Raw genomic sequence first — 144179 nt, 5'->3', positions numbered from 1 at the left:
ACTGTAAGAAGGGTCTCTATTCTTGTACTTAAGGCGGCATTGTGCCTTTTGTATTTGATTCCGATGCGATTTCTGTGTTTCATCGTCAATGTGAAGGTCCAAGGAATACATTGAACCTGCAGTGGTGTATCGGAAACTAATACTTGTCTCACAGGGAATGCTCAAAGCACCGACTGTAAGTAGAGTCTGTATTCTTGTACTTAAGGCGGCATTGTGCCTTTTGTATTTAATTCCGTTACGAATTCTGTGTATCATCGTCAATTTGAAGGTTCAAGGAATACATTGAACCTGCAGTGGCGTATCGAAAACTAATACTGCTCTCACAGGGAATGCTCAAAGCACCGACTGTAAGAAGAGTCTCTATTCTTGAATTTAAGGAGGTATTGTGCCTTTTGTATTTAATTCCGATGCGATTTCTGTGTTTCATCGTCAATGTGAAGGACAAAGGAATACATTGATCCTGCAGTGGCGTATCGGAAACTAGTACGGGTCGCACAGGAAAATATCAAAACACAGTCTCTAAGAAGTCTCACTCTTCTTGCACTTATGATGGCATTGTGTGTTTTGTACTTAATTCCGATGTAATTTCAGTGTTTCTTCGTCAATGTGTATGTCCAAGGAATACATTGAACCTGCAGTGGTGTATCGGAAACTAATACTGGTCACACAGGGAATGCTCAAAGCACCGAGTGTTTATTCTTGTACTTAAGGTGGCATTGCGACCTTTGTATTTAATTCCGATGCCATTTCTGTGTTTCTTCGTCTATGTGAAAGTCCAAGGAATACACTGAACCTCCAGTGATGTTTCGGAAACTAATACTGGTCCCACAGGGATTGCCCAAAGCACCGACTGTAAGAATAGTCTCTATTCTTGTACTTAAGGCGGCATTGTGCCTTTTGTATTTGATTCCGATGTGATGTCTGTGTTTCATCGTCAATGTGAAGGTCCAAGAAATACACTGAACCTGCAGTGGTGTATCGGAAACTAATACTGGTCTCACAGGGAATGCTCAAAGCACCGACTGTAAGAAGAGTCTCTATTCTTGTACTTAAGGCAGCATTGTGCCTTTTGTATTTGATTCCGATGCGATTTCTGTGTTTCATCGTCAATGTGAAGGTCCAAGGAATACATTGAACCTGCAGTGGTGTATCGGAAACTAATACTGGTCTCACAGGGAATGCTCAAAGCACCGACTGTAAGTAGAGTCTGTATTCTTGTACTTAAGGCGGCATTGTGCGTTTTGGATTTAATTCCCATGCGATTTCTGTGTTTCATCGTCAATGTGAAGGTCCAAGGAATACATTGAACCTGCAGTGGTGTATCGGAAACTAATACTGGTCTCACAGGGAATGCTCAAAGCACCGACTGTAAGAAGAGTCTCTATTCTTGTACTTAAGGCGACATTGTGCCTTTTGAATATAATTCCGCTGCCATTTCTGTGTTTCATCGTCAATGTGAAGGTCCAAGGAATAAACTGAACCTGCAGAGGTGTATCGCAAACTAATACTGGTCTCACAGGGAATGCTCAAATCACCGACTGTAAGAAGAGTCTCTATTCTTGTACTTAAGGCGGCATTGTGCCTTTTGTATTTAATTCCGATGCCATTTCTGTGTTTTATCGTCAATGTGTATGTCCAAGGGATAGATTGAACCTGCAGTGGTGTATCGGATACTATTACTGGTCTCACAGGGAATGCTCAAAGCACCGACTGTAAGAATAGTCTCTATTCTTGTACTTAAGGCGGCATTGTGCCTTTTGTATTTAATTCCGATGCGATTTCTGTGTTTCATCGTCAATGTGAAGGTCCAAGGGATACATTGAACCTGCAGTGGTGTATCGGAAATTAATACTGGTCTCACAGGGAATGCTCAAAGCACTGACTGTAAGAAGAGTCTCTTTTCTTGTACTTAAGGCGGCATTGTTCCTTTTGTATTTAATTCCGATGTAATTTCAGTGTTTCGTCGTCAATGTGTATGTCCGAGGAATAGATTGAACCTGCAATGGTGTATCGGATACTATTACTTGTCTCACTGGGAATACTCAAAGCACCGACTGTAAGAAGACTCTCTATTCTTGTACTTAAGGCGGCATTGTGCCTTTTGTATTTGATTCCGATGGGATTTCTGTGTTTCATAGTCAATGTGAAGGTCCAAGGAATACATTGAACCTGCAGTGGTGTATCGGAAACTAATACTTGTCTCACAGGGAATGCTCAAAGCACCGACTGAAAGTAGAGTCTGTATTCTTGTACTTAAGGCGGCATTGTGCCTTTTGTATTTAATTCCGATGTAGGTCCAGTGTTTCATCGTCAATGTGTATGTCCAAGGAATACAATTATCCTGCAGTATTGTATCGGATACTAATATTGGTCTCACAGGGAATGCTCAAAACACCGACAGTAAGAAGAGTCTCTATTCTTGTACTTAAGGCGGAATTGTGCCTTTTGTATTTAATTCCGATGCGATTCCTGTATTTCATCGACAATGTGAAGGTCCAAGGAATACATTGAACCTGCAGTGGCGTATCGGAAACTAATACGAGTCGCACAGGTAAGGATCAAAACACAGACTTTAGGAAGTCTCACTCTTCTTGCACTTATGGCGGCATTGTGCCTTTTGTATTTAATTCCGATGTAATTTCAGTGTTTCATCGTCAATGTGTATGTCGAAGGAATACATTGAACCTGCAGTGGTGTATCGGAAACTAATACTGGTCTTACAGGGAATGCTGAATACACCGACTGTTAGAAGAGTCTCTATTCTTGTACTTAAGGCATCATTGTGCCTTTTGTATTTAATTCCGATGTAATTTCAGTGTTTCATCGTCAATGTGAATGTCCAAGGAATACTTTGAACCTCCAGTGGTATATCGGAAACTAATACTGGTCTCACACGGAATGCTCAAAGCACCGACCGTAAGAAGAGTCTCTATTCTTGTACTTAAGGCGGCATTGTTCCTTTTGTATTTAATTCCGATGCGATTTCTGTGCTTTATCGTCAATGTGAAGGTCCAACGAATATATTGAACCAGCAGTGGTGTAGCGGAAACTAATACTGGTCTCACAGGGAATGCTCAAAGCACCGACTGTAAGAAGAGTCTCTATTCTTGTACTTAAGGCGGCATTGTTCTTTTTGTATTTCATTCCGATGTGATTTCTGTGTTTAATCGTCAATGTGAAGGTCCAAGGAATACATTGAACCTGCAGCGGTGTATCGGAAACTTATACTGGTCTCACAGGGAATGCTCAAAGCACCGACTGAAAGAAGAGTCTCGGTTCTTGTACTTAAGGTGGCATTGTGCTTTTGTATTTAATTCCGATGCGATTTCTGTGTTTCATCGTCAATTTGAAAGTCCAAGGAATACATTTAACCTGCAGTAGCGTATCGAAAACTAATACGGGTCGCAAAGGAAAGGATCAAACACCGACACTAAGAAGTCTCACTGTTCTTGCACTTATGGCGGCATTGTGCCTTTTGTATTTAATTCCGATGTAATTTCAGTGTTTCATCGTCAATGTGTATGTCCAAGGAATACATTGAACCTGCAGTGGTGTATCGGAAACTAATACTGGTCTCACAGGGATTGCTCAAAGCACCGACTGTAAGAAGAGTCTCTATTCTTGTACTTAAGGCGGCATTGTTCCTTTTGAATTTTATTCCGATGCGATTTCTGTGTTTCATCGTCAATGTGAAGGTCCAAGGAATACATTGAACCTGCAGTGGTGTATCGGAAACTAATACTGGTCTCACAGGGAATGCTCAAAGCACTGACTGTAAGAAGAGTGTCTATTCCTGTACTTAATGCGGCATTGTGCCTTTTGTATTTAATTCCGATGCCATTTCTGTGTTTCATCGTCAATGTGAAGGTCCAAGGAATACACAGAACCTACAGTGGTGTATCGGAAACTAATACTGGTCTCGCAGGGAATGCTCAAAACACCGACTGTAAGAAGAGTCTCTATTTTTGTACTTAAGGCGGCATTGTGCCTTTTCTATTTAATTCCGATGTGATTTCTGTGTTTAATCGTCAATGTGAAGGTCCAAGGAGTACATTGAACCTGCAGTGGTGTATCGGAAACTAATACTGCTCTCACAGGGAATGCTCAAAGCACCGACTGCAAGAAGAGTCTCTATTCTTGAATTTAAGGCGGTATTGTGTCTTTTGTATTTAATTCCGATGCGATTTCTGTGTTTCAGCGCCAATTTGAAGGTCCAAGGTATACATTGAAGCTGCAGTGGCGTATCGAAATCTGATACGGGTCGCACAGGAAAGGATCAAAACACAGACTCTAAGAAGTCTCACTCTTCTTGCACTTATGGCGGCATTTTCCCTTTTGTATTTAATTCCGATGTAGGTCCAGTGTTTCATCGTCAATGTGTATGTCTAAGGAATACATTGAACCTGCAGTGGTGTATAGGAAACTAATACTGGTCTCACAGGGAATGCTCAAAGCACCGACAGTAAGAAGAGTCTCTATTCTTGTACTTAAGGCGGCATTGTGGCTTTTGTATTTAATTCCGATGCAATTTCTGTGTTTCATCGTCAATGTGAAGGTCGAAGGAATACATAGAACCTGCTGTGGTGTATCGGAAACTAATACTGGTCTTCCTGGGTATGCTCAAAGCACCGACTGTTAGAAGAGTCTCTATTCTTATACTTATGGCATCATTGTGCCTTTTTTATTTAATTCCGATGTAATTTCAGTGTTTCATCGTCAATGTGAATGTCCAAGGAATACATTGAACCTCCAGTGGTGAATCGGAAACTAATACTGGTCTCACAGGGAATGCTCAAAGCACCGACTGTAAGAAGAGTGTCTATTCTTGTACTTAAGGCGGCATTGTGCCTTTTGTATTTAATTCCGATACGATTTCTGTGTTTAATCGTCAATGTGATGGTCCAAGCAATACATAGAACCTGCAGTGGCGTATCGGAAATTAATACGGGTCGCACAGGAAAGGGTCAAATCACAGACTCTAAGCAATCTCACTCTTCTTGCACTTATAACTTCATTGTGCCATTTGTATTTAATTCCGATGTAATTTTAGTGTTTCATAGTCAATGTGTATGTCCAAGGAATACATTGAACCTGCAGTGGTGTATCGGAAACTAATACTGGTCACACAGGGATTGCTCAAAGCACCGAGTGTTTATTCTTGTACTTAAAACGGCATTGTGACCTTTGTATTTAATTCCGATGCCATTTCTGTGTTTCATCGTCAATGTGAATGTCCAAGGAATACACTGAACCTGCAGTGATGTTCCGGAAACTAATACTGGTCCCACAGGGAATGCTCAAAGCACCGACAGTAAGAAGAGTCTCTATTCTTCTACTTAAGGCGACATTGTTCCTTTTGTATTTAATTCCGATGCGATTTCTGTGTTTAATCGTCAATGTGAAGGTCCAAGGAATACATTGATCCTGCAGAGGTGAATCGGAAACTAATACTGGTCTCACAGGGAAACCTCAAAGCACCGACTATAAGAAGAGTCTCTATTCTTGTACTTAAGGTGGCATTGTGCCTTTTGTATTTAATTCCGTTGCGAATTCTGTGTATCATCGTCAATTTGAAGGTCCAAGGAATTAATTGAACCTGCAGTGGCGTATCGAAAACTAATACGGGTCGCACAGGAAAGGATCAAAACACAGACTCTAAGAAGTCTCACTCTTCTTGCACTTATGGCGGCATTGTGCCTTTTGTATATAATTCCGATGTAATTTCAGTGTTTCATCGTCAATGTGTATGTACAAGGAATACATTGAACCGGCAGTGGTGTATCGGAATCTAATACTGGTCTCACAGGGAATGCTCAAAGCACCGACGGTAAGAAGAGCCTCTATTCTTGTACATAAGGCGGCATTGTGCCTTTAGTATTTCATTCCGATGTGATTTCTGTGTTTCATCGTCAATGTGAAGGTCCAAGGAATACATTGAACCTGCAGTTGTGTATCGGAAACTAATACTGGTCTCACAGGGAATGCTCAAAGCACCGACTGTAAGTAGAGTCTGTAATCTTGTAGTTAAGGCGGCATTGTGCGTTTTGGATTTAATTCCGTTGCGATTTCTGTGTTTAATTGTCAATGTGAAGGTCCAAGGAATACATTGAACCTGTAGTGGTGTATAGGAATCTAATACTGGTCTCACAGGGAATGCTCAATGCACCGACTGTAAGAATAGTCTCTATTCTTGTACTTAAGGCGGCATTGTGCCTTTTGTATTTGATTCCGATGTGATTTCTGTGTTTCATCGTCAATGTGAAGGTCCAAGGAATACACTGAACCTGCAGTGGTGTATCGGAAACTAATACTGGTCTCACACGGAATGCTCAAAGCACCGACTGTAAGAAGAGTCTCTATTCTTGTACTTAAGGCGGCATTGTTCCTTTTGTATTTAATTCCGATGCGATTTCTGTGCTTTATCGTCAATGTGAAGGTCCAACGAATATATTGAACCAGCAGTGGTGTAGCGGAAACTAATACTGGTCTCACAGGGAATGCTCAAAGCACCGACTGTAAGAAGAGTCTCTATTCTTGTACTTAAGGCGGCATTGTTCTTTTTGTATTTCATTCCGATGTGATTTCTGTGTTTAATCGTCAATGTGAAGGTCCAAGGAATACATTGAACCTGCAGCGGTGTATCGGAAACTTATACTGGTCTCACAGGGAATGCTCAAAGCACCGACTGAAAGAAGAGTCTCGGTTCTTGTACTTAAGGTGGCATTGTGCTTTTGTATTTAATTCCGATGCGATTTCTGTGTTTCATCGTCAATTTGAAAGTCCAAGGAATACATTTAACCTGCAGTAGCGTATCGAAAACTAATACGGGTCGCAAAGGAAAGGATCAAACACCGACACTAAGAAGTCTCACTGTTCTTGCACTTATGGCGGCATTGTGCCTTTTGTATTTAATTCCGATGTAATTTCAGTGTTTCATCGTCAATGTGTATGTCCAAGGAATACATTGAACCTGCAGTGGTGTATCGGAAACTAATACTGGTCTCACAGGGATTGCTCAAAGCACCGACTGTAAGAAGAGTCTCTATTCTTGTACTTAAGGCGGCATTGTTCCTTTTGAATTTTATTCCGATGCGATTTCTGTGTTTCATCGTCAATGTGAAGGTCCAAGGAATACATTGAACCTGCAGTGGTGTATCGGAAACTAATACTGGTCTCACAGGGAATGCTCAAAGCACTGACTGTAAGAAGAGTGTCTATTCCTGTACTTAATGCGGCATTGTGCCTTTTGTATTTAATTCCGATGCCATTTCTGTGTTTCATCGTCAATGTGAAGGTCCAAGGAATACACAGAACCTACAGTGGTGTATCGGAAACTAATACTGGTCTCGCAGGGAATGCTCAAAACACCGACTGTAAGAAGAGTCTCTATTTTTGTACTTAAGGCGGCATTGTGCCTTTTCTATTTAATTCCGATGTGATTTCTGTGTTTAATCGTCAATGTGAAGGTCCAAGGAGTACATTGAACCTGCAGTGGTGTATCGGAAACTAATACTGCTCTCACAGGGAATGCTCAAAGCACCGACTGCAAGAAGAGTCTCTATTCTTGAATTTAAGGCGGTATTGTGTCTTTTGTATTTAATTCCGATGCGATTTCTGTGTTTCAGCGCCAATTTGAAGGTCCAAGGTATACATTGAAGCTGCAGTGGCGTATCGAAATCTGATACGGGTCGCACAGGAAAGGATCAAAACACAGACTCTAAGAAGTCTCACTCTTCTTGCACTTATGGCGGCATTTTCCCTTTTGTATTTAATTCCGATGTAGGTCCAGTGTTTCATCGTCAATGTGTATGTCTAAGGAATACATTGAACCTGCAGTGGTGTATAGGAAACTAATACTGGTCTCACAGGGAATGCTCAAAGCACCGACAGTAAGAAGAGTCTCTATTCTTGTACTTAAGGCGGCATTGTGGCTTTTGTATTTAATTCCGATGCAATTTCTGTGTTTCATCGTCAATGTGAAGGTCGAAGGAATACATAGAACCTGCTGTGGTGTATCGGAAACTAATACTGGTCTTCCTGGGTATGCTCAAAGCACCGACTGTTAGAAGAGTCTCTATTCTTATACTTATGGCATCATTGTGCCTTTTTTATTTAATTCCGATGTAATTTCAGTGTTTCATCGTCAATGTGAATGTCCAAGGAATACATTGAACCTCCAGTGGTGAATCGGAAACTAATACTGGTCTCACAGGGAATGCTCAAAGCACCGACTGTAAGAAGAGTGTCTATTCTTGTACTTAAGGCGGCATTGTGCCTTTTGTATTTAATTCCGATACGATTTCTGTGTTTAATCGTCAATGTGATGGTCCAAGCAATACATAGAACCTGCAGTGGCGTATCGGAAATTAATACGGGTCGCACAGGAAAGGGTCAAATCACAGACTCTAAGCAATCTCACTCTTCTTGCACTTATGACGGCATTGTGCCATTTGTATTTAATTCCGATGTAATTTTAGTGTTTCATAGTCAATGTGTATGTCCAAGGAATACATTGAACCTGCAGTGGTGTATCGGAAACTAATACTGGTCACACAGGGATTGCTCAAAGCACCGAGTGTTTATTCTTGTACTTAAAACGGCATTGTGACCTTTGTATTTAATTCCGATGCCATTTCTGTGTTTCATCGTCAATGTGAATGTCCAAGGAATACACTGAACCTGCAGTGATGTTCCGGAAACTAATACTGGTCCCACAGGGAATGCTCAAAGCACCGACAGTAAGAAGAGTCTCTATTCTTCTACTTAAGGCGACATTGTTCCTTTTGTATTTAATTCCGATGCGATTTCTGTGTTTAATCGTCAATGTGAAGGTCCAAGGAATACATTGATCCTGCAGAGGTGAATCGGAAACTAATACTGGTCTCACAGGGAAACCTCAAAGCACCGACTATAAGAAGAGTCTCTATTCTTGTACTTAAGGTGGCATTGTGCCTTTTGTATTTAATTCCGTTGCGAATTCTGTGTATCATCGTCAATTTGAAGGTCCAAGGAATTAATTGAACCTGCAGTGGCGTATCGAAAACTAATACGGGTCGCACAGGAAAGGATCAAAACACAGACTCTAAGAAGTCTCACTCTTCTTGCACTTATGGCGGCATTGTGCCTTTTGTATATAATTCCGATGTAATTTCAGTGTTTCATCGTCAATGTGTATGTACAAGGAATACATTGAACCGGCAGTGGTGTATCGGAATCTAATACTGGTCTCACAGGGAATGCTCAAAGCACCGACGGTAAGAAGAGCCTCTATTCTTGTACATAAGGCGGCATTGTGCCTTTAGTATTTCATTCCGATGTGATTTCTGTGTTTCATCGTCAATGTGAAGGTCCAAGGAATACATTGAACCTGCAGTTGTGTATCGGAAACTAATACTGGTCTCACAGGGAATGCTCAAAGCACCGACTGTAAGTAGAGTCTGTAATCTTGTAGTTAAGGCGGCATTGTGCGTTTTGGATTTAATTCCGTTGCGATTTCTGTGTTTAATTGTCAATGTGAAGGTCCAAGGAATACATTGAACCTGTAGTGGTGTATAGGAATCTAATACTGGTCTCACAGGGAATGCTCAATGCACCGACTGTAAGTATAGTCTGTATTCTTGTACTTAAGGTGGCATTGTGCGTTTTGGATTTAATTCCGATGCGATTTCTGTGTTACATCGTCAATGTCAAGGTCCAAGGAATACATTGAACCTGTAGTGGTGTATCGAAAACTAATACTGGTCTCACATGGAATGCTTAAAGCACCGACAGTAAGAAGAGTCTGTATTCTTGTACTTAAGTCGGCATTGTTTCATTTGTATTTAATTCCGATGTATTTCAGTGTTTCATCGTCAATGTGTATGTCCAAGGAATAGATTGAACCTGCAGTGGTGTATCGGATACCATTACTGGTCTCACAGGGAATGCTCAAAGCACCGACTGTAAGAATAGTCTCTATTCTTGTACTTAAGGCGGCATTTTGCCTTTTGTATTTAATTCCGATGCGATTTCTGTGTTTCATCGTCAATGTGAAGGTCCAAGGGATACATTGAACCTGCAGTGGTGTATCGGAAACTAATACTGGTCTCACAGGGAATGCTCAAAGCACTGACTGTAAGAAGAGTCTCTTTTCTTGTACTTAAGGCGGCATTGTTCCTTTTGTATTTAATTCCGATGTAATTTCAGTGTTTCGTCGTCAATGTGTATGTCCAAGGAATAGATTGAACCTGCAATGGTGTATCGGATACTATTACTGGTCTCACAGGGAATACTCAAAGCACCGACTGTAAGAAGAGTCTCTATTCTTGTACTTAAGGCGGCATTGTGCCTTTTATATTTGATTCCGATGCGATTTCTGTGTTTCATCGTCAATGTGAAGGTCCAAGGAATACATTGAACCTGCAGTGGTGTATCGGAAACTAATACTTGTCTCACAGGGAATGCTCAAAGCACCGACTGTAAGTAGAGTCTGTATTCTTGTACTTAAGGCGGCATTGTGCCTTTTGTATTTAATTCCGTTACGGATTCTGTGTATCATCGTCAATTTGAATGTTCAAGGAATACATTGAACCTGCAGTGGCGTATCGAAAACTAATACAGCTCTCACAGGGAATGCTCAAAGCACCGACTGTAAGAAGAGTCTCTATTCTTGAATTTAAGGAGGTATTGTGCCTTTTGTATTTAATTCCGATGCGATTTCTGTGTTTCATCGTCAATTTGAAGGTCCTAGGAATGCATTGAACCTGCAGTGGTGTATCGAAAACTAATACTGGTCACACAGGGATTGCTCAAAGCACCGAGTGTTTATTCTTGTACTTAAAACGGCATTGTGAACTTTGTATTTAATTCCGATGCCATTTCTGTGTTTCATCGTCAATGTGAATGTCCAAGGAATACACTGAACCTGCAGTGATGTTCCGGAAACTAATACTGGTCCCACAGGGAATGCTCAAAAGCACCGACAGTAAGAAGAGTCTCTATTCTTCTACTTAAGGCGACATTGTTCCTTTTGTATTTAATTCCGATGCGATTTCTGTGTTTAATCGTCAATGTGAAGGTCCAAGGAATACATTGATCCTGCAGAGGTGTATCGGAAACTAATACTGGTCTCACAGGGAAACCTCAAAGCACCGACTATAAGAAGAGTCTCTATTCTTGTACTTAAGGTGGCATTGTGCCTTTTGTATTTAATTCCGTTGCGAATTCTGTGTATCATCGTCAATTTGAAGGTCCAAGGAATAAATTGAACCTGCAGTGGCGTATCGAAAACTAATACGGGTCGCACAGGAAAGGATCAAAACACAGACTCTAAGAAGTCTCACTCTTCTAGCACTTATGGCGGCAATTTGCCTTTTGTATTTAATTCCGATGTAGGTCCAGTGTTTCATCGTCAATGTGTATGCCCAAGGAATACATTGAACCTGCAGTGGTGTATCGGAAACTAATACTGGTCTCACAGGGAATGCTCAAAGCACCGACAGTAAGAAGAGTCTCTATTCTTGTACTTAAGGAGGCATTGTGCCTTTTGTATTTAATTCCGATGCGATTTCTGTGTTTAATCGTCAATGTGATGGTCCAAGGAATACATAGAACCTGCAGTGGCGTATCGGAAACTAATACGGGTCGCACAGGAAAGGGTCAAATCACAGACTGTAAGAAATCTCACTCTTCTTGCACTTATGGCGGCATTGTGCCCTTTGTATTTAATTCCGATGTAATTTTAGTGTTTCATAGTCAATGTGAATGTCCACGGAATACATTGATCCTGCAGTGGTGTATCGGAAACTAATACTGGTCTCACAGGGAATACTCGAAGCACCGACTGTGAGAAGAAACTATATTCTTGTACTTAGGGCGGCATTGTGCCTTTTGTATTTAATTCCGATGCGATTTCTGTGTTTAATCGTCAATGTGAAGGACAAAGGAATACATTGATCCTGCAGTGGCGTATCGGAAACTAGTACAGGTCGCACAGGAAAATATCAAAACACAGTCTCTAAGATGTCTCACTCTTCTTGCACTTATGGTGGCATTGTGCCTTTTGTATTTAATTCCGATGTAATTTCAGTGTTTCATCGCCAATGTGAATGTCCAAGGAATACATTGAACCTCCAGTGGTGAATCAGAAACTAATACTGGTCTCACAGGGAATACTCGAAGCACCGACTGTGAGAAGAGACTATATTTTTGTACTTAGGGCGGCATTTTGCCTTTTGTATTTAATTCCGATGTGATTTCTGTGTTTCAACGTCAATGTGAAGGTCCAAGGAATGCATTGAATCTGCAGTGGCGTATCGGAAACTAATACGGGTCGCACAGGAGAGGATCAAAACACAGACTCTAAGAAGTCTCTCTCTTCTTGCACTTATGGCGGCATTGTGCCTTTTGTATTTAATTCCGACGTAATTTCAGTGTTTCATCGTCAATGTGAATGTCCAAGGAATACATTGAACCTCCAGTGGCGTATCGGAAACTAATACTGGTCTTACAGGGAATGCACAAACACCGACCGTAAGAAGAGACTCTATTCTTGTACTTAATGCGGCGTTGTGCCTTTTGTATTTAATTCCGATGCGATTTCTGTGTTTAATCGTCAATGTGAAGGGTGAAGGAATACATTTATCCTGCAGTGGCGTATCGGAAACTAGTACGGGTCGCACAGGAAAATATCAAAACACAGTCTCTAAGAAGTCTCACTCTTCTTGCACTTATGGTGGCATTGTGCCTTTTGTATTTAATTCCGATGTAATTTCAGTGTTTCTTCGTCAATGTGTATGTCCAAGGAATACATTGAACCTGCAGTGGTGTATCGGAAACTAATACTGGTCACACAGGGAATGCTCAAAGCACCGAGTGTTTATTCTTGTACTTAAGGTGGCATTGCGACCTTTGTATTTAATTCCGATGCCATTTCTGTGTTTCTTCGTCTATGTGAAAGTCCAAGGAATACACTGAACCTCCAGTGATGTTTCGGAAACTAATACTGGTCCCACAGGGAATGCCCAAAGCACCGACTGTAAGAATAGTCTCTATTCTTGTACTTAAGGCGGCATTGTGCCTTTTGTATTTGATTCCGATGTGATTTCTGTGTTTCATCGTCAATGTGAAGGTCCAAGGAATACACTGAACCTGCAGTGGTGTATCGGAAACTAATACTGGTCTCACAGGGAATGCTCAAAGCACCGACTGTAAGAAGAGTCTCTATTCTTGTACTTAAGGCAGCATTGTGCCTTTTGTATTTGATTCCGATGCGATTTCTGTGTTTCATCGTCAATGTGAAGGTTCAAGGAATACATTGAACCTGCAGTGGTGTATCGGAAACTAATACTGGTCTCACAGGGAATGCTCAAAGCACCGACTGTAAGTAGAGTCTGTATTCTTGTACTTAAGGCGGCATTGTGCGTTTTGGATTTAATTCCGATGCCATTTCTGTGTTTCATCGTCAATGTGAAGGTCCAAGGAATACATTGAACCTGCAGTGGTGTATCGGAAACTAATACTGGTCTCACAGGGAATGCTCAAAGCACCGACTGTAAGAAGAGTCTCTATTCTTGTACTTAAGGCGACATTGTGCCTTTTGAATTTAATTCCGCTGCCATTTCTGTGTTTCATCGTCAATGTGAAGGTCCAAGGAATAAACTGAACCTGCAGAGGTGTAGCGGAAACTAATACTGGTCTCACAGGGAATGCTCAAAGCACCGACTGTAAGAAGAGTCTCTATTCTTGTACTTAAGGCGGCATGGTGCATTTTGTATTTAATTCCGATGCCATTTCTGTGTTTTATCGTCAATGTGTATGTCCAAGGGATAGATTGAACCTGCAGTGGTGTATCGGATACTATTACTGGTCTCACAGGGAATGCTCAAAGCACCGACTGTAAGAATAGTCTCTATTCTTGTACTTAAGGCGGCATTGTGCCTTTTGTATTTAATTCCGATTCGATTTCTGTGTTTCATCGTCAATGTGAAGGTCCAAGGTATACATTGAACCTGCAGTGGTGTATCGGAAATTAATACTGGTCTCACAGGGAATGCTCAAAGCACTGACTGTAAGAAGAGTCTCTTTTCTTGTACTTAAGGCGGCATTGTTCCTTTTGTATTTAATTCCGATGTAATTTCAGTGTTTCGTCGTCAATGTGTATGTCCAAGGAATAGATTGAACCTGCAATGGTGTATCGGATACTATTACTGGTCTCACAGGGAATACTCAAAGCACCGACTGTAAGAAGAGTCTCTATTCTTGTACTTAAGGCGGCATTGTGCCTTTTGTATTTGATTCCGATGCGATTTCTGTGTTTCGTCGTCAATGTGAAGGTCCAAGGAATACATTGAACCTGCAGTGGTGTATCGGAAACTAATACTTGTCTCACAGGGAATGCTCAAAGCACCGACTGAAAGTAGAGTCTGTATTCTTGTACTTAAGGCGGCATTGTGCCTTTTGTATTTAATTCCGTTGCGAATTCTGTGTATCATCGTCAATTTGAAGGTTCAAGCAATACATTGAACTTGCAGTGGCGTATTGAAAACTAATACTGCTCTCACAGGGAATGCTCAAAGCACCGACTGTAAGAAGAGTCTCTATTCTTGAATTTAAGGAGGTATTGTGCCTTTTGTATTTAATTCCGATGCGATTTCTGTGTTTCATCGTCAATTTGAAGGTCCAAGGAATACATTGAAGCTGCAGTGGCGTATCGAAAACTAATACGGGTCGCAAAGGAAAGGATCAAAACACAGACTCTAAGAAGTCTCACTCTTCTTGCACTTATGGCGGCAATTTGCCTTTTGTATTTAATTCCGACGTAGGTCCAGTGTTTCATCGTCAATGTGTATGTCCAAGGAATACATTGAACCTGCAGTGGTATATCGGAAACTAATACTGGTCTCACAGGGAATGCTCAAAGCACCGACAGTAAGAAGAGTCTCTATTCTTGTACTTAAGGCGGCATTGTGCCTTTTGTATTTAATTCCGATGCGATTTCTGTGTTTAATCGTCAATGTGATGGTCCAAGGAATACATAGAACCTGCAGTGGCGTATCTCAAACTAATACGGGTCGCACAGGAAAGGATCAAATCACAGACTGTAAGAAATCTCACTCTTCTTGCACTTATTGCGGCATTGTGCCTTTTGTATTTAATTCCGATGTAATTTTAGTGTTTCATAGTCAATGTGAATGTCCAAGGAATACATTGACCCTGCAGTGGTGTATCGGAAACTAATACTGGTCTCACAGGGAATACTCGAAGCACCGACTGTGAGAAGATACTATAATCTTGTACTTAGGGCGGCATTGTGCCTTTTGTATTTAATTCCGATGCGATTTCTGTGTTTAATTGTCAATGTGAAGGACAAAGGAATACATTGATCCTGCAGTGGCGTATCGGAAACTAGTACGGGTCGCACAGGAAAATATCAAAACACAGTCTCTAAGATGTCTCACTCTTCTTGCACTTATGGTGGCATTGTGCCTTTTGTATTTAATTCCGATGTAATTTCAGTGTTTCTTCGTCAATGTGTATGTCCAAGGAATACATTGAACCTGCAGTGGTGTATCGGAAACTAATACTGGCCACACAGGGAATGCGCAAAGCACCGAGTGTTTATTCTTGTACTTAAGGCGGCATTGTGACCTTTGTATTTAATTCCAATGCCATTTCTGTGTTTCATCGTCAATATGAAAGTCCAAGGAATACGCTGAACCTGCAGTGATGTTTCGGAAACTAATACTGGTCCCACTGATAATGCTCAAAGCACCGACAGTAAGAAGAGTCTCTATTCTTCTACTTAAGGCGGCATTGTGCCTTTTGTATTTAATTCCGATGCGATTTCCGTGTTTAATCGTCAATGTGAAGGTCCAAGGAATACATTGAACCTGCAGAGGTGTATCGGAAACTAATACTGGTCTCACAGGGAAACCTCAAACCACCGACTATAAGAAGAGTCTCTATTCTTGTACTTAAAGTGGCATTGTGCCTTTTGTATTTAATTCTGTTGCGAATTCTGTGTATCATCGTCAATTTGAAGGTCCAAGGAATACATTGAACATGCAGTGGCGTATCGAAAACTAATACTGGTCGCACAGGAAAGGATCAAATCACAGACTCTAAAAAGTCACACTCTTCTTGCACTTATGGCGGCATTGTGCATTTTGTATATAATTCCGATGTAATTTCAGTGTTTCATCGTCAATGTGTATGTCCAAGGAATACATTGAACCTGCAGTGGTGTATCGGAAACTAATACTTGTCTCACAGCAAATGCTCAAAGCACCGACGGTAAGAAGAGCCTCTATTCTTGTACGTAAGGCGGCATTGTGCCATTGGTATTTAATTCCGATGTGATTTCTGTGTTTCATCGTCAATGTGAAGGTCCAAGGAATACATTGAACCTGCAGTGGTGTATCGGAAACTAATACTGGTCTCACAGGGAATGCTCAAAGCACCGACAGTAAGAAGAGTCTCTATTCATGTACTTAAGGCGGCATTGTGGCTTTTGTATTTAATTCCGATGCAATTTCTGTGTTTCATCGTCAATGTGAAGGTCGAAGGAATACATTGTACCTGCTGTGGTGTATCGGAAACTAATACTGGTCTTACTGGGAATGCTCAAAGCACCGACTGTTAGAAGAGTCTCTATTCTTATACTTAAGGCATCATTGTGCCTTTTGTATTTAATTCCGATGTAATGTCAGTGTTTCATCGTCAATGTGAATGTCCAAGGAATACATTGAACCTCCAGTGGTGAATCGGAAACTAATACTGGTCTCACAGGGAATACTCGAAGCACCGACTGTGAGAAGAGACTATATGTTTGTACTTAGGGCGGCATTGTGCCTTTTGTATTTAATTCCGATGTGATTTCTGTGTTTCAACGTCAATGTGAAGGTCCAAGGAATGCATTGAACCTGCAGTGGCGTATCGGAAACTAATACGGGTCGCACAGGAGAGGATCAAAACACAGACTCTAAGAAGTCTCTCTCTTCTTGCACTTATGGCGGCATTGTGCTTTTTGTATTTAATTTCGACGTAATTTCAGTGTTTCATCGTCAATGTGAATGTCCAAGGAAAACATTGAACCTCCAGTGGCGTATCGGAAACTAATACTGGTCTTACAGGGAATGCTCAAACACCGACCGTAAGAAGAGACTCTATTCTTGTACTTGAGGCGGCGTTGTGCCTTTTGTATTTAATTCCGATGCGATTTCTGTGTTTAATCGTCAATGTGAAGGGTCAAGGAATACATTTATCCTGCAGTGGCGTATCGGAAACTAGTACGGGTCGCACTGGAAAATATCAAAACACAGTCTCTAAGAAGTCTCACTCTTCTTGCACTTATGGTGGCATTGTGCCTTTTGTATTTAATTCCGATGTAATTTCAGTGTTTCTTCGTCAATGTGTATGTCCAAGGAATACATTGAACCTGCAGTGGTGTATCGGAAACTAATACTGGTCACACAGGGAATGCTCAAAGCACCGAGTGTTTATTCTTGTACTTAAGGTGGCTTTGCGACCTTTGTATTTAATTCCGATGCCATTTCTGTGTTTCTTCGTCTATGTGAAAGTCCAAGGAATACACTGAACCTGCAGTGATGTTTCGGAAACTAATACTGGTCCCACAGGGAATGCTCAAAGCACATACAGTAAGAAGACTCTCTATTCTTCTACTTAAGGCGGCATTGTGCCTTTTATATTTAATTCCGATGCGATTTCTGTGTTTAATCGTCAATGTGAAGGTCCAAGGAATACATTGAACCTGCAGAGGTGTATCGGAAACTAATACTGGTCTCACAGGGAAACCTCAAACCACCGACTATAAGAAGAGTCTCTATTCTTGTACTTAAGGTGGCATTGTGCCTTTTGTATTTAATTCTGTTGCGAATTCTGTGTATCATCGTCAATTTGAAGGTCCAAGGAATACATTGAACATGCAGTGGCGTATCGAAAACTAATACTGGTCGCACAGGAAAGGATCAAATCACAGACTCTAAAAAGTCTCACTCTTCTTGCACTTATGGCGGCATTGTGCATTTTGTATATAATTCCGATGTAATTTCAGTGTTTCATCGTCAATGTGTATGTCCAAGGAATACATTGAACCTGCAGTGGTGTATCGGAAACTAATACTTGTCTCACAGGGAATGCTCAAAGCACCGACGGTAAGAAGATCCTCTATTCTTGTACGTAAGGCGCATTGTGCCATTGGTATTTAATTCCGATGTGATTTCTGTGTTTCATCGTCAATGTGAAGGTCCAAGGAATACATTGAACCTGCAGTGGTGTATCGGAAACTAATACTGGTCTAACAGGGAATGCTCAAAGCACCGACAGTAAGAAGAGTCTCTATTCATGTACTTAAGGCGGCATTGTGGCTTTTGTATTTAATTCCGATGCAATTTCTGTGTTTCATCGTCAATGTGAAGGTCGAAGGAATACATTGTACCTGCTGTGGTGTATCGGAAACTAATACTGGTCTTACTGGGAATGCTCAAAGCACCGACTGTTAGAAGAGTCTCTATTCTTATATTTAAGGCATCATTGTGCCTTTTGTATTTAATTCCGATGTAATGTCAGTGTTTCATCGTCAATGTGAATGTCCAAGGAATACATTGAACCTCCAGTGGTGAATCGGAAACTAATACTGGTCTCACAGGGAATACTCGAAGCACCGACTGTGAGAAGAGACTATATGTTTGTACTTAGGGCGGCATTGTGCCTTTTGTATTTAATTCCGATGTGATTTCTGTGTTTCAACGTCAATGTGAAGGTCCGAGGAATGCATTGAACCTGCAGTGGCATATCGGAAACTAATACGGGTCGCACAGGAGAGGATCAAAACACAGACTCTAAGAAGTCTCTCTCTTCTTGCACTTATGGCGGCATTGTGCCTTTTGTATTTAATTCCGACGTAATTTCAGTGTTTCATCGTCAATGTGAATGTCCAAGGAATACATTGAACCTCCAGTGGCGTATCGGAAACTAATACTGGTCTTACAGGGAATGCTCAAACACCGACCGTAAGAAGAGACTCTATTCTTGTACTTGAGGCGGCGTTGTGCCTTTTGTATTTAATTCCGATGCGATTTCTGTGTTTAATCGTCAATGTGAAGGGTCAAGGAATACATTTATCCTGCAGTGGCGTATCGGAAACTAGTACGGGTCGCACTGGAAAATATCAAAACACAGTCTCTAAGAAGTCTCACTCTTCTTGCACTTATGGTGGCATTGTGCCTTTTGTATTTAATTCCGATGTAATTTCAGTGTTTCTTCGTCAATGTGTATGTCCAAGGAATACATTGAACCTGCAGTGGTGTATCGGAAACTAATACTGGTCACACAGGGAATGCTCAAAGCACCGAGTGTTTATTCTTGTACTTAAGGTGGCTTTGCGACCTTTGTATTTAATTCCGATGCCATTTCTGTGTTTCTTCGTCTATGTGAAAGTCCAAGGAATACACTGAACCTGCAGTGATGTTTCGGAAACTAATACTGGTCCCACAGGGAATGCTCAAAGCACATGCAGTAAGAAGACTCTCTATTCTTCTACTTAAGGCGGCATTGTGCCTTTTATATTTAATTCCGATGCGATTTCTGTGTTTAATCGTCAATGTGAAGGTCCAAGGAATACATTGAACCTGCAGAGGTGTATCAGAAACTAATACTGGTCTCACAGGGAAACCTCAAAGCACCGACTATAAGAAGAGTCTCTATTCCTGTACTTAAGGTGGCATTGTGACTTTTGTATTTAATTCCGTTGCGAATTCTGTGTATCATCGTCAATTTGAAGGTCCAAGGAATACATTGAACCTGCAGTGGCGTATCGAAAACTAATACGGGGCGCACAGGAAAGGATCAAAACACAGACTCTAAGAAGTCTCACTCTTCTTGCACTTATGGCGGCATTGTGCCTTTTATATATAATTCCGATGTAATTTCAGTGTTTCATCGTCAATGTGTATGTCCAAGGAATAGATAGAACCTGGAGTGGTGTATCGGATACTATTACTGGTCTCACAGGGAATGCCCAAAGCACCGACTGTAAGAATAGTCTCTACTCTTGTACTTAAGGCGGCATTGTGCCTTTTGTATTTGATTCCGATGTGATTTCTGTGTTTCATCGTCAATGTGAAGGTCCAAGGAATACACTGAACCTGCAGTGGTGTATCGGAAACTAATACTGGTCTCACAGGGAATGCTCAAAGCATCGACTGTAAGAAGAGTCTCTATTCTTGTACTTAAGGCAGCATTGTGCCTTTTGTATTTGATTCCGATGCGATTTCTGTGTTTCATCGTCAATGTGAAGGTCCAAGGAATACATTGAACCTGCAGTGGTGTATCGGAAACTAATACTGGTCTCACAGGGAATGCTCAAAGCCCCGACTGTAAGTAGAGTCTGTATTCTTGTACTTAAGGCGGCATTGTGCGTTTTGGATTTAATTCCCATGCGATTTCTGTGTTTCATCGTCAATGTGAAGGTCCAAGGAATACATTGAACCTGCAGTGGTGTATCGGAAACTAATACTGGTCTCACAGGGAATGCTCAAAGCACCGACTGTAAGAAGAGTCTCTATTCTATTACTTAAGGAGGCATTGTGCCTTTGGTGTTTAATTCCGATGCGATTTCTGTGTTTCATCGTCATGGAATACATTTAACCTGCAGTGGTATATCGGATACTAATACTGGTCTCACAGGAAAGGATAAAAGCACAGACTCTAAGAAGTCTCATTCTTCTTGTAATTAAAGCGTCATTGTGCCCTTTGTATTTAACTCCGATGTAATTTCAGTGTTTCATCGTCAATGTGTATGTCCAAGGAATACATTGAACCTGCAGTGGTGTATCGGAAACTAATACTAGTCTCACAGGGAAACCTCAAAGCACCGACTATAAGAAGAGTCTCTATTCTTGTACTTAAGGTGGCATTGTGCCTTTTGTATTTAGTTCCGTTGCGAATTCTGTGTATCATCGTCAATGTGAAGGTCCAAGGAGTACATTGAACCTGCAGTGGCGTATCGAAAAGTAATACGGGTCGCACAGGAAAGGATCAAAACACAGACTCTTAGAAGTCTCACTCTTCTTGCACTTATGGCGGCATTGTGCCTTTTGTATATAATTCCGATGTAATTTCAGTGTTTCATCGTCAATGTGTATGTCCAAGGAATACATTGAACCTGCAGTGGTGTATCGGAAACTAATACTGGTCTCACAGGAATGCTCAAAGCACCGACGGTAAGAAGAGCCTCTATTCTTGTACATAAGGGGGCATTGTGGCTTTGGTATTTAATTCCGATGTGATTTCTGTGTTTCATCGTCAATGTGAAGGTCCAAGGAATACATTGAACCTGTAGTGGTGTATCGGAAACTAATACTGGTCTCACAGGGAATGCTCAAAGCACCGACTGTAAGTAGAGTCTGTATTCTTGTACTTAAGGCGGCATTGTGCGTTTTGGATTTAATTCCGTTGCGATTTCTGTGTTTCATTGTCAATGTGAAGGTCCAAGGAATACATTGAACCTGTAAATGTGTATAGGAAACTAATACTGGTCTCACAGGGAATGCTCAATGCACCGACTGTAAGTAGAGTCTGTATTCTTGTACTTAATGCGGCATTGTGCGTTTTGGACTTAATTCCGATGCGATTTCTGTGTTTCATCGTCAATGTGAAGGTCCTAGGAATACATTGAACCTGTAGTGGTGTATCAAAACTAATACTGGTCTCACATGGAATGCTTAAAGCACCGACTATAAGAAGAGTCTGTATTCTTGTACTTATGGCGGCATTGTTTCTTTTGTATTTAATTCCGATATATTTCAGTGTTTCATCGTCAATGTGTATGTCCAAGGAATAGATTGAACCTGCAGTGGTGTATCGGATACTATTACTGGTCTCACAGGGAATGCTCAAAACACCGACTGTAAGAAGAGTCTCTATTCTTGTACTTAAGGCGGTATTGTGCCTTTTGTATTTGATTCTGATGCCATTTCTGTGTTTCATCGTCAATGTGAAGGTCCATGGAATACATTGAACCTGCAGTGGTGTATCGGAAACTAATACTGGTCTCACAGGGAATGCTCAAAGCACCGACTGTAAGAAGAGTCTCTTTTCTTGTACTTAAGGCGGCATTGTTCCTTTTGTATTTAATTCCCATGTAATTTCAGTGTTTCGTTGTCAATGTGTATGTCCAAGGAATAGATTGAACCTGCAATCGTGTATCGGATACTATTACTGGTCTCACAGTGAATGCTCAAAGCACCGACTGTAAGAAGAGTCTCTATTCTTGTACTTAAGGCGGCATTGTGCCTTTTGTATCTGATTCCGATGCGATTTCTGTATTTCATCGTCAATGTGAAGGTCCAAGGAATACATTGAACCTGCAGTGGTGTATCGGAAACTAATACTGGTCTCACAGGGAATGCTCAAAGCACCGACTGTAAGTAGAGTCTGTATTCTTGTACTTAAGGCGGCATCATGCCTTTTGTATTTAATTCCGTTGCGAATTCTGTGTATCATCGTCAATTTGAAGGTTCAAGGAATACATTGAACCTGCAGTGGCGTATCGAAAACTAATACGGGTCGCACAGGAAAGGATCAAAACACAGACTCTAAGAAGTCTCACTCTTCTTGCACTTATGGCGGCATTGTGCCTTTTGTATATAATTCCGATGTAATTTCAGTGTTTCATCGTCAATATGTATGTCCAAGGAATACATTGAACCTGCAGTGGTGTATCGGAAACTAATACTGGTCTCACAGGGAATGCTCAAAGCACCGACTGTAAGAAGAGTCTCTATCCTTGTACATAAGGCCTCATTGTGCCTTTTGTATTTAATTCCGATGTAATTTTAGTGTATCATCGTCAATATGTATGTCCAAGGAATTCATTGAACCTCCAGTGGTTTATCGGAAACTAATACTGGTCTTACAGGGAATGCTCTAAGCACCGACGGTAAGAAGAGTCTCTATTCTTGTACTTAAGGAGGCATTGTGCCTTTGGTGTTTAATTCCGTTGCGATTTCTGTGTTTCATCGTCAATGTGAAGGTCCAAGGAATACATTGAACCGGCAGTGGTGTAGCGGAAATTAATATTGGTCTCTCAGGGATTGCTCGAAGTACCGATTGTAAGATGAGTCTCCATTTTTGTACTTAGGGCGCCATTGTGCCTTTTGTATGTAATTCCGATGCGATTTCTGTGTTTCATCGTCAATGTGAAGGACCATGGAATACATTTAACCTGCAGTGGTATATCGGAGACTAATACTGGTCTCACAGGAAAGGATCAAAGCACAGACTCTAAGAAGTCTCATTCTTCTTGTAGTTAAGGCGTCATTGTGCCCTTTGTATTTAATTCCGATGTAATTTCAGTGTTTCATCGTCAATGTGTATGTCCAAGGAATACATTGAAGCTACAGTGGTGTATCGGAAACTAATACTGGTCTCACAGGTAATACTCAAAGCACCGACGGTAAGAAGAGTCTCTACTCTTGTACTTAAGGCGACATTGTTCCCTTAGTATTTAAGTCCGATTTAATTTCAGTGTTTCATCGTCAATGTGAAGTCCAAAGAATACACTGAACCTGCAGTGGTGCATCGGAAACTAATACTGGTGTCAGAGGGAATGCTCAAAGCACCGACTGTAAGAAGAGTCCCTATTCTTGTACTTAAGGCGGCATTGTGCCTTTTGTATTTAATTCCGATGCCATTTCTGTGTTTCATCGTCAATGTGAAGGTCCAGGGAATACATTGAACCTGCAGAGGTGTATCGGATACTATTACTGGTCTCACAGGGAATGCTCAAAGCACCGACTGTAAGTAAAGTCTGTATTCTTGTACTTAAGGCGGTATTGTGCGTTTTGGATTTAATTCCGATGTGACTTCTGTGTTTCATCGTCAATGTGAAGGTCCAAGGAATACATTGAACCTGCAGTGGTGTATCGGAAACTAATACTGGTCTCACAGGGAATGCTCTAAGCACCGACTGTAAGAAGAGTCTCTATTCTTGTACTTAAGGCGACATTGTGGCTTTTGAATTTAATTCCGATGCCATTTCTGTGTTTCATCGTCAATGTGAAGGTCCAAGGAATAAACTGAACCTGCAGAGGTGTAGCGGAAACTAATACTGGTCTCACAGGGAATGCTCAAAGCACCGACTGTAAGAACAGTCTCTATTCTTGTACTTAAGGCGGCATTGAGCCTTTTGAATTTTATTCCGATGCCATTTCTGTGTTTTATCGTCAACGTGTATGTCCAAGAAATAGATTGAACCTGCAGTGGTGTATCGGATACTATTACTGGTCTCACAGGGAATGCTCAAAGCACCGACTGTAAGAAGAGTCTCTATTCTTGTACTTAAGGCGGCATTGTGCCTTTTCAATTTGATTCCGATGCGATTTCTGTGTTTCATCGTCAATGTGAAGGTCCAAGGAATACATTGAACTTGCAGTGGTGTATCGGAAACTAATACTGGTCTCGCAGTGAATTCTCAAAGCACCGACTGTAAGAAGAGTCTCTATTCTTGTACTTAAGGCTGCATTGTGCCTTTAATATTTAATTCCGATGCCATTTCTGCGTTTCATCGGCAATGTGAAGGTCCAAGGAATAAACTGAACCTGCAGAGGTGTAGCGGAAACTAATACTGGTCTCACAGGGAATGCTCAATGCACAGACTGTAAGAAGAGTCTCTATTCTTGTACTTAAGGCGGCATTTATCCTTTTGTATTTAATTCCGATGTAATTTCTGTGTTTCATCGTCAATGTCAAGCAATAGATTGAACCAGCAGTGGTGTATCGGATACTATTACTGGTCTCACAGGGAATACTGAAATCACCGTCTGTAAGAAGAGTCTCTATTCTTGTACTTAAGGCGGTATTGTGCCTTTTTTATTTCATTCCGATGTTATTTCAGTGTTTCGTCGTCAATGTGAATGCCCAAGGAATACATTGAAACTCCAGTGGTGTGTCGGAAACTAATACTGGCCTCACAGGGAATGCTCAAAGCACCGACTGTAAGAAGAGTCTCTATTCTTGTACTTAAGGCGGCATTGTTCCTTTTGTATTTAATTCCGATGTAATTTCTGTGTTTCATCGTCAATGTGTATGTCCAAGGAATAGATTGGACCTGCAGTGGTGTATCGGATACTATTACTGGTCTCACAGGGAATGCTCAAAGCGCCGACTGTAAGAAGAGTCTCTATTCTTGTACTTAAGGCGGCATTGTGCCTTTTGTATTTAATTCCGATGTAATTTCAGTGTTTCATCGTCAATGTGAATGTCCTAGGAATTCATTGAACCTCCAGTGGTGTATCGGAAACTAATACTGGTCGCACAGGGAATGCTCAAAGCACAGACTGTAAGAAGAGTCTCTATTCTTGTACTTAAGGCGGCATTGTGCCTTTTGTATTTAATTCCGATGCCATTACTGTGTTTCATCGTCAATGTGACAGTCCAAGGAATACACTGAACCTGCAGTGATGTTTCGGAAACTAATACTAGTCCCACAGGGAATGCTCAAAGCACCGACAGTAAGAAGAGTCTCTATTCTTCTACTTAAGGCGGCATTGTGCCTTTTGTATTTAATTCCGATGCGATTTCTGTGTTTAATCGTCAATGTGAAGGTCCAAGAAATACATTGAACCTGCAGAGGTGTATCGGAAACTAATACTAGTCTCACAGGGAAACCTCAAAGCACCGACTATAAGAAGAGTCTCTATTCTTGTACTTAAGGTGGCATTGTGCCTTTTGTATTTAGTTCCGTTGCGAATTCTGTGTATCATCGTCAATGTGAAGGTCCAAGGAATACATTGAACCTGCAGTGGCGTATCGAAAAGTAATACGGGTCGCACAGGAAAGGATCAAAACACAGACTCTTAGAAGTCTCACTCTTCTTGCACTTATGGCGGCATTGTGCCTTTTGTATATAATTCCGATGTAATTTCAGTGTTTCATCGTCAATGTGTATGTCCAAGGAATACATTGAACCTGCAGTGGTGTATCGGAAACTAATACTGGTCTCACAGGAATGCTCAAAGCACCGACGGTAAGAAGAGCCTCTATTCTTGTACATAAGGGGGCATTGTGCCTTTGGTATTTAATTCCGATGTGATTTCTGTGTTTCATCGTCAATGTGAAGGTCCAAGGAATACATTGAACCTGTAGTGGTGTATCGGAAACTAATACTGGTCTCACAGGGAATGCTCAAAGCACCGACTGTAAGTAGAGTCTGTATTCTTGTACTTAAGGCGGCATTGTGCGTTTTGGATTTAATTCCGTTGCGATTTCTGTGTTTCATTGTCAATGTGAAGGTCCAAGGAATACATTGAACCTGTAAATGTGTATAGGAAACTAATACTGGTCTCACAGGGAATGCTCAATGCACCGACTGTAAGTAGAGTCTGTATTCTTGTACTTAATGCGGCATTGTGCGTTTTGGACTTAATTCCGATGCGATTTCTGTGTTTCATCGTCAATGTGAAGGTCCTAGGAATACATTGAACCTGTAGTGGTGTATCAAAACTAATACTGGTCTCACATGGAATGCTTAAAGCACCGACTATAAGAAGAGTCTGTATTCTTGTACTTATGGCGGCATTGTTTCTTTTGTATTTAATTCCGATATATTTCAGTGTTTCATCGTCAATGTGTATGTCCAAGGAATAGATTGAACCTGCAGTGGTGTATCGGATACTATTACTGGTCTCACAGGGAATGCTCAAAACACCGACTGTAAGAAGAGTCTCTATTCTTGTACTTAAGGCGGTATTGTGCCTTTTGTATTTGATTCTGATGCCATTTCTGTGTTTCATCGTCAATGTGAAGGTCCATGGAATACATTGAACCTGCAGTGGTGTATCGGAAACTAATACTGGTCTCACAGTGAATGCTCAAAGCACCGACTGTAAGAAGAGTCTCTTTTCTTGTACTTAAGGCGGCATTGTTCCTTTTGTATTTAATTCCCATGTAATTTCAGTGTTTCGTTGTCAATGTGTATGTCCAAGGAATAGATTGAACCTGCAATCGTGTATCGGATACTATTACTGGTCTCACAGTGAATGCTCAAAGCACCGACTGTAAGAAGAGTCTCTATTCTTGTACTTAAGGCGGCATTGTGCCTTTTGTATCTGATTCCGATGCGATTTCTGTATTTCATCGTCAATGTGAAGGTCCAAGGAATACATTGAACCTGCAGTGGTGTATCGGAAACTAATACTGGTCTCACAGGGAATGCTCAAAGCACCGACTGTAAGTAGAGTCTGTATTCTTGTACTTAAGGCGGCATCATGCCTTTTGTATTTAATTCCGTTGCGAATTCTGTGTATCATCGTCAATTTGAAGGTTCAAGGAATACATTGAACCTGCAGTGGCGTATCGAAAACTAATACGGGTCGCACAGGAAAGGATCAAAACACAGACTCTAAGAAGTCTCACTCTTCTTGCACTTATGGCGGCATTGTGCCTTTTGTATATAATTCCGATGTAATTTCAGTGTTTCATCGTCAATATGTATGTCCAAGGAATACATTGAACCTGCAGTGGTGTATCGGAAACTAATACTGGTCTCACAGGGAATGCTCAAAGCACCGACTGTAAGAAGAGTCTCTATCCTTGTACATAAGGCCTCATTGTGCCTTTTGTATTTAATTCCGATGTAATTTTAGTGTATCATCGTCAATATGTATGTCCAAGGAATTCATTGAACCTCCAGTGGTTTATCGGAAACTAATACTGGTCTTACAGGGAATGCTCTAAGCACCGACGGTAAGAAGAGTCTCTATTCTTGTACTTAAGGAGGCATTGTGCCTTTGGTGTTTAATTCCGTTGCGATTTCTGTGTTTCATCGTCAATGTGAAGGTCCAAGGAATACATTGAACCGGCAGTGGTGTAGCGGAAATTAATATTGGTCTCTCAGGGATTGCTCGAAGTACCGATTGTAAGATGAGACTCCATTTTTGTACTTAGGGCGCCATTGTGCCTTTTGTATGTAATTCCGATGCGATTTCTGTGTTTCATCGTCAATGTGAAGGACCATGGAATACATTTAACCTGCAGTGGTATATCGGAGACTAATACTGGTCTCACAGGAAAGGATCAAAGCACAGACTCTAAGAAGTCTCATTCTTCATGTAGTTAAGGCGTCATTGTGCCCTTTGTATTTAATTCCGATGTAATTTCAGTGTTTCATCGTCAATGTGTATGTCCAGGGAATACATTGAAGCTACAGTGGTGTATCGGAAACTAATACTGGTCTCACAGGTAATACTCAAAGCACCGACGGTAAGAAGAGTCTCTACCCTTGTACTTAAGGCGACATTGTTCCCTTAGTATTTAAGTCCGATTTAATTTCAGTGTTTCATCGTCAATGTGAAGTCCAAAGAATACACTGAACCTGCAGTGGTGTATCGGAAACTAATACTGGTGTCAGAGGGAATGCTCAAAGCACCGACTGTAAGAAGAGTCCCTATTCTTGTACTTAAGGCGGCATTGTGCCTTTTGTATTTAATTCCGATGCCATTTCTGTGTTTCATCGTCAATGTGAAGGTCCAGGGAATACATTGAACCTGCAGTGGTGTATCGGATACTATTACTGGTCTCACAGGGAATGCTCAAAGCACCGACTGTAAGAAGAGTCTCTATTCTTGTACTTAAGGCGGCATTGTGCCTTTTCTATTTGATTCCGATGCGATTTCTGTTTTTCATCGTCAATGTGAAGGTCCAAGGAATACATTGAACCTGTAGTGGTGTATCGGAAGCTAATAGTGGTCTCACAGGGAATGCTCAAAGCACCGACTGTAGGAAGAGTCTCTATTCTTGTACTTAAGGCGGCATTGTGCATTTTGTATTTAATTCCGATGCCATTTCTGTGTTTCATCGTCAATGTGTAAGGCCAAGGAATAGATTGAACCGGCAGTGGTGTATCGGATACTATTACTGGTCTCACAGGGAATGCTCAAAGCACCGACTGTAAGAAGAGTCTCTATTCTTGTACTTAAGGCGGCATTGTGCCTTTTGTATTTGATTCCGATGCGATTTCTGTGTTTCATCGTCAATGTGAAGGTCCAAGGAATACATTGAACCTGTAGTGGTGTATCGGAAACTAATAGTGGTCTCACAGATAATGCTCAAAGCACCGACTGTAGGAAGAGTCTCTATTCTTGTACTTAAGGCGGCATTGTGCCTTTTGTATTTAATTCCGATGCCATTTCTGTGTTTTATCGTCAATGTGTATGTCCAAGGAATAGATTGAACCTGCAGTGGTGTATCGGATACTATTACTGGTCTCACAGGGAATGCTCAAAGCACCGACTGTACGAAGAGTCTCTATTCTTGTACTTAAGGCGGCATGTGCCTTTTGAATTTGATTCCGATGCGATTTCTGTGTTTCATCGTCAATGTGAAGGTCCAAGGAATACATTGAACCTGCAGTGGTGTATCGGAAACTAATACTGGTCTCACAGGGAGTGCTCAAAGCACCGACTGCAAGAAGAGTCTCTATTCTTGTACTTAAGGCTGTATTGTGCCTTTCGTATTTAATTCCGATGCCATTTCTGTGTTTCGTCGGCAATGTGAAGGTCCAAGGAATAAACTGAACCTGCAGAGGTGTTGCGGAAACTAATACTGGTCTCATAGGGAATGCTCAAAGCACAGACTGTAGGAAAAGTCTCCATTCTTGTACTTAAGGCGGCATTGTTCCTTTTGAATTTAATTCCGATCTAATTTCTTAGTTTCATCGTCAATGTGTATGTCCAAGGAATAGATTGAACCTGCAGTGGTGTATCGGATGCTATTACTGGTCTCACAGGGAATGCTCAAAGCACCGACAGTAAGAAGAGGCACTATTCTTGTACTTAAGGCGGCATTGTGCCTTTTGTATTTAATTCCGATGCGATTTCTGTGTTTCATCGTCAATGTGAAGGTCCTAGGAATAAACTGAACCTGCAGAGGTGTAGCGGAAACTAATACTGGTCTCACAGGGAATGCTCAAAGCACCGACTGTAAGAACAGTCTCTATTCTTGTCCTTAAGGCGGCATTGAGCCTTTTGAATTTTATTCCGATGCCATTTCTGTGTTTTATCGTCAATGTGTATGTCCAGGGAATAGATTGAACCTGCAGTGGTGTATCGGATACTATTACTAGTCTCACAGGGAATGCTCAAAGCACCGACTGTAAGAAGAGTCTCTATTCTTGTACTTAAGGCGGCATTGTGCCTTTTCAATTTGATTCCGATGCGATTTCTGTGTTTCATCGTCAATGTGAAGGTCCAAGGAATACATTGAACTTGCAGTGGTGTATCGGAAACTAATACTGGTCTCGCAGGGAATTCTCAAAGCACCGACTGTAAGAAGAGTCTCTATTCTTGTACTTAAGGCTGCATTGTGCCTTTAATATTTAATTCCGATGCCATTTCTGCGTTTCATCGGCAATGTGAAGGTCCAAGGAATAAACTGAACCTGCAGAGGTGTAGCGGAAACTAATACTGGTCTCACAGGGAATGCTCAATGCACAGACTGTAAGAAGAGTCTCTATTCTTGTACTTAAGGCGGCATTTATCCTTTTGTATTTAATTCCGATGTAATTTCTGTGTTTCATCGTCAATGTCAAGGAATAGATTGAACCAGCAGTGGTTTATCGGATACTATTACTGGTCTCACAGGGAATGCTCAAAGCACCGACTGTAAGAAGAGTCACTATTCTTGTACTTAAGACGGCATTGTGCCTTTTGTATTTAATTCCGATGCGATTTCTGTGTTTCATTGTCAATGTGAAGGTCCTAGGAATAAACTGAACCTGCAGAGGTGTAGCGGAAACTAATACTGGTCTCACAGGGAATGCTCAAAGCACCGACGGTAAGAAGAGTCTCTGTTCTTGTACCTAAGGCGGCATTGTTCCTTTTGTATTTAATTCGGATGTAATTTCTGTGTATCATCGTCAATGTGTATGTCCAAGGAATAGATTGAACCTGCAGTGGTGTATCGGATACTATTACTGGTCTCACAGGGAATGCTGAAATCACCGACTGTAAGAAGAGTCTCTATTCTTGTACTTAAGGCGGTATTGTGCCTTTTTTATTTCATTCCGATGTTATTTCAGTGTTTCGTCGTCAATGTGAATGTCCAAGGAATTCATTGAAACTCCAGTGGTGTGTCGGAAACTAATACTGGCCTCACAGGGAATGCTCAAAGCACCGACTGTAAGAAGAGTCTCTATTCTTGTACTTAAGGCGGCATTGTTCCTTTTGTATTTAATTCCGATGTAATTTCTGTGTTTCATCGTCAATGTGTATGTCCAAGGAATAGATTGGACCTGCAGTGGTGTATCGGATACTATTACTGGTCTCACAGGGAATCCTCAAAGCGCCGACTGTAAGAAGAGTCTCTATTCTTGTACTTAAGGCGGCATTGTGCCTTTTGTATTTAATTCCGATGTAATTTCAGTGTTTCATCGTCAATGTGAATGTCCTAGGAATTCATTGAACCTCCAGTGGTGTATCGGAAACTAATACTGGTCGCACAGGGAATGCTCAAAGCACAGACTGTAAGAAGAGTCTCTATTCTTGTACTTAAGGCGGCATTGTGCCTTTTGTATTTAATTCCGATGCCATTACTGTGTTTCATCGTCAATGTGACAGTCCAAGGAATACACTGAACCTGCAGTGATGTTTCGGAAACTAATACTGGTCCCACAGGGAATGCTCAAAGCACCGACAGTAAGAAGAGTCTCTATTCTTCTACTTAAGGCGGCATTGTGCCTTTTGTATTTAATTCCGATGCGATTTCTGTGTTTAATCGTCAATGTGAAGGTCCAAGAAATACATTGAACCTGCAGAGGTGTATCGGAAACTAATACTAGTCTCACAGGGAAACCTCAAAACACCGACTATAAGAAGAGTCTTTATTCTTGTACTTAAGGTGGCATTGTGCCTTTTGTATTTAGTTCCGTTGCGAATTCTGTGTATCATCGTCAATGTGAAGGTCCAAGGAATACATTGAACCTGCAGTGGCGTATCGAAAACTAATACGGGTCGCACAGGAAAGGATCAAAACACAGACTCTTAGAAGTCTCACTCTTCTTGCACTTATGGCGGCATTGTGCCTTTTGTATATAATTCCGATGTAATTTCAGTGTTTCATCGTCAATGTGTATGTCCAAGGAATACATTGAACCTGCAGTGATGTATCGGAAACTAATACTGGTCTCACAGGAATGCTCAAAGCACCGACGGTAAGAAGAGCCTCTATTCTTGTACATAAGGGTGCATTGTGCCTTTGGTATTTTATTCCGATGTGATTTCTGTGTTTCATCGTCAATGAGAAGGTCCAAGGAATACATTGAACCTGTAGTGGTGTATCGGAAACTAATACTGGTCTCACAGGGAATGCTCAAAGCACCGACTGTAAGTAGAGTCTGTATTCTTGTACTTAAGGCGGCATTGTGCGTTTTGGATTTAATTCCGTTGCGATTTCTGTGTTTCATTGTCAATGTGAAGGTCCAAGGAATACATTGAACCTGTAAATGTGTATAGGAAACTAATACTGGTCTCACAGGGAATGCTCAATGCACCGACTGTAAGTAGAGTCTGTATTCTTGTACTTAATGCGGCATTGTGCGTTTTGGACTTAATTCCGATGCGATTTCTGTGTTTCATCGTCAATGTGAAGGTCCAAGGAATACATTGAACCTGTAGTGGTGTATCAAAACTAATACTGGTCTCACATGGAATGCTTAAAGCACCGACTATAAGAAGGGTCTGTATTCTTGTACTTATGGCGGCATTGTTTCTTTTGTATTTAATTCCGATGTATTTCAGTGTTTCATCGTCAATGTGTATGTCCAAGGAATAGATTGAACCGGCAGTGGTGTATCGGATACTATTACTGGTCTCACAGGGAATGCTCAAAACACCGACTGTAAGAAGAGTCTCTATTCTTGTACTTAAGGCGGTATTGTGCCTTTTGTATTTGATTCTGATGCCATTTCTGTGTTTCATCGTCAATGTGAAGGTCCAAGGAATACATTGAACCTGCAGTGGTGTATCGGAAACTAATACTGGTCTCACAGGGAATGCTCAAAGCACCGACTGTAAGAAGAGTCTCTTTTCTTGTACTTAAGGCGGCATTGTTCCTTTTGTATTTAATTCCCATGTAATTTCAGTGTTTCGTTGTCAATGTGTATGTCCAAGGAATAGATTGAACCTGCAATCGTGTATCGGATACTATTACTGGTCTCACAGTGAATGCTCAAAGCACCGACTGTAAGAAGAGTCTCTATTCTTGTACTTAAGGCGGCATTGTGCCTTTTGTATCTGATTCCGATGCGATTTCTGTGTTTCATCGTCAATGTGAAGGTCCAAGGAATACATTGAACCTGCAGTGGTGTATCGGAAACTAATACTGGTCTCACAGGGAATGCTCAAAGCACCGACTGTAAGTAGAGTCTGCATTCTTGTACTTAAGGCGGCATCATGCCTTTTATATTTAATTCCGTTGCGAATTCTGTGTATCATCGTCAATTTGAAGGTTCAAGGAATACATTGAACCTGCAGTGGCGTATCGAAAACTAATACGGGTCGCACAGGAAAGGATCAAAACACAGACTCTAAGAAGTCTCACTCTTCTTGCACTTATGGCGGCATTGTGCCTTTTGTATATAATTCCGATGTAATTTCAGTGTTTCATCGTCAATATGTATGTCCAAGGAATACATTGAACCTGCAGTGGTGTATCGGAACCTAATACTGGTCTCACAGGGAATGCTCAAAGCACCGACTGTAAGAAGAGTCTCTATCCTTGTACATAAGGCCTCATTGTGCCTTTTGTATTTAATTCCGATGTAATTTTAGTGTATCATCGTCAATATGTATGTCCAAGGAATTCATTGAACCTCCAGTGGTTTATCGGAAACTAATACTGGTCTTACAGGGAATGCTCTAAGCACCGACGGTAAGAAGAGTCTCTATTCCTGTACTTAAGGAGGCATTGTGCCTTTGGTGTTTAATTCCGTTGCGATTTCTGTGTTTCATCGTCAATGTGAAGGTCCAAGGAATACATTGAACCGGCAGTGGTGTAGCGGAAATTAATATTGGTCTCTCAGGGAATGCTCGAAGTACCGATTGTAAGATGAGTCTCCATTTTTGTACTTAGGGCGCCATTGTGCCTTTTGTATGTAATTCCGATGCGATTTCTGTGTTTCATCGTCAATGTGAAGGACCATGGAAAACATTTAACCTGCAGTGGTATATCGGAGACTAATACTGGTTTCACAGGAAAGGATCAAAACACAGACTCTAAGAAGTCTCATTCTTCTTGTAGTTAAGGCGTCATTGTGCCCTTTGTATTTAATTCCGATGTAATTTCAGTGTTTCATCGTCAATGTGTATGTCCAAGGAATACATTGAAGCTACAGTGGTGTATCGGAAACTAATACTGGTCTCACAGGTAATACTCAAAGCACCGACGGTAAGAAGAGTCTCTACTCTTGTACTTAAGGCGACATTGTTCCCTTAGTATTTAAGTCCGATGTAATTTCAGTGTTTCATCGTCAATGTGAAGTCCAAAGAATACACTGAACCTGCAGTGGTATATCGGAAACTAATACTGGTGTCAGAGGGAATGCTCAAAGCACCGACTGTAAGAAGAGTCCCTATTCTTGTACTTAAGGCGGCATTGTGCCTTTTGTATTTAATTCCGATGCCATTTCTGTGTTTCATCGTCAATGTGAAGGTCCAGGGAATACATTGAACCTGCAGTGGTGTATCGGATACTATTACTGGTCTCACAGGTAATGCTCAAAGCACCGACTGTAAGAAGAGTCTCTATTCTTGTACTTAAGGCGGCATTGTGCCTTTTCTATTTGATTCCGATGCGATTTCTGTGTTTCATCGTCAATGTGAAGGTCCAAGGAATACATTGAACCTGTAGTGGTGTATCGGAAACTAATAGTGGTCTCACAGGGAATGCTCAAAGCACCGACTGTAGGAAGAGTCTCTATTCTTGTACTTAAGGCGGCATTGTGCATTTTGTATTTAATTCCGATGCCTTTTCTGTGTTTCATCGTCAATGTGTATGTCCAAGAAATAGATTGAACCGGCAGTGGTGTATCGGATACTATTACTGGTCTCACAGGGAATGCTCAAAGCACCGACTGTAAGAAGAGTCTCTATTCTTGTACTTAAGGCGGCATTGTGCCTTTTGTATTTGATTCCGATGCGATTTCTGTGTTTCATCGTCAATGTGAAGGTCCAAGGAATACATTGAACCTGTAGTGGTGTATCGGAAACTAATAGTGGTCTCACAGATAATGCTCAAAGCACCGACTGTAGGAAGAGTCTCTATTCTTGTACTTAAGGCGGCATTGTGCCTTTTGTATTTAATTCCGATGCCATTTCTGTGTTTTATCGTCAATGTGTATGTCCAAGGAATAGATTGAACCTGCAGTGGTGTATCGGATACTACTACTGGTCTCACAGGGAATGCTCAAAGCACCGACTGTAAGATGAGTCTCTATTCTTGTACTTAAGGCGGCATTGTGCCTTTTGTATTTAATTCCGATGTAATTTCAGTGTTTCGTCGTCAATGTGAATGTCCAAGGAATTCATTGAACCTGCAGTGGTGTATCGGAAACTAATACTGGTCGCACAGGGAATGCTCAAAGCACAGACTGTAAAAAGAGTCTCTATTCTTGTACTTATGGCGGCATTGTGCCTTTTGTATTTAATTCCGATGCCATTATTGTGTTTCATCGTCAATGTGAAGGTCCAAGAAATAAACTGAAACTGCAGAGGTGTAGCGGAAACCAATACTGGTCTCACAGGGAATGCTCAAAGCACCGACGGTAAGAAGAGTCTCTATTCTTGTACTTAAGGCGGCATTGTTCCTTTTGTATTTAATTCCGATATAATTTCTGTGTTACATCGTCAATGTGTATGTCCAAGGAATAGATTGAACCTGCAGTGGTGTATCGGATACTATTACTGGTCTCACAGGGAATGCTCAAAGCACCGACTGGAAGAAGATTCTCTATTCTTGTACTTAAGGCGGCATTGTGCGATTTTTATTTAATTCCGATGCCATTTCTGTGATTCATCGTCAATGTGATGGTCCAAATAATACATTGAACCTGCCGTGGTGTATCGGAAACTAATACTGGTCTCACAGGGAATGCTCAAAGCACCGACTGTAAGAAGAGTCTCTATTCTAGTACTTAAGGCGGCATTGTGCCTTTTGTATTTAATTCCGATTCCATTTCTGTATTTCATCGTCAATGTGTATGTCCAAGGAATAGATTGAACCTGCAGTGGTGTATCGGATGCCATCACTGGTCTCACAGGGAATGCTCGAAGCACCGACTGTAAGAAGAGTCTCTATTCATGTACTTAAGGCGGCATTGTGCCTTTTGTATTTGATTCCGATGCGATTTCTGTGTTTCATCGTCAATGTGAAGGTCCAAGGAATACATTGAACCTGTAGTGGTGTATCGGAAACTAATACTGGTCTCACAGGGAATGCTCAAAGCACCGACTGTAAGAAGAGTCTCTATTCTTGTACTTAAGGCTGAATTGTGCCTTTTGTATTTAATTCCGATGCCATTTCTGTGTTTCATCGTCAATGTGTATGTCCAAGGAATAGATTGAACCTGCAGTGGTGTTTCGGATACTATTACTGGTCTCACAGGGAATGCTCAAAGCACCGACTGTAAGAAGAGTCACTATTCTTGTACTTAAGGCGGCATTGTGCCTTTTGTATTTGATTCCGATGCGATTTCTTTGTTTCATCGTCAATGTGAAGGTCCAAGGAATACATTGAACCTGCAGTGGTGTATCGGAAACTAATACTAGTCTCACAGGGGATGCTCAAAGCACCGACTGTGAGAAGAGTCTCTATTCTTGTACTTAAGGCAGCATTGTGCCTTTTGTATTTACTTCCGATCCCATTCCTATGTTTCATCGTCAATGTGAAGGTCCAAGGAATAAACTGCACCTGCAGAGTTGTAGCGGAAACTAATACTGGTCTCACAGGGATTGCTCAAAGCACCGACTGTAAGAAGAGTCACTATTCTTGTACTTAAGACGGCAATGTGCCTTTTGTATTTAATTCCGATGCGATTTCTGTGTTTCATCGTCAATGTGAAGGTCCAAGGAATAAACTGAACCTGCAGAGGTGTAGCGGAAACTAATACTGGTCTCACTGGGAATGCTCAAAGCACAGACTGTAAGAAGAGTCTGTATTCTTGTACTTAAGGCGGCATTGTGCCTTTTGTATTTCATTCCAATGCCATTTCTGTGTTTCATCGTCAATGTGTATGTCCAAGGAATAGATTGAACCTGCAGTGGTGTATCGGATACTATGACTGGTCTCACAGGGAATGCTCAAAGCACCGACCGTAAGAAGAGTCTCTATTCTTGTACTTAAGGCGGCATTGTGCCTTTTGTATTTGATTCCGATGCGATTTCTGTGTTTCATCGTCAATGTGAAGTACCAAGGAATACATTGAACCTGTTGTGGTGTATCGGAAACTAATACTTGTCTCACAGGGAATGCTCAAAGCACCGACTGTAAGAAGAGTCTCTATTCTTGTACTTAAGGCAGCATTGTGCCTTTTGTATTTAATTCCGATGCCATTTCTGTGTTTCATCGTCAATGTGAAGGTCCAAGGAATAAACTGAACCTGCAGAGGTGTAGCGGAAACTAATACTGGTCTCACAGGGAATGCTCAAAGCACCGACTGTAAGAAGAGTCACTATTCTTGTACTTAACGCGGCATTGTGCATTTTGTATTTAATTCCGATGCGAATTCTGTGTTTCATTGTCAATGTGATGGTCCAAGGAATAAACTGAACCTGCAGAGGGTTAGCAGAAACTAATACTGGTCTCACAGGCAATGCTCAAAGCACAGACTGTAAGCAGAGTCTCTATTCTTGTACTTAAGGCGGCATTGTGACTTTTGTATATAATTCCGATGTAATTTCAGTGTTTCAACGTCAATGTGAATGTCCAAGGAATTCATTGAACTTCCAGTGGTGTATCGGAAACTAATACTGGTCTCACATGGAATGCTCAAAGCACCGACTGTAAGAAGGGTCTCTAATCTTGTACTTAAGGCGGCATTGTTCCTTTTGTATTTAATTCCGATGTAATTTGTGTTTTTCATCGTCAATGTGTATGTCCAAGGAATAGATTGAACCTGCAGTGGTGTATCGGATACTATTACTGGTCTCACAGCAAATGATCAAAGCACCGACTGTAAGAAGAGTCTCTATTCTTGTACTTAAGGCGGCATTGTGCCTTTTGTATGTAATTCCGATGTAATTTCAGTGTTTCATCGTCAATGTGAATGTCCAAGGAATTCACTGAACCTCCAGTGGTGTATCGGAAACTAATACTGGTCTCACAGGGAATGCTCAAAGCACCGACGGTAAGAAGAGTCTCTATTCTTGTACTTAAGGTGGCATTGTTCCTTTTGTATTTAATTCCGATGTAATTTCTGTGTTTCATCGTCAATGTGTATGTCCAAGGAATAGATTGAACCTACAGTGGTGTATCGGATACTATTACTGGTCTCACAGAGATTGCTCAAAGCACCGACTGTAAGAAGGGTCTCTATTCTTGTACTTAAGGCGTCATTGTGCCTTTTGTATTTAACTCCAATGCGATTTCTGTGTTTCATCGTCAATGTGAAGGTCCAAGGAATAAACTGAACCTGCAGAGGTGTAGCGGAAACTAATACTGGTCTCACAGGGAATGCTCAAAGCACAGACTGTAAGAAGAGTCTCTATTCTTGTACTTAAGGCGCCATTGTTCCTTTTGTATTTAATTCCGATGTAATTTCTGTGTTTCATCGTCAATGTGTATGTCCAAGGAATAGATTGAACCTGCAGTGGTGTATCGGATACTATTACTGGTCTCACAGGCAATGCTCAAAGCACCGACTGTAAGAAGAGTCACTATTCTTGTATTTAAGGCGACATTGTGCGTTTTGTATTTAATTCCGATGCGATTTCTGTGTTTCATCGTCAATGTGAAGGTCCAAGGAATAAACTGAACCTGCAGAGGTGTAGCGAAAACTAATGCTGGTCTCACAGGGATTGCTCAAAGCACAGACTGTAAGAAGAGTCTCTATAATTGTACCTAAGGCGGCATTGTGCCTTTTGTATTTAATACCGATGTAATTTCAGTGTTTCATCGTCAATGTGAATGTCCAAGGAATTCATTGAACCTCCAGTGGTGTATCGGAGACTAATACTGGTCTCACAGGGAATGCTCAAAGCACCGACGGTAAGAAGAGTCACTATTCTTGTATTTAAGGCGGCATTGTTCCTTTTGCATTTAATTCCTATGTAATTTCTGTGTTTCATCGTGAATGTGTATGTCCAAGGAATAGATTGAACCTGAGGTGATGTATCGGATACTATTATTGGTCTCACAGGGAATGCTCAAAGCACCGACTGTAAGATGAGTCTCTATTCTTGTACTTAAGGCGGCATTGTGCCTTTTGTATTTAATTCCGATGTAATTTCAGTGTTTCATCGTCAGTGTGAAAGTCCAAGGAATTCATTGAACCTCCAGTGGTGTATCGGAAACTAATACTGGTCTCACAGGGAATGCTCAAAGCACCGACGGTAAGAAGAGTCTCTATTCTTGTACTTAAGGCGGCATTGTTCCTTTTGTATTTAATTCCGATGTAATTTCTGTGCTTCATCGTCAATGTGTATGTCCAAGGAATAGATTGAACCTGCAGTGGAGCATCGGATACTATTACTGGTCTCACAGGGAATGCTCAAAGCACCGACTGTAAGAAGAGTCTCTATTCTTGTACTTAAGGCGGCATTGTGCCTTTTGTATTTAATTCCGATGCGATTTCTGTGTTTCATCGTCAATGTGAATGTCCAAGGAATAAACTGAACCTGCTGAGGTGTAGCGGAAACTAATACTGGTCTCACAGGGAATGTTCAAAACACCGACTGTAAGAAGAGCCTCTATTCTTGTACCTAAGGCGGCATTGTGCCCTTTGTATTTAATTCCAATGTAATTTCAGTATTTCATCGTCAATGTGAAGGTCCAAGGAATACATTGAACCTGCAGTGGTGTATCGGAAACTTAGACTGGTCTCACAGGGAATGCTTAAAGCACTGACGGTAAGAAGAGTCACTATTCTTGTACATAAGGCTTCATTGTTCCTTTTCTATTTAATTCCGATGTAATTTCTGTGTTTCGTCGTCAATGTGTATGTCAAAGGATTAGATTGAACCTGCAGTGGTGTATCGGATACTATTACTGGTCTCACAGGGAACGCTCAAAGCACCGACTGTAAGAAGAGTCTCTATTCTTGTACTTAAGGCGGCATTGTGCCTTTTGTATTTAATTCCGATGTAATTTCAGTGTTTCATCGTCAATGTGAATGTCCAACGAATTCATTGAACCTCCAGTGGTGTATCTGAAACTAATACTGGTCTCATAGGGAATGCTCAAAGCACCGACTGTAAGAAGAGTCTCTATTCTCGTACTTAAGGCGGCATTGTGCCTTTTGTATTTAATTCCGATGTGATTTCTGTGTTTCATCGTCAATATGAAGGTCCAAGGAATAAACTGAACCTGCAGAGGTGTAGCGGAAACTAATACTGGTCTCACAGGGAATGCTCAAAGCACCGACGGTAAGAATAGTCTCTATTCTTGTACATAAGGCGGCATTGTGCGTTTTGGATTTAATTCCGATGCCATTTCTGTGTTTCATCGTCAATGTGAAGGTCCAAGGAATACATTGAACCTGCAGTGGTGTATCGGAAACTAATACTGGTCTCACAGGGAATGCTCAAAGCATCGACGGTAAGAAGAGTGTCTATTCTTGTACTTAAGGCGGCATTGTGCGTTTTGGATTTAATTCCGATGCCATTTCTGTGTTTCATCGTCAATGTGAAGGTCCAACGAATACACTGAACCTGCAGTGGTGTATCGGAAACTAATACTGGTCTCACAGGGAATGCTCAAGGCACCGACTGTAAGAAGAGTCTCTATTCTTGTACTTAAGGCGGCATTGTGCATTTTGTATTTAATTCCGATGCGATTTCTGTGTTTCATCGTCAATGTGAAGGTCCAAGGAATACATTGAACCTGCAGTGGTGTATCGGATACTATTACTGGTCTCACAGGGAATGCTCAAAGCACCGACTAAGAAGAGTCTCTATTCTTGTACTTAAGGCGGAATTGTGCCTTTTGTATTTAATTAATATGTAATTTCAGTGTTTCATCGTCAATGTGAAGGTCCAAGGAATTCATTGAACCCTCAGAGGTGTATCGGAAACTTATACTGGTCTCACAGGGAATGCTCAAAGCACCGACGGTAAGAAGAGTCTCTATTCTTGTACTTAAGGCGGCATTGTTCCTTTTGTATTTAATTCCGATGTAATTTCTGTGTTTCATCGTCAATGTGTATGTCCAAGGAATAGACTGAACCTGCAGTGGTGTGTCGGATACTATTACTGGTCTCACAGGGAATGCTCAAAGCACCGACTGTAAGAGGAGTCACCTTCTTGTACTTAAGGGGGCATTGTGACTTTTGTATTTAATTCCGATGTAATTTCAGTGATTCATCGTCAATGTGATTGTCCAAGGAATTCATTGAACCTCCAGTGGTGTATCGGAAACTAATACTGGTCTCACAGGGAATGCTGAAAGCACCGACGGTAAGAAGAGTCTCTATTCTTGTACTTAAGGCGGCATTGTTCCGTTTGTATTTAATTCCGATGTAATTTCTGTGTTTCATCGTCCATGTGTATGTCCAAGGAATAGATCTAACCTGCAGTGGTGTATCGGATACTATTACTGGTCTCACAGGGAATGCTCAAAGCACCGACGGTAAGAAGAGTGTCTATTCTCGTCCTTAAGGCGGCATTGTGCGTTTTGGATTTAATTCCGATGCCATTTCTGTGTTTCATCGTCAATGTGAAGGTCCAACGAATACACTGAACCTGCAGTGGTGTATCGGAATCTAATACTGGTCTCACAGGGAATGCTCAAGGCACCGACTGTAAGAAGAGTCTCTATTCTTGTACTTAAGGCGGCATTGTGCATTTTGTATTTAATTCCGATGCGATTTCTGTGTTTCATCGTCAATGTGAAGGTCCAAGGAATACATTGAACCTGCAGTGGTGTATCGGATACTATTACTGGTCTCACAGGGAATGCTCAAAGCACCGACTAAGAAGAGTCTCTATTCTTGTACTTAAGGCGGAATTGTGCCTTTTGTATTTAATTATTATGTAATTTCAGTGTTTCATCGTCAATGTGAAGGTCCAAGGAATTCATTGAACCCTCAGAGGTGTATCGGAAACTTATACTGGTCTCACAGGGAATGCTCAAAGCACCGACGGTAAGAAGAGTCTCTATTCTTGTACTTAAGGCGGCATTGTTCCTTTTGTATTTAATTCCGATGTAATTTCTGTGTTTCATCGTCAATGTGTATGTCCAAGGAATAGACTGAACCTGCAGTGGTGTATCGGATACTATTACTGGTCTCACAGGGAATGCTCAAAGCACCGACTGTAAGAAGAGTCACCTTCTTGTACTTAAGGGGGCATTGTGACTTTTGTATTTAATTCCGATGTAATTTCAGTGATTCATCGTCAATGTGATGGTCCAAGGAATTCATTGAACCTCCAGTGGTGTATCGGAAACTAATACTGGTCTCACAGGGAATGCTGAAAGCACCGACGGTAAGAAGAGTCTCTATTCTTGTACTTAAGGCGGCATTGTTCCTTTTGTATTTAATTCCGATGTAATTTCTGTGTTTCATCGTCCATGTGTATGTCCAAGGAATAGATCTAACCTGCAGTGGTGTATCGGATACTATTACTGGTCTCACAGGGAATGCTCAAAGCACCGACGGTAAGAAGAGTCTCTATTCTCGTACTTAAGGCGGCATTGTCCCTTTTGTATTTAATTCCGATGTAATTTCTGTGTTTCATCGTCAATGTTTATGTCCAAGGAATAGATTGAACCTGCAGTGGTGTATCGGATACTATTACTGGACTCACAGGGAATGCTCAAAGCACCGACTGTAAGAAGAGTCTCTATTCTTGTACTTAAGGCGGCATTGTGCGTTTTGGATTTAATTCCGATGCCATTTCTGTGTTTCATCGTCAATGTGAAGGTCCAAGGAATACATTGAACCTGCAGTGGTGTATCGGAAACTAATACTGGTCTCACAGGGAATGCTCAAAGCACCGACTGTAAGAAGAGTCTCTATTCTTGTACTTAAGGCGGCATTGTGCGTTTTGTATTTAATTCCGATGCCGTTTCTGTGTTTCATCGTCAATGTGAAGGTCCAAGGAAAAAACTGAACCTGCAGAGGTGTAGCGGAAGCTCATACTGGTCTCACAGGGAATGCTCAAAGCACCGACGGTAAGAAGAGTCTCTATTCTTGTACTTAAGGCGGCATTGTGCCTTTTGTATTTAATTCCGATATAAATTCAGTGTTTCATCGTCAATGTGAATGTCCAAGGAATTCATTGAACCTCCAGTGGTGTTGTTGTTGTTGTGGTCTTCAGTCCTGAGACTGGTTTGATGCAGCTCTCCATGCTACTCTATCCTGTGCAAGCTTTTTCATCTCCCAGTACCTACTGCAACCTACATCCTTCTGAATCTGCTTAGTGTATTCATTTCTTGGTCTCCCTCTACGATTTTTCCCCTCCACGCTGCCCTCAAATACTAAATTGGTGATCCCTTGATGCCTCAGAACATGTCCTACCAACCGATCCCCTCTTCTGGTCAAGTTGTGCCACAAACTTCTCTTCTCCCCAATCCTATTTAATACTTCCTCATTAGTTGTGTGATCTACCCATCCAGTGGTGTATCGGAAACTAATACTGGTCTCACAGGGAATGCTCAAAGCACCGACGGTAAGAAGAGTCTCTATTCTTGTACTTAAGGCTTCATTGTTCCTTTTGTATTTAATTCCGATGTAATTTCTGTGTTTCATCGTATATGTGTATGTCCAAGGAATAGATTGAACCTGCGGTGGTGTATCGGATACTATTACGGGTCTCACAGGGAATGCTCAAAGCACCGACTGTAAAAAGAGTCTCTATTCTTGTACATAAGACGGCATTGTGCCTTTTGTATTTAATTCCGATGCGATATCTGTGTTTCATCGTCAATGTGAAGGTCCAAGGAATAAACTGAACCTGTAGTGGTGTATCGGAAACTAATACTTGTCTCACAGGGAATACTCAAAGCACCGACTGTAAGAAGAGTCTCTATTCTTGTACTTAAGGCGGCATTGTGACTTTTGTATATAATTCCGATGTAATTTCAGTGTTTCAACGTCAATGTGAATGTCCAAGGAATTCATTGAACTTCCAGTGGTGTATCGGAAACTAATACTGGTCTCACATGGAATGCTCAAAGCACCGACGGTAAGAAGAGTCTCTAATCTTGTACTTAAGGCGGCATTGTTCCTTTTGTATTTAATTCCGATGTAATTTGTGTTTTTCATCGTCAATGTGTATGTCCAAGGAATAGATTGAACCTGCAGTGGTGTATCGGATACTATTACTGGTCTCACAGGGAATGCTCAAAGCACCGACGGTAAGAAGAGTCTCTATTCTTGTACTTAAGGCGGCATTGTGCCTTTTGTATGTAATTCCGATGTAATTTCAGTGTTTCATCGTCAATGTGAATGTCCAAGGAATTCATTGAACCTCCAGTGGTGTATCGGAAACTAATACTGGTCTCACAGGGAATGCTGAAAGCACCGACGGTAAGAAGAGTCTCTATTCTTGTACTTAAGGCGGCATTGTTCCTTTTGTATTTAATTCCGATGTAATTTCTGTGTTTCATCGTCCATGTGTATGTCCAAGGAATAGATCTAACCTGCAGTGGTGTATCGGATACTATTACTGGTCTCACAGGGAATGCTCAAAGCACCGACGGTAAGAAGAGTCTCTATTCTCGTACTTAAGGCGGCATTGTCCCTTTTGTATTTAATTCCGATGTAATTTCTGTGTTTCATCGTCAATGTTTATGTCCAAGGAATAGATTGAACCTGCAGTGGTGTATCGGATACTATTATTGGTCTCACAGGGAATGCTCAAAGCACCGACTGTAAGATGAGTCTCTATTCTTGTACTTAAGGCGGCATTGTGCCTTTTGTATTTAATTCCGATGTAATTTCAGTGTTTCATCGTCAGTGTGAAAGTCCAAGGAATTCATTGAACCTCCAGTGGTATATCGGAAACTAATACTGGTCTCACAGGGAATGCTCAAAGCACCGACGGTAAGAAGAGTCTCTATTCTTGTACTTAAGGCGGCATTGTTCCTTTTGTATTTAATTCCGATGTAATTTCTGTGCTTCATCGTCAATGTGTATGTCCAAGGAATAGATTGAACCTGCAGTGGAGCATCGGATACTATTACTGGTCTCACAGGGAATGCTCAAAGCACCGACTGTAAGAAGAGTCTCTATTCTTGTACTTAAGGCGGCATTGTGCCTTTTGTATTTAATTCCGATGCGATTTCTGTGTTTCATCGTCAATGTGAATGTCCAAGGAATAAACTGAACCTGCTGAGGTGTAGCGGAAACTAATACTGGTCTCACAGGGAATGTTCAAAACACCGACTGTAAGAAGAGCCTCTATTCTTGTACCTAAGGCGGCATTGTGCCCTTTGTATTTAATTCCAATGTAATTTCAGTATTTCATCGTCAATGTGAAGGTCCAAGGAATACATTGAACCTGCAGTGGTGTATCGGAAACTTAGACTGGTCTCACAGGGAATGCTTAAAGCACTGACGGTAAGAAGAGTCACTATTCTTGTACATAAGGCTTCATTGTTCCTTTTCTATTTAATTCCGATGTAATTTCTGTGTTTCGTCGTCAATGTGTATGTCAAAGGATTAGATTGAACCTGCAGTGGTGCATCGGATACTACTACTGGTCTCACAGGGAACGCTCAAAGCACCGACTGTAAGAAGAGTCTCTATTCTTGTACTTAAGGCGGCATTGTGCCTTTTGTATTTAATTCCGATGTAATTTCAGTGTTTCATCGTCAATGTGAATGTCCAACGAATTCATTGAACCTCCAGTGGTGTATCGGAAACTAATACTGGTCTCATAGGGAATGCTCAAAGCACCGACTGTAAGAAGAGTCTCTATTCTCGTACTTAAGGCGGCATTGTGCCTTTTGTATTTAATTCCGATGTGATTTCTGTGTTTCATCGTCAATATGAAGGTCCAAGGAATAAACTGAACCTGCAGAGGTGTAGCGGAAACTAATACTGGTCTCACAGGGAATGCTCAAGGCACCGACTGTAAGAAGAGTCTCTATTCTTGTACTTAAGGCGGCATTGTGCATTTTGTATTTAATTCCGATGCGATTTCTGTGTTTCATCGTCAATGTGAAGGTCCAAGGAATACATTGAACCTGCAGTGGTGTATCGGAAACTAATACTGGTCTCACAGGGAATGCTCAAAGCATCGACGGTAAGAAGAGTGTCTATTCTTGTACTTAAGGCGGCATTGTGCGTTTTGGATTTAATTCCGATGCCATTTCTGTGTTTCATCGTCAATGTGAAGGTCCAACGAATACACTGAACCTGCAGTGGTGTATCGGAAACTAATACTGGTCTCACAGGGAATGCTCAAGGCACCGACTGTAAGAAGAGTCTCTATTCTTGTACTTAAGGCGGCATTGTGCATTTTGTATTTAATTCCGATGCGATTTCTGTGTTTCATCGTCAATGTGAAGGTCCAAGGAATACATTGAACCTGCAGTGGTGTATCGGATACTATTACTGGGCTCACAGGGAATGCTCAAAGCACCGACTAAGAAGAGTCTCTATTCTTGTACTTAAGGCGGAATTGTGCCTTTTGTATTTAATTAATATGTAATTTCAGTGTATCATCGTCAATGTGAAGGTCCAAGGAATTCATTGAACCCTCAGAGGTGTATCGGAAACTTATACTGGTCTCACAGGGAATGCTCAAAGCACCGACGGTAAGAAGAGTCTCTATTCTTGTACTTAAGGCGGCATTGTTCCTTTTGTATTTAATTCCGATGTAATTTCTGTGTTTCATCGTCAATGTGTATGTCCAAGGAATAGACTGAACCTGCAGTGGTGTGTCGGATACTATTACTGGTCTCACAGGGAATGCTCAAAGCACCGACTGTAAGAGGAGTCACCTTCTTGTACTTAAGGGGGCATTGTGACTTTTGTATTTAATTCCGATGTAATTTCAGTGATTCATCGTCAATGTGATTGTCCAAGGAATTCATTGAACCTCCAGTGGTGTATCGGAAACTAATACTGGTCTCACAGGGAATGCTGAAAGCACCGACGGTAAGAAGAGTCTCTATTCTTGTACTTAAGGCGGCATTGTTCCTTTTGTATTTAATTCCGATGTAATTTCTGTGTTTCATCGTCCATGTGTATGTCCAAGGAATAGATCTAACCTGCAGTGGTGTATCGGATACTATTACTGGTCTCACAGGGAATGCTCAAAGCACCGACGGTAAGAAGAGTGTCTATTCTCGTCCTTAAGGCGGCATTGTGCGTTTTGGATTTAATTCCGATGCCATTTCTGTGTTTCATCGTCAATGTGAAGGTCCAACGAATACACTGAACCTGCAGTGGTGTATCGGAATCTAATACTGGTCTCACAGGGAATGCTCAAGGCACCGACTGTAAGAAGAGTCTCTATTCTTGTACTTAAGGCGGCATTGTGCATTTTGTATTTAATTCCGATGCGATTTCTGTGTTTCATCGTCAATGTGAAGGTCCAAGGAATACATTGAACCTGCAGTGGTGTATCGGATACTATTACTGGTCTCACAGGGAATGCTCAAAGCACCGACTAAGAAGAGTCTCTATTCTTGTACTTAAGGCGGAATTGTGCCTTTTGTATTTAATTAATATGTAATTTCAGTGTTTCATCGTCAATGTGAAGGTCCAAGGAATTCATTGAACCCTCAGAGGTGTATCGGAAACTTATACTGGTCTCACAGGGAATGCTCAAAGCACCGACGGTAAGAAGAGTCTCTATTCTTGTACTTAAGGCGGCATTGTTCCTTTTGTATTTAATTCCGATGTAATTTCTGTGTTTCATCGTCAATGTGTATGTCCAAGGAATAGACTGAACCTGCAGTGGTGTATCGGATACTATTACTGGTCTCACAGGGAATGCTCAAAGCACCGACTGTAAGAAGAGTCACCTTCTTGTACTTAAGGGGGCATTGTGACTTTTGTATTTAATTCCGATGTAATTTCAGTGATTCATCGTCAATGTGATGGTCCAAGGAATTCATTGAACCTCCAGTGGTGTATCGGAAACTAATACTGGTCTCACAGGGAATGCTGAAAGCACCGACGGTAAGAAGAGTCTCTATTCTTGTACTTAAGGCGGCATTGTTCCTTTTGTATTTAATTCCGATGTAATTTCTGTGTTTCATCGTCCATGTGTATGTCCAAGGAATAGATCTAACCTGCAGTGGTGTATCGGATACTATTACTGGTCTCACAGGGAATGCTCAAAGCACCGACGGTAAGAAGAGTCTCTATTCTCGTACTTAAGGCGGCATTGTCCCTTTTGTATTTAATTCCGATGTAATTTCTGTGTTTCATCGTCAATGTTTATGTCCAAGGAATAGATTGAACCTGCAGTGGTGTATCGGATACTATTACTGGTCTCACAGGGAATGCTCAAAGCACCGACTGTAAGAAGAGTCTCTATTCTTGTACTTAAGGCGGCATTGTGCGTTTTGGATTTAATTCCGATGCCATTTCTGTGTTTCATCGTCAATGTGAAGGTCCAAGGAATACATTGAACCTGCAGTGGTGTATCGGAAACTAATACTGGTCTCACAGGGAATGCTCAAAGCACCGACTGTAAGAAGAGTCTCTATTCTTGTACTTAAGGCGGCATTGTGCGTTTTGTATTTAATTCCGATGCCGTTTCTGTGTTTCATCGTCAATGTGAAGGTCCAAGGAAAAAACTGAACCTGCAGAGGTGTAGCGGAAGCTCATACTGGTCTCACAGGGAATGCTCAAAGCACCGACGGTAAGAAGAGTCTCTATTCTTGTACTTAAGGCGGCATTGTGCCTTTTGTATTTAATTCCGATATAAATTCAGTGTTTCATCGTCAATGTGAATGTCCAAGGAATTCATTGAACCTCCAGTGGTGTTGTTGTTGTTGTGGTCTTCAGTCCTGAGACTGGTTTGATGCAGCTCTCCATGCTACTCTATCCTGTGCAAGCTTTTTCATCTCCCAGTACCTACTGCAACCTACATCCTTCTGAATCTGCTTAGTGTATTCATTTCTTGGTCTCCCTCTACGATTTTTCTCCTCCACGCTGCCCTCAAATACTAAATTGGTGATCCCTTGATGCCTCAGAACATGTCCTACCAACCGATCCCCTCTTCTGGTCAAGTTGTGCCACAAACTTCTCTTCTCCCCAATCCTATTTAATACTTCCTCATTAGTTGTGTGATCTACCCATCCAGTGGTGTATCGGAAACTAATACTGGTCTCACAGGGAATGCTCAAAGCACCGACGGTAAGAAGAGTCTCTATTCTTGTACTTAAGGCTTCATTGTTCCTTTTGTATTTAATTCCGATGTAATTTCTGTGTTTCATCGTATATGTGTATGTCCAAGGAATAGATTGAACCTGCGGTGGTGTATCGGATACTATTACGGGTCTCACAGGGAATGCTCAAAGCACCGACTGTAAAAAGAGTCTCTATTCTTGTACATAAGACGGCATTGTGCCTTTTGTATTTAATTCCGATGCGATATCTGTGTTTCATCGTCAATGTGAAGGTCCAAGGAATAAACTGAACCTGTAGTGGTGTATCGGAAACTAATACTTGTCTCACAGGGAATACTCAAAGCACCGACTGTAAGAAGAGTCTCTATTCTTGTACTTAAGGCGGCATTGTGACTTTTGTATATAATTCCGATGTAATTTCAGTGTTTCAACGTCAATGTGAATGTCCAAGGAATTCATTGAACTTCCAGTGGTGTATCGGAAACTAATACTGGTCTCACATGGAATGCTCAAAGCACCGACGGTAAGAAGAGTCTCTAATCTTGTACTTAAGGCGGCATTGTTCCTTTTGTATTTAATTCCGATGTAATTTGTGTTTTTCATCGTCAATGTGTATGTCCAAGGAATAGATTGAACCTGCAGTGGTGTATCGGATACTATTACTGGTCTCACAGGGAATGCTCAAAGCACCGACGGTAAGAAGAGTCTCTATTCTTGTACTTAAGGCGGCATTGTGCCTTTTGTATGTAATTCCGATGTAATTTCAGTGTTTCATCGTCAATGTGAATGTCCAAGGAGTTCATTGAACCTCCAGTGGTGTATCGGAAACTAATACTGGTCTCACAGGGAATGCTGAAAGCACCGACGGTAAGAAGAGTCTCTATTCTTGTACTTAAGGCGGCATTGTTCCTTTTGTATTTAATTCCGATGTAATTTCTGTGTTTCATCGTCCATGTGTATGTCCAAGGAATAGATCTAACCTGCAGTGGTGTATCGGATACTATTACTGGTCTCACAGGGAATGCTCAAAGCACCGACGGTAAGAAGAGTCTCTATTCTCGTACTTAAGGCGGCATTGTCCCTTTTGTATTTAATTCCGATGTAATTTCTGTGTTTCATCGTCAATGTTTATGTCCAAGGAATAGATTGAACCTGCAGTGGTGTATCGGATACTATTACTGGTCTCACAGGGAATGCTCAAAGCACCGACTGTAAGAAGAGTCTCTATTCTTGTACTTAAGGCGGCATTGTGCGTTTTGGATTTAATTCCGATGCCATTTCTGTGTTTCATCGTCAATGTGAAGGTCCAAGGAATACATTGAACCTGCAGTGGTGTATCGGAAACTAATACTGGTCTCACAGGGAATGCTCAAAGCACCGACTGTAAGAAGAGTCTCTATTCTTGTACTTAAGGCGGCATTGTGCGTTTTGTATTTAATTCCGATGCCGTTTCTGTGTTTCATCGTCAATGTGAAGGTCCAAGGAAAAAACTGAACCTGCAGAGGTGTAGCGGAAGCTCATACTGGTCTCACAGGGAATGCTCAAAGCACCGACGGTAAGAAGAGTCTCTATTCTTGTACTTAAGGCGGCATTGTGCCTTTTGTATTTAATTCCGATATAAATTCAGTGTTTCATCGTCAATGTGAATGTCCAAGGAATTCATTGAACCTCCAGTGGTGTTGTTGTTGTTGTGGTCTTCAGTCCTGAGACTGGTTTGATGCAGCTCTCCATGCTACTGTATCCTGTGCAAGCTTTTTCATCTCCCAGTACCTACTGCAACCTACATCCTTCTGAATCTGCTTAGTGTATTCATTTCTTGGTCTCCCTCTACGATTTTTCCCCTCCACGCTGCCCTCAAATACTAAATTGGTGATCCCTTGATGCCTCAGAACATGTCCTACCAACCGATCCCCTCTTCTGGTCAAGTTGTGCCACAAACTTCTCTTCTCCCCAATCCTATTTAATACTTCCTCATTAGTTGTGTGATCTACCCATCCAGTGGTGTATCGGAAACTAATACTGGTCTCACAGGGAATGCTCAAAGCACCGACGGTAAGAAGAGTCTCTATTCTTGTACTTAAGGCTTCATTGTTCCTTTTGTATTTAATTCCGATGTAATTTCTGTGTTTCATCGTATATGTGTGTGTCCAAGGAATAGATTGAACCTGCGGTGGTGTATCGGATACTATTACGGGTCTCACAGGGAATGCTCAAAGCACCGACTGTAAAAAGAGTCTCTATTCTTGTACATAAGACGGCATTGTGCCTTTTGTATTTAATTCCGATGCGATATCTGTGTTTCATCGTCAATGTGAAGGTCCAAGGAATAAACTAAACCTGTAGTGGTGTATCGGAAACTAATACTTGTCTCACAGGGAATACTCAAAGCACCGACTGTAAGAAGAGTCTCTATTCTTGTACTTAAGGCGGCATTGTGACTTTTGTATATAATTCCGATGTAATTTCAGTGTTTCAACGTCAATGTGAATGTCCAAGGAATTCATTGAACTTCCAGTGGTGTATCGGAAACTAATACTGGTCTCACATGGAATGCTCAAAGCACCGACGGTAAGAAGAGTCTCTAATCTTGTACTTAAGGCGGCATTGTTCCTTTTGTATTTAATTCCGATGTAATTTGTGTTTTTCATCGTCAATGTGTATGTCCAAGGAATAGATTGAACCTGCAGTGGTGTATCGGATACTATTACTGGTCTCACAGGGAATGCTCAAAGCACCGACGGTAAGAAGAGTCTCTATTCTTGTACTTAAGGCGGCATTGTGCCTTTTGTATGTAATTCCGATGTAATTTCAGTGTTTCATCGTCAATGTGAATGTCCAAGGAATTCATTGAACCTCCAGTGGTGCATCGGAAACTAATACTGGTCTCACAGGGAATGCTCAAAGCACCGACGGTAAGAAGAGTCTCTATTCTTGTACTTAAGGTGGCATTGTTCCTTTTGTATTTAATTCCGATGTAATTTCTGTGTTTCATCGTCAATGTGTATGTCCAAGGAATAGATTGAACCTACAGTGGTGTATCGGATACTATTACTGGTCTCACAGAGATTGCTCAAAGCACCGACTGTAAGAAGGGTCTCTATTCTTGTACTTAAGGCGTCATTGTGCCTTTTGTATTTAACTCCAATGCGATTTCTGTGTTTCATCGTCAATGTGAAGGTCCAAGGAATAAACTGAACCTGCAGAGGTGTAGCGGAAACTAATACTGGTCTCACAGGGAATGCTCAAAGCACAGACTGTAAGAAGAGTCTCTATTCTTGTACTTAAGGCGCCATTGTTCCTTTTGTATTTAATTCCGATGTAATTTCTGTGTTTCATCGTCAATGTGTATGTCCAAGGAATAGATTGAACCTGCAGTGGTGTATCGGAAACTAATACTGGTCTCACAGGGAATGCTCAAAGCACCGACGGTAAGAAGAGTTTCTATTCTTGTACTTAAGGCTTCATTGTTCCTTTTGTATTTAATTCCGATGTAATTTCTGTGTTTCATCGTATATGTGTATGTCCAAGGAATAGATTGAACCTGCGGTGGTGTATCGGATACTATTACGGGTCTCACAGGGAATGCTCAAAGCACCGACTGTAAAAAGAGTCTCTATTCTTGTACATAAGACGGCATTGTGCCTTTTGTATTTAATTCCGATGCCATTTCTGTGTTTCATCGTCAATGTGAAGGTCCAAGGAATAAACTGAACCTGCAGAGGTGTAGCGGAAACTAATACTGGTCTCACAGGGAACGCTCAAAGCACCGACTATAAGAAGAGTCACTATTCTTGTACTTAACGCGGCATTGTGCCTTTTGTATTTAATTCCGATGCGAATTCTGTGTGTCATTGTCAATGTGATGGTCCAAGGAATAAACTGAACCTGCAGAGGTGTAGCAGAAACTAATACTGGTCTCACAGGGAATGCTCAAAGCACAGACTGTAAGCAGAGTCTCTATTCTTGTACTTAAGGCGGCATTGTGACTTTTGTATATAATTCCGATGTAATTTCAGTGTTTCAACGTCAATGTGAATGTCCAAGGAATTCATTGAACTTCCAGTGGTGTATCGGAAACTAATACTGGTCTCACATGGAATGCTCAAAGCACCGACGGTAAGAAGAGTCTCTAATCTTGTACTTAAGGCGGCATTGTTCCTTTTGTATTTAATTCCGATGTAATTTGTGTTTTTCATCGTCAATGTGTATGTCCAAGGAATAGATTGAACCTGCAGTGGTGTATCGGATACTATTACTGGTCTCACAGGGAATGCTCAAAGCACCGACGGTAAGAAGAGTCTCTATTCTTGTACTTAAGGCGGCATTGTGCCTTTTGTATGTAATTCCGATGTAATTTCAGTGTTTCATCGTCAATGTGAATGTCCAAGGAATTCATTGAACCTCCAGTGGTGCATCGGAAACTAATACTGGTCTCACAGGGAATGCTCAAAGCACCGACGGTAAGAAGAGTCTCTATTCTTGTACTTAAGGTGGCATTGTTCCTTTTGTATTTAATACCGATGTAATTTCAGTGTTTCATCGTCAATGTGAATGTCCAAGGAATTCATTGAACCTCCAGTGGTGTATCGGAGACTAATACTGGTCTCACAGGGAATGCTCAAAGCACCGACTGTAAGAAGAGTCTCTATTCTCGTACTTAAGGCGGCATTGTGCCTTTTGTATTTAATTCCGATGCGATTTCTGTGTTTCATCGTCAATGTGAAGGTCAAGGAATAAACTGAACCTGCAGAGGTGTAGCGGAAACTAATACTGGTCTCACAGGGAATGCTCAAAGCACCGACGGTAAGAATAGTCTCTATTCTTGTACTTAAGGCGGCATTGTTCCTTTTGTATTTAATTCCGATGTAATTTCTGTGTTTCATCGTCCATGTGTATGTCCAAGGAATAGATCTAACCTGCAGTGGTGTATCGGATACTATTACTGGTCTCACAGGGAATGCTCAAAGCACCGACGGTAAGAAGAGTCTCTATTCTCGTACTTAAGGCGGCATTGTCCCTTTTGTATTTAATTCCGATGTAATTTCTGTGTTTCATCGTCAATGTTTATGTCCATGGAATAGATTGAACCTGCAGTGGTGTATCGGATACTATTACTGGTCTCACAGGGAATGCTCAAAGCACCGACTGTAAGAAGAGTCTCTATTCTTGTACTTAAGGCGGCATTGTGCGTTTTGGATTTAATTCCGATGCGATATCTGTGTTTCATCGTCAATGTGAAGGTCCAAGGAATAAACTGAACCTGTAGTGGTGTATCGGAAACTAATACTTGTCTTACAGGGAATGCTCAAAGCACCGACTGTAAGAAGAGTCTCTATTCTTGTACTTAAGGCAGCATTGTGCCTTTTGTATTTAATTCCGATGCCATTTCTGTGTTTCATCGTCAATGTGAAGGCCCAAGGAATAAACTGAACCTGCAGAGGTGTAGCGGAAACTAATACTGGTCTCACAGGGAATGCTCAAAGCACAGACTGTAAGCAGAGTCTCTATTCTTGTACTTAAGGCGGCATTGTGACTTTTGTATATAATTCCGATGTAATTTCAGTGTTTCAACGTCAATGTGAATGTCCAAGGAATTCATTGAACTTCCAGTGGTGTATCGGAAACTAATACTGGTCTCACAGGGAATGCTCAAAGCACCGACGGTAAGAAGAGTCTCTATTCTTGTACTTAAGGTGGCATTGTTCCTTTTGTATTTAATTCCGATGTAATTTCTGTGTTTCATCGTCAATGTGTATGTCCAAGGAATAGATTGAACCTACAGTGGTGTATCGGATACTATTACTGGTCTCACAGAGATTGCTCAAAGCACCGACTGTAAGAAGGGTCTCTATTCTTGTACTTAAGGCGTCATTGTGCCTTTTGTATTTAACTCCAATGCGATTTCTGTGTTTCATCGTCAATGTGAAGGTCCAAGGAATAAACTGAACCTGCAGAGGTGTAGCGGAAACTAATACTGGTCTCACAGGGAATGCTCAAAGCACAGACTGTAAGAAGAGTCTCTATTCTTGTACTTAAGGCGCCATTGTTCCTTTTGTATTTAATTCCGATGTAATTTCTGTGTTTCATCGTCAATGTGTATGTCCAAGGAATAGATTGAACCTGCAGTGGTGTATCGGATACTATTACTGGTCTCACAGGCAATGCTCAAAGCACCGACTGTAAGAAGTGTCACTATTCTTGTATTTAAGGCGACATTGTGCGTTTTGTATTTAATTCCGATGCGATTTCTGTGTTTCATCGTCAATGTGAAGGTCCAAGGAATAAACTGAACCTGCAGAGGTGTAGCGAAAACTAATGCTGGGCTCACAGGGATTGCTCAAAGCACAGACTGTAAGAAGAGTCTCTATAATTGTACTTAAGGCGGCATTGTGCCTTTTGTATTTAATACCGATGTAGTTTCAGTGTTTCATCGTCAATGTGAATGTCCAAGGAATTCATTGAACCTCCAGTGGTGTATCGGAGACTAATACTGGTCTCACAGGGAATGCTCAAAGCACCGACGGTAAGAAGAGTCTCTATTCTTGTATTTAAGGCGGCATTGTTCTTTTTGCATTTAATTCCTATGTAATTTCTGTGTTTCATCGTGAATGTGTATGTCCCAGGAATAGATTGAACCTGCGGTGATGTATCGGATACTATTATTGGTCTCACAGGGAATGCTCAAAGCACCGACTGTAAGAAGAGTCTCTATTCTTGTACTTAAGGCGGCATTGTGCCTTTTGTATTTAATTCCGATGTAATTTCAGTGTTTCATCGTCAATGTGAAAGTCCAAGGAATTCATTGAACCTCCAGTGGTGTATCGGAAACTAATACTGGTCTCACAGGGAATGCTCAAAGCACCGACGGTAAGAAGAGTCTCTATTCTTGTACTTAAGGCGGCATTGTTCCTTTTGTATTTAATTCCGATGTAATTTCTGTGCTTCATCGTCAATGTGTATGTCCAAGGAATAGATTGAAACTGCAGTGGTGTATCGGATACTATTACTGGTCTCACAGGGAATGCTCAAAGCACCGACTGTAAGAAGAGTCTCTATTCTTGTACTTAAGGCGGCATTGTGCCTTTTGTATTTAATTCCGATGCGATTTCTGTAATTCATCGTCAATGTGAATGTCCAAGGAATAAACTGAACCTGCTGAGGTGTAGCGGAAACTAATACTGGTCTCACAGGGAATGTTCAAAGCACCGACTGTAAGAAGAGCCTCTATTCTTGTTCCTAAGGCGGCATTGTGCCCTTTGTATTTAATTCCAATGTAATTTCAGTATTTCATCGTCAATGTGAAGGTCCAAGGAATACATTGAACCTGCAGTGGTGTATCGGAAACTTAGACTGGTCTCACAGGGAATGCTTAAAGCACCGACGGTAAGAAGAGACTCTATTCTTGTACTTAAGGCTTCATTGTTCCTTTTGTATTTAATTCCGATGTAATTTCTGTGTTTCATCGTCAATGTGTATGTCAAAGGATTAGATTGAACCTGCAGTGGTGTATCGGATATTATTACTTGTCTCACAGGGAACGCTCAAAGCACCGACTGTAAGAAGAGTCTCTATTCTTGTACTTAAGGCGGCATTGTGCCTTTTGTATTTAATTCCGATGTAATTTCAGTGTTTCATCGTCAATGTGAATGTCCAACGAATTCATTGAACCTCCAGTGGTGTATCGGGAACTAATACTGGTCTCATAGGGAATGCTCAAAGCACCGACTGTAAGAAGAGTCTCTATTCTCGTACTTAAGGCGGCATTGTGCCTTTTTATTTAATTCCGATGCGATTTCTGTGTTTCATCGTCAATGTGAAGGTCCAAGGAATAAACTGAACCTGCAGAGGTGTAGCGGAAACTAATACTGGTCTCACAGGGAATGCTCAAAGCACAGACTGTAAGCAGAGTCTCTATTCTTGTACTTAAGGCGGCATTGTGACTTTTGTATATAATTCCGATGTAATTTCAGTGTTTCAACGTCAATGTGAATGTCCAAGGAATTCATTGAACTTCCAGTGGTGTATCGGAAACTAATACTGGTCTCACAGGGAATGCTCAAAGCACCGACGGTAAGAAGAGTCTCTATTCTTGTACTTAAGGTGGCATTGTTCCTTTTGTATTTAATTCCGATGTAATTTCTGTGTTTCATCGTCAATGTGTATGTCCAAGGAATAGATTGAACCTACAGTGGTGTATCGGATACTATTACTGGTCTCACAGAGATTGCTCAAAGCACCGACTGTAAGAAGGGTCTCTATTCTTGTACTTAAGGCGTCATTGTGCCTTTTGTATTTAACTCCAATGCGATTTCTGTGTTTCATCGTCAATGTGAAGGTCCAAGGAATAAACTGAACCTGCAGAGGTGTAGCGGAAACTAATACTGGTCTCACAGGGAATGCTCAAAGCACAGACTGTAAGAAGAGTCTCTATTCTTGTACTTAAGGCGCCATTGTTCCTTTTGTATTTAATTCCGATGTAATTTCTGTGTTTCATCGTCAATGTGTATGTCCAAGGAATAGATTGAACCTGCAGTGGTGTATCGGATACTATTACTGGTCTCACAGGCAATGCTCAAAGCACCGACTGTAAGAAGTGTCACTATTCTTGTATTTAAGGCGACATTGTGCGTTTTGTATTTAATTCCGATGCGATTTCTGTGTTTCATCGTCAATGTGAAGGTCCAAGGAATAAACTGACCCTGCAGAGGTGCAGCGAAAACTAATGCTGGGCTCACAGGGAATGTTCAAAGCACCGACTGTAAGAAGAGCCTCTATTCTTGTTCCTAAGGCGGCATTGTGCCCTTTGTATTTAATTCCAATGTAATTTCAGTATTTCATCGTCAATGTGAAGGTCCAAGGAATACATTGAACCTGCAGTGGTGTATCGGAAACTTAGACTGGTCTCACAGGGAATGCTTAAAGCACCGACGGTAAGAAGAGACTCTATTCTTGTACTTAAGGCTTCATTGTTCCTTTTGTATTTAATTCCGATGTAATTTCTGTGTTTCATCGTCAATGTGTATGTCAAAGGATTAGATTGAACCTGCAGTGGTGTATCGGATATTATTACTTGTCTCACAGGGAACGCTCAAAGCACCGACTGTAAGAAGAGTCTCTATTCTTGTACTTAAGGCGGCATTGTGCCTTTTGTATTTAATTCCGATGTAATTTCAGTGTTTCATCGTCAATGTGAATGTCCAACGAATTCATTGAACCTCCAGTGGTGTATCGGGAACTAATACTGGTCTCATAGGGAATGCTCAAAGCACCGACTGTAAGAAGAGTCTCTATTCTCGTACTTAAGGCGGCATTGTGCCTTTTTATTTAATTCCGATGCGATTTCTGTGTTTCATCGTCAATGTGAAGGTCCAAGGAATAAACTGAACCTGCAGAGGTGTAGCGGAAACTAATACTGGTCTCACAGGGAATGCTCAAAGCACCGACGGTAAGAATAGTCTCTATTCTTGTACATAAGGCGGCATTGTGCGTTTTGGATTTAATTCCGATGCCATTTCTGTGTTTCATCGTCAATGTGAAGGTCCAAGGAATACATTGAACCTGCAGTGGTGTATCGGAAACTAATACTGGTCTCAGAGGGAATGCTCAAAGCACCGACGGTAAGAAGAGTGTCTATTCTTGTACATAAGGCGGCATTGTGCGTTTTGGATTTAATTCCGATGCCATTTCTGTGTTTCATCGTCAATGTGAAGGTCCAACGAATACACTGAACCTGCAGTGGTGTATCGGAAACTAATACTGGTCTCACAGGGAATGCTCAAGGCACCGACTGTAAGAAGAGTCTCTATTCTTGTACTTAAGGCGGCATTGTGCATTTTGTATTTAATTCCGATGCGATTTCTGTGTTTCATCGTCAATGTGAAGGTCCAAGGAATACATTGAACCTGCAGTGGTGTATCGGATACTAATACTGGTCTCACAGGGAATGCTCAAAGCACCGACTAAGAAGAGTCTCTATTCTTGTACTTAAGGCGGAATTGTGTATTTTGTATTTAATTCCGATGTAATTTCAGTGATTCATCGTCAATGTGATGGTCCAAGGAATTCATTGAACCTCCAGTGGTGTATCGGAAACTAATACTGGTCTCACAGGGAATGCTGAAAGCACCGACGGTAAGAAGAGTCTCTATTCTTGTACTTAAGGCGGCATTGTTCCTTTTGTATTTAATTCCGATGTAATTTCTGTGTTTCATCGTCCATGTGTATGTCCAAGGAATAGATCTAACCTGCAGAGGTGTATCGGATACTATTACTGGTCTCACAGGGAATGCTCAAAGCACCGACGGTAAGAAGAGTCTCTATTCTCGTACTTAAGGCGGCATTGTCCCTTTTGTATTTAATTCCGATGTAATTTCTGTGTTTCATTGTCAATGTTTATGTCCAAGGAATAGATTGAACCTGCAGTGGTGTATCGGATCCTATTACTGGTCTCACAGGGAATGCTCAAAGCACCGACTGTAAGAAGAGTCTCTATTCTTGTACTTAAGGCGGCATTGTGCGTTTTGGATTTAATTCCGATGCCATTTCTGTGTTTCATCGTCAATGTGAAGGTCCAAGGAATACATTGAACCTGCAGTGGTGTATCGGAAACTAATACTGGTCTCACAGGGAATGCTCAAAGCACCGACTGTAAGAAGAGTCTCTATTCTTGTACTTAAGGCGGCATTGTGCGTTTTGTATTTAATTCCGATGCCGTTTCTGTGTTTCATCGTCAATGTGAAGGTTCAAGGAAAAAACTGAACCTGCAGAGGTGTAGCGGAAGCTCATACTGGTCTCACAGGGAATGCTCAAAGCACCGACGGTAAGAAGAGTCTCTATTCTTGTACTTAAGGCGGCATTGTGCCTTTTGTATTTAATTCCGATATAAATTCAGTGTTTCATCGTCAATGTGAATGTCCAAGGAATTCATTGAACCTCCAGTGGTGTTGTTGTTGTTGTGGTCTTCAGTCCTGAGACTGGTTTGATGCAGCTCTCCATGCTACTCTATCCTGTGCAACCTTTTTCATCTCCCAGTACCTACTGCAACCTACATCCTTCTGAATCTGCTTAGTGTATTCATTTCTTGGTCTCCCTCTACGATTTTTCCCCTCCACGCTGCCCTCAAATACTAAATTGGTGATCCCTTGATGCCTCAGAACATGTCCTACCAACCGATCCCCTCTTCTGGTCAAGTTGTGCCACAAACTACTCTTTTCCCCAATCCTATTTAATACCTCCCCATTAGTTGTGTGATCTACCCATCCAGTGGTGTATCGGAAACTAATACTGGTCTCACAGGGAATGCTCAAAGCACCGACGGTAAGAAGAGTCTCTATTCTTGTACTTAAGGCGGCATAGTTCCTTTTGTATTTAATTCCGATGTAATTTCTGTGTTTCATCGTCAATGTGTATGTCCAAGGAATAGATTGAACCTGCAGTGGTGTATCGGATACTATTACTGGTCTCACAGGGAATGCTCATAGCACCGACTGTAAGAAGAGTCTCTATTCTTGTACTTAAGGCGGCATTGTACCTTTTGTATTTAATTCCGATGCGATTTCTGTGTTTCATCGTCAATGTGAATGTCCAAGGAATAAACTGAACCTGCAGAGGTGTAGCGGAAACTAATACTGGTCTCACAGGGAATGCTCAAAGCACCGACTGTAAGAAGAGCCTCTATTCTTGTACTTAAGGCGGCATTGTGCCCTTTCTTATTTAATTCCGATGTAATTTCAGTGTTTCATCGTCAATGTGAATGTCCAAGGAATACATTGAACCTGCAGTGGTGTATCGGAAACTAATACTGGTCTCACAGGGAATGGTCAAAGCACCGACGGTAAGAAGAGTCTCTATTCTTGTACTTAAGGCTTCATTGTTCCTTTTGTGTTTAATTCCGATGTAATTTCTGTGTTTCATCGTCAATGTGTATGTCCAAGGAATAGATTGAACCTGCGGTGGTGTATCGGATACTATTACTGGTCTCACAGGGAATGCTCAAAGCACCGACTGTAAAAAGAGTCTCTATTCTTGTACATAAGACGGCATTGTGCCTTTTGTATTAAATTCCGATGCGATATCTGTGTTTCATCGTCAATGTGAAGGTCCAAGGAATAAACTGAACCTGCAGAGGTGTAGCGGAAACTAATACTGGTCTCACAGGGAATGCTCAAAGCACCGACTGTAAGAAGAGTCTCTATTCTTGTACTTAAGGCGGCATTGTGCCTTTTGTATTTAATTTCGATGCGATTTCTGTGTTTCATCATCAATGTGAAGGTCCAAGGAATACATTGAACCTGCAGTGGTGTATCGGATACTATTACTGGTCTCACAGGGAATGCTCATAGCACCGACTGTAAGAAGAGTCTCTATTCTTGTACTTAAGGCGGCATTGTGCCTTTTGTATTTAATTAAGATATAATTTCAGTGTTTCATCGTCAATGTGAAGGTCCAAGGAATTCATTGAACTCTCAGAGGTGTATCGGAAACTTATACTGGTCTCACAGGGAATGCTCAAAGCACCGACGGTAAGAAGAGTCTCTATTCTTGTAGTTAAGGCGGCATTGTTCCTTTTGTATTTAATTCCGATGTAATTTCTGTGTTTCATCGCCAATGTGTATGTCCAAGGAATAGATTGAACCTGCAGTGGTGTATCGGATACTATTACTGGTCTCACAGGGAATACTCAAAGCACCGACTGTAAGAAGAGTCTCTTTCTTGTACTTAAGGCGGCATTGTGCCTTTTGTATTTAATTCCGATGTAATTTCAGTGTTTCATCGTCATTGTGATTGTCCAAGGAATTCATTGAACCTCCAGTGGTGTATCGGAAACTAATACTGGTCTCACAGGGAATGCTCAAAGCACCGACGGTAGGAAGAGTCTCTATTCTTGTACTTAAGGCGGCATTGTTCCTTTTGTATTTAATTCCGATGTAATTTCTGTGTTTCATCGCCAATGTGTATATCCAAGGAATAGATTGAACCTGCAGTGGTGTATCGGATACTATTACTGGTCTCACAGGGAATGCTCAAAGCACCGACTGTAAGAAGAGTCTCTTTCTTGTACTTAAGGCGGCATTGTGCCTTTTGTATTTAATTCCGATGTAATTTCAGTGTTTCATCGTCATTGTGATGGTCCAAGTAATTCATTGAACCTCCAGTGGTGTATCGGAAACTAATACTGGTCTCACAGAGAATGCTCAAAGCACCGACTGTAAGAAGAGTCTCTATTCTTGTACTTAAGGCGTCATTGTGCCTTTTGTATTTAATTCCAATGCGATTTCTGTGTTTCATCGTCAATGTGAAGGTCCAAGGAATAAACTGAACCTGCAGAGGTGTAGCGGAAACTAATACTGGTCTCACAGGGAATGCTCAAAGCACAGACTGTAAGAAGAGCCTCTATTCTTGTACTTAAGGCGCCATTGTTCTTTTTGTATTTAATTCCGATGTAATTTCTGTGTTTCATCGTCAATGTGTATGTCCAAGGAATAGATTGAACCTGCAGTGGTGTATCGGATACTATTACTGGTCTCACAGGCAATGCTCAAACCACCGACTGTAAGAAGAGTCTCTATTCTTGTACTTAAGGCGTCATTGTGCCTTTTGTATTTAATTCCAATGCGATTTCTGTGTTTCATCGTCAATGTGAAGGTCCAAGGAATAAACTGAACCTGCAGAGGTGTAGCGGAAACTAATACTGGTCTCACAGGGAATGCTCAAAGCACCGACGGTAAGAAGAGTCTCTATTCTTGTATTTAAGGCGGCATTGTTCCTTTTGTATTTAATTCCTATGTAATTTCTGTGTTTCATCGTGAATGTGTATGTCCAAGGAATGGATTGAACCTGCAGTGGTGTATCGGATACTATTACTGGTCTCACAGGGAATGCTCAAAGCACCGACTGTAAGAAGAGTCTCTATTCTTGTACTTAAGGCGGCATTGTGCCTTTTGTATTTAATTCCGATGTAATTTCAGTGTTTCATCGTCAATGTGAATGTCCAAGGAATTCATTGAACCTCCAGTGGTGTATCGGAAACTAATACTGGTCTCACAGGGAATGCTCAAAGCACCGACGGTAAGAAGAGTCTCTATTCTTGTACTTAAGGTGGCATTGTTCCTTTTGTATTTAATTCCGATGTAATTTCTGTGTTTCATCGTCAATGTGTATGTCCAAGGAATAGATTGAACCTGCAGTGGTGTATCGGATACTATTACTGGTCTCACAGGGAATGCTCAAAGCACCGACTGTAAGAAGAGTCTCTATTCTTGTACTTAAGGCGGCATTGTGCCTTTTGTATTTAATTTCGATGCGATTTCTGTGTTTCATCGTCAATGTGAATGTCCAAGGAATTAACTGATCCTGCTGAGGTGTAGCGGAAACTAATACTGGTCTCACAGGGAATGTTCAAAGCACCGACTGTAAGAAGAGCCTCTATTCTTGTACCTAAGGCGGCATTGTGCCCTTTGTATTTAATTCCAATGTAATTTCAGTGTTTCATCGTCAATGTGAAGGTCCACCGAATACACTGAACCTGCAGTGGTGTATCGGAAAGTAATACTGGTCTCACAGGGAATGCTCAAGGCACCGACTGTAAGAAGAGTCTCTATTCTTGTACTTAAGGCGGCATTGTGCATTTTGTATTTAATTCCGATGCGATTTCTGTGTTTCATCGTCAATGTGAAGGTCCAAGGAATACATTGAACCTGCAGTGGTGTATCGGATACTATTACTGGTCTCACAGGGAATGCTCAAAGCACCGACTGTAAGAAGAGTCTCTATTCTTGTACTTAAGGCGGAATTGAGCCTTTGTATTTAATTAATATGTAATTTCAGTGTTTCATCGTCAATGTGAAGGTCCAAGGAATTCATTGAACCCTCAGAGGTGTATCGGAAACTTATACTGGTCTCACAGGGAATGCTCAAAGCACCGACGGTAAGAAGAGTCTCTATTCTTGTACTTAAGGCGGCATTGTTCCTTTTGTATTTAATTCCGATGTAATTTCTGTGTTTCATCGTCCTTGTGTATGTCCAAGGAATAGATCTAACCTGCAGTGGTGTATCGGATACTATTACTGGTCTCACAGGGAATGCTCAAAGCACCGACGGTAAGAAGAGTTTCTATTCTCGTACTTAAGGCGGCATTGTGCCTTTTGTATTTAATTCCGATGCCATTTGTGTGTTTCATCGTCAATGGGAAGGTCCAAGGAATAAACTGAAGCTGCAGAGGTGTAGCGGAAGCTAATACTGGTCTCACAGGGAATGCTCAAAGCACCGACGGTAAGAAGAGTCTCTATTCTTGTACTTAAGGCGGCATTGTTCCTTTTGTATTTAATTCCGATGTAATTTCTGTGTTTCATCGTCCATGTGTATGTCCAAGGAATAGATCTAACCTGCAGTGGTGTATCGGATACTATTACTGGTCTCACAGGGAATGCTCAAAGCACCGACGGTAAGAAGAGTCTCTATTCTCGTACTTAAGGCGGCATTGTCCTTTTGTATTTAATTCCGATGTAATTTCTGTGTTTCATCGTCAATGTTTATGTCCAAGGAATAGATTGAACCTGCAGTGGTGAATCGGATACTATTACTGGTCTCACAGGGAATGCTCAAAGCACCGACTGTAAGAAGAGTCTCTATTCTTGTACTTAAGGCGGCATTGTGCGTTTTGGATTTAATTCCGATGCCATTTCTGTGTTTCATCGTCAATGTGAAGGTCCAAGGAATACATTGAACCTGCAGTGGTGTATCGGAAACTAATACTGGTCTCACAGGGAATGCTCAAAGCACCGACTGTAAGAAGAGTCTCTATTCTTGTACTTAAGGCGGCATTGTGCGTTTTGTATTTAATTCCGATGCCGTTTCTGTGTTTCATCGTCAATGTGAAGGTCCAAGGAAAAAACTGAACCTGCAGAGGTGTAGCGGAAGCTCATACTGGTCTCACAGGGAATGCTCAAAGCACCGACGGTAAGAAGAGTCTCTATTCTTGTACTTAAGGCGGCATTGTGCCTTTTGTATTTAATTCCAATATAAATTCAGTGTTTCATCGTCAATGTGAATGTCCAAGGAATTCATTGAACCTCCAGTGGTGTTGTTGTTGTTGCGGTCTTCAGTCCTGAGACTGGTTTGATGCAGCTCTCCATGCTACTCTATCCTGTGCAAGCTTTTTCATCTCCCAGTACCTACTGCAACCTACATCCTTCTGAATCTGCTTAGCGTATTCATTTCTTGGTCTCCCTCTACGATTTTTCCCCTCCACGCTGCCCTCAAATACTAAATTGGTGATCCCTTGATACCTCAGAACATGTCCTACCAACCGATCCCCTCTTCTGGTCAAGTTTTGCCACAAACTTCTGTTCTCCCCAATCCTATTCAATACTTCCTCATTAGTTATGTGATCTACCCATCCAGTGGTGTATCGGAAACTAATACTGGTCTCACAGGGAATGCTCAAAGCACCGACGGTAAGAAGAGTCTCTATTCTTGTACTTAAGGCGGCATTGTGCCTTTTGTATTTAATTCCGATGTAATTTCAGTGTTTCATCGTCAATGTGAATGTCCAAGGAATTCATTGTACCTCCAGTGGTGTATCGGAAACTAATACTGGTCTCACAGGGAATGCTCAAAGCACCGACGGTAAGAAGAGTCTCTATTCTTGTACTTAAGGCGGCATAGTTCCTTTTGTATTTAATTCCGATGTAATTTCTGTGTTTCATCGTCAATGTGTATGTCCAAGGAATAGATTGAACCTGCAGTGGTGTATCGGATACTATTACTGGTCTCACAGGGAATGCTCAAAGCACCGACTGTAAGAAGAGTCTCTAATCTTGTACTTAAGGCGGCATTGTGCCTTTTGTATTTAATTCCGATGCGATTTCTGTGTTTCATCGTCAATGTGAATGTCCAAGGAATAAACTGAACCTGCAGAGGTGTAGCGGAAACCAATACTGGTCTCACAGGGAATGCTCAAAGCACCGACTGTAAGAAGAGCCTCTATTCTTGTACTTAAGGCGGCATTGTGCCCTTTCTTATTTAATTCCGATGTAATTTCAGTGTTTCATCGTCAATGTGAATGTCCAAGAATACATTGAACCTGCAGTGGTGTATCGGAAACTAATACTGGTCTCACAGGGAATGCTCAAAGCACCGACGGTAAGAAGAGTCTCTATTCTTGTACTTGAGGCTTCATTGTTCCTTTTGTATTTAATTCCGATGTAATTTCTGTGTTTCATCGTCAATGTGTATGTCCAAGGAATAGATTGAACCTGCGGTGGTGTATCGGATACTATTACTGGTCTCACAGGGAATGCTCAAAGCACCGACTGTAAAAAGAGTCTCTATTCTTGTACTTAAGGCGGCATTGTGCCTTTTGTATTTAATTCCGATGCGATATCTGCGTTTCATCGTCAATGTGAAGGTCCAAGGAATAAACTGAACCTGCAGAGGTGTAGCGGAAACTAATACTGGTCTCACAGGGAATGCTCAAAGCACCGACTGTAAGAAGAGTCTCTATTCTTGTACTTAAGGCGGCATTGTGACTTTTGTATTTAATTCCGATGCGATTTCTGTGATTCATCGTCAATGTGAAGGTCCAAGGAATACATTGAACCTGCAGTTGTGTATCGGATACTATTACTGGTCTCACAGGGAATGCTCATAGCACCGACTGTAAGAAGAGTCTCTATTCTTGTACTTAAGGCGGCATTGTGCCTTTTGTATTTAATTAAGATATAATTTCAGTGTTTCATCGTCAATGTGAAGGTCCAAGAAATTCATTGAACTCTCAGAGGTGTATCGGAAACTTATACTGGTCTCACAGGGAATGCTCAAAGCACCGACTGTAAGAAGAGTCTCTATTCTTGTAGTTAAGGCGGCATTGTTCCTTTTGTATTTAATTCCGATGTAATTTCTGTGTTTCATCGCCAATGTGAATGTCCAAGGAATAGATTGAACCTGCAGTGGTGTATCGGATACTATTACTGGTCTCACAGGGAATGCTCAAAGCACCGACTGTAAGAAGAGTCTCTTTCTTGTACTTAAGGCGGCATTGTGCCTTTTGTATTCAATTCCGATGTAATTTCAGTGTTTCATCGTCATTGTGATGGTCCAAGGAATTCATTGAACCTCCAGTGGTGTATCGGAAACTAATACTGGTCTCACAGGGAATGCTCAAAGCACCGACCGTAAGAAGAGTCTCTATTCTTGTACTTAAGGCGGCATTGTTCCTTTTGTATTTAATTCCGATGTAATTTCTGTGTTTCATTGTCCATGTGTATGTCCAAGGAATAGATTGAACCTGCAGTGGTGTATCGGATACTATTACTGGTCTCTCAGGGAATGCTCAAAGCACCGACGGTAAGAAGAGTCTCTATTCTTGTACTTAAGGCCTCATTGTGCCTTTTGTAATTAATTCCGATGCCATTTCTGTGTTTCATCGTCAATGTGAAGGTCCAAGGAATAAACTGAACCTGCAGAGGTGTAGCGGATACTAATACTGGTCTCACAGGGAATGCTCAAAGCACCGACTGTAAGAAGTGTCTCTATTCTTGTACTTAAGGCGGCATTGTTCCTTTTGTATTTAATTCCGATGTAATTTCTGTGTTTCATCGTCAATGTGTATGTCCAAGGAATAGATTGAACGTGCAGTCGTGTATCGGATACTATTACTGGTCTCACAGGGAATGCTCAAAGCACCGACTGTAAGAAGAGTCCCTATTCTGGTACTTAAGGCGGCATTGTGCGTTTTGGATTTAATTCCGATGCCATTTCTGTGTTTCATCGTCAATGTGAAGGACCAAGGAATAAACTGAACCTGCAGAGGTGTAGCGGAAGCTAATACTGGTGTCACAGGGAATGCTCAAAGCACCGACGGTAAGAAGATTCTCTATTCTTGTACTTAAGGCGGCATTGTTCCTTTTGTATTTAATTCCGATGTAATTTCTGTGTTTCATCGCCAATGTGTATGTCCAAGGAATAGATTGAACCTGCGGTGGTGTATCGGATACTATTACTGGTCTCACAGGGAATGCTCAAAGCACCGACTGTAAGAAGAGTCTCTATTCTTGTACTTAAGGCGGCATTGTGCGTTTTGGATTTAATTCCGATGCCATTTCTGTGTTTCATCGTCAATGTGAAGGTCCAAGGAATACATTGAACCTGCAGTGGTGTATCGGAAACTAATACTGGTCTCACAGGGAATGCTCAAAGCACCGACTGTAAGAAGAGTCTCAATTCTTGTACTTAAGGCGGCATTGTGCGTTTTGTATTTAATTCCGATGCCGTTTCTGTGTTTCATCGTCAATGTGAATATCCAAGGAAAAAACTGAACCTGCAGAGGTGTAGCGGAAGCTCATACTGGTCTCACAGGGAATGCTCAAAGCACCGACGGTAAGAAGAGTCTCTATTCTTGTACTTAAGGCGGCATTGTGCCTTTTGTATTTAATTCCAATATAAATTCAGTGTTTCATCGTCAATGTGAATGTCCAAGGAATTCATTGAACCTCCAGTGGTGTTGTTGTTGTTGCGGTCTTCAGTCCTGAGACTGGTTTGATGCAGCTCTCCATGCTACTCTATCCTGTGCAAGCTTTTTCATCTCCCAGTACCTACTGCAACCTACATCCTTCTGAATCTGCTTAGCGTATTCATTTCTTGGTCCCCCTCTACGATTTTTCCCCTCCACGCTGCCCTCAAATACTAAATTGGTGATCCCTTGATACCTCAGAACATGTCCTACCAACCGATCCCCTCTTCTGGTCAAGTTTTGCCACAAACTTCTGTTCTCCCCAATCCTATTCAATACTTCCTCATTAGTTATGTGATCTACCCATCCAGTGGTGTATCGGAAACTAATACTGGTCTCACAGGGAATGCTCAAAGCACCGACGGTAAGAAGAGTCTCTATTCTTGTACTTAAGGCGGCATTGTGCCTTTTGTATTTAATTCCGATGTAATTTCAGTGTTTCATCGTCAATGTGAATGTCCAAGGAATTCGTTGTACCTCCAGTGGTGTATCGGAAACTAATACTGGTCTCACAGGGAATGCTCAAAGCACCGACGGTAAGAAGAGTCTCTATTCTTGTACTTAAGGCGGCATAGTTCCTTTTGTATTTAATTCCGATGTAATTTCTGTGTTTCATCGTCAATGTGTATGTCCAAGGAATAGATTGAACCTGCAGTGGTGTATCGGATACTATTACTGGTCTCACAGGGAATGCTCAAAGCACCGACTGTAAGAAGAGTCTCTAATCTTGTACTTAAGGCGGCATTGTGCCTTTTGTATTTAATTCCGATGCGATTTCTGTGTTTCATCGTCAATGTGAATGTCCAAGGAATAAACTGAACCTGCAGAGGTGTAGCGGAAACCAATACTGGTCTCACAGGGAATGCTCAAAGCACCGACTGTAAGAAGAGCCTCTATTCTTGTACTTAAGGCGGCATTGTGCCCTTTCTTATTTAATTCCGATGTAATTTCAGTGTTTCATCGTCAATGTGAATGTCCAAGAATACATTGAACCTGCAGTGGTGTATCGGAAACTAATACTGGTCTCACAGGGAATGCTCAAAGCACCGACGGTAAGAAGAGTCTCTATTCTTGTACTTGAGGCTTCATTGTTCCTTTTGTATTTAATTCCGATGTAATTTCTGTGTTTCATCGTCAATGTGTATGTCCAAGGAATAGATTGAACCTGCGGTGGTGTATCGGATACTATTACTGGTCTCACAGGGAATGCTCAAAGCACCGACTGTAAAAAGAGTCTCTATTCTTGTCCTTAAGGCGGCATTGTGCCTTTTGTATTTAATTCCGATGCGATATCTGCGTTGCATCGTCAATGTGAAGGTCCAAGGAATAAACTGAACCTGCAGAGGTGTAGCGGAAACTAATACTGGTCTCACAGGGAATGCTCAAAGCACCGACTGTAAGAAGAGTCTCTATTCTTGTACTTAAGGCGGCATTGTGACTTTTGTATTTAATTCCGATGCGATTTCTGTGTTTCATCGTCAATGTGAAGGTCCAAGGAATACATTGAACCTGCAGTTGTGTATCGGATACTATTACTGGTCTCACAGGGAATGCTCATAGCACCGACTGTAAGAAGAGTCTCTATTCTTGTACTTAAGGCGGCATTGTGCCTTTTGTATTTAATTAAGATATAATTTCAGTGTTTCATCGTCAATGTGAGGGTCCAAGAAATTCATTGAACTCTCAGAGGTGTATCGGAAACTTATACTGGTCTCACAGGGAATGCTCAAAGCACCGACTGTAAGAAGAGTCTCTATTCTTGTAGTTAAGGCGGCATTGTTCCTTTTGTATTTAATTCCGATGTAATTTCTGTGTTTCATCGCCAATGTGAATGTCCAAGGAATAGATTGAACCTGCAGTGGTGTATCGGATACTATTACTGGTCTCACAGGGAATGCTCAAAGCACCGACTGTAAGAAGAGTCTCTTTCTTGTACTTAAGGCGGCATTGTGCCTTTTGTATTTAATTCCGATGTAATTTCAGTGTTTCATCGTCATTGTGATGGTCCAAGGAATTCATTGAACCTCCAGTGGTGTATCGGAAACTAATACTGGTCTCACAGGGAATGCTCAAAGCACCGACCGTAAGAAGAGTCTCTATTCTTGTACTTAAGGCGGCATTGTTCCTTTTGTATTTAATTCCGATGTAATTTCTGTGTTTCATTGTCCATGTGTATGTCCAAGGAATAGATTGAACCTGCAGTGGTGTATCGGATACTATTACTGGTCTCACAGGGAATGCTCAAAGCACCGACGGTAAGAAGAGTCTCTATTCTTGTACTTAAGGCGGCATTGTGCCTTTTGTAATTAATTCCGATGCCATTTCTGTGTTTCATCGTCAATGTGATTTTCCAAGGAATAAACTGAACCTGCAGAGGTGTAGCGGATACTAATACTGGTCTCACAGGGAATGCTCAAAGCACCGACTGTAAGAAGAGTCTCTATTCTTGTACTTAAGGCGGCATTGTTCCTTTTGTATTTAATTCCGATGTAATTTCTGTGTTTCATCGTCAATGTGTATGTCCAAGGAATAGATTGAACGTGCAGTCGTGTATCGGATACTATTACTGGTCTCACAGGGAATGCTCAAAGCACCGACTGTAAGAAGAGTCCCTATTCTGGTACTTAAGGCGGCATTGTGCGTTTTGGATTTAATTCCGATGCCATTTCTGTGTTTCATCGTCAATGTGAAGGACCAAGGAATAAACTGAACCTGCAGAGGTGTAGCGGAAGCTAATACTGGTGTCACAGGGAATGCTCAAAGCACCGACGGTAAGAAGAGTCTCTATTCTTGTACTTAAGGCGGCATTGTTCCTTTTGTATTTAATTCCGATGTAATTTCTGTGTTTCATCGTCAATGTGTATGTCCAAGGAATAGATTGAACCTGCGGTGGTGTATCGGATACTCTTACTGGTCACACAGGGAATGCTCAAAGCACCGACTGTAAGAAGAGTCTCTATTCTTGTACTTAAGGCGGCATTGTGCCTTTTGTATTTAATTCCGATGCGATTTATGTGTTTCATCGTCAATGTGAAGGTCCAAGGAATAAACTGAACCTGCAGAGGTGTAGCGGAAGCTAATACTGGTCTCACAGGGAATGCTCAAAGCACCGAAGGTAAGAAGAGTCTCTATTCTTGTACATAAGGCGGTATTGTGCGTTTTGGATTTAATTCCGATACCATTTCTGTGTTTCATCGTCAATGTGAAGGTCCAAGGAATGCATTGAACCTGCAGTGGTGTATGGGAAACTAATACTGGTCTCACAGGGAATGCTCAAAGCACCGACGGTAAGAAGAGTCTCTATTCTTGTACTTAATGCGGCATTGTGCGTTTTCGATTTAATTCCGATGCCATTTCTGTGTTTCATCGTCAATGTGAAGCTCCAAGGAATACATTGAACCTGCAGTGGTGTATCGGAGACTAATACTGGTCTCACAGGGAATGCTCAAAGCACCGACTGTAAGAAGAGTCTCTATTCTTGTACTTAAGGCGGCATTGTGCCTTTTGTATTTAATTCCGATGCGATTTCAGTGTTTCATCGTCAATGTGAAGGTCCAAGGAATACATTGAACCTGCAGTGGTGTATCGGATACTATTACTGGTCTCACAGGGAATGCTCATCGCATCGACTGTAAGAAGAGTCTCTATTCCTGTATTTAAGGCGGCATTGTGCCTTTTGTATTTAATTAAGATGTAATTTCAGCCTTTCATCGTCAATGTGAAGGTCCAAGGAATTCATTGAACCTCCAGTGGTGTATCGGAAACTAATACTGGTCTCACAGGGAATGCTCAAAGCACCGACGGTAAGAAGAGTCTCTATTCTTGTAGTTAAGGCGGCATTGTTCCTTTTGTATTTAATTACGATGTAATTTCTGTGTTTCATCGTCCATGTGTATGTCCAAGGAATAGATTGATCCTGCAGTGGTGTATCGGATACTATTACTGGTCTCACAGGGAATGCTCAAAGCACCGACGGTAAGAAGAGTCTCTATTCTTGTACTTAAGGCGGCATTGTGCCTTTTGTATTTAATTCCAATGCCATTTCTGTGTTTCATCGTCAATGTGAAGGTCCAAGGTATAAACTGAACCTGCGGAGGTGTAGCGGAAACTAATACTGGCCTCACAGGGAATGCTCAAAGAACCGACTGTAAGAAGAGTCTCTATTCTTGTACTTAAGGCGGCATTGTTCCCTTTGTATTTAATTCCGATGTAATTTCTGTGTTTCATCGTCAATGTGTATGTCCAAGGAATAGATTGAACCTGAGGTGGTGTATCGGATACTATTACTGGTCTCACAGGGATTGCTCAAAGCACCCACTGTAAGAAGAGTCCCTATTCTTGTACTTAAGGCGGCATTGTTCCTTTTGTATTTAATTCCGATGTAATTTCTGTGTTTCATCGTCAATGTGTATGTCCATGGAATAGACTGAACCTGCAGTGGTGTATCGGATACTATGACTGGTCTCACATGGAATGCTCAAAGCACCGACTGTAAGAAGAGTCTCTATTCTTGTACTTAAGGCGGCATTGTGCCTTTTGTTTTTGATTCCGATGCGATTTCTGTGTTTCATCGTCAATGTGAAGGTCCAAGGAATACATTGAAACTGCGGTGGTGTATCGGATACTATTACTGGTCTCACAGGGAATGCTCAAAGCACCGACTGTAAGAAGAGGCTCTATTCTTGTACTTAAGGCGGCATTGTGCCTTTTGTTTTTGATTCCGATGCGATTTCTGTGTTTCATCGTCAATGTGAAGGTCCAAGGAATACATTGAACCTGCAGTGGTGTATCGGTTACTATTACTGGTCTCACAGGGAATGCTCAAAACACCGACTCTAAGAAGAGTCTCTATTCTTGTACTTAAGGCGGCATTGGGCCTTTTGTATTTAATTCCGATGCGATTTCTGTGTTTCATCGTCAATGTGAAGGTCCAAGGAACACATTGAACCTGCAGTGGTGTATCGGATACTATTACTGATCTCACAGGGAATGCTCAAAGCACCGACTGTAGAAAGAGTCTCTATTCTTGTACTTAAGGCGGCATTGTGCCTTTTGTATTTAATTCCGATGCCATTTCTGTGTTTCATCGTCAATGTGAAGGTCCAAGGAATACATTGAACCTGCAGTGGTGTATCGGATACTATTACTGGTCTCACAGGGAATGCTGAAAGCACCGACGGTAAGAAGAGTCCCTATTCTTGTACTTAAGGCGGCATTGTGCCTTTTGTATTTAATTCCGATGCCATTTCTGTGATTCATCGTCATTGTGAAGGTCCAAGGAATACATTGAACCTGCAATGGTATATCGGATACTATTATTGGTCTCACAGCTAATGCTCAAAGCACCGACGGTAAGAAGAGTCCCTATTGTTGTACTTAAGGCGGCATTGTGCCTTTTGTATTTAATTCCGATGCCATTTCTGTGTTTCATCGTCAATGTGTAGGTCCAAGGAATACATTGAACCTGCAGTGGTGTATCGGATACTATTACTGGTCTCACAGGGAATGCTCAAATCACCGACTGTAAGAAGAGTCTCTATTCTTGTACTTAAGGCGGCATTGTGCTTTTTGTATTTAATTCCGATGCGAGTTCTGTGTTTCATCGTCAATGTGAAGGTCCAAGGAATACATTGAACCTGCAGTGGTGTATCGGATACTATTACTGGTCTCACAGGGAATGCTCAAAGCACCCACTGTAAGAAGAGTCTCTATTCTTGTACTTAAGGCGGCATTTTGCCTTTTGTATTTAATTCCGATGCCATTTCTGTGTTTCATCGTCAATGTGAAGGTCCAAGGAATACATTGAACCTGCAGTGGTGTATCGGATACTATTACTGGTCTCACAGGGAAAGCTCAAAGCACCGACTGTAAGAAGAGTCTCTATTCTTGTACTTAAGGCGGCATTGTGCCTTTTGTATTTAATTCCGATGCCATTTCTGTGTTTCATCGTCAATGTGAAGGTTCAAGGAATAATCTGAATCTGCAGAGGTGTAGCGGAAACTAATACTGGTCTCACAGGGAATGCTCAAAGCACCGACGGTAAGAAGAGTCCCTATTCTTGTACTTAAGGCGGCATTGTGCCTTTGTATTTAATTCCGACGCGATTTCTGTGTATCATTGTCAATTTGAAGGTCCAAGGAATACATTGAACCTGCAGTGGCGTATCGGAAACTATTACTGGTCTCACAGGGAATGCCCAAGGCACCGACTGTAAGAAGAGTCTCTACTCTTGTACTTAAGGCGGCATTGTGCCTTTTGTATTTAAATCCGATGCGATTTCTGTGTATCATCGTCATTTTGAAGGTCCAAGGAATACATTGAACCTGCAGTGGTGTAACGGAAACTAATACTGGTCTCACAGGGAATGCTCAAAGCACCGACTGTAAGAAGAGTCTCTATTCTTGTACTTAAGGCGGCATTGTGCCTTTTGTATTTAATTCCAATGCCATTTCTGTGTTTCATCGTCAATGTGAAGGTCCAAGGTATAAACTGAACCTGCAGAGGTGTAGCGGAAACGAATACTGGTCCACACAGGGAATGCTCAAAGCACCGACTGTAAGAAGAGTCTCTATTCTTGTACTTAAGGCGGCATTGTTCCCTTTGTATTTAATTCCGATGTAATTTCTGTGTTTCATCGTCAATGTGTATGTCCAAGGAATAGATTGAACCTGAGGTGGTGTATCGGATACTATTGCTGGTCTCACAGGGAATGCTCAAATCACCGACTGTAAGAAGAGTCTCTATTCTTGTACTTAAGGCGGCTTTGTGCTTTTTGTTTTTGATTCCGATGCGATTTCTGTGTTTCATCGTCAATGTGAAGGTCCAAGGAATACATTGAACCTGCAGTGGTGTATCGGATACTATTACTGGTCTCACAGGGAATGCTCAAAGCACCCACTGTAAGAAGAGTCTCTATTCTTGTACTTAAGGCGGCATTTTGCCTTTTGTATTTAATTCCGATGCCATTTCTGTGTTTCATCGTCAATGTGAAGGTCCAAGGAATACATTGAACCTGCAGTGGTGTATCGGATACTATTACTGGTCTCACAGGGAAAGCTCAAAGCACCGACTGTAAGAAGAGTCTCTAATCTTGTACTTAAGGCGGCATTGTGCCTTTTGTATTTAATTCCGATGCCATTTCTGTGTTTCATCGTCAATGTGAAGGTCCAAGGAATAATCTGAATCTGCAGAGGTGTAGCGGAAACTAATACTGGTCTCACAGGGAATGCTCAAAGCACCGACGGTAAGAAGAGTCCCTATTCTTGTACTTAAGGCGGCATTGTGCCTTTGTATTTAATTCCGACGCGATTTCTGTGTATCTTTGTCAATTTGAAGGTCCAAGGAATACATTGAACCTGCAGTGGCGTATCGGAAACTATTACTGGTCTCACAGGGAATGCCCAAGGCACCGACTGTAAGAAGAGTCTCTACTCTTGTACTTAAGGCGGCATTGTGCCTTTTGTATTTAAATCCGATGCGATTTCTGTGTATCATCGTCATTTTGAAGGTCCAAGGAATACATTGAACCTGCAGTGGTGTAACGGAAACTAATACTGGTCTCACAGGGAATGCTCAAAGCACCGACTGTAAGAAGAGTCTCTATTCTTGTACTTAAGGCGGCATTGTGCCTTTTGTATTTAATTCCAATGCCATTTCTGTGTTTCATCGTCAATGTGAAGGTCCAAGGTATAAACTGAACCTGCAGAGGTGTAGCGGAAACAAATACTGGTCCACACAGGGAATGCTCAAAGCACCGACTGTAAGAAGAGTCTCTATTCTTGTACTTAAGGCGGCATTGTTCCCTTTGTATTTAATTCCGATGTAATTTCTGTGTTTCATCGTCAATGTGTATGTCCAAGGAATAGATTGAACCTGAGGTGGTGTATCGGATACTATTACTGGTCTCACAGGGATTGCTCAAAGCACCCACTGTAAGAAGAGTCCCTATTCTTGTACTTAAGGCGGCATTGTGCGTTTTGGATTTACTTCCGATGCCATTTCTGTGTTTCATCGTCAATGTGAAGGTCCGAGGAATAAACTGAACCTGCAGAGGTGTAGCGGAAGCTAATACTGGTCTCACAGGGAATGCTCAAAGCACCGACGGTAAGAAGAGTCTCTATTCTTGTACTTAAGGCGGCATTGTGCATTTTGTATTTAATTCCGATGTAATTTCAGTGTTTCATCGTCAATGTGAATGTCCAAGGAATTCGTTGAACCTCCAGTGGTGTTGTTGTTGTTGTGGTCTTCAGTCCTGAGACTGGTTTGATGCAGCTCTCCATGCTGCTCTATCCTATGCAAGCTTTTTCATCTCCCAGTACCTACTGCAACCTACATCCTTCTGAATCTGCTTAGTGTATTCATTTCTTGGTCTCCCTCTACGATTTTTACCCTCCACGCTGCTCTCGAATACTAAATTGGTGATCCCTTGATGCCTCAGAACATGTCCTACCAACCGATCCCTTCTTCTGGTCAAGTTGTGCCACAAACTTCTCTTCTCCCCAATCCTATTCAATACTTCCTCATTAGTTATGTGATGTACCCATCCAGTGGTGTATCGAAAAATAATACTGGTCTCACAGGGAATGCTCAAAGCACCGACGGTAAGAAGAGTCTCTATTCTTGTACTTAAGGCGGCATTGTTCCTTTTGTATTTAATTCCGATGTAATTTCTGTGTTTCATCGTCAATGTGTATGTCCAAGGAATAGACTGAACCTGCAGTGGTGTATCGGATACTATTACTGGTCTCACAGGGAATGCTCAAAGCACCGACTGTAAGAAGAGCCTCTATTCTTGTACTTAAAGCGGCATTGTGCCTTTTGTATTTAATTCTGATGCCATTTCGGTGTTTCATCGTCAATGTGAACGTCCAAGGAATAAACTGAACCTGCAGAGGTGTAGCGGAAACTAATATTGGTCCCACAGGGAATGCTCAAAGCACCGACTGTAAGAAGAGTCTCTATTCTTGTACTTAAGGCGGCATTGTGCCTTTTGCATTTAATTCCGATGCCATTTCTGTGTTTCATCGTCATTGTGAAGGTCCAAGGAATACATTGAACCTGCAGTGGTGTATCGGTTACTATTACTGGTCTCACAGGGAATGCTCAAAGCACCGACTGTAAGAAGAGTCTCTATTCTTGTACTTAAGGCGGCATTGGGCCTTTTGTATTTAATTCCGATGCGATTTCTGTGTTTCATCGTCAATGTGAAGGTCCAAGGAATACATTGAACCTGCAGTGGTGTATCGGATACTATTACTGATCTCACAGGGAATGCTCAAAGCACCGACTGTAGAAAGAGTCTCTATTCTTGTACTTAAGGCGGCATTGTGCCTTTTGTATTTAATTCCGATGCCATTTCTGTGTTTCATCGTCAATGTGAAGGTCCAAGGAATACATTGAACCTGCAGTGGTGTATCGGATACTATTACTGGTCTCACAGGGAATGCTGAAAGCACCGACGGTAAGAAGAGTCCCTATTCTTGTACTTAAGGCGGCATTGTGCCTTTTGTATTTAATTCCGATGCCATTTCGGTGATTCATCGTCAATGTGAAGGTCCAAGGAATACATTGAACCTGCAGTGGTATATCGGATACTATTATTGGTCTCACAGCTAATGCTCAAAGCACCGACGGTAAGAAGAGTCCATATTGTTGTACTTAAGGCGGCATTGTGCCTTTTGTATTTAATTCCGATGCCATTTCTGTGTTTCATCGTCAATGTGTAGGTCCAAGGAATACATTGAACCTGCAGTGGTGTATCGGATACTATTGCTGGTCTCACAGGGAATGCTCAAATCACCGACTGTAAGAAAAGTCTCTATTCTTGTACTTAAGGCGGCTTTGTGCTTTTTGTTTTTGATTCCGATGCGATTTCTGTGTTTCATCGTCAATGTGAAGGTCCAAGGAATACATTGAACCTGCAGTGGTGTATCGGTTACTATTACTGGTCTCACAGGGAATGCTCAAAACACCGACTCTAAGAAGAGTCTCTATTCTTGTACTTAAGGCGGCATTGGGCCTTTTGTATTTAATTCCGATGCGATTTCTGTGTTTCATCGTCAATGTGAAGGTCCAAGGAACACATTGAACCTGCAGTGGTGTATCGGATACTATTACTGATCTCACAGGGAATGCTCAAAGCACCGACTGTAGAAAGAGTCTCTATTCTTGTACTTAAGGCGGCATTGTGCCTTTTGTATTTAATTCCGATGCCATTTCTGTGTTTCATCGTCAATGTGAAGGTCCAAGGAATACATTGAACTTGCAGTGGTGTATCGGATACTATTACTGGTCTCACAGGGAATGCTGAAAGCACCGACGGTAAGAAGAGTCCCTATTCTTGTACTTAAGGCGGCATTGTGCCTTTTGTATTTAATTCCGATGCCATTTCTGTGATTCATCGTCAATGTGAAGGTCCAAGGAATACATTGAACCTGCAATGGTATATCGGATACTATTATTGGTCTCACAGCTAATGCTCAAAGCACCGACGGTAAAAAGAGTCCCTATTGTTGTACTTAAGGCGGCATTGTGCCTTTTGTATTTAATTCCGATGCCATTTCTGTGTTTCATCGTCAATGTGTAGGTCCAAGGAATACATTGAACCTGCAGTGGTGTATCGGATACTATTACTGGTCTCACAGGGAATGCTCAAATCACCGACTGTAAGAAGAGTCTCTATTCTTGTACTTAAGGCGGCATTGTGCTTTTTGTATTTAATTCCGATGCGAGTTCTGTGTTTCATCGTCAATGTGAAGGTCCAAGGAATACATTGAACCTGCAGTGGTGTATCGGATACTATTACTGGTCTCACAGGGAATGCTCAAAGCACCCACTGTAAGAAGAGTCTCTATTCTTGTACTTAAGGCGGCATTTTGCCTTTTGTATTTAATTCCGATGCCATTTCTGTGTTTCATCGTCAATGTGAAGGTCCAAGGAATACATTGAACCTGCAGTGGTGTATCGGATACTATTACTGGTCTCACAGGGAAAGCTCAAAGCACCGACTGTAAGAAGAGTCTCTATTCTTGTACTTAAGGCGGCATTGTGCCTTTTGTATTTAATTCCGATGCAATTTCTGTGTTTCATCGTCAATGTGAAGGTCCAAGGAATAATCTGAATCTGCAGAGGTGTAGCGGAAACTAATACTGGTCTCACAGGGAATGCTCAAAGCACCGACGGTAAGAAGAGTCCCTATTCTTGTACTTAAGGCGGCATTGTGCCTTTGTATTTAATTCCGACGCGATTTCTGTGTATCATTGTCAATTTGAAGGTCCAAGGAATACATTGAACCTGCAGTGGCGTATCGGAAACTATTACTGGTCTCACAGGGAATGCCCAAGGCACCGACTGTAAGAAGAGTCTCTACTCTTGTACTTAAGGCGGCATTGTGCCTTTTGTATTTAAATCCGATGCGATTTCTGTGTATCATCGTCATTTTGAAGGGCCAAGGAATACATTGAACCTGCAGTGGTGTAACGGAAACTAATACTGGTCTCACAGGGAATGCTCAAAGCACCGACTGTAAGAAGAGTCTCTATTCTTGTACTTAAGGCGGCATTGTGCCTTTTGTATTTAATTCCAATGCCATTTCGGTGTTTCATCGTCAATGTGAAGGTCCAAGGTATAAACTGAACCTGCAGAGGTGTAGCGGAAACGAATACTGGTCCACACAGGGAATGCTCAAAGCACCGACTGTAAGAAGAGTCTCTATTCTTGTACTTAAGGCGGCATTGTTCCCTTTGTATTTAATTCCGATGTAATTTCTGTGTTTCATCGTCAATGTGTATGTCCAAGGAATAGATTGAACCTGAGGTGGTGTATCGGATACTATTACTGGTCTCACAGGGATTGCTCAAAGCACCCACTGTAAGAAGAGTCCCTATTCTTGTACTTAAGGCGGCATTGTGCGTTTTGGATTTACTTCCGATGCCATTTCTGTGTTTCATCGTCAATGTGAAGGTCCAAGGAATAAACTGAACCTGCAGAGGTGTAGCGGAAGCTAATACTGGTCTCACAGGGAATGCTCAAAGCACCGACGGTAAGAAGAGTCTCTATTCTTGTACTTAAGGCGGCATTGTGCCTTTTGTATTTAATTCCGATGCCATTTCTGTGTTTCATCGTCAATGTGTAGGTCCAAGGAATACATTGAACCTGCAGTGGTGTATCGGATACTATTGCTGGTCTCACAGGGAATGCTCAAATCACCGACAGTAAGAAGAGTCTCTATTCTTGTACTTAAGGCGGCTTTGTGCTTTTTGTTTTTGATTCCGATGCGATTTCTGTGTTTCATCGTCAATGTGAAGGTCCAAGGAATACATTGAACCTGCAGTGGTGTATCGGTTACTATTACTGGTCTCACAGGGAATGCTCAAAACACCGACTCTAAGAAGAGTCTCTATTCTTGTACTTAAGGCGGCATTGGGCCTTTTGTATTTAATTCCGATGCGATTTCTGTGTTTCATCGTCAATGTGAAGGTCCAAGGAACACATTGAACCTGCAGTGGTGTATCGGATACTATTACTGATCTCACAGGGAATGCTCAAAGCACCGACTGTAGAAAGAGTCTCTATTCTTGTACTTAAGGCGGCATTGTGCCTTTTGTTTTTAATTCCGATGCCATTTCTGTGTTTCATCGTCAATGTGAAGGTCCAAGGAATACATTGAACCTGCAGTGGTGTATCGGATACTATTACTGGTCTCACAGGGAATGCTGAAAGCACCGACGGTAAGAAGAGTCCCTATTCTTGTACTTAAGGCGGCATTGTGCATTTTGTATTTAATTCCGATGTAATTTCAGTGTTTCATCGTCAATGTGAATGTCCAAGAAATTCGTTGAACCTCCAGTGGTGTTGTTGTTGTTGTGGTCTTCAGTCCTGAGACTGGTTTGATGCAGCTCTCCATGCTGCTCTATCCTATGCAAGCTTTTTCATCTCCCAGTACCTACTGCAACCTACATCCTTCTGAATCTGCTTAGTGTATTCATTTCTTGGTCTCCCTCTACGATTTTTACCCTCCACGCTGCTCTCGAATACTAAATTGGTGATCCCTTGATGCCTCAGAACATGTCCTACCAACCGATCCCTTCTTCTGGTCAAGTTGTGCCACAAACTTCTCTTCTCCCCAATCCTATTCAATACTTCCTCATTAGTTATGTGATGTACCCATCCAGTGGTGTATCGAAAAATAATACTGGTCTCACAGGGAATGCTCAAAGCACCGACGGTAAGAAGAGTCTCTATTCTTGTACTTAAGGGGGCATTGTTCCTTTTGTATTTAATTCCGATGTAATTTCTGTGTTTCATCGTCAATGTGTATGTCCAAGGAATAGACTGAACCTGCAGTGGTGTATCGGATACTATTACTGGTCTCACAGGGAATGCTCAAAGCACCGACTGTAAGAAGAGCCTCTATTCTTGTACTTAAAGCGGCATTGTGCCTTTTGTATTTAATTCTGATGCCATTTCGGTGTTTCATCGTCAATGTGAACGTCCAAGGAATAAACTGAACCTGCAGAGGTGTAGCGGAAACTAATATTGGTCCCACAGGGAATGCTCAAAGCACCGACTGTAAGAAGAGTCTCTATTCTTGTACTTAAGGCGGCATTGTGCCTTTTGCATTTAATTCCGATGCCATTTCTGTGTTTCATCGTCATTGTGAAGGTCCAAGGAATACATTGAACCTGCAGTGGTGTATCGGTTACTATTACTGGTCTCACAGGGAATGCTCAAAGCACCGACTGTAAGAAGAGTCTCTATTCTTGTACTTAAGGCGGCATTGGGCCTTTTGTATTTAATTCCGATGCGATTTCTGTGTTTCATCGTCAATGTGAAGGTCCAAGGAATACATTGAACCTGCAGTGGTGTATCGGATACTATTACTGATCTCACAGGGAATGCTCAAAGCACCGACTGTAGAATGAGTCTCTATTCTTGTACTTAAGGCGGCATTGTGCCTTTTGTATTTAATTCCGATGCCATTTCTGTGTTTCATCGTCAATGTGAAGGTCCAAGGAATACATTGAACCTGCAGTGGTGTATCGGATACTATTACTGGTCTCACAGGGAATGCTGAAAGCACCGACGGTAAGAAGAGTCCCTATTCTTGTACTTAAGGCGGCATTGTGCCTTTTGTATTTAATTCCGATGCCATTTCGGTGATTCATCGTCAATGTGTAGGTCCAAGGAATACATTGAGCCTGCAGTGGTATATCGGATACTATTATTGGTCTCACAGCTAATGCTCAAAGCACCGACGGTAAGAAGAGTCCATATTGTTGTACTTAAGGCGGCATTGTGCCTTTTGTATTTAATTCCGATGCCATTTCTGTGTTTCATCGTCAATGTGAAGGTCCAAGGAATACATTGAACCTGCAGTGGTGTATCGGATACTATTACTGGTCTCACAGGGTAAGCTCAAAGCACCCACTGTAAGAAGAGTCTCTATTCTTGTACTTAAGGCGGCATTTTGCCTTTTGTATTTAATTCCGATGCCATTTCTGTGTTTCATCGTCAATGTGAAGGTCCAAGGAATACATTGAACCTGCAGTGGTGTATCGGATACTATTACTGGTCTCACAGGGAAAGCTCAAAGCACCGACTGTAAGAAGAGTCTCTATTCTTGTACTTAAGGCGGCATTGTGCCTTTTGTATTTAATTCCGATGCCATTTCTGTGTTTCATCGTCAATGTGAAGGTCTAAGGAATAATCTGAATCTGCAGAGGTGTAGCGGAAACTAATACTGGTCTCACAGGGAATGCTCAAAGCACCGACGGTAAGAAGAGTCCCTATTCTTGTACTTAAGGCGGCATTGTGCCTTTGTATTTAATTCCGACGCGATTTCTGTGTATCATTGTCAATTTGAAGGTCCAAGGAATACATTGAACCTGCAGTGGCGTATCGGAAACTATTACTGGTCTCAGAGGGAATGCCCAAGGCACCGACTGTAAGAAGAGTCTCTACTCTTGTACTTAAGGCGGCATTGTGCCTTTTGTATTTAATTCCGATGCGATTTCTGTGTATCATCGTCATTTTGAAGGTCCAAGGAATACATTGAACCTGCAGTGGTGTAACGGAAACTAATACTGGTCTCACAGGGAATGCTCAAAGCACCGACTGTAAGAAGAGTCTCTATTCTTGTACTTAAGGCGGCATTGTGCCTTTTGCATTTAATTCCGATGCGATTTCTGTGTATCATCGTCAATTTGAAGGTCCAAGGAATAAACTGAACCTGCAGAGGTGTAGCGGAAGCTAATACTTTTCTCACAGGGAATGCTCAAAGCACCGAAGGTAAGAAGAGTCTCTATTCTTGTACATAAGGCGGCATTGTGCGTTTTGGATTTAATTCCGATGCCATTTCTGTGTTTCATCGTCAATGTGAAGGTCCAAGGAATGCATTGAACCTGCAGTGGTGTATGGGAAACTAATACTGGTCTCACAGGGAATGCTCAAAGCACCGACGGTAAGAAGAGTCTCTTTTCTTGTACTTAAGGCGGCATTGTGCGTTTTGGATTTAATTCCGATGCCATTTCTGTGTTTCATCGTCAATGTGAAGCTCCAAGGAATACATTGGACCTGCAGTGGTGTATCGGAAACTAATACTGGTCTCACAGGGAATGCTCAAAGCACCGACTGTAAGAAGAGTCTCTATACTTGTACTTAAGGCGGCATTGTGCCTTTTGTATTTAATTCCGATGCGATTTCATTGTTTCATCGTCAATGTGAAGGTCCAAGGAATACATTGAACCTGCAGTGGTGTATCGGATACTATTACTGGTCTCACAGGGAATGCTCATCGCATCGACTGTAAGAAGAGTCTCTATTCTTGTACTTAAGGCGGCATTGTGCCTTTTGTATTTAATTAAGATGTAATTTCAGTGTTTCATCGTCAATGTGAAGGTCCAAGGAATTCATTGAACGTCCAGTGGTGTATCGGAAACTAATACTGGTCTCACAGGGAATGCTCAAAGCACCGACGGTAAGAAGAGCCTCTATTCTTGTAGTTAAGGCGGCATTGTTCCTTTTGTATTTAATTCCGATGTAATTTCTGTGTTTCATCGTCCATGTGTATGTCCAAGGAATAGATTGAACCTGAGGTGGTGTATCGGATACTATTACTGGTCTCACAGGGATTGCTCAAAGCACCCACTGTAAGAAGAGTCCCTATTCTTGTACATAAGGCGGCATTGTGCGTTTTGGATTTACTTCCGATGCCATTTCTGTGTTTCATCGTCAATGTGAAGGTCCAAGGAATACATTGAACCTGCAGTGGTGTATCGGAAACTAATACTGGTCTCACAGGGAATGCTAAAAGCACCGACTGTAAGAAGAGTCTCTATTCTTGTACTTAAGGCGGCATTGTGCGTTTTGTATTTAATTCCGATGCCATTTCTGTGTTTCATCGTCAATGTGAAGGTCAAAGGAATAAACTGAACCTGCAGAGGTCTAGCGGAAGCTAATACTGGTCTCACAGGGAATGCCCAAAGCACCGACGGTAAGAAGAGTCTCCATTCTTGTACTTATGGCGGCATTGTGCATTTTGTATTTAATTCCGATGTTATTTCAGTGTTTCATCGTCAATGTGAATGTCCAAGGAATTCATTGAACCTCCAGTGGTGTATCAGATACTATTACTGGTCTCACAGGGAATGCTCAAAGCACCGACTGTAGAAAGAGTCTCTATTCTTGTACTTAAGGCGGCATTGTGCCTTTTGTATTTAATTCCGATGCGATTTCTGTGTATCATTGTCAATTTGAAGGTCCAAGGAATACATTGAACCTGCAGCGGCGTATCGGAAACTATTACTGGTCTCACAGGGAATGCCCAAAGCACCGACTGTAAGAAGAGTCTCTACTCTTGTACTTAAGGCGGCATTGTGCCTTTTGTATTTAATTCCGATGCGATTTCTGTGTATCATCGTCAATTTGAGGGTCCAAGGAATACATTGAACCTGCAGTGATGTATCGGAAACTAATACTGGTCTCACAGGGAATGCTCAAAGCACCGACTGTAAGAAGAATCACTATCCTTGTACTTAAGGCGGCATTGTGCCTTTTGCATTTAATTCCCATGCGATTTCTGTGTATCATCGTCAATTTGAAGGTCCAAGGAATACATTGAACCTGCAGTGGTGTATCGGAAACTAATACTGGTCTCACAGGGAATGCTCAAAGCACCGACTGTAAGAAGAGTCTCTATTCTTGTACTTAAGGCGGCATTGTTCCTTTTGTATTTAATTCGGATGCGATTTCTGTGTCTCATCGTCAATTTGAAGGTCCAAGGAATACATTGAACCAGCAGTGGTGTATCGGAAACTAATACTGGTCTCACAGGGAATGCTCAAAGCACCGACTGTAAGAAGAGTCTCTATTCTTGTACTTAAGGCGGAATTTTTCCTTTTGTATTTAATTCCGATGTAATTTCTGTGTTTCATCGTCAATGTGTATGTCCAAGGAATAGATTGAATCTGCAGTGGTGTATCGGATACTATTACTGGTCTCACAGGGAATGCTCAAATCACCGACTGTAAGAAGAGTCTCTATATTCTTGTACTTAAGGCGGCATTGTTCCTTTTGTATTTAATTCCGATGCCATTTCTGTGTTTCATCGTCAATGTGAAGGTCCAAGGAATACATTGAACCCGCAGTGGTGTATCGGATACTATTACTGGTCTCACAGGGAATGCTGAAAGCACCGACGGTAAGAAGAGTCCCTATTCTTGTACTTATGGCGGCATTGTGCCTTTTGTATTTAATTCCGATGCCATTTCTGTGATTCATCGTCAATGTGAAGGTCCAAGGAATACATTGAACCTGCAGTGGTGTATCGGATACTATTACTGGTCTCACAGGGAATGCTCAAATCACCGACTGAAAGAAGAGTCTCTATTCTTGTTCTTAAGGCGGCATTGTGCTTTTTGTATTTCATTCCGATGCGATTTCTGTGTTTCATCGTCAATGTGAAGGTCCAAGGAATACATTGAACCCTCAGTGGTGTATCGGATACTATTACTGGTCTCACAGGGAATGCTCAAAGCACCCACTGTAAGAAGAGTCTCTATTCTTGTACTTAAGGCGGCATTTTGCCTTTTGTATTTAATTCCGATGCCATTTCTGTGTTTCATCGTCAATGTGAAGGTCCAAGGAATACATTGAACCTGCAGTGGTGTATCGGATACTATTACTGGTCTCACAGGGAAAGCTCAAAGCACCGTCTGTAAGAAGAGTCTCTATTTTTGTACTTAAGGCGACATTGTGCCTTTTGTATTTAATTCCGATGCCATTTCCGTGTTTCATCGTCAATGTGAGGGTCCAAGGAATAATCTGAATCTGCAGAGGTGTAGCGGAAACTAATACTGGTCTCACAGGGAATGCTCAAAGCACCGACGGTAAGAAGAGTCCCTATTCTTGTACTTAAGGCGGCATTGTGCCTTTGTATTTAATTCCGACGCGATTTCTGTGTATCATTGTCAATTTGAAGGTCCAAGGAATAAACTGAACCTGCAGAGGTGTAGCGGAAGCTAATACTGGTCTCACAGGGAATGCTCAAAGCACCGAAGGTAAGAAAAGTCTCTATTCTTGTACATAAGGCGGCATTGTGCGTTTTGGATTTAATTACGATGCGATTTCTGTGTATCATCGTCAATTTGAAGGTGCAAGGAATAAACTGAACTTGCAGAGGTGTAGCGGAAGCTAATACTGGTCTCACAGGGAATGCTCAAAGCACCGAAGGTAAGAAGAGTCTCTATTCTTGTACATAAGGCGGCATTGTGCGTTTTGGATTTAATTCCGATGCCATTTCTGTGTTTCATCGTCAATGTGAAGGTCCAAGGAATGCATTGAACCTGCAGTGGTGTATGGGAAACTAATACTGGTCTCACAGGGAATGCTCAAAGCACCGACGGTAAGAAGAGTCTCTTTTCTTGTACTTAAGGCGGCATTGTGCGTTTTGGATTTAATTCCGATGCCATTTCTGTGTTTCATCGTCAATGTGAAGCTCCAAGGAATACATTGGACCTGCAGTGGTGTATCGGAAACTAATACTGGTCTCACAGGGAATGCTCAAAGCACCGACTGTAAGAAGAGTCTCTATTCTTGTACTTAAGGCGGCATTGTGCCTTTTGTATTTAATTCCGATGCGATTTCATTGATTCATCGTCAATGTGAAGGTCCAAGGAATACATTGAACCTGCAGTGGTGTATCGGATACTATTACTGGTCTCACAGGGAATGCTCATCGCATCGACTGTAAGGAGAGTCTCTATTCTTGTACTTAAGGCGGCATTGTGCCTTTTGTATTTAATTAAGATGTAATTTCAGTGTTTCATCGTCAATGTGAAGGTCCAAGGAATTCATTGAACGTCCAGTGGTGTATCGGAAACTAATACTGGTCTCACAGGGAATGCTCAAAGCACCGACGGTAAGAAGAGTCTCTATTCTTGTAGTTAAGGCGGCATTGTTCCTTTTGTATTTAATTCCGATGTAATTTCTGTGTTTCATCGTCCATGTGTATGTCCAAGGAATAGATTGAACCTGAGGTGGTGTATCGGGTACTATTACTGGTCTCACAGGGATTGCTCAAAGCACCCACTGTAAGAAGAGTCCCTATTCTTGTACTTAAGGCGGCATTGTGCGTTTTGGATTTACTTCCGATGCCATTTCTGTTTTTCATCGTCAATGTGAAGGTCCAAGGAATACATTGGACCTGCAGTGGTGTATCGGAAACTAATACTGGTCTCACAGGGAATGCTCAAAGCACCGACTGTAAGAAGAGTCTCTATTCTTGTACTTAAGGCGGCATTGTGCGTTTTGTATTTAATTCCGATGCCATTTCTGTGTTTCATCGTCAATGTGAAGGTCCAAGGAATAAACTGAACCTGCAGAGGTGTAGCGGAAGCTAATACTGGTCTCACAGGGAATGCTCAAAGCACCGACGGTAAGAAGAGTCTCCATTCTTGTACTTATGGCGGCATTGTGCATTTTGTATTTAATTCCGATGTAATTTCAGTGTTTCATCGTCAATGTGAATGTCCAAGGAATTCATTGAACCTCCAGTGGTGTATCGGATACAATTACTGGTCTCACAGGGAATGCTCAAAGCATCGACTGTAGAAAGAGTCTCTATTCTTGTACTTAAGGCGGCATTGTGCCTTTTGTATTTAATTCCGATGCGATTTCTGTGTATCATCGTCAATTTGAAGGTCCAAGGAATACATTGAACCTGCAGTGGTGTATCGGAAACTAATACTGGTCTCACAGGGAATGCTCAAAGCACCGACTGTAAGAAGAGTCTCTATTCTTGTACTTAAGGCGGCATTGTGCCTTTTGCATTTAATTCCCATGCGATTTCTGTGTATCATCGTCAATTTGAAGGTCCAAGGAATACATTGAACCTGCAGTGGTGTATCGGAAACTAATACTGGTCTCACAGGGAATGCTCAAAGCACCGACTGTAAGAAGAGTCTCTATTCTTGTACTTAAGGCGGCATTGTTCCTTTTGTATTTAATTCGGATGCGATTTCTGTGTCTCATCGTCAATTTGAAGGTCCAAGGAATACATTGAACCAGCAGTGGTGTATCGGAAACTAATACTGGTCTCACAGGGAATGCTCAAAGCACCGACTGTAATAAGAGTCTCTATTCTTGTACTTAAGGCGGAATTTTTCCTTTTGTATTTAATTCCGATGTAATTTCTGTGTTTCATCGTCAATGTGTATGTCCAAGGAATAGATTGAATCTGCAGTGGTGTATCGGATACTATTACTGGTCTCACAGGGAATGCTCAAATCACCGACTGTAAGAAGAGTCTCTATATTCTTGTACTTAAGGCGGCATTGTGCCTTTTGTATTTAATTCCGATGCCATTTCTGTGTTTCATCGTCAATGTGAAGGTCCAAGGAATACATTGAACCTACAGTGGTGTATCGGATACTATTACTGGTCTCACAGGGAATGCTCAAAGCACCGACTGTAAGAAGAGTCTCTATTCTTGTACTTAAGGCGGCATTGTTCCTTTTGTATTTAATTCCGATGTAATTTCAGTGTTGCAACGTCAATGTGTATGTCCAAGGAATAGATTGAACCTGCAGTGGTGTATCGGATACTATTACTGGTCTCACAGGGAATTCTCGAAGCACCGACTGTAAGAAGAGTCTCTATAATTGCACTTAAGGCGGCATTGTGCCTTTTGTATTTGATTCCGATGCGATTTCTGTGTTTCATCGTCAATGTGAAGGTCCAAGGAATACATTGAACCTGCAGTGGCGTATCGGAAACTAATACTGGTCTCACAGGGAATGCTCAAAGCACCGACTGTAAGAAGAGTCTCTATTCTTGTACTTAAGGCGGCATTGTGTCTTTTATATTTAATTCCTATGCCATTTCTGAGTTTCATCGTCCATGTGAAGGTCCAAGGAGTACATTGAACCTGCAGTGGTGTATCGGAAACTAATACTGGTCTCACAGGGAATGCTCAAAGCACCGACTGTAAGATGAGTCTCTATTCTTGAACATAAGGCGGCATTTTTCCTTTTGTATTTAATTCCGATGTAATTTCTGTGTTTCATCATCAATGTGTATGTCCAAGGAATAGATTGAATCTGCAGTGGTGTATCGGATACTATTAGTGGTCTCACAGGGAATGCTCAAAGCAACGACTGTCAGAGGAGTCTCTATTCTTGTACTTAAGGCGGCATTGTGCCTTTTGTATTTAATTCCGATGCGATTTCTGTGTTTTATCGTCAATGTGAAGGTCCAAGGAATACATTGAACCTGCAGTGGTGTTAAGGTAACTAATACTGGTCTCACAGGGAAGGCTCAAAGCACCGACTGTAAGATGAGTCTCTATTCTTGTACTTAAGGCGGCATTGAGCCTTTTGTATTTAATTCCGATGCCATTTCGGTGTTTCATCGTCAATGTGAAGGTCTAAGGAATAATCTGAATCTGCAGAGGTGTAGCGGAAACTAATACTGGTCTCACAGGGAATGCTCAAAGCACCGACGGTAAGAAGAGTCCCTATTCTTGTACTTAAGGCGGCATTGTGCCTTTGTATTTAATTCCGACGCGATTTCTGTGTATCATTGTCAATTTGAAGGTCCAAGGAATACATTGAACCTGCAGTGGCGTATCGGAAACTATTACTGGTGTCAGAGGGAATGCCCAAGGCACCGACTGTAAGAAGAGTCTCTACTCTTGTACTTAAGGCGGCATTGTGCCTTTTGTATTTAATTCCGATGCGATTTCTGTGTATCATCGTCATTTTGAAGGTCCAAGGAATACATTGAACCTGCAGTGGTGTAACGGAAACTAATACTGGTCTCACAGGGAATGCTCAAAGCACCGACTGTAAGAAGAGTCTCTGTTCTTGTACTTAAGGCGGCATTGTGCCTTTTGCATTTAATTCCGATGCGATTTCTGTGTATCATCGTCAATTTGAAGGTCCAAGGAATAAACTGAACCTGCAGAGGTGTAGCGGAAGCTAATACTGGTCTCACAGGGAATGCTCAAAGCACCGAAGGTAAGAAGAGTCTCTATTCTTGTACATAAGGCGGCATTGTGCGTTTTGGATTTAATTCCGATGCCATTTCTGTGTTTCATCGTCAATGTGAAGGTCCAAGGAATGCATTGAACCTGCAGTGGTGTATGGGAAACTAATACTGGTCTCACAGGGAATGCTCAAAGCACCGACGGTAAGAAGAGTCTCTTTTCTTGTACTTAAGGCGGCATTGTGCGTTTTGGATTTAATTCCGATGCCATTTCTGTGTTTCATCGTCAATGTGAAGCTCCAAGGAATACATTGGACCTGCAGTGGTGTATCGGAAACTAATACTGGTCTCACAGGGAATGCTCAAAGCACCGACTGTAAGAAGAGTCTCTATACTTGTACTTAAGGCGGCATTGTGCCTTTTGTATTTAATTCCGATGCGATTTCATTGTTTCATCGTCAATGTGAAGGTCCAAGGAATACATTGAACCTGCAGTGGTGTATCGGATACTATTACTGGTCTCACAGGGAATGCTCATCGCATCGACTGTAAGAAGAGTCTCTATTCTTGTACTTAAGGCGGCATTGTGCCTTTTGTATTTAATTAAGATGTAATTTCAGTGTTTCATCGTCAATGTGAAGGTCCAAGGAATTCATTGAACGTCCAGTGGTGTATCGGAAACTAATACTGGTCTCACAGGGAATGCTCAAAGCACCGACGGTAAGAAGAGCCTCTATTCTTGTAGTTAAGGCGGCATTGTTCCTTTTGTATTTAATTCCGATGTAATTTCTGTGTTTCATCGTCCATGTGTATGTCCAAGGAATAGATTGAACCTGAGGTGGTGTATCGGATACTATTACTGGTCTCACAGGGATTGCTCAAAGCACCCACTGTAAGAAGAGTCCCTATTCTTGTACTTAAGGCGGCATTGTGCGTTTTGGATGTACTTCCGATGCCATTTCTATGTTTCATCGTCAATGTGAAGGTCCAAGGAATACATTGAACCTGCAGTGGTGTATCGGAAACTAATACTGGTCTCACAGGGAATGCTCAAAGCACCGACTGTAAGAAGAGTCTCTATTCTTGTACTTAAGGCGGCATTGTGCGTTTTGTATTTAATTCCGATGCCATTTCTGTGTTTCATCGTCAATGTGAAGGTCAAAGGAATAAACTGAACCTGCAGAGGTCTAGCGGAAGCTAATACTGGTCTCACAGGGAATGCTCAAAGCACCGACGGTAAGAAGAGTCTCCATTCTTGTACTTATGGCGGCATTGTGCATTTTGTATTTAATTCCGATGTAATTTCAGTGTTTCATCGTCAATGTGAATGTCCAAGGAATTCATTGAACCTCCAGTGGTGTATCAGATACTATTACTGGTCTCACAGGGAATGCTCAAAGCACCGACTGTAGAAAGAGTCTCTATTCTTGTACTTAAGGCGGCATTGTGCCTTTTGTATTTAATTCCGATGCGATTTCTGTGTATCATTGTCAATTTGAAGGTCCAAGGAATACATTGAACCTGCAGCGGCGTATCGGAAACTATTACTGGTCTCACAGGGAATGCCCAAAGCACCGACTGTAAGAAGAGTCTCTACTCTTGTACTTAAGGCGGCATTGTGCCTTTTGTATTTAATTCCGATGCGATTTCTGTGTATCATCGTCAATTTGAGGGTCCAAGGAATACATTGAACCTGCAGTGATGTATCGGAAACTAATACTGGTCTCACAGGGAATGCTCAAAGCACCGACTGTAAGAAGAATCTCTATCCTTGTACTTAAGGCGGCATTGTGCCTTTTCCATTTAATTCCCATGCGATTTCTGTGTATCATCGTCAATTTGAAGGTCCAAGGAATACATTGAACCTGCAGTGGTGTATCGGAAACTAATACTGGTCTCACAGGGAATGCTCAAAGCACCGACTGTAAGAAGAGTCTCTATTCTTGTACTTAAGGCGGCATTGTTCCTTTTGTATTTAATTCGGATGCGATTTCTGTGTCTCATCGTCAATTTGAAGGTCCAAGGAATACATTGAACCAGCAGTGGTGTATCGGAAACTAATACTGGTCTCACAGGGAATGCTCAAAGCACCGACTGTAAGAAGAGTCTCTATTCTTGTACTTGAGGCGGAATTTTTCCTTTTGTATTTAATTCCGATGTAATTTCTGTGTTTCATCGTCAATGTGTATGTCCAAGGAATAGATTGAATCTGCAGTGGTGTATCGGATACTATTACTGGTCTCACAGGGAATGCTGAAATCACCGACTGTAAGAAGAGTCTCTATATTCTTGTACTTAAGGCGGCATTGTTCCTTTTGTATTTCATTCCGATGCCATTTCTGTGTTTCATCGTCAATGTGAAGGTCCAAGGAATACATTGAACCTGCAGTGGTGTATCGGATACTATTACTGGTCTCACAGGGAATGCTGAAAGCACCGACGGTAAGAAGAGTCCCTATTCTTGTACTTAAGGCGGCATTGTGCCTTTTGTATTTAATTCCGATGCCATTTCTGTGATTCATCGTCAATGTGAAGGTCCAAGGAATACATTGAACCTGCAGTGGTGTATCGGATACTATTACTGGTCTCACAGGGAATGCTCAAATCACCGACTGTAAGAAGAGTCTCTATTCTTGTTCTTAAGGCGGCATTGTGCTTTTTGTATTTCATTCCGATGCGATTTCTGTGTTTCATCGTCAATGTGAAGGTCCAAGGAATACATTGAACCCTCAGTGGTGTATCGGATACTATTACTGGTCTCACAGGGAATGCTCAAAGCACCCACTGTAAGAAGAGTCTCTATTCTTGTACTTAAGGCGGCATTTTGCCTTTTGTATGTAATTCCGATGCCATGTCTGTGTTTCATCGTCAATGTGAAGGTCCAAGGAATACATTGAACCTGCAGTGGTGTATCGGATACTATTACTGGTCTCACAGGGAAAGCTCAAAGCACCGTCTGTAAGAAGAGTCTCTATTTTTGTACTTAAGGCGGCATTGTGCCTTTTGTATTTAATTCCGATGCCATTTCCCTGTTTCATCGTCAATGTGAGGGTCCAAGGAATAATCTGAATCTGCAGAGGTGTAGCGGAAACTAATACTGGTCTCACAGGGAATGCTCAAAGCACCGACGGTAAGAAGAGTCCCTATTCTTGTACTTAAGGCGGCATTGTGCCTTTGTATTTAATTCCGACGCGATTTCTGTGTATCATTGTCAATTTGAAGGTCCAAGGAATAAACTGAACCTGCAGAGGTGTAGCGGAAGCTAATACTGGTCTCACAGGGAATGCTCAAAGCACCGAAGGTAAGAAGAGTCTCTATTCTTGTACATAAGGCGGCATTGTGCGTTTTGGATTTAATTACGATGCGATTTCTGTGTATCATCGTCAATTTGAATGTCCAAGGAATAAACTGAACTTGCAGAGGTGTAGCGGAAGCTAATACTGGTCTCACAGGGAATGCTCAAAGCACCGAAGGTAAGAAGAGTCTCTATTCTTGTACATAAGGCGGCATTGTGCGTTTTGGATTTAATTCCGATGCCATTTCTGTGTTTCATCGTCAATGTGAAGGTCCAAGGAATGCATTGAACCTGCAGTGGTGTATGGGAAACTAATACTGGTCTCACAGGGAATGCTCAAAGCACTGACGGTAAGAAGAGTCTCTTTTCTTGTACTTAAGGCGGCATTGTGCGTTTTGGATTTAATTCCGATGCCATTTCTGTGTTTCATCGTCAATGCGAAGCTCCAAGGAATACATTGGACCTGCAGTGGTGTATCGGAAACTAATACTGGTCTCACAGGGAATGCTCAAAGCACCGACTGTAAGAAGAGTCTCTATTCTTGTACTTAAGGCGGCATTGTGCCTTTTGTATTTAATTCCGATGCGATTTCATTGATTCATCGTCAATGTGAAGGTCCAAGGAATACATTGAACCTGCAGTGGTGTATCGGATACTATTACTGGTCTCACAGGGAATGCTCATCGCATCGACTGTAAGGAGAGTCTCTATTCTTGTACTTAAGGCGGCATTGTGCCTTTTGTATTTAATTAAGATGTAATTTCAGTGTTTCATCGTCAATGTGAAGGTCCAAGGAATTCATTGAACGTCCAGTGGTGTATCGGAAACTAATACTGGTCTCACAGGGAATGCTCAAAGCACCGACGGTAAGAAGAGTCTCTATTCTTGTAGTTAAGGCGGCATTGTTCCTTTTGTATTTAATTCCGATGTAATTTCTGTGTTTCATCGTCCATGTGTTTGTCCAAGGAATAGATTGAACCTGAGGTGGTGTATCGGGTACTATTACTGGTCTCACAGGGATTGTTCAAAGCACCCACTGTAAGAAGAGTCCCTATTCTTGTACTTAAGGCGGCATTGTGCGTTTTGGATTTACTTCCGATGCCATTTCTGTTTTTCATCGTCAATGTGAAGGTCCAAGGAATACATTGAACCTGCAGTGGTGTATCGGAAACTAATACTGGTCTCACAGGGAATGCTCAAAGCACCGACTGTAAGAAGAGTCTCTATTCTTGTACTTAAGGCGGCATTGTGCGTTTTGTATTTAATTCCGATGCCATTTCTGTGTATCATCGTCAATGTGAAGGTCCAAGGAATAAACTGAACCTGCAGAGGTGTAGCGGAAGCTAATACTGGTCTCACAGGGAATGCTCAAAGCACCGACGGTAAGAAGAGTCTCCATTCTTGTACTTATGGCGGCATTGTGCATTTTGTATTTAATTCCGATGTAATTTCAGTGTTTCATCGTCAATGTGAATGTCCAAGGAATTCATTGAACCTCCAGTGGTGTATCGGATACAATTACTGGTCTCACAGGGAATGCTCAAAGCACCGACTGTAGAAAGAGTCTCTATTCTTGTACTTAAGGCGGCATTGTGCCTTTTGTATTTCATTCCGATGCGATTTCTGTGTATCATCGTCAATTTGAAGGTCCAAGGAATACATTGAACCTGCAGTGGTGTATCGGAAACTAATACTGGTCTCACAGGGAATGCTCAAAGCACCGACTGTAAGAAGAGTCTCTATTCTTGTACTTAAGGCGGCATTGTGCCTTTTGCATTTAATTCCCATGCGATTTCTGTGTATCATCGTCAATTTGAAGGTCCAAGGAGTACATTGAACCTGCAGTGGTGTATCGGAAACTAATACTGGTCTCACAGGGAATGCTCAAAGCACCGACTGTAAGAAGAGTCTCTATTCTTGTACTTAAGGCGGCATTGTTCCTTTTGTATTTAATTCGGATGCGATTTCTGTGTCTCATCGTCAATTTGAAGGTCCAAGGAATACATTGAACCAGCAGTGGTGTATCGGAAACTAATACTGGTCTCACAGGGAATGCTCAAATCACCGACTGTAATAAGAGTCTCTATTCTTGTACTTAAGGCGGAATTTTTCCTTTTGTATTTAATTCCGATGTAATTTCTGTGTTTCATCGTCAATGTGTATGTCCAAGGAATAGATTGAATCTGCAGTGGTGTATCGGATACTATTACTGGTCTCACAGGGAATGCTCAAATCACCGACTGTAAGAAGAGTCTCTATATTCTTGTACTTAAGGCGGCATTGTGCCTTTTGTATTTAATTCCGATGCCATTTCTGTGTTTCATCGTCAATGTGAAGGTCCAAGGAATACATTGAACCTACAGTGGTGTATCGGATACTATTACTGGTCTCACAGGGAATGCTCAAAGCACCGACTGTAAGAAGAGTCTCTATTCTTGTACTTAAGGCGGCATTGTTCCTTTTGTATTTAATTCCGATGTAATTTCAGTGTTGCAACGTCAATGTGTATGTCCAAGGAATAGATTGAACCTGCAGTGGTGTATCGGATACTATTACTGGTCTCACAGGGAATTCTCGAAGCACCGACTGTAAGAAGAGTCTCTATAATTGCACTTAAGGCGGCATTGTGCCTTTTGTATTTGATTCCGATGCGATTTCTGTGTTTCATCGTCAATGTGAAGGTCCAAGGAATACATTGAACCTGCAGTGGCGTATCGGAAACTAATACTGGTCTCACAGGGAATGCTCAAAGCACCGACTGTAAGAAGAGTCTCTATTCTTGTACTTAAGGCGGCATTGTGTCTTTTATATTTAATTCCTATGCCATTTCTGAGTTTCATCGTCAATGTGAAGGTCCAAGGAGTACATTGAACCTGCAGTGGTGTATCGGAAACTAATACTGGTCTCACAGGGAATGCTCAAAGCACCGACTGTAAGATGAGTCTCTATTCTTGAACATAAGGCGGCATTTTTCCTTTTGTATTTAATTCCGATGTAATTTCTGTGTTTCATCATCAATGTGTATGTCCAAGGAATAGATTGAATCTGCAGTGGTGTATCGGATACTATTAGTGGTCTCACAGGGAATGCTCAAAGCAACGACTGTCAGAAGAGTCTCTATTCTTGTACTTAAGGCGGCATTGTGCCTTTTGTATTTAATTCCGATGCGATTTCTGTGTTTTATCGTCAATGTGAAGGTCCAAGGAATACATTGAACCTGCAGTGGTGTTAAGGTAACTAATACTGGTCTCACAGGGAAGGCTCAAAGCACCGACTGTAAGATGAGTCTCTATTCTTGTACTTAAGGCGGCATTGAGCCTTTTGTATTTAATTCCGATGCCATTTCGGTGTTTCATCGTCAATGTGAAGGTCCAAGGAATAAACTGAACCTGCAGAGGTGTAGCGGAAACTAATACTGGTCTCACAGGGAATGCTCAAAGCACCGACGGTAAGAAGAGTCCCTATTCTTGCACTTAAGGCGGCATTGTACCTTTTGTATTTAATTCCGATGAAATTTCAGTGTTTCATCGTCAATGTGAATGTCCAAGGAATAGATTGAACCTGAAGTGGTGTATCGGATACTATTACTGGTCTCACAGGGAATGCTCAAAGCACCGACTGTAAGAAGAGTCTCTATTCTTGTACTTAAGGCGGCATTGTGCCTTTTGTTTTTAATTCCGACGAAAATTCAGTGTTTCATCGTCAATGTGAATGTCCAAGGAATTCATTGAACCTCCAGTGGTGTATCGGAAACTGTTACTGGTCTCATAGGGAACGCTCAAAGCACCGACTGTAAGAAGAGTCTCTATTCTTGTATTTAAGGCGGCATTGTGCCTTTTCTATTTAATTCCGATGCCATTTCTATGTTTCATCGTCAATGTGAAGGTCCAAGGAATAAACTGAAACTGCAGAGGTGTAGCGGAAACTAATACTCTTCTCACAGGCAATGCTCAAAGCACCGACTGTAAGAAGAGTCTCTATTCTTGTACTCATGGCGGCATTGTGCCTTTTGTATTTAATTCCGATGCGATTTCTGTGTTTCATCGTCAATGTGAAGGTCCAAGGAATACATTGAACCTGCAGTGGTGTATGGGAAACTAATACTGGTCTCACAGGGAATGCTCAATACACCGACTGTAAGAAGAGTCTCTATTCTTGTACTTAAGGCGGCATTGTGCCTTTTGTATTTAATTCCGAAGCCATTTCTATGCTTCATCGCCAATGTGTATGTCCAAGGAATAGATTGAACCTGCAGTGGTGTATCGGATACTATTACTGGTCTCACAGGGAATGCTCAAAGCACCGACGGTAAGAAGAGTCTCTATTCTTGTACTTAAGGCGGCATTGTGCGTTTTGGATTTAATTCCGATACCATTTCTGTGTTTCATCGTCAATGTGAAGGTCCAAGGAATAAACTGAACCTGCAGAGGTGTAGCGGAAGCTAATACTGGTCTCACAGGGAATGCCCAAAGCACCGACGGTAAGAAGAGTCTCTATTCTTGTTCTTAAGGCGGCATTGTACCTTTTGTATTTAATTCCGATGTAATTTCAGTGTTTCATCGTCAATGTGAATGTCCAAGGAATTCATTGAACCTCCAGTGGTGTTGTTGTTGTTGTGGTCTTCAGTCCTGAGACTGGTTTGATGCAGCTCTCCATGCTACTCTATCCTGTGCAAGCTTTTTCATCTCCCAGTACCTACTGCAACCTACATCGTTCTGAATCTGCTTAGTGTATTCATTTCTTGGTCTCCCTCTACGATTTTTACCCTCCACGGTGCCCTCCAATACTAAATTGGTGATCCCGTGATGCCTCAGAACATGTCCTACCAACCGATCCCTTCTTCTGATCAAGTTGTGCCACAAACTTCTCTTCTCCCCAATCCTATTCAATACTTCCTCATTAGTTATGTGTCTACCCATCCAGTGGAGTATCGGAAACTAATACTGGTCTCACAGGGAATGCTCAAAGCACCGACGGTAAGAAGAGTCTCTATTCTTGTACTTAAGGCGGCATTATTTCTTTTGTATTTAATTCCGATATAATTTCAGTGTTTCATCGTCAATGTGTATGTCCAAGGAATAGATTGAACCTACAGTGGTGTATCGGATACTATTACTGGTCTCACAGGGAATGCTCAAAGCACCGACTGTAAGAAGAGTCTCTATTCTTGTACTTAAGGCGTCATTGTGCCTTTTGTATTTAATTCCGATGCGATTTCTGTGTTTCATCGTCATTGTGAAGGTCCAAGGAATAAACTGAACCTGCAGAGGTGTAGCGGAAACTAATACTGGTCTCACAGGGAATGCCCAAAGCACCGACTGTAAGAAGAGTCTCTATTCTTGTACTTAAGGCGGCATTGTTCCTTTTGTATTTAATTCCGATGTAATTTCTGTGTTTCATCGTCAATGTGTATATCCAAGGAATAGACTGAACCTGCAGTGGTGTATCGGATACTATTACTGGTCTCACAGGGAATGCTCAAAGCACCGACTGTAAGAAGACTCACTATTCTTGTACTTAAGGCGGCATTGTGCCTTTTGTATTTAATTCCGATGCGATTTCTGTGTTTCATCGTCAATGTGAAGGTCCAAGGAATAAACTGAACCGGCAGAGGTGTAGCGGAAACTAATAGTGGTCTCACAGGGAATGCTCAAAGCACAGACTGTAAGAAGAGTCTCTATTCTTGTACTTAAGACGGCATTGTGCCTTTTGTATTTAATTCTGACGTATTTTCAGTGTTTCATCGTCAATGTGAATGTCCAAGGAACTCATTGAACCTCCGGTGGTGTATCGGAAACTAATAGTGGTCTCACAGGGAATGCTCAAAGCACCGACGGTAAGAAGAGTCTCTATTCTTGTACTTAAGGTGGCATTGTTCCTTTTGTATTTAATTCCTATGTAATTTCTGTGTTTCATCGTGAATGTGTATGTCCAAGGAATAGATTGAACCTGCAGTTGTGTATCGGGTACTATTACTGGTCTCACAGGGAATGCTCAAAGCACCGACTGTAAGAAGAGTCTCTATTCTTGTACTTAAGGCGGCATTGTGCCTTTTGTATTTAATTCCGATGTAATTTCAGTGTTTCATCGTCAATGTGAATGTCCAAGGAATTCATTGAACCTCCAGTGGTGTATCGGAAACTAATACTGGTCTCACAGGGAATGCTCAAAGCACCGACTGTGAGAAGAGTCTCTATTCTTGTACTTAAGGCGGCATTGTGCCTTTTGTATTTAATTCCGATGCGATTTCTGTGTTTCATCGTCAATGTGAATGTCCAAGAAATAAACTGAACCTGCAGAGGTGTAGCGGAAACTAATACTGGTCTCACAGGGAATGCTCAAAGCACCGACTGTAAGAAGAGCCTCTATTCTTGTACATAAGGTGGCATTGTGCCCTTTGTATTTAATTCCGATGTAATTTCAGTGTTTCATCGTCAATGTGAAGGTCCAAGGAATACATTGAACCTGCAGTGGTGTATCGGAAACTTATACTGGTCTCACAGGGAATGTTCAAAGCACCGACTGTAAGAAGAGTCTCTATTCTTGTACTTAAGGCTTCATTGTTCCTTTTGTATTTAATTCCGATGTAATTTCTGTGTTTCATCGGCAATGTGTATGTCCAAGGAATAGATTGAACCTGAAGTGGTGTATCGGATACTATTACTGGTCTCACAGGGAATGCTCAAAGCACCGACTGTAAGAAGAGTCCCTATTCTTGTACTTAAGGCGACATTGTGCCTTTTGTTTTTAATTCCGACGAAATTTCAGTGTTTCATCGTCAATGTGAATGTCCAAGGAATTCATTGAACCTCCAGTGGTGTATCGGAAACTGTTACTGGTCTCATAGGGAATGCTCAAAGCGCCGACGGTAAGAAGAGTTTCTATTCTTGTACTTAAGGCGACATTGTTTCTTTTGTATTTAATTCCGATGTAATTTCAGTGTTTCATCGTCAATGTGAAGGTCCAAGGAATACATTGAACCTGCAGTGGTGTATCGGAAACTTATACTGGTCTCACAGGGAATGTTCAAAGCACCGACTGTAAGAAGAGTCTCTATTCTTGTACTTAAGGCGTCATTGTGCCTTTTGTATTTAATTCCGATGCGATTTCTGTGTTTCATCGTCAAGGTGAAGGTCCAAGGAATAAACTGAACCTGCAGAGGTGTAGCGGAAACTAATACTGGTCTCACAGGGAATGCTCAAAGCACCGACTGTAAGAAGAGTCTCTATTCTTGTACTTAAGGCGGCATTGTTCCTTTTGTATTTAATTCCGATGTAATTTCTGTGTTTCATCGTCAATGTGTATATCCAAGGAATAGACTGAACCTGCAGTGGTGTATCGGATACTATTACTGGTCTCACAGGGAATGCTCAAAGCACCGACTGTAAGAAGACTCACTATTCTTGTACTTAAGGCGGCATTGTGCCTTTTGTATTTAATTCCGATGCGATTTCTGTTTTTCATCGTCAATGTGAAGGTCCAAGGAATAAACTGAACCGGCAGAGGTGTAGCGGAAACTAATAGTGGTCTCACAGGGAATGCTCAAAGCACAGACTGTAAGAAGAGTCTCTATTCTTGTACTTAAGGCGGCATTGTGCCTTTTGTATTTAATTCTGACGTATTTTCAGTGTTTCATCGTCAATGTGAATGTCCAAGGAATTCATTGAACCTCCGGTGGTGTATCGGAAACTAATAGTGGTCTCACAGGGAATGCTCAAAGCACCGACGGTAAGAAGAGTCTCTATTCTTGTACTTAAGGCGGCTCTGTGCCTTTTGTATTTAATTCCGATGCGATTTCTGTGTTTCATCGTCAATGTGAAGGTCCAAGGAATAAACTGAACCTGCAGAGGTGTAGCGGAAACTAATACTGGTCTCACAGGGAATGCTCAAAGCACCTACGGTAAGAAGAGTCTCTATTCATGTACATAAGGCGGCATTGTGCGTTTTGGATTTAATTCCGTTGCCATTTCTGTGTCTCATCGTCAATGTGAAGGGCCAAGGAATACATTGAACCTGCAGTGGTGTATCGGAAACTAATTCTGGTCTCACAGGGAATGCTCAAAGCACCGACGGTAAGAAGAGTCTCTATACTTGTACTTAAGGCGGCATTGTGCGTTTTGGATTTAATTTCGATGCCATTTCTGTGTTTCATCGTCAATGTGAAGGTCCAAGGAATACATTGAACCTACAGTGGTGTATCGGATACTATTACTGGTCACACAGGGAATGCTCAAAGCACCGACTGTAAGAAGAGTCTCTATTCTTGTACTTAAGGCGTCATTGTGCCTTTTGTATTTAATTCCGATGCGATTTCTGTGTTTCATCGTCAATGTGAAGGTCCAAGGAATAAACTGAACCTGCAGAGGTGTAGCGGAAACTAATACTGGTCTCACAGGGAATGCTCAAAGCACCGACTGTAAGAAGAGTCTCTATTCTTGTACTTAAGGCGGCATTGTTCCTTTTGTATTTAATTCCGATGTAATTTCTGTGTTTCATCGTCAATGTGTATATCCAAGGAATAGACTGAACCTGCAGTGGTGTATCGGATACTATTACTGGTCTCACAGGGAATGCTCAAAGCACAGACTGTAAGAAGAGTCTCTATTCTTGTACTTAAGACGGCATTGTGCCTTTTGTATTTAATTCTGACGTATTTTCAGTGTTTCATCGTCAATGTGAATGTCCAAGGAACTCATTGAACCTCCGGTGGTGTATCGGAAACTAATAGTGGTCTCACAGGGAATGCTCAAAGCACCGACGGTAAGAAGAGTCTCTATTCTTGTACTTAAGGCGGCATTGTTCCTTTTGTATTTAATTCCTATGTAATTTCTGTGTTTCATCGTGAATGTGTATGTCCAAGGAATAGATTGAACCTGCAGTTGTGTATCGGGTACTATTACTGGTCTCACAGGGAATGCTCAAAGCACCGACTGTAAGAAGAGTCTCTATTCTTGTACTTAAGGCGGCATTGTGCCTTTTGTATTTAGTTCCGATGTAATTTCAGTGTTTCATCGTCAATGTGAATGTCCAAGGAATTCATTGACCTCCAGTGGTGTATCGGAAACTAATACTGGTCTCACAGGGAATGCTCAAAGCACCGACTGTAAGAAGAGTCTCTATTCTTGTACTTAAGGCGGCATTGTGCCTTTTGTATTTAATTCCGATGCGATTTCTGTGTTTCATCGTCAATGTGAATGTCCAAGAAATAAACTGAAACTGCAGAGGTGTAGCGGAAACTAATACTGGTCTCACAGGGAATGCTCAAAGCACCGACTGTAAGAAGAGCCTCTATTCTTGTACATAAGGTGGCATTGTGCCCTTTGTATTTAATTCCGATGTAATTTCAGTGTTTCATCGTCAATGTGAAGGTCCAAGGAATACATTGAACCTGCAGTGGTGTATCGGAAACTTATACTGGTCTCACAGGGAATGTTCAAAGCACCGACTGTAAGAAGAGTCTCTATTCTTGTACTTAAGGCTTCATTGTTCCTTTTGTATTTAATTCCGATGTAATTTCTGTGTTTCATCGGCAATGTGTATGTCCAAGGAATAGATTGAACCTGAAGTGGTGTATCGGATACTATTACTGGTCTCACAGGGAATGCTCAAAGCACCGACTGTAAGAAGAGTCTCTATTCTTGTACTTAAGGCGACATTGTGCCTTTTGTTTTTAATTCCGACGAAATTTCAGTGTTTCATCGTCAATGTGAATGTCCAAGGAATTCATTGAACCTCCAGTGGTGTATCGGAAACTGTTACTGGTCTCATAGGGAATGCTCAAAGCACCGACGGTAAGAAGAGTTTCTATTCTTGTACTTAAGGCGACATTGTTCCTTTTGTATTTAATTCCGATGTAATTTCAGTGTTTCATCGTCAATGTGAAGGTCCAAGGAATACATTGAACCTGCAGTGGTGTATCGGAAACTTATACTGGTCTCACAGGGAATGTTCAAAGCACCGACTGTAAGAAGAGTCTCTATTCTTGTACTTAAGGCGTCATTGTGCCTTTTGTATTTAATTCCGATGCGATTTCTGTGTTTCATCGTCAATGTGAAGGTCCAAGGAATAAACTGAACCTGCAGAGGTGTAGCGGAAACTAATACTGGTCTCACAGGGAATGCTCAAAGCACCGACTGTAAGAAGAGTCTCTATTCTTGTACTTAAGGCGGCATTGTTCCTTTTGTATTTAATTCCGATGTAATTTCTGTGTTTTATCGTCAATGTGTATATCCAAGGAATAGACTGAACCTGCAGTGGTGTATCGGATACTATTACTGGTCTCACAGGGAATGCTCAAAGCACCGACTGTAAGAAGACTCACTATTCTTGTACTTAAGGCGGCATTGTGCCTTTTGTATTTAATTCCGATGCGATTTCTGTGTTTCATCGTCAACGTGAAGGTCCAAGGAATAAACTGAACCGGCAGAGGTGTAGCGGAAACTAATAGTGGTCTCACAGGGAATGCTCAAAGCACAGACTGTAAGAAGAGTCTCTATTCTTGTACTTAAGGCGTCATTGTGCCTTTTGTATTTAATTCCGATGCGATTTCTGTGTTTCATCGTCAAGGTGAAGGTCCAAGGAATAAACTGAACCTGCAGAGGTGTAGCGGAAACTAATACTGGTCTCACAGGGAATGCTCAAAGCACCGACTGTAAGAAGAGTCTCTATTCTTGTACTTAAGGCGGCATTGTTCCTTTTGTATTTAATTCCGATGTAATTTCTGTGTTTCATCGTCAATGTGTATATCCAAGGAATAGACTGAACCTGCAGTGGTGTATCGGATACTATTACTGGTCTCACAGGGAATGCTCAAAGCACCGACTGTAAGAAGACTCACTATTCTTGTACTTAAGGCGGCATTGTGCCTTTTGTATTTAATTCCGATGCGATTTCTGTTTTTCATCGTCAATGTGAAGGTCCAAGGAATAAACTGAACCGGCAGAGGTGTAGCGGAAACTAATAGTGGTCTCACAGGGAATGCTCAAAGCACAGACTGTAAGAAGAGTCTCTATTCTTGTACTTAAGGCGGCATTGTGCCTTTTGTATTTAATTCTGACGTATTTTCAGTGTTTCATCGTCAATGTGAATGTCCAAGGAATTCATTGAACCTCCGGTGGTGTATCGGAAACTAATAGTGGTCTCACAGGGAATGCTCAAAGCACCGACGGTAAGAAGAGTCTCTATTCTTGTACTTAAGGCGGCTCTGTGCCTTTTGTATTTAATTCCGATGCGATTTCTGTGTTTCATCGTCAATGTGAAGGTCCAAGGAATAAACTGAACCTGCAGAGGTGTAGCGGAAACTAATACTGGTCTCACAGGGAATGCTCAAAGCACCTACGGTAAGAAGAGTCTCTATTCATGTACATAAGGCGGCATTGTGCGTTTTGGATTTAATTCCGTTGCCATTTCTGTGTCTCATCGTCAATGTGAAGGGCCAAGGAATACATTGAACCTGCAGTGGTGTATCGGAAACTAATTCTGGTCTCACAGGGAATGCTCAAAGCACCGACGGTAAGAAGAGTCTCTATACTTGTACTTAAGGCGGCATTGTGCGTTTTGGATTTAATTTCGATGCCATTTCTGTGTTTCATCGTCAATGTGAAGGTCCAAGGAATACATTGAACCTACAGTGGTGTATCGGATACTATTACTGGTCACACAGGGAATGCTCAAAGCACCGACTGTAAGAAGAGTCTCTATTCTTGTACTTAAGGCGTCATTGTGCCTTTTGTATTTAATTCCGATGCGATTTCTGTGTTTCATCGTCAATGTGAAGGTCCAAGGAATAAACTGAACCTGCAGAGGTGTAGCGGAAACTAATACTGGTCTCACAGGGAATGCTCAAAGCACCGACTGTAAGAAGAGTCTCTATTCTTGTACTTAAGGCGGCATTGTTCCTTTTGTATTTAATTCCGATGTAATTTCTGTGTTTCATCGTCAATGTGTATATCCAAGGAATAGACTGAACCTGCAGTGGTGTATCGGATACTATTACTGGTCTCACAGGGAATGCTCAAAGCACAGACTGTAAGAAGAGTCTCTATTCTTGTACTTAAGACGGCATTGTGCCTTTTGTATTTAATTCTGACGTATTTTCAGTGTTTCATCGTCAATGTGAATGTCCAAGGAACTCATTGAACCTCCGGTGGTGTATCGGAAACTAATAGTGGTCTCACAGGGAATGCTCAAAGCACCGACGGTAAGAAGAGTCTCTATTCTTGTACTTAAGGCGGCATTGTTCCTTTTGTATTTAATTCCTATGTAATTTCTGTGTTTCATCGTGAATGTGTATGTCCAAGGAATAGATTGAACCTGCAGTTGTGTATCGGGTACTATTACTGGTCTCACAGGGAATGCTCAAAGCACCGACTGTAAGAAGAGTCTCTATTCTTGTACTTAAGGCGGCATTGTGCCTTTTGTATTTAGTTCCGATGTAATTTCAGTGTTTCATCGTCAATGTGAATGTCCAAGGAATTCATTGACCTCCAGTGGTGTATCGGAAACTAATACTGGTCTCACAGGGAATGCTCAAAGCACCGACTGTAAGAAGAGTCTCTATTCTTGTACTTAAGGCGGCATTGTGCCTTTTGTATTTAATTCCGATGCGATTTCTGTGTTTCATCGTCAATGTGAATGTCCAAGAAATAAACTGAAACTGCAGAGGTGTAGCGGAAACTAATACTGGTCTCACAGGGAATGCTCAAAGCACCGACTGTAAGAAGAGCCTCTATTCTTGTACATAAGGTGGCATTGTGCCCTTTGTATTTAATTCCGATGTAATTTCAGTGTTTCATCGTCAATGTGAAGGTCCAAGGAATACATTGAACCTGCAGTGGTGTATCGGAAACTTATACTGGTCTCACAGGGAATGTTCAAAGCACCGACTGTAAGAAGAGTCTCTATTCTTGTACTTAAGGCTTCATTGTTCCTTTTGTATTTAATTCCGATGTAATTTCTGTGTTTCATCGGCAATGTGTATGTCCAAGGAATAGATTGAACCTGAAGTGGTGTATCGGATACTATTACTGGTCTCACAGGGAATGCTCAAAGCACCGACTGTAAGAAGAGTCTCTATTCTTGTACTTAAGGCGACATTGTGCCTTTTGTTTTTAATTCCGACGAAATTTCAGTGTTTCATCGTCAATGTGAATGTCCAAGGAATTCATTGAACCTCCAGTGGTGTATCGGAAACTGTTACTGGTCTCATAGGGAATGCTCAAAGCACCGACGGTAAGAAGAGTTTCTATTCTTGTACTTAAGGCGACATTGTTCCTTTTGTATTTAATTCCGATGTAATTTCAGTGTTTCATCGTCAATGTGAAGGTCCAAGGAATACATTGAACCTGCAGTGGTGTATCGGAAACTTATACTGGTCTCACAGGGAATGTTCAAAGCACCGACTGTAAGAAGAGTCTCTATTCTTGTACTTAAGGCGTCATTGTGCCTTTTGTATTTAATTCCGATGCGATTTCTGTGTTTCATCGTCAATGTGAAGGTCCAAGGAATAAACTGAACCTGCAGAGGTGTAGCGGAAACTAATACTGGTCTCACAGGGAATGCTCAAAGCACCGACTGTAAGAAGAGTCTCTATTCTTGTACTTAAGGCGGCATTGTTCCTTTTGTATTTAATTCCGATGTAATTTCTGTGTTTTATCGTCAATGTGTATATCCAAGGAATAGACTGAACCTGCAGTGGTGTATCGGATACTATTACTGGTCTCACAGGGAATGCTCAAAGCACCGACTGTAAGAAGACTCACTATTCTTGTACTTAAGGCGGCATTGTGCCTTTTGTATTTAATTCCGATGCGATTTCTGTGTTTCATCGTCAACGTGAAGGTCCAAGGAATAAACTGAACCGGCAGAGGTGTAGCGGAAACTAATAGTGGTCTCACAGGGAATGCTCAAAGCACAGACTGTAAGAAGAGTCTCTATTCTTGTACTTAAGGCGGCATTGTGCCTTTTGTATTTAATTCTGACGTATTTTCAGTGTTTCATCGTCAATGTGAATGTCCAAGGAATTCATTGAACCTCCGGTGGTGTATCGGAAACTAATAGTGGTCTCACAGGGAATGCTCAAAGCACCGACGGTAAGAAGAGTCTCTATTCTTGTACTTAAGGCGGCTCTGTGCCTTTTGTATTTAATTCCGATGCGATTTCTGTGTTTCATCGTCAATGTGAAGGTCCAAGGAATAAACTGAACCTGCAGAGGTGTAGCGGAAACTAATACTGGTCTCACAGGGAATGCTCAAAGCACCTACAGTAAGAAGAGTCTCTATTCATGTACATAAGGCGGCATTGTGCGTTTTGGATTTAATTCCGTTGCCATTTCTGTGTCTCATCGTCAATGTGAAGGGCCAAGGAATACATTGAACCTGCAGTGGTGTATCGGAAACTAATTCTGGTCTCACAGGGAATGCTCAAAGCACCGACGGTAAGAAGAGTCTCTATACTTGTACTTAAGGCGGCATTGTGCGTTTTGGATTTAATTTCGATGCCATTTCTGTGTTTCATCGTCAATGTGAAGGTCCAAGGAATACATTGAACCTACAGTGGTGTATCGGATACTATTACTGGTCTCACAGGGAATGCTCAAAGCACCGACTGTAAGAAGAGTCTCTATTCTTGTACTTAAGGCGTCATTGTGCCTTTTGTATTTAATTCCGATGCGATTTCTGTGTTTCATCGTCAATGTGAAGGTCCAAGGAATAAACTGAACCTGCAGAGGTGTAGCGGAAACTAATACTGGTCTCACAGGGAATGCTCAAAGCACCGACTGTAAGAAGAGTCTCTATTCTTGTACTTAAGGCGGCATTGTTCCTTTTGTATTTAATTCCGATGTAATTTCTGTGTTTCATCGTCAATGTGTATATCCAAGGAATAGACTGAACCTGCAGTGGTGTATCGGATACTATTACTGGTCTCACAGGGAATGCTCAAAGCACCGACTGTAAGAAGACTCACTATTCTTGTACTTAAGGCGGCATTGTGCCTTTTGTATTTAATTCCGATGCGATTTCTGTGTTTCATCGTCAATGTGAGGGTCCAAGGAATAAACTGAACCGGCAGAGGTGTAGCGGAAACTAATAGTGGTCTCACAGGGAATGCTCAAAGCACAGACGGTAAGAAGAGTCTCTATTCTTGTACTTAAGGCGGCATTGTTCCTTTTGTATTTAATTCCTATGTAATTTCTGTGTTTCATCGTGAATGTGTATGTCCAAGGAATAGATTGAACCTGCAGTTGTGTATCGGATACTATTACTGGTCTCACAGGGATTGCTCAAAGCACCGACTGTAAGAAGAGTCTCTCTTCTTGTACTTAAGGCGGCATTGTGCCTTTTGTATTTAATGCCGATGTAATTTCAGTGTTTCATCGTCAATGAGAATGTCCAAGGAATTCATTGAACCACCAGTGGTGTATCGGAAACTAATACTAGTCTCACAGGGAATGCTCAAAGCACCGACTGTAAGAAGAGTCTCTATTCTTGTACTTAAGACGGCATTGTTCCTTTTGTATTTAATTCCGATGTAATTTCTGTGTTTCATCGTCAATGTGTATGTCCAAGGAATAGATTGAACCTGCAGTGGTGTATCGGATACTATTACTGGTCTCACAGGGAATGCTCAAAGCACCGACTGTAAGAAGAGTCTCTATTCTTGTACTTAAGGCGGCGTTGTGCCTTCTGTATTTAATTCCGATGCGATTTCTGTGTTTCATCGTCAATGTGAATGTCCAAGAAATAAACTGAACTTGCAGAGGTGTAGCGGAAACTAATACTGGTCTCACAGGGAATGCTCATAGCACCGACCGTAAGAAGAGCCTCTATTCTTGTACTTAAGGCGGCATTGTGCCCTTTGTATTTATTTCCGATGTAATTTCAGTGTTTCATCGTCAATGTGAAGGTCCAAGGAATACATTGAACCTGCAGTGGTGTATCGGAAACTAATACTGGTCTCACAGGGAATGCTCAAAGCACCGACGGTGAGAAGAGTCTCTATTCTTGTACTTAAGGCTTCATTGTTCCTTTTGTATTTAATTCCGATTTAATTTCTGTGTTTCATCGGCAACGTGTATGTCCAAGGAATAGATTGAACCTGAAGAGGTGTATCGGATACTATTACTGGTCTCACAGGGAATGCTCAAAGCACCGACTGTAAGCAGAGTCTCTATTCTTGTACTTAAGGCGGCATTGTGCCTTTTGTTTTTAATTCCGACGAAATTTCAGTGTTTCATCGTCAATGTGAATGTCCAAGGAATTCATTGAACCTCCAGAGGTGTATCGGAAGCTATTACTGGTCTCATAGGGAATGCTCAAAGCACCGACGGTAAGAAGAGTTTCTATTCTTGTACTTAAGGCGACATTGTTCCTTTTGTATTTAATTCCGATGTAATTTCTGTATTTCATAGTCAATGTGTATGTCCAAGGAATAGATTGAACCTGCGGTGGTGTATCGGATACTATTACTGGTCTCACAGGGAATGCTCAAAACACCGACTTTAAGAAGAGTCTCTATTCTTGTACTTAAGGCGGCTCTGTGACTTTTGTATTTAATTCCGATGCGATTTCTGTGTTTCATCGTCAATGTGTATGTCCAAGGAATAGATTGAACCTGCGGTGGTGTATCGGATACTATTACTGGTCTCACAGGGAATGCTCAAAGCACCGACTGTAAGAAGAGTCTCTATTCTTGTACTTAAGGCGGCATTGTGAATTTTGTATTTAATTCCGATGCGATTTCTGTGTTTCATCGTCAATGTGAAGGTCCAAGGAATACTTTGAACCTGCAGTGGTGTATCGGATACTATTACTGGTCTCACAGGGAATGCTCATAGCACCGACTGTAAGAAGAGTCTCTATTCTTGTACTTAAGGCGGCATTGTGCTTTTTGTATTTAATTAAGATGTAATTTCAGTGTTTCATCGTCAATGTGAAGGTCCAAGGAATTCATTGAACCCTCAGAGGTGTATCGGAAACGTATACTGGTCTCACAGGGAATGCTCAAAGCACCGACTGTAAGAAGTGTCTCTTTCTTGTACTTAAGGCGGCATTGTGCCTTTTGTATTTAATTCCGATGTAATTTCAGTGTTTCATCGTCAATGTGATGGTCCAAGGAATTCATTGAAACTCCAGTGGTGTATCGGAAACTAATGCTGGTCTCACAGGGAATGCTCAAAACACCGACGGTAAGAAGAGTCTCTATTCTTGTACTTAAGGCGGCATTGTTCCTTTTGTATTTAATTCCGATGTCATTTCTGTGTTTCATCGTCCATGTGTATGTCCAAGGAATAGATTGAACCTCCAGTGGTGTATCGGATACTATTACTGGTCTCACAGGATATGCTCAAAGCACCGACGGTAAGAATAGTCTCTATTCTTATACTTAAGGCGTCATTGTGCCTTTTGTATTTAATTCCGATGCCATTTCTGCGTTTCATCGTCAATGTGAAGGTCCAAGGAATAAACTGAACCTGCAGGTGTGTAGCGTAAACTAATACTGGTCTCACAGGGAATGCTCAAAGCACCGACTGTAAGAAGAGTTTCTATTCTTGTACTTAAGGCGGCAGTGTTCCTTTTATATTTAATTCCGATGTAATTTCTGTGTTTCATCGTCAATGTGTATGTCCAAGGAATAGATTGAACCTGCAGTGGTGTATCGGATACTATTACTGGTCTCACAGGGAATGCTCAAAGCACCGACTGTAAGAAGAGTCCCTATTCTTGTACTTAAATCGGCATTGTGCGTTTTGGATTTAATTCCGATGCCATTTCTGTGTTTCTTCGTCAATGTGAAGGTCCAAGGGATACATTGAACCTGCAGTGGTGTATCGGAAACTAATACTGGTCTCACAGGGAATGCTCAATGCACCGACTGTAAGAAGAGTCTCTATTCTTGTACTTAAAGCGGCATTGTGCGTTTTGTATTTAATTCCGATGCCATTTCTGTGTTTCATCGTTAATGTGAAGGTCCAAGGAATAAACTGAACTTGCAGAGGTGTAGCGGAAGCTAATACTGGTCTCACAGGGAATGCTCAAAGCACCGAAGGTAAGAAGAGTCTCTATTCTTGTACTTAAGGCGGCATTGTGCCTTTGTATTTAATTCCGATGTAATTTCAGTGTTTCATCGTCAATGTGAATGTCCAAGGAATTCATTGAACATCCAGTGGTGTTGTTGTTGTTGTGGTCTTCAGTCCTGAGACTTGTTTGATGCAGCTCTCCATGCTACTCTATCCTGTGCAAGCTTTTTCATCTCCCAGTACCTACTGCAACCTACATCCTTCTGAATCTGCTTAGTAGATTCATTTCTTGGTCTCCCTCTACGATTTTTACCCTCCACGCTGCCCTCCAATACTAAATTGATGATCCCTTGATGCCTCAGAACATGTTCTACCAACCGATCCCTTCTTCTGGTCAAGTTGTGCCACAAACTTCCCTTCTCCCCAATCCTATTCAATACTTTCTCATTAGTTATGTGATCTACCCATCCAGTGGTGTATCGGAAACTAATACTGATCTCACAGGGAATGCTCAAAGCACCGACGGTAAGAAGAGTCTCTATTCTTGTACTTAAGGCGGCATTGTTCCTTTTGTATTTCATTCCGATGTAATTTCTGTGTTTCATCGTCAATGTGTATGTCCAAGGAATAGATTGAACCTACAGTGGTGTATCGGATACTATTACTGGTCTCACAGGGAATGCTCAAAGCACCGACTGTAAGAAGAGTCTCTATTCTTGTACTTAAGGCGGCATTGTGCATTTTGTATTTGATTCCGATGCGATTTCCGTGTTTCATCGTCAATGTGAAGGTCCAAGGAATACATTGAACCTGCAGTGGTGTATCGGATACTATTACTGGTCTCACAGGGAATGCTCAAAGCACCGACTGTAAGAAGAGTCTCTATTCTTGCACTTAAGGCGGCATTGTGCCTTTTGTATTTAATTCTGATGCATTTCGGTGTTTCATCGTCAGTGTGAACGTCCAAGGAATAAACGGAACCTGCAGAGGTGTAGCGGAAACTAATATTGGTCCAACAGGGAATGCTCAAAGCACCGACTGTAAGAAGAGTCTCTATTCTTGTACTTAAGGCGGCATTGTCCTTTTTGTATTTAATTCGGATGCCATTTCTGTGTTTCATCGTCATTGTGAAGGTCCAAGGCATACATTTAACCTGCAGCGGTGTATCGGATACTATTCCTGGTCTCACAGGGAATGCTCAAAGCACCGACTGTAAGAAGAGTCTCTATTCTTGTACTTAAGGCCGCATTGGGCCTTTTGTATTTAATTCCGATGCGATTTCTGTGTTTCATCGTCAATGTGAAGGTCCAAGGAATACATTGAACCTGCAGTGGTGTATCGGATACTATTACTGGTCTCACAGGGAATGCTCAAAGCACCGACTGTAAGAAGAGTCTCTATTCTTGTACTTAAGGCGGCGTTGTGCCTTTTGTATGTAATTCCGATGCTATTTCTGTGTTTCATCGTCAATGTGAAGGTCCAAGGAATACATTGAACCTGTAGTGGTGTAGCGGATACTATTACTGGTCTCACAGGGAATGCTCAAAGCACCATTGGTAAGAAGAGCCCCTATCCTTGTACTTAAGGCTGCATTGTGCCTTTTGTATTTATTTCCGATGCCATTTCTGTGTTTCATCGTCAATGTGAAGGTCCAAGGAATACATTGAACCTGCAGTGGTGTATCGGATACTATTACTGGTCTCACAGGGAATGCTCAAAGCACCGACTGTAAGAAGAGTCTCTATTCTTGTACTTAAGGCAGCATTGTGCCTTTTGTATTTAATTCCGATGCGATTTCTGTGTTTCATCGTCAATGTGAAGGTCCAAGGAATACATTGAACCTGCAGTGGTGTATCGGATACTATTACTGGTCTCACAGGGAATGCTCAAAGCACCGACTGTAGGAAGAGTCTCTATTCTTGTACTTAAGGCGGCGTTGTGCCTTTTGAATTTAATTCCGATGCTATTTCTGTGTTTCATCGTCAATGTGAAGGTCCAAGGAATACATTGAACCTGCAGTAGTGTATCGGATACTATTACTGGTCTCACAGGGAATGCTCAAAGCACCGTTGGTAAGAAGAGCCCCTATCCTTGTACTTAAGGCTGCATTGTGCCTTTTGTATTTAATTCCGATGCCATTTCTGTGTTTCATCGTCAATGTGAAGGTCCAAGGAATACATTGAACCTGCAGTGGTGTATCGGATACTATTACTGGTCTCACAGGGAATGCTCAAAGCACCGACTGTAAGAAGAGTCTCTATTCTTGTACTTAAGGCGGCGTTGTGCCTTTTGTATTTAATTCCGATGCTATTTCTGTGTTTCATAGTCAATGTGTATGTCCAAGGAATACATTGAACCTGCAGTGGTGTATCGGATACTATTATTGGTCTCACAGGGAATGCTCAAAGCACCGACTGTAAGAAGAGTCTCTATTCATGTACTTAAGGCGGCATTATGCCTTTTGTATTTAATTCCGATGCCATTTCTGTGTTTCATCGTCAATGTGAAGGTCCAAGGAATAAACTGAACCTGCAGAGGTGTAACGGAAACTAATACTGGTCTCACAGGGAATGCTCAAAGCACCGACGGTAAGAAGAGTCCCTATTCTTGTACCTAAGGCGGCATTGTGCCTTTTGTATTTAATTCCGATGTAATTTCAGTGCTTCATCGTCAATGTGAATGTCCAAGGAATATATTGAACCTGCAGTGCTGTATCGGATACTATTACTGGTCTCACAGGGAATGCTCAAAGCACCGTTGGTAAGAAGAGCCCCTATCCTTGTACTTAAGGCTGCATTGTGCCTTTTGTATTTAATTCCGATGCCATTTCTGTGTTTCTTCGTCAATGTGAAGGTCCAAGGGATACATTGAACCTGCAGTGGTGTATCGGAAACTAATACTGGTCTCACAGGGAATGCTCAATGCACCGACTGTAAGAAGGGTCTCTATTCTTGTACTTAAAGCGGCATTGTGCGTTTTGTATTTAATTCCGATGCCATTTCTGTGTTTCATCGTTAATGTGAAGGTCCAAGGAATAAACTGAACTTGCAGAGGTGTAGCGGAAGCTAATACTGGTCTCACAGGGAATGCTCAAAGCACCGACGGTAAGAAGAGTCTCTATTCTTGTACTTAAGGCGGCATTGTGCCTTTGTATTTAATTCCGATGTAATTTCAGTGTTTCATCGTCAATGTGAATGTCCAAGGAATTCATTGAACATCCAGTGGTGTTGTTGTTGTTGTGGTCTTCAGTCCTGAGACTGGTTTGATGCAGCTCTCCATGCTACTCTATCCTGTGCAAGCTTTTTCATCTCCCAGTACCTACTGCAACCTACATCCTTCTGAATCTGCTTAGTGTATTCATGTCTTGGTCTCCCTCTACGATTTTTACCCTCCACGCTGCCCTCCAATACTAAATTGATGATCCCTTGATGCCTCAGAACATGTTCTACCAACCGATCCCTTCTTCTGGTCAAGTTGTGCCACAAACTTCCCTTCTCCCCAATCCTATTCAACACTTTGTCATTAGTTATGTGATCTACCCATCCAGTGGTGTATCGGAAACTAATACTGATCTCACAGGGAATGCTCAAAGCACCGACGGTAAGAAGAGTCTCTATTCTTGTACTTAAGGCGGCATTGTTCCTTTTGTATTTCATTCCGATGTAATTTCTGTGTTTCATCGTCAATGTGTATGTCCAAGGAATAGATTGAACCTACAGTGGTGTATCGGATACTATTACTGGTCTCACAGGGAATGCTCAAAGCACCGACTGTAAGAAGAGTCTCTATTCTTGTACTTAAGGCGGCATTGAGCATTTTGTATTTGATTCCGATGCGATTTCCGTGTTTCATCGTCAATGTGAAGGTCCAAGGAATACATTGAACCTGCAGTGCTGTATCGGATACTATTACTGGTCTCACAGGGAATGCTCAAAGCTCCGACTGTAAGAAGAGTCTCTATTCTTGCACTTAAGGCGGCATTGTGCCTTTTGTATTTAATTCTGATGCATTTCGGTGTTTCATCGTCAATGTGAACGTCCAAGGAATAAACGGAACCTGCAGAGGTGTAGCGGAAACTAATATTGGTCCAACAGGGAATGCTCAAAGCACCGACTGTAAGAAGAGTCTCTATTCTTGTACTTAAGGCGGCATTGTGCTTTTTGTATTTAATTCGGATGCCATTTCTGTGTTTCATCGTCATTGTGAAGGTCCAAGGCATACATTGAACCTGCAGCGGTGTATCGGATACTATTCCTGGTCTCACAGGGAATGCTCAAAGCACCGACTGTAAGAAGAGTCTCTATTCTTGTACTTAAGGCCGCATTGGGCCTTTTGTATTTAATTCCGATGCCATTTCTGTGTTTCATCGTCAATGTGAAGGTCCAAGGAATACATTGAACCTGCAGTGGTGTATCGGATACTATTACTGGTCTCACAGGGAATGCTCAAAGCACCGACTGTAAGAAGAGTCTCTATTCTTGTACTTAAGGCGGCGTTGTGCCTTTTGTATGTAATTCCGATGCTATTTCTGTGTTTCTTCGTCAATGTGAAGGTCCAAGGAATACATTGAACCTGTAGTGGTGTATCGGATACTATTACTGGTCTCACAGGGAATGCTCAAAGCACCATTGGTAAGAAGAGCCCCTATCCTTGTACTTAAGGCTGCATTGTGCCTTTTGTATTTAATTCCGATGCCATTTCTGTGTTTCATCGTCAATGTGAAGGTCCAAGGAATACATTGAACCTGCAGTTGTGTATCGGATACTATTACTGGTCTCACAGGGAATGCTCAAAGCACCGACTGTAAGAAGAGTCTCTATTCTTGTACTTAAGGCAGCATTGGGCCTTTTGTATTTAATTCCGATGCGATTTCTGTGTTTCATCGTCAATGTTAAGGTCCAAGGAATACATTGAACCTGCAGTGGTGTATCGGAAACGTATACTGGTCTCACAGGGAATGCTCAAAGCACCGACTGTAAGAAGTGTCTCTTTCTTGTACTTAAGGCGGCATTGTGCCTTTTGTATTTAATTCCGATGTAATTTCAGTGTTTCATCGTCAATGTGATGGTCCAAGGAATTCATTGAAACTCCAGTGGTGTATCGGAAACTAATGCTGGTCTCACAGGGAATGCTCAAAGCACCGACGGTAAGAAGAGTCTCTATTCTTGTACTTAAGGCGGCATTGTTCCTTTTGTATTTAATTCCGATGTCATTTCTGTGTTTCATCGTCCATGTGTATGTCCAAGGAATAGATTGAACCTCCAGTGGTGTATCGGATACTATTACTGGTCTCACAGGATATGCTCAAAGCACCGACGGTAAGAATAGTCTCTATTCTTATACTTAAGGCGTCATTGTGCCTTTTGTATTTAATTCCGATGCCATTTCTGCGTTTCATCGTCAATGTGAAGGTCCAAGGAATAAACTGAACCTGCAGGTGTGTAGCGTAAACTAATACTGGTCTCACAGGGAATGCTCAAAGCACCGACTGTAAGAAGAGTTTCTATTCTTGTACTTAAGGCGGCAGTGTTCCTTTTATATTTAATTCCGATGTAATTTCTGTGTTTCATCGTCAATGTGTATGTCCAAGGAATAGATTGAACCTGCAGTGGTGTATCGGATACTATTACTGGTCTCACAGGGAATGCTCAAAGCACCGACTGTAAGAAGAGCCCCTATCCTTGTACTTAAGGCTGCATTGTGCCTTTTGTATTTAATTCCGATGCCATTTCTGTGTTTCTTCGTCAATGTGAAGGTCCAAGGGATACATTGAACCTGCAGTGGTGTATCGGAAACTAATACTGGTCTCACAGGGAATGCTCAATGCACCGACTGTAAGAAGAGTCTCTATTCTTGTACTTAAAGCGGCATTGTGCGTTTTGTATTTAATTCCGATGCCATTTCTGTGTTTCATCGTTAATGTGAAGGTCCAAGGAATAAACTGAACTTGCAGAGGTGTAGCGGAAGCTAATACTGGTCTCACAGGGAATGCTCAAAGCACCGAAGGTAAGAAGAGTCTCTATTCTTGTACTTAAGGCGGAATTGTGCCTTTGTATTTAATTCCGATGTAATTTCAGTGTTTCATCGTCAATGTGAATGTCCAAGGAATTCATTGAACATCCAGTGGTGTTGTTGTTGTTGTGGTCTTCAGTCCTGAGACTTGTTTGATGCAGCTCTCCATGCTACTCTATCCTGTGCAAGCTTTTTCATCTCCCAGTACCTACTGCAACCTACATCCTTCTGAATCTGCTTAGTAGATTCATTTCTTGGTCTCCCTCTACGATTTTTACCCTCCACGCTGCCCTCCAATACTAAATTGATGATCCCTTGATGCCTCAGAACATGTTCTACCAACCGATCCCTTCTTCTGGTCAAGTTGTGCCACAAACTTCCCTTCTCCCCAATCCTATTCAATACTTTCTCATTAGTTATGTGATCTACCCATCCAGTGGTGTATCGGAAACTAATACTGATCTCACAGGGAATGCTCAAAGCACCGACGGTAAGAAGAGTCTCTATTCTTGTACTTAAGGCGGCATTGTTCCTTTTGTATTTCATTCCGATGTAATTTCTGTGTTTCATCGTCAATGTGTATGTCCAAGGAATAGATTGAACCTACAGTGGTGTATCGGATACTATTACTGGTCTCACAGGGAATGCTCAAAGCACCGACTGTAAGAAGAGTCTCTATTCTTGTACTTAAGGCGGCATTGTGCATTTTGTATTTGATTCCGATGCGATTTCCGTGTTTCATCGTCAATGTGAAGGTCCAAGGAATACATTGAACCTGCAGTGGTGTATCGGATACTATTACTGGTCTCACAGGGAATGCTCAAAGCACCGACTGTAAGAAGAGTCTCTATTCTTGCACTTAAGGCGGCATTGTGCCTTTTGTATTTAATTCTGATGCATTTCGGTGTTTCATCGTCAGTGTGAACGTCCAAGGAATAAACGGAACCTGCAGAGGTGTAGCGGAAACTAATATTGGTCCAACAGGGAATGCTCAAAGCACCGACTGTAAGAAGAGTCTCTATTCTTGTACTTAAGGCGGCATTGTCCTTTTTGTATTTAATTCGGATGCCATTTCTGTGTTTCATCGTCATTGTGAAGGTCCAAGGCATACATTTAACCTGCAGCGGTGTATCGGATACTATTCCTGGTCTCACAGGGAATGCTCAAAGCACCGACTGTAAGAAGAGTCTCTATTCTTGTACTTAAGGCCGCATTGGGCCTTTTGTATTTAATTCCGATGCGATTTCTGTGTTTCATCGTCAATGTGAAGGTCCAAGGAATACATTGAACCTGCAGTGGTGTATCGGATACTATTACTGGTCTCACAGGGAATGCACAAAGCACCGACTGTAAGAAGAGTCTCTATTCTTGTACTTAAGGCGGCGTTGTGCCTTTTGTATGTAATTCCGATGCTATTTCTGTGTTTCATCGTCAATGTGAAGGTCCAAGGAATACATTGAACCTGTAGTGGTGTATCGGATACTATTACTGGTCTCACAGGGAATGCTCAAAGCACCATTGGTAAGAAGAGCCCCTATCCTTGTACTTAAGGCTGCATTGTGCCTTTTGTATTTATTTCCGATGCCATTTCTGTGTTTCATCGTCAATGTGAAGGTCCAAGGAATACATTGAACCTGCAGTGGTGTATCGGATACTATTACTGGTCTCACAGGGAATTCTCAAAGCACCGACTGTAAGAAGAGTCTCTATTCTTGTACTTAAGGCAGCATTGGGCCTTTTGTATTTAATTCCGATGCGATTTCTGTGTTTCATCGTCAATGTGAAGGTCCAAGGAATACATTGAACCTGCAGTGGTGTATCGGATACTATTACTGGTCTCACAGGGAATGCTCAAAGCACCGACTGTAGGAAGAGTCTCTATTCTTGTACTTAAGGCGGCGTTGTGCCTTTTGAATTTAATTCCGATGCTATTTCTGTGTTTCATCGTCAATGTGAAGGTCCAAGGAATACATTGAACCTGCAGTAGTGTATCGGATACTATTACTGGTCTCACAGGGAATGCTCAAAGCACCGTTGGTAAGAAGAGCCCCTATCCTTGTACTTAAGGCTGCATTGTGCCTTTTGTATTTAATTCCGATGCCATTTCTGTGTTTCATCGTCAATGTGAAGGTCCAAGGAATACATTGAACCTGCAGTGGTGTATCGGATACTATTACTGGTCTCACAGGGAATGCTCAAAGCACCGACTGTAAGAAGAGTCTCTATTCTTGTACTTAAGGCGGCGTTGTGCCTTTTGTATTTAATTCCGATGCTATTTCTGTGTTTCATAGTCAATGTGTATGTCCAAGGAATACATTGAACCTGCAGTGGTGTATCGGATACTATTATTGGTCTCACAGGGAATGCTCAAAGCACCGACTGTAAGAAGAGTCTCTATTCATGTACTTAAGGCGGCATTATGCCTTTTGTATTTAATTCCGATGCCATTTCTGTGTTTCATCGTCAATGTGAAGGTCCAAGGAATAAACTGAACCTGCAGAGGTGTAACGGAAACTAATACTGGTCTCACAGGGAATGCTCAAAGCACCGACGGTAAGAAGAGTCCCTATTCTTGTACCTAAGGCGGCATTGTGCCTTTTGTATTTAATTCCGATGTAATTTCAGTGCTTCATCGTCAATGTGAATGTCCAAGGAATATATTGAACCTGCAGTGCTGTATCGGATACTATTACTGGTCTCACAGGGAATGCTCAAAGCACCGTTGGTAAGAAGAGCCCCTATCCTTGTACTTAAGGCTGCATTGTGCCTTTTGTATTTAATTCCGATGCCATTTCTGTGTTTCTTCGTCAATGTGAAGGTCCAAGGGATACATTGAACCTGCAGTGGTGTATCGGAAACTAATACTGGTCTCACAGGGAATGCTCAATGCACCGACTGTAAGAAGGGTCTCTATTCTTGTACTTAAAGCGGCATTGTGCGTTTTGTATTTAATTCCGATGCCATTTCTGTGTTTCATCGTTAATGTGAAGGTCCAAGGAATAAACTGAACTTGCAGAGGTGTAGCGGAAGCTAATACTGGTCTCACAGGGAATGCTCAAAGCACCGACGGTAAGAAGAGTCTCTAATCTTGTACTTAAGGCGGCATTGTGCCTTTGTATTTAATTCCGATGTAATTTCAGTGTTTCATCGTCAATGTGAATGTCCAAGGAATTCATTGAACATCCAGTGGTGTTGTTGTTGTTGTGGTCTTCAGTCCTGAGACTGGTTTGATGCAGCTCTCCATGCTACTCTATCCTGTGCAAGCTTTTTCATCTCCCAGTACCTACTGCAACCTACATCCTTCTGAATCTGCTTAGTGTATTCATGTCTTGGTCTCCCTCTACGATTTTTACCCTCCACGCTGCCCTCCAATACTAAATTGATGATCCCTTGATGCCTCAGAACATGTTCTACCAACCGATCCCTTCTTCTGGTCAAGTTGTGCCACAAACTTCCCTTCTCCCCAATCCTATTCAACACTTTGTCATTAGTTATGTGATCTACCCATCCAGTGGTGTATCGGAAACTAATACTGATCTCACAGGGAATGCTCAAAGCACCGACGGTAAGAAGAGTCTCTATTCTTGTACTTAAGGCGGCATTGTTCCTTTTGTATTTCATTCCGATGTAATTTCTGTGTTTCATCGTCAATGTGTATGTCCAAGGAATAGATTGAACCTACAGTGGTGTATCGGATACTATTACTGGTCTCACAGGGAATGCTCAAAGCACCGACTGTAAGAAGAGTCTCTATTCTTGTACTTAAGGCGGCATTGTGCATTTTGTATTTGATTCCGATGCGATTTCCGTGTTTCATCGTCAATGTGAAGGTCCAAGGAATACATTGAACCTGCAGTGGTGTATCGGATACTATTACTGGTCTCACAGGGAATGCTCAAAGCACCGACTGTAAGAAGAGTCTCTATTCTTGCACTTAAGGCGGCATTGTGCCTTTTGTATTTAATTCTGATGCATTTCGGTGTTTCATCGTCAATGTGAACGTCCAAGGAATAAACGGAACCTGCAGAGGTGTAGCGGAAACTAATATTGGTCCAACAGGGAATGCTCAAAGCACCGACTGTAAGAAGAGTCTCTATTCTTGTACTTAAGGCGGCATTGTGCTTTTTGTATTTAATTCGGATGCCATTTCTGTGTTTCATCGTCATTGTGAAGGTCCAAGGCATACATTGAACCTGCAGCGGTGTATCGGATACTATTCCTGGTCTCACAGGGAATGCTCAAAGCACCGACTGTAAGAAGAGTCTCTATTCTTGTACTTAAGGCCGCATTGGGCCTTTTGTATTTAATTCCGATGCCATTTCTGTGTTTCATCGTCAATGTGAAGGTCCAAGGAATACATTGAACCTGCAGTGGTGTATCGGATACTATTACTGGTCTCACAGGGAATGCTCAAAGCACCGACTGTAAGAAGAGTCTCTATTCTTGTACTTAAGGCGGCGTTGTGCCTTTTGTATGTAATTCCGATGCTATTTCTGTGTTTCATCGTCAATGTGAAGGTCCAAGGAATACATTGAACCTGTAGTGGTGTATCGGATACTATTACTGGTCTCACAGGGAATGCTCAAAGCACCATTGGTAAGAAGAGCCCCTATCCTTGTACTTAAGGCTGCATTGTGCCTTTTGTATTTAATTCCGATGCCATTTCTGTGTTTCATCGTCAATGTGAAGGTCCAAGGAATACATTGAACCTGCAGTTGTGTATCGGATACTATTACTGGTCTCACAGGGAATGCTCAAAGCACCGACTGTAAGAAGAGTCTCTATTCTTGTACTTAAGGCAGCATTGGGCCTTTTGTATTTAATTCCGATGCGATTTCTGTGTTTCATCGTCAATGTTAAGGTCCAAGGAATACATTGAACCTGCAGTGGTGTATCGGATACTATTACTGGTCTCACAGGGAATGCTGAAAGCACCGACTGTAAGAAGAGTCTGTATTCTTGTACTTAAGGCGGCGTTGTGCCTTTTGAATTTAATTCCGATGTAATTTCTGTATTTCATAGTCAATGTGTATGTCCAAGGAATAGATTGAACCTGCGGTGGTGTATCGGATACTATTACTGGTCTCACAGGGAATGCTCAAAACACCGACTTTAAGAAGAGTCTCTATTCTTGTACTTAAGGTGGCTCTGTGCCTTTTGTATTTAATTCCGATGCGATTTCTGAGTTTCATCGTCAATGTGTATGTCCAAGGAATAGATTGAACCTGCGGTGGTGTATCGGATACTATTACTGGTCTCACAGGGAATGCTCAAAGCACCGACTGTAAGAAGAGTCTCTATTCTTGTACTTAAGGCGGCATTGTGAATTTTGTATTTAATTCCGATGCGATTTCTGTGTTTCATCGTCAATGTGAAGGTCCAAGGAATACTTTGAACCTGCAGTGGTGTATCGGATACTATTACTGGTCTCACAGGGAATGCTCATAGCACCGACTGTAAGAAGAGTCTCTATTCTTGTACTTAAGGCGGCATTGTGCTTTTTGTATTTAATTAAGATGTAATTTCAGTGTTTCATCGTCAATGTGAAGGTCCAAGGAATTCATTGAACCCTCAGAGGTGTATCGGAAACGTATACTGGTCTCACAGGGAATGCTCAAAGCACCGACTGTAAGAAGTGTCTCTTCCTTGTACTTAAGGCGGCATTGTGCCTTTTGTATTTAATTCCGATGTAATTTCAGTGTTTCATCGTCAATGTGATGGTCCAAGGAATTCATTGAAACTCCAGTGGTGTATCGGAAACTAATGCTGGTCTCACAGGGAATGCTCAAAGCACCGACGGTAAGAAGAGTCTCTATTCTTGTACTTAAGGCGGCATTGTTCCTTTTGTATTTAATTCCGATGTCATTTCTGTGTTTCATCGTCCATGTGTATGTCCAAGGAATAGATTGAACCTCCAGTGGTGTATCGGATACTATTACTGGCCTCACAGGATATGCTCAAAGCACCGACGGTAAGAATAGTCTCTATTCTTATACTTAAGGCGTCATTGTGCCTTTTGTATTTAATTCCGATGCCATTTCTGCGTTTCATCGTCAATGTGAAGGTCCAAGGAATAAACTGAACCTGCAGGTGTGTAGCGTAAACTAATACTGGTCTCACAGGGAATGCTCAAAGCACCGACTGTAAGAAGAGTTTCTATTCTTGTACTTAAGGCGGCAGTGTTCCTTTTATATTTAATTCCGATGTAATTTCTGTGATTCATCGTCAATGTGTATGTCCAAGGAATAGAGTGAACCTGCAGTGGTGTATCGGATACTATTACTGGTCTCACAGGGAATGCTCAAAGCACCGACTGTAAGAAGAGTCCCTATTCTTGTACTTAAATCGGCATTGTGCGTTTTGGATTTAATTCCGATGCCATCTCTGTGTTTCTTCGTCAATGTGAAGGTCCAAGGGATACATTGAACCTGCAGTGGTGTATCGGAAACTAATACTTGTCTCACAGGGAATGCTCAGTGCACCGACTGTAAGAAGAGTCTCTATTCTTGTACTTAAAGCGGCATTGTGCGTTTTGTATTTAATTCCGATGCCATTTCTGTGTTTCATCGTTAATGTGAAGGTCCAAGGAATAAACTGAACATGCAGAGGTGTAGCGGAAGCTAATACTGGTCTCACAGGGAATGCTCAAAGCACCGAAGGTAAGAAGAGTCTCTATTCTTGTACTTAAGGCGGCATTGTGCCTTTGTATTTAATTCCGATGTAATTTCAGTGTTTCAATGTCAATGTCCAAGGAATCCATTGAACATCCAGTGGTGTTGTTGTTATTGTGGTCTTCAGTCCTGAGACTTGTTTGATGCAGCTCTCCATGCTACTCTATCCTGTGCAAGCTTTTTCATCTCCCAGTACCTACTGCAACCTACATCCTTCTGAATCTGCTTAGTGTATTCATTTCTTGGTCTCCCTCTACGATTTTTACCCTCCACGCTGCCCTCCAATACTAAATTGATGATCCCTTGATGCCTCAGAACATGTTCTACCAACCGATCCCTTCTTCTGGTCAAGTTGTGCCACAAACTTCCCTTCTCCCCAATCCTATTCAATACTTTCTCATTAGTTATGTGATCTACCCATCCAGTGGTGTATCGGAAACTAATACTGATCTCACAGGGAATGCTCAAAGCACCGACGGTAAGAAGAGTCTCTATTCTTGTACTTAAGGCGGCATTGTTCCTTTTGTATTTCATTCCGATGTAATTTCTGTGTTTCATCGTCAATGTGTATGTCCAAGGAATAGATTGAACCTACAGTGGTGTATCGGATACTATTACTGGTCTCACAGGGAATGCTCAAAGCACCGACTGTAAGAAGAGTCTCTATTCTTGTACTTAAGGCGGCATTGTGCATTTTGTATTTGATTCCGATGCGATTTCCGTGTTTCATCGTCAATGTGAAGGTCCAAGGAATACATTGAACCTGCAGTGGTGTATCGGATACTATTACTGGTCTCACAGGGAATGCTCAAAGCACCGACTGTAAGAAGAGTCTCTATTCTTGCACTTAAGGCGGCATTGTGCCTTTTGTATTTAATTCTGATGCATTTCGGTGTTTCATCGTCAATGTGAACGTCCAAGGAATAAACGGAACCTGCAGAGGTGTAGCGGAAACTAATATTGGTCCAACAGGGAATGCTCAAAGCACCGACTGTAAGAAGAGTCTCTATTCTTGTACTTAAGGCGGCATTGTCCTTTTTGTATTTAATTCGGATGCCATTTCTGTGTTTCATCGTCATTGTGAAGGTCCAAGGCATACATTTAACCTGCAGCGGTGTATCGGATACTATTCCTGGTCTCACAGGGAATGCTCAAAGCACCGACTGTAAGAAGAGTCTCTATTCTTGTACTTAAGGCCGCATTGGGCCTTTTGTATTTAATTCCGATGCGATTTCTGTGTTTCATCGTCAATGTGAAGGTCCAAGGAATACATTGAACCTGCAGTGGTGTATCGGATACTATTACTGGTCTCACAGGGAATGCTCAAAGCACCGACTGTAAGAAGAGTCTCTATTCTTGTACTTAAGGCGGCGTTGTGCCTTTTGTATGTAATTCCGATGCTATTTCTGTGTTTCATCGTCAATGTGAAGGTCCAAGGAATACATTGAACCTGTAGTGGTGTATCGGATACTATTACTGGTCTCACAGGGAATGCTCAAAGCACCATTGGTAAGAAGAGCCCCTATCCTTGTACTTAAGGCTGCATTGTGCCTTTTGTATTTAATTCCGATGCCATTTCTGTGTTTCATCGTCAATGTGAAGGTCCAAGGAATACATTGAACCTGCAGTGGTGTATCGGATACTATTACTGGTCTCACAGGGAATGCTCAAAGCACCGACTGTAAGAAGAGTCTCTATTCTTGTACTTAAGGCAGCATTGGGCTTTTGTATTTAATTCCGATGCGATTTCTGTGTTTCATCGTCAATGTTAAGGTCCAAGGAATACATTGAACCTGCAGTGGTGTATCGGATACTATTACTGGTCTCACAGGGAATGCTCAAAGCACCGACTGTAAGAAGAGTCTCTATTCTTGTACTTAAGGCGCCGTTGTGCCTTTTGAATTTAATTCCGATGCTATTTCTGTGTTTCATCGTCAATGTGAAGGTCCAAGGAATACATTGAACCTGCAGTAGTGTATCGGATACTATTACTGGTCTCACAGGGAATGTTAAAAGCACCGTTGGTAAGAAGAGCCCCTATCCTTGTACTTAAGGCTGCATTGTGCCTTTTGTATTTAATTCCGATGCCATTTGTGTGTTTCATCGTCAATGTGAAGGTCCAAGGAATACATTGAACCTGCAGTGGTGTATCGGATACTATTACTGGTCTCACAGGGAATGCTCAAAGCACCGACTGTAAGAAGAGTCTCTATTCATGTACTTAAGGCGGCATTATGCCTTTTGTATTTAATTCCGATGCCATTTCTGTGTTTCATCGTCAATGTGAAGGTCCAAGGAATAAACTGAACCTGCAGAGGTGTAGCGGAGACTAATACTGGTCTCACAGGGAATGCTCAAAGCACCGACGGTAAGAAGAGTCCCTATTCTTGTACCTAAGGCGGCATTGTGCCTTTTGTATTTAATTCCGATGTAATTTCAGTGCTTCATCGTCAATGTGAATGTCCAAGGAATATATTGAACCTGCAGTGCTGTATCGGATACTATTACTGGTCTCACAGGGAATGCTCAAAGCACCGTTGGTAAGAAGAGCCCCTATCCTTGTACTTAAGGCTGCATTGTGCCTTTTGTATTTAATTCCGATGCCATTTCTGTGTTTCATCGTCAATGTGAAGGTCCAAGGAATACATTGAACCTGCAGTGGTGTATCGGATACTATTACTGGTCTCACAGGGAATGCTCAAAGCACCGACGGTAAGAAGAGTCCCTATTGTTGTACTTATGGCGGCATTGTGCGTTTTGTATTTAATTCCGATGCCATTTCTGTGTTTCATCGTCAATGTGTAGGTCCAAGGAATACATTGAACCTGCAGTGGTGTATCGGATACTATTACTGGTCTCACAGGGATTGCTCAAAGCACCGACTGTAAGAAGAGTCTCTATTCCTGTACTTTAGGCGGCATTGTGCCTTTTGTATTTAATTCCGATGCGATTTCTGTGTTTCATCGTCAATGTGAAGGTCCAAGGAATACATTGAACCTGCAGTGGTGTATCGGATACTATTACTGGTCTCACAGGGAATGCTCAAAGCACCGACTGTAAGAAGAGTCTCTATTCTTGTACTTAAGGCGGCATTGTGCCTTTTGTATTTAATTCCGATGCCATTTCTGTGTTTCATCGTCAATGTGAAAGTCCAAGGTATACATTGAACCTGTAGTGGTGTATCGGATACTATTACTGGTCTCACAGGGAATGCTCAAAGCCCCGACTGTAAGAAGGGTCTCTATTCTTTTACTTAAGGCGGCATTGTGCCTTTTGTATTTAATTCCGATGCCATTTCTGTGTTTCATCGTCAATGTGAAGGACCAAAGAATACATTGAACCTGCAGTGGTGTATCGGATACTATTACTGGTCTCACAGGGAATGCTCAAAGCACTGACTGTAAGAAGAGTCTCAATTCTTGTACTTAAGGCGGCATTGTGCCTTTTGTATTTAATTCCGATTCGATTTCTGTGTTTCATCGTCAATGTGTATGTCCAAGGAATACATTGAACCTGCAGTGGTGTATCGGATACTATTATTGGTCTCACAGGGAATGCTCAAAGCACCGACTGTAAGAAGAGTCTCGATTCTTGTACTTAAGGCGGCATTGTGCCTTTTCTATTTAATTCCGATGCCATTTCTGTGTTTCATCGTCAATGTGATGGTCCAAGGAATAAACTTAACCTGCAGAGGTGTAGCGGAAACTAATACTGGTCTCACAGGGAATGCTCAAAGCACCGACGGTAAGAAGAGTCCCCATTCTAGTACTTAAGGCGGCATTGTGCCTTTTGTATTTAATTCCGATGTAATTTCAGTGCTTCATCGTCAATGTGAATGTCCAAGGAATTCATTGAACCTCCAGTGGTGTATCGGAAACTAATACTGGTCTCACAGGGAATGCTCAAAGCACCGACGGTAAGAAGAGTCTCTATTCTTGTACTTAAGGCGGCATTGTTCCTTTTGTATTTAATTCCGATGTAATTTCAGTGTTTCATCGTCAATGTGTATGTCCAAGGAATATATTGAACCTGCAGTGCTGTAACGGATACTATTACTGGTCTCACAGGGAATGCTCGAAGCACCGACTGTAAGAAGAGTCTCTATTATTGCACTTAAGGCGGCATTGTGCCTTTTGTATTTGATTCCGTTGCGATTTCTGTGTTTCATCGTCAATGTGAAGGTCCAAGGAATACATTGAACCTGCAGTGGTGTATCGGAAACTAATACTGGTCTCACAGGGAATGCTCAAAGCACCGACTGTAAGTAAAGTCATTATTCTTGTACTTAAGGCGAAATTGTGCGTTTTGAATTTAATTCCGATGCGATTTCTGTGTTTCATCGTCAATGTGAAGGTTCAAGGAAACATTGAACTTGCAGTGGTGTATCGGAAACTAATACTGGTCTCACAGGGAATGCTCAAAGCACCGACTCTAAGAAGAGTCTCTATTTTTGTACTTAAGGCGGCATTGTGCTTTTTGTATTTAATTCCGATGCGATTTCTGTGTATCATCGTCAATTTGAAGGTCCAAGGAATACATTGAACCTGCAGTGGTGATTCGGAAACTAATACTGGTCTCACAGGGAATGCTCAAAGCACCGACTGTAAGAAGAGTCTCTATTCTTGTACATAAGGCGGCATTTTTCCTTTTGTATTTAATTCCGATGTAATTTCTGTGTTTCATCATCAATGTGTATGTCCAAGGAATACATTGAATCTGCAGTGGTGTATCGGATACTATTACTGGTCTCACAGGGAATGCTCAAAGCACCGACTGTAAGAAGAGTCTCTATTCTTGTACTTAAGGCGGCATTGTGCCTTTTGTATTTAATTCCGATGCGATTTCTGTGTTTCATCGTCAATGTAAAGGCCCAAGGAATACATTGAACCTGCAGTGGTGTATCGGATACTATTACTGGTCACACTGGGAATGCTCAAAGCACCGACTGTAAGAAGAGTCTCTATTCTTGTACTTAAGGAGGCATTGTGCCTTTTGTATTTAATTCCGATGCCATTTCTGTGTTTCATCGTCAATGTGAAGGTCCAGGGAATAATCTGAACTTGCAGAGGTGTAGCGGAAACTAATACTGGCCTCACAGGGAATTCTCAAAGCACCGACTGTAAGAAGAGTCTCTATTCTCGTACTTAAGGCGGCATTGTGCCTTTTGTATTTAATTCCGATGCCATTTCTGTGTATTATCGTCAATGTGAAGGTCCAAGGAATACAATGAACCTGCAGTGGTGTATCGGATACTATTACTGGTCTCACAGGGAATGCTCAAAGCACCGACAGTAAGAAGGGTCTCTATTCTTATACTTAAGGCGGCATTGTGCCTTTTGTACTTCATTCCGATGCGATTTCTGTGTATCATCGTCAATTTGAAGGTCCAAGGAATACATTGTAACTGCAGTGGTGTATCGGAAACTTATACTGGTCTCACAGGAAATGCTAAAATCACCGACCGTAAGAAGAGTCTCTATTCTTGTACTTAAGGCGGTATTGTGCCTTTTGTATTTAATTCCGATGCGATTTCTGTGTTTCATCGTCAATGTGAAGGTCCAAGGAATACATTGAACCTGCAGTGGTGTATCGGAAACTAATACTGGTCTCACAGGGAATGCTCAAAGCACCGACTGTAAGATGAGTCTCTATTCTTGTACTTAAGGCGGCATTGTGCCTTTTGTATTTAATTCCGATGCGATTTCTGTGTATCATCGTCAATTTGAAGGTCCAAGGAATACATTGAACCTGCAGTGGCGTATTGGAAACTAATACTGGTCTCACAGGGAATGCTCAAAGCACCGACTGTAAAAAGAGTCTCCATTCTTGTACTTAAGGCGGCATTGTGCCTTTTGAATTTAATTCCGATGCGATTTCTGCGTTTCATCGTAATGTGAAGGACCAAGGAATACATTGAACCTGCAGTGTTGTATCGGAAACTAATACTGGTCTCACAGGGAATGCTCAAAGCACCGACTGTAAGTAGAGTCTGTATTCTTGTACTTAAGGCGGCATTGTGCGTTTTGGATTTAATTCCGATGCAATTTCTGTGTTTCATCGTCAATGTGAAGGTCCAAGGAATACATTGAACCTGCAGTGGTGTATCGGAAACTAATACTGGTCTCACAGGGAATGCTCAAAGCATCGACTGTAAGAAGAGTCTCTATTCTTGTACTTAAGGTGGCATTGTGCCATTTGTATTTAATTGCGATGCCATATCTATGTTTCATCGTCAATGTGAAGGTCCAAGGAATTAACTGAATCTGCAGAGGTGTAGCGGACACTAATACTGGTCTCACAGGGAATGCTCAAAGCACCGACTCTAAGAAGAGTCTCTATTCTTGTACTCATGGCGGAATTGTGCCTTTTGTATTTAATTCCGATGCGAAATCTGTGTTTCATCGTCAATGTGAAGGTCCAAGGAATACATTGAACCTGCAGTGGTGTATCGGAAACCAATACTGAACTCACAGGGAATGCTCAAAGCACCGACTGTAAGAAGAGTCTCTATTCTTGTACTTAAGGCGGCATTGTGCCTTTTGTATTTAATTCCTATGCGATTTCTGTGTATCATAGTCAATTTAAAGGTCCAAGGAATACATTGAACCTGCAGTGGCGTATCGGAAACTAATACTGGTCTCACAAGGAATGTTTAAAGCACCGACTGTAGAAAGAGTCTCTATTCTTGTACTTAAGGCGGCATTGTGCCTTTTGTATTTAATTCCGATGCGATTTCTGCGTTTCATCGTCAATGTGAAAGTCCAAGGAATATATTAAAACTGCAGAAGTGTAGCGGAAACTAATACTGGTCTCACAGGGATTGCTCAAAGCTCCGACTGTAAGAAGAGTCTCTATTCCTGTACTTTAGGCGGCATTGTGCCTTTTGTATTTAATTCCGATGCGATTTCTGTGTTTCATCGTCAATGTGAAGGGTCAAGGAATACATTGAACCTGCAGTGGTGTATCGGATACTATTACTGGTCTCACAGGGAATGCTCAAAGCACCGACTGTAAGAAGAGTCTCTATTCTTGTACTTAAGGCGGCATTGTGCCTTTTGTATTTAATTCCGATGCCATTTCTGTGTTTCATCGTCAATGTGAAAGTCCAAGGTATACATTGAACCTGCAGTGGTGTATCGGATACTATTACTGGTCTCACAGGGAATGCTCAAAGCACCGACTGTAAGAAGGGTCTCTATTCTTTTACTTAAGGCGGCATTGTGCCTTTTGTATTTAATTCCGATGCCATTTCTGTGTTTCATCGTCAATGTGAAGGACCAAAGAATACATTGAACCTGCAGTGGTGTATCGGATACTATTACTGGTCTCACAGGGAATGCTCAAAGCACTGACTGTAAGAAGAGTCTCAATTCTTGTACTTAAGGCGGCATTGTGCCTTTTGTATTTAACTCCGATTCGATTTCTGTGTTTCATCGTCAATGTGTATGTCCAAGGAATACATTGAACCTGCAGTGGTGTATCGGATACTATTATTGGTCTCACAGGGAATGCTCAAAGCACCGACTGTAAGAAGAGTCTCTATTCTTGTACTTAAGGCGGCATTGTGCCTTTTCTATTTAATTCCGATGCCATTTCTGTGTTTCATCGTCAATGTGATGGTCCAAGGAATAAACTTAACCTGCAGAGGTGTAGCGGAAACTAATACTGGTCTCACAGGGAATGCTCAAAGCACCGACGGTAAGAAGAGTCCCCATTCTAGTACTTAAGGCGGCATTGTGCCTTTTGTATTTAATTCCGATGTAATTTCAGTACTTCATCGTCAATGTGAATGTCCAAGGAATTCATTGAACCTCCAGTGGTGTATCGGAAACTAATACTGGTCTCACAGGGAATGCTCAAAGCACCGACGGTAAGAAGAGTCTCTATTCTTGTACTTAAGGCGGCATTGTTCCTTTTGTATTTAATTCCGATGTAATTTCAGTGTTTCATCGTCAATGTGTATGTCCAAGGAATATATTGAACCTGCAGTGCTGTATCGGATACTATTACTGGTCTCACAGGGAATGCTCGAAGCACCGACTGTAAGAAGAGTCTCTATTATTGCACTTAAGGCGGCATTGTGCCTTTTGTATTTGATTCCGTTGCGATTTCTGTGTTTCATCGTCAATGTGAAGGTCCAAGGAATACATTGAACCTGCAGTGGTGTATCGGAAACTAATACTGGTCTCACAGGGAATGCTCAAAGCACCGACTGTAAGTAAAGTCATTATTCTTGTACTTAAGGCGAAATTGTGCGTTTTGAATTTAATTCCGATGCGATTTCTGTGTTTCATCGTCAATGTGAAGGTTCAAGGAAACATTGAACTTGCAGTGGTGTATCGGAAACTAATACTGGTCTCACAGGGAATGCTCAAAGCACCGACTCTAAGAAGAGTCTCTATGTTTGTACTTAAGGCGGCATTGTGCTTTTTGTATTTAATTCCGATGCGATTTCTGTGTATCATCGTCAATTTGAAGGTCCAAGGAATACATTGAACCTGCAGTGGTGATTCGGAAACTAATACTGGTCTCACAGGGAATGCTCAAAGCACCGACTGTAAGAAGAGTCTCTATTCTTGTACATAAGGCGGCATTTTTCCTTTTGTATTTAATTCCGATGTAATTTCTGTGTTTCATCATCAATGTGTATGTCCAAGGAATAGATTGAATCTGCAGTGGTGTATCGGATACTATTACTGGTCTCACAGGGAATGCTCAGAGCACCGACTGTAAGAAGAGTCTCTATTCTTGTACTTAAGGCGGCATTGTGCCTTTTGTATTTAATTCCGATGCGATTTCTGTGTTTCATCGTCAATGTAAAGGCCCAAGGAATACATTGAACCTGCAGTGGTGTATCGGATACTATTACTGGTCACACTGGGAATGCTCAAAGCACCGACTGTAAAAAGAGTCTCTATTCTTGTACTTAAGGAGGCATTGTGCCTTTTGTATTTAATTCCGATGCCATTTCTGTGTTTCATCGTCAATGTGAAGGTCCAGGGAATAATCTGAACTTGCAGAGGTGTAGCGGAAACTAATACTGGCCTCATAGGGAATTCTCAAAGCACCGACTGTAAGAAGAGTCTCTATTCTCGTACTTAAGGCGGCATTGTGCCTTTTGTATTTCATTCCGATGCCATTTCTGTGTTTTATCGTCAATGTGAAGGTCCAAGGAATACAATGAACCTGCAGTGGTGTATCGGATACTATTACTGGTCTCACAGGGAATGCTCAAAACACCGACAGTAAGAAGGGTCTCTATTCTTATACTTAAGGCGGCATTGTGCCTTTTGTACTTCATTCCGATGCGATTTCTGTGTATCATCGTCAATTTGAAGGTCCAAGGAATACATTGTAACTGCAGTGGTGTATCGGAAACTTATACTGGTCTCACAGGAAATGCTAAAATCACCGACCGTAAGAAGAGTCTCTATTCTTGTACTTAAGGCGGTATTGTGCCTTTTGTATTTAATTCCGATGCGATTTCTGTGTTTCATCGTCAATGTGAAGGTCCAAGGAATACATTGAACCTGCAGTGGTGTATCGGAAACTAATACTGGTCTCACAGGGAATGCTCAAAGCACCGACTGTAAGATGAGTCTCTATTCTTGTACTTAAGGCGGCATTGTGCCTTTTGTATTTAATTCCGATGCGATTCCTGTGTATCATCGTCAATTTGAAGGTCCAAGGAATACATTGAACCTGCAGTGGCGTATCGGAAACTAATACTGGTCTCACAGGGAATGCTCAAAGCACCGACTGTAAAAAGAGTCTCCATTCTTGTACTTAAGGCGGCATTGAGCCTTTTGAATTTAATTCCGATGCGATTTCTGCGTTTCATCGTAATGTGAAGGACCAAGGAATACATTGAACCTGCAGTGTTGTATCGGAAACTAATACTGGTCTCACAGGGAATGCTCAAAGCACCGACTGTAAGTAGAGTCTGTATTCTTGTACTTAAGGCGGCATTGTGCGTTTTGGATTTAATTCCGATGCAATTTCTGTGTTTCATCGTCAATGTGAAGGTCCAAGGAATACATTGAACCTGCAGTGGTGTATCGGAAACTAATACTGGTCTCAAAGGGAATGCTCAAAGCATCGACTGTAAGAAGAGTCTCTATTCTTGTACTTAAGGTGGCATTGTGCCATTTGTATTTAATTGCGATGCCATTTCTATGTTTCATCGTCAATGTGAAGGTCCAAGGAATTAACTGAACCTGCAGAGGTGTAGCGGACACTAATACTGGTCTCACAGGGAATGCTCAAAGCACCGACTCTAAGAAGAGTCTCTATTCTTGTACTCATGGCGGAATTGTGCCTTTTGTATTTAATTCCGATGCGAAATCTGTGTTTCATCGTCAATGTGAAGGTCCAAGGAATACATTGAACCTGCAGTGGTGTATTGGAAACCAATACTGAACTCACAGGGAATGCTCAAAGCACCGACTGTAAGAAGAGTCTCTATTCTTGTACTTAAGGCGGCATTGTGCCTTTTGTATTTAATTCCTATTCGATTTCTGTGTATCATAGTCAATTTAAAGGTCCAAGGAATACATTGAACCTGCAGTGGCGTATCGGAAACTAATACTGGTCTCACAAGGAATGTTTAAAGCACCGACTGTAGAAAGAGTCTCTATTCTTGTACTTAAGGCGGCATTGTGCCTTTTGTATTTAATTCCGATGCGATTTCTGCGTTTCATCGTCAATGTGAAAGTCCAAGGAATATATTAAAACTGCAGAAGTGTAGCGGAAACTAATACTGGTCTCACAGGGATTGCTCAAAGCTCCGACTGTAAGAAGAGTCTCTATTCTTGTACTTAAGGCGGCATTGTGCCTTTTTTATTTAATTCCGATGCGATCTCCGTGTTTCATCTTCAATGTGAAGGTCCAAGGAATAAACTGAACCTGCAGAGGTATAGCGGAAACTAATACTGGTCTCACAGGGAATGCTCAAAGCACCGACTGAAAGAAGGGTCTGTATTCTTGTACTTAAGGCGGCATTGTGCCTTTTGTATTTAATTCCGATGCCATTTCTGTGTTTCATCGTCAACGTGAAGGTCCAAGGAATAAACTGAGCCTGCAGAGGTGTATCGGATACTATTACTGGTCCCACAGGGAATGCTCAAAGCACCGACTGTAAGAAGAGTCTCTATTCTTGTACTTAAGGCGGCATTGTGCCTTTTGTATTTAATTCCGATGCCATTTCTGTGTTTCATCGTCAATGTGAAGGTCCAAGGAATACATTGAACCTGCAGTGGTGTATCGGAAACTTATACTGGTCTCACAGGGAATGCTCAAAGCACCGACTGTAAGAAGAGTCTCTATTCTTGTACTTAAGGCGGCATTGTGCCTTTTGTATTTAATTCCGAAGCGACTTCTTGTTTCATCGTCAATGTGAAGGTCCAAGGAATACCTTGAACCTGCAGTGGTGTATCGGAAACTAATACTGGTCTCACAGGGAATGCTCAAAGCACCGACTGTAAGATGAGTCTCTATTCTTGTACTTAAGTCAGCATTGTGCCTTTTGTATTTAATTCCGATGCGATTTCTGTGTATCATCGTCAATTTGAAGGTCCGAGGAATACATTGAACCTGCAGTGGCGTATCGGAAACTAATACTGGTCTCACAGGGAATGCTCAAAGCACCGACTGTAAAAAGAGTCTCTATTCTTGTACTTAAGGCGGCATTGTGCCTTTTGTATTTAATTCCATTGCGATTTCTGCGTTTCATCGTCAATGTGAAGGTCCAAGGAATACATTGAACCTGCAGTGGTGTATCGGAAACTAATACTGGTCTCACAGGGAATGCTCAAAGCACCGACTGTAAGGAGAGTCTGTATTCTTGTACTTAAGGCGGCATTGTGCCTTTTGTATTTAATTCCGATGCGATTTCTGTGTTTCATCGTCAATGTGAAGGTCCAAGGAATATATTGAAGCTCCAGTGGTGTATCGGAAACTAATACTGGTCTCACAGGGAATGCTCAAAGCACCGACGGTAAGAAGAGTCTCTATTCTTGTACTTAAGGCGGCATTGTTCCTTTTGTATTTAATTCCGATGTAATTTCAGTGTTTCATCGTCAATGTGTATGTCCAAGGAATAGATTGAACCTGCAGTGGTGTATCGGATACTATTACTGGTCTCACAGGGAATGCTCAAAGCACCGACTGTAATAAGAGTCTCTATTCTTGTACTTAAGGCGGCATTGTGCATTTTGTATTTGATTCCGATGCGATTTCTGTATTTCATCGTCATTGTGAAGGTCCAAGGAATACATTGAACCTGCAGTGGTGTATCGGAAACTAATACTGGTCTCACAGGGAATGCTCAAAGCACCGACTGTAAGTAAAGTCATTATTCTTGTACTTAAGGCGAAATTGTGCGTTTTGAATTTAATTCCGATGCGATTTCTGTGTTTCATCGTCAATGTGAAGGTTCAAGGAAACATTGAACTTGCAGTGGTGTATCGGAAACTAATACTGGTCTCACAGGGAATGCTCAAAGCACCGACTCTAAGAAGAGTCTCTATTTTTGTACTTAAGGCGGCATTGTGCTTTTTGTATTTAATTCCGATGCGATTTCTGTGTATCATCGTCAATTTGAAGGTCCAAGGAACACATTGAACCTGCAGTGGTGATTCGGAAACTAATACTGGTCTCACAGGGAATGCTCAAAGCACCGACTGTAAGAAGAGTCTCTATTCTTGTACATAAGGCGGCATTTTTCCTTTTGTATTTAATTCCGATGTAATTTCTGTGTTTCATCATCAATGTGTATGTCCAAGGAATAGATTGAATCTGCAGTGGTGTATCGGATACTATTACTGGTCTCACAGGGAATGCTCAAAGCACCGACTGTAAGAAGAGTCTCTATTCTTGTACTTAAGGCGGCATTGTGCCTTTTGTATTTAATTCCGATGCGATTTCTGTGTTTCATCGTCAATGTAAAGGCCCAAGGAATACATTGAACCTGCAGTGGTGTATCGGATACTATTACTGGTCACACTGGGAATGCTCAAAGCACCGACTGTAAGAAGAGTCTCTATTCTTGTACTTAAGGAGGCATTGTGCCTTTTGTATTTAATTCCGATGCCATTTCTGTGTTTCATCGTCAATGTGAAGGTCCAGGGAATAATCTGAACTTGCAGAGGTGTAGCGGAAACTAATACTGGCCTCACAGGGAATTCTCAAAGCACCGACTGTAAGAAGAGTCTCTATTCTCGTACTTAAGGCGGCATTGTGCCTTTTGTATTTAATTCCGATGCCATTTCTGTGTTTTATCGTCAATGTGAAGGTCCAAGGAATACAATGAACCTGCAGTGGTGTATCGGATACTATTACTGGTCTCACAGGGAATGCTCAAAGCACCGACAGTAAGAAGGGTCTCTATTCTCATACTTAAGGCGGCATTGTGCCTTTTGTACTTCATTCCGATGCGATTTCTGTGTATCATCGTAAATTTGAAGGTCCAAGGAATACATTGTAACTGCAGTGGTGTATCGGAAACTTATACTGGTCTCACAGGAAATGCTAAAATCACCGACCGTAAGAAGAGTCTCTATTCTTGTACTTAAGGCGGTATTGTGCCTTTTGTATTTAATTCCGATGCGATATCTGTGTTTCATCGTCAATGTGAAGGTCCAAGGAATACATTGAACCTGCAGTGGTGTATCGGAAACTAATACTGGTCTCACAGGGAATGCTCAAAGCACCGACTGTAAGATGAGTCTCTATTCTTGTACTTAAGGCGGCATTGTGCCTTTTGTATTTAATTCCGATGCGATTTCTGTGTATCATCGTCAATTTGAAGGTCCAAGGAATACATTGAACCTGCAGTGGCGTATCGGAAACTAATACAGGTCTCACAGGGAATGCTCAAAGCACCGACTGTAAAAAGAGTCTCCATTCTTGTACTTAAGGCGGCATTGTGCCTTTTGAATTTAATTCCGATGCGATTTCTGCGTTTCATCGTAATGTGAAGGACCAAGGAATACATTGAACCTGCAGTGTTGTATCGGAAACTAATACTGGTCTCACAGGGAATGCTCAAAGCACCGACTGTAAGTAGAGTCTGTATTCTTGTACTTAAGGCGGCATTGTGCGTTTTGGATTTAATTCCGATGCAATTTCTGTGTTTCATCGTCAATGTGAAGGTCCATGGAATACATTGAACCTGCAGTGGTGTATCGGAAACTAATACTGGTCTCACAGGGAATGCTCAAAGCATCGACAGTAAGAAGAGTCTCTATTCTTGTACTTAAGGCGGCATTGTGCCTTTTGTATTTAATTCCGATGCGATTTCTGCGTTTCATCGTCAATGTGAAAGTCCAAGGAATATATTAAAACTGCAGAAGTGTAGCGGAAACTAATACTGGTCTCACAGGGATTGCTCAAAGCTCCGACTGTAAGAAGAGTCTCTATTCCTGTACTTTAGGCGGCATTGTGCCTTTTGTATTTAATTCCGATGCGATTTCTGTGTTTCATCGTCAATGTGAAGGGTCAAGGAATACATTGAACCTGCAGTGGTGTATCGGATACTATTACTGGTCTCACAGGGAATGCTCAAAGCACCGACTGTAAGAAGAGTCTCTATTCTTGTACTTAAGGCGGCATTGTGCCTTTTGTATTTAATTCCGATGCCATTTCTGTGTTTCATCGTCAATGTGAAAGTCCAAGGTATACATTGAACCTGCAGTGGTGTATCGGATACTATTACTGGTCTCACAGGGAATGCTCAAAGCACCGACTGTAAGAAGGGTCTCTATTCTTTTACTTAAGGCGGCATTGTGCCTTTTGTATTTAATTCCGATGCCATTTCTGTGTTTCATCGTCAATGTGAAGGACCAAAGAATACATTGAACCTGCAGTGGTGTATCGGATACTATTACTGGTCTCACAGGGAATGCTCAAAGCACTGACTGTAAGAAGAGTCTCTATTCTTGTACTTAAGGCGGCATTGTGCCTTTTGTATTTAATTCCTATGCGATTTCTGTGTATCATAGTCAATTTAAAGGTCCAAGGAATACATTGAACCTGCAGTGGCGTATCGGAAACTAATACTGGTCTCACAAGGAATGTTTAAAGCACCGACTGTAGAAAGAGTCTCTATTCTTGTACTTAAGGCGGCATTGTGCCTTTTGTATTTAATTCCGATGCGATTTCTGCGTTTCATCGTCAATGTGAAAGTCCAAGGAATATATTAAAACTGCAGAAGTGTAGCGGAAACTAATACTGGTCTCACAGGGATTGCTCAAAGCTCCGACTGTAAGAAGAGTCTCTATTCTTGTACTTAAGGCGGCATTGTGCCTTTTGTATTTAATTCCGATGCCATTTCTGTGTTTTATCGTCAATGTGAAGGTCCAAGGAATACAATGAACCTGCAGTGGTGTAGCGGAAACTAATACTGGCCTCACAGGGAATTCTCAAAGCACCGACTGTAAGAAGAGTCTCTATTCTCGTACTTAAGGCGGCATTGTGCCTTTTGTATTTAATTCCGATGCCATTTCTGTGTTTTATCGTCAATGTGAAGGTCCAAGGAATACAATGAACCTGCAGTGGTGTATCGGATACTATTACTGGTCTCACAGGGAATGCTCAAAGCACCGACAGTAAGAAGGGTCTCTATTCTTATACTTAAGGCGGCATTGTGCCTTTTGTACTTCATTCCGATGCGATTTCTGTGTATCATCGTCAATTTGAAGGTCCAAGGAATACATTGTAACTGCAGTGGTGTATCGGAAACTTATACTGGTCTCACAGGAAATGCTAAAATCACCGACCGTAAGAAGAGTCTCTATTCTTGTACTTAAGGCGGTATTGTGCCTTTTGTATTTAATTCCGATGCGATTTCTGTGTTTCATCGTCAATGTGAAGGTCCAAGGAATACATTGAACCTGCAGTGGTGTATCGGAAACTAATACTGGTCTCACAGGGAATGCTCAAAGCACCGACTGTAAGATGAGTCTCTATTCTTGTACTTAAGGCGGCATTGTGCCTATTGTATTTAATTCCGATGCGATTTCTGTGTATCATCGTCAATTTGAAGGTCCAAGGAATACATTGAACCTGCAGTGGCGTATCGGAAACTAATACCGGTCTCACAGGGAATGCTCAAAGCACCGACTGTAAAAAGAGTCTCCATTCTTGTACTTAAGGCGGCATTGTGCCTTTTGAATTTAATTCCGATGCGATTTCTGTGTATCATAGTCAATTTGAACGTCCAAGGAATACATTGAACCTGCAGTGGCGTATCGGAAACTAATACTGGTCTCACAGTGAATGTTTAAAGCACCGACTGTAGAAAGAGTCTCTATTCTTGTACTTAAGGCGGCATTGTGCCTTTTGTATTTAATTCCGATGCGATTTCTGCGTTTCATCGTCAATGTGAAAGTCCAAGGAATAAATTAAAACTGCAGAAGTGTAGCGGAAACTAATACTGGTCTCACAGGGAATGCTCAAAGCTCCGACTGTAAGAAGAGTCTCTATTCTTGTACTTAAGGCGGCATTGTGCCTTTTGTATTTAATTCCGATGCGATCTCCGTGCCTTATCTTCAATGTGAAGGTCCAAGGAATGAACTGAACCTCCAGAGGTATAGCGGAAACTAATACTGGTCTCACAGGGACTGCTCAAAGCAGCGACTGTAGGAAGAGTCTGTATTCTTGTACTTAAGGCGGCATTGTGCCTTTTGTATTTAATTCCGATGCCATTTCTGCGTTTCATCGTCAATGTGAAGGTCCAAGGAATAAACTGAGCCTGCAGAGGTGTATCGGATACTATTACTGGTCCCACAGGGAATGCTCAAAGCACCGACTGTAAGAAGAGTCTCTATTCTTGTACTTAAGGCGGCATTGTGCCTTTTGTATTTAATTCCGATGCCATTTCTGTGTTTCATCGTCTATGTGAAGGTCCAAGGAATACATTGGACCTGCAGTGGTGTATCGGATACTGTTACTGGTCTCACAGGGAATGCTCAAAGCACCGACTGTAAGAAGAGTCTCTATTCTCGTACTTAAGGCGGCATTGTGCCTTTTGTATTTAATTCCTATGCGATTTCTGTGTATCATCGTCAAATTGAAGTTCCAAGGAATACATTGAACCTGCAGTGGTGTATCGGAAACTTATACTGGTCTCACAGGGAATGCTCAAAGCACCGACTGTAAGAAGACTCTCTATTCTTGTACTTAAGGCGGCATTGTGCCTTTTGTATTTAATTCCATTGCGATCTCCGTGTTTCATCTTCAATGTGAAGGTTCAAGGAATACATTGAACCTGCAGTGGTGTATCGGAAACTAATACTGGTCTCACAGGGAATGCTCAAAGCACCGACTGTAAGATGAGTCTCTATTCTTGTACTTAAGTCAGCATTCTGCCTTTTGTATTTAATTCCGATGCGATTTCTGTGTATCATCGTCAATTTGAAGGTCCAAGGAATTCATTGAACCTGCAGTGGCGTATCGGAAACTAATACTGGTCTCACAGGGAATGCTCAAAGCACCGACTGTAAAAAGAGTCTCTATTCTTGTACTTAAGGCGGCATTGTGCCTTTAGTATTTAATTCCGATGCGATTTCTGCGTTTCATCGTCAATGTGAAGGTCCAAGGAATACATTGAACCTGCAGTGGTGTATCGGAAACTAATTCTGGTCTCACAGGGAATGCTCAAAGCACCGACTGTAAGGAGAGTCTGTATTCTTGTACTTAAGGCGGCATTGTGCCTTTTGTATTTAATTCCGATGCGATTTCTGTGTTTTATCGTCAATGTGAAGGTCCAAGGAATACATTGAACCTCCAGTGGTGTATCGGAAACTAATACTGGTCTCACAGGGAATGCTCACAGCACCGACGGTAAGAAGAGTCTCTATTCTTGTCCTTAAGGCGGCATTGTGCCTTTTGTATTAAATCCGATGCGATTTCCGTGTTTCATCGTCAACGTGAAGGTCCAAGGAATAAACTGAACCTGCAGAGGTGTAGCGGAAACTAATACTGGTCTCACAGGTAATGCTCAAAGCACCGACTGTAAGAAGAGTCTCTATTCTTGTACCTAAGGCGCATTGTGCCTTTTGTATTTAATTCCGATGCCATTTCTGTGTTTCATCGTCAATGTGTAGGTCCAAGGAATTAACTGAACGTGCAGTGGTGTAGCGGAAACTAATACTGGTCTCACAGGGAATGCTCAAAGCACCGACGGTAAGAAGAGTCCCTATTCTTGTACTTAAGGCGGCATTGTACCTTTTGTATTTAATTCCGATGTAATTTCAGAGTTTCATCGTCATTGTGAATGTCCAAGGAATTAATTGAACCTTCAGTGGTGCATCGGAAACTAATAATGGTCTTACAGGGAATGCTCAAAGCACCGACGGTAAGAAGAGTCTCTATTCTTGTACTTAAGGCGGCATTGTTCCTTTTGTATTTAATTCCTATGTAATTTCAGTGTTTCATCGTCAATGTGTATGTCCAAGGAATAGATTGAACCTGCAGTGGTGTATCGGATACTATTACTGATCTCACAGGGAATGCTCAAAGCACCGACTGTAAGAAGAGTCTCTATTCTTGTACTTTAGGCGGCATTGTGCCTTTTGTATTTGATTCCGATGGGATTTCTGTATTTCATCGTCAATGTGAAGGTCCAAGGAATACATTTAGCCTGCAGTGGTGTATCGGAAACTAATACTGGTCTCA

Source organism: Schistocerca americana, chromosome 5, assembly GCF_021461395.2.
Source record: "Schistocerca americana isolate TAMUIC-IGC-003095 chromosome 5, iqSchAmer2.1, whole genome shotgun sequence".
Lineage (NCBI taxonomy): Eukaryota > Metazoa > Arthropoda > Insecta > Orthoptera > Acrididae > Schistocerca > Schistocerca americana.
Note: the sequence above shows the minus strand (reverse complement) of the source record.